Source organism: Musa acuminata, chromosome BXJ2-5 (assembly GCF_036884655.1).
Source record: "Musa acuminata AAA Group cultivar baxijiao chromosome BXJ2-5, Cavendish_Baxijiao_AAA, whole genome shotgun sequence".
Classification (NCBI taxonomy): Eukaryota; Viridiplantae; Streptophyta; class Magnoliopsida; order Zingiberales; family Musaceae; genus Musa; species Musa acuminata.
The window spans coordinates 42,185,846-42,330,024 of record NC_088342.1 but is presented as its reverse complement, the minus strand read 5'-3'; the positions used below and the strand labels follow the sequence as shown (position 1 = coordinate 42,330,024).

Genomic DNA, 144,179 nt, shown 5'->3' with positions numbered 1-144,179 from the left:
GGAGGCCAAAGCTTGTTTTAGTGGTAAACATGATCAAGGTTCCATGATATTTATCATAAAAAATTAAATCAGTAAAATATTATTTATTAAAATTTTATAATGAAAAGTCTGAATCAGATTAACTCAAATATATGTCATCTGATTCTGATGTAATATTATCTTTTTAATTTTTTCATACACATTGATATCATCTAACAGTAACAATGAAAGTAACTTTAAAGAACATAGTTCTTAATCGCAAATGAAAGTCACCTAAGGCTACATTCAATGCACATGAACTGTTAATCATCAAGCAGATTTGTGGTCTAGAATAAAACAGGCAATCCGAATTATATATTTCAATGTTCCTGTAACTATAATTAATTGGGAGTGCATTAATTCTTCCGAATCAATGGCCTTCCAGCTTATGCGTGGCAGATGTGTGACAGCAATAACCAACAGTCAGCTACTAAATGATAAACGAGAACTCTATAAATAAATGATGAAAGCAACGATTGTGCAGTGCTGTGACCACTAAAAGTTAAGGGGGGCGCGTAGAACGAGTGAATGTCCTTTGAACATGCATCAGCTGTTCTAAGAATTCAACGTGCAAACAGTAACGCCACAAACTTTTTGGTTAATGGCTGTATTTTTAATGTCTTTTTTCTAGCTGTATTTGAGGTGTAAATGTACAAAAATATAGAACAATAAAAGCAGGAAGGATTGCGATTTTGTCATGGAAATTATATGCCCTATATTTAGTTGTTGTGGATGAATCCAAGTCATTCTCATCTGGTGAATGAAAATTATAGCTGAAGCTCTACTGCAAGAATTTATTGATTTATTCAAGCATTCATCTGATTATATAAATAAATACAAATATATATTATTACAATTATGTTGAGTATAATATGGAGGATAAATCATCACTGGACACTTCATTGGTGCTTTCTTTGAGTACATGACACAAAATAATTATTTGACAGCACAAGCATTGAGAAGGCTATCCTCATTATAATTCTGATGAACAGAACACTGCGTTGACACTATGATATCCACAAGAAGAGGCGAGAAGCGTTTCTTTCGAACAATAGAAATATGGACCCATATGAGGCCAAGTAGACGTAGCATGACCCTTAATCTCATACTTTAGGAACTCCGTATAAACCAAAACATGCCACTAATATTCCAGATTGCGACTACAGTCACATTGCGAGATGTCGAAACTATGACTGCATCGCCATGCTTCATCAGGTACTACGTGTACCAGCCATCATAAGCCGTCAAGAGATGCAGATCTTGGTATCAAGGACACATGACTTTGTGGATTTTCTTGATCTGGGAAACTTGATCGCACAGTCCTGAACCAGTACTCAGGCTTGCATAAGGAGATGAAGTTTCTTCATGCTATCATAATCATGACGCAAAAGAATCGATGCTGGCACGAGTAATGGTGCTGTATCTGCGAAACATTCTCATGGTCAGCCTCAGCTGTGTGTGATAGGAGGAGTTAAGGCACAACCTCAGTTTGTCGGAGTGTTGTCATTGTTCCTCTGTAAGCCCAGAGAATACGAAAGATTGAGGAGAAAGGAAAGTGGTCACATAGCATATGAAACAAGTAGCATTAAGGTCGGCAGGTCGGATGTCTATTCCATTGCCTTCTTCTAAAGCAGAAATCTTACGAATGCCTTAATTCCAATGCAGCAAGAGAAATAGCATTATGCTGTTTCTTGTTCAAATCTTGACAGGGAGAGAAATGATAGACCATCCGTATATAATTCCTCGTGAAATTGCTGGTGCCACAACTATGCTTTGGCTCTTTTTGGATCATCATCAGCCGCATCGTACACAATAACTGTGTTTTAGAGGAAGGGAAGAAGTAGAAACACGTGAAAGTGCCAAAATGTAATTGGTGAGAGAGTTCATGAATGGAGGTATTTAATGATGAGAAATGAATAGCGACTCGATGTTAAAAGGGAGATGTTACATTTACCATTACCATTGATCAAGAAGAGAGAAAAGGAAGAGCAGTGATCGGGAAAGAGCAGCAACGTGGTTGATTAAAAGCCTGTGAGGTTCGTACGCGCGAAGTCTCGCGCCACGACAACCCCCAAACCCATGCTGAACATGTGGCCGCCTTCCCACCTCGTGTTTCTCCTCCTCCTCTTTCTCTCTCTTTCAGGTAGCCAACTCATATAAGGTATCCCAGACAAGGCTGGATTAGTACCAATGACCACATTATAGCATAGCGGTCATACTCAGATCTCCGTCCTCCACTTTGCTCTCCCTCTTCCCTCCAGCTGTTGAGAGAAAATGGGAAGAGCCCCGTGCTGTGCGAAGGTGGGGCTGAAGAAGGGGAGGTGGTCAGCAGAGGAGGATGAGATCCTAGTGAAGTACATTGCTGCAAACGGAGAAGGATCCTGGAGATCACTGCCCAAGAATGCAGGTACAGGAAGCACCACTGCCATAAAACTCTCTTAGGATCAACATGTAGCTGAACCAAATCATAAAAAGCTCTTTCGTCTCGAACATTCGATGTGTGGTCTCTAAACATGCAGTGGTTGTTCTTTCTCTGTCTGTGGGATTTGGAAGGTCTGTTGAGGTGTGGGAAGAGCTGCAGGCTCAGGTGGATAAACTACCTCAGATCTGGCCTAAAGAGAGGCAACTTTACCAAAGAGGAGGAGGAGATCATCGTCAAGCTGCACGCCACTCTTGGAAACAGGTAACCATTTCAATCCTTCCACCTTCGCTATAACCGAGTTCACCAACTCGTCCCTTGGTACGAATATACTGTCGTGTACATCAAGTGAGAAACTCACCAGTCACTAATTTGTTTACTTACAGTAAATCGAACAGCGCGTTGGTCACATGCAGCAGACACTTGTCATTTTTTTTCCTTGTTCGATAAATATTGTAGCGTATGCTTTCTGAAAGCTTGCATTGCATGGGCCCACCGTGATACGATCTCTCTTTGGATTTATTGAGAGGACCAGGAAAATTTTTCCTTGGATATGGGAGTCGGTGGGCCCCGGCGCAACACGTGGTTCCCGCTGGAGTCTTCCAGACTCTTGGAAACAGGATGCACGCCCAAACTGTTGCTTTCGAATGCTCCTAATAATACATAATTATCAGACTTTTTGTCCAATTCTACCTTTTGAACTTGTATTTATTATTTTAAGTTTCTATAACAACCAATCCCTTACTTATCAAAAAGCAAAAAGGAGTACAGACTCTCAGGTCAATTATCTATCTAATAAAAAATACATTTATTGATTCTAGCAAAATTTTATATGCTTGATATGATATTCAATAAACTGTTATAATATATACATGACATCTCTCATTGCATTAAGTAATTCTCAAAGTGGATCATTTCTCTTTTGTAAAGATGTGTATAATTAATCTTGAGTTGGCCTCGATGATGTGTTTAGATAATCCTTATTGTATGGCCATTTAGAGATTATCATCATCTCATTATATCAACTCCAGTATGTGTCATCTGTAGTCAAATAAATGTCATTATTAGTATGAATAAGAAATCCAACAGTACATCCCTTGATACATGATCCAAAAGAGTCGTCTGTATTTAATTTGAACTAATCCTCAATACGCATTTGTCATTTAACCTGAATTTGAAGATTCGTAAAATTATTTTTGTTGTATTCATTGAATTTTATTCCATCCATAATATATATATATAATTATCTTATAAAAATAGAAGTAGTAGGAATTTTTTCTCCTTTAAAAATCATCATATTTTGAGCTTTTTATATAAACTTGTCCGGTGTATTCTGGTATTTGGGTTTCAATCTTACTACATAACTTTGATGAATGGCATGTAATCTTTCCTTAGGTGGTCCCTTATAGCAGGCCATCTCCCGGCAAGAACAGACAACGAGATCAAGAACTACTGGAACTCCCATCTCAGCAAAAAACTCCAGAGCTTTCAGCAGAACGGACTCGACGTCGGGGGGACCGCCGTCGTGGACCTCAGCAAGCTCCCCGGCGGGGTTAGGCGACGTGGTGGCCGAACGAGCCGGTTGAGGACGACGACGGAGAGGAACACCAAGAACGGAACAACAAGGAGGGAGAAACAAGGCATGGTGGTTGTCAGTCCCCCAGCTTCATTAGCACAAAGTGAGGAGGGCCACAGCGTAGTCTTGCATGCTGACCAGAGCCAAGCTAGTAGTGCCTGCACCTTTGATGGGAACACCAATGAAGGGGTGATGGATCGCAATGAAGAGATGGTCAGTGAGCTTTTGTGTGCAAGCGCAATGGACAGCGTACTTGTTGATCCAAGCGAGGAGACCATGGCCGGGTGGGGATCCCATGATGGAGATAGTGGGGTCATCGGGGGCACAACTGTGGAGGAATTAGTGCCATCTCAAATGGACAAGTTCTTGGACTGGGACATGGAGATCATGGAGGCCAAGTTGTGGGACGAGGCAGGAGACATATGGCCGTGGATGTGGGACAGTGAGAGTAGGGAGTGGGGGTTCCATGGCGTGGATGACAGTGGATCCCAAGAAGAGTCACTGGATAGCTGGCTCACCTGATGGATTTGGTGACAGTGCGTTGTTCTGCTCTTGGTGGTAGCAAGTGCCAATCGAGTGGCTGTAACTGTAAAGACATCAGACGTTATAGTCGTTGTAGTATGTAGGTAGTACCATGCATCATCAATCATGTATGTGTTGTAACAAGTAAACGGGATATTTGTGGTTTGTGCTTGTGGTGTCCTTTTTGCTAATCTTGTTGAGACTATGGTGAAGACGATTTATTGTTCATCTTAAAGTGCTGTCACCTTCAAGTAGCAAAGCTATGGTTTGAGAGACCAGATAAACACTTGGTGACATAGCTATCGTGTAGGAAGCCTTCAGGAAACAGAAAATAAACTATTGCAAATGAAGAAGAAACAAACATTTTCTATTTTTATCGATTCTTTCAGCTTACATACATTGGCCCTGTATGTAATAATTAATATATTTGTGCTAAATATATTAAAATTAAAATTGACACAAATTGTTCATCAGAGTAATGTTAAAGACAAAGGTAAAACTTATGAGCAAAAAAACAAAAAAATCATCTGTAAAATCCAAGAACTTGACCTTTGTGCACTCTTGCAATCAATTCAGCTTTTGTCCTGAATTCTTGCATTGTGACGAGGATGAGTAGGCTCTTTTGGACTATCTCTTTTGAAGGACAAATTAATTATTCTTTCTCCGTTCTTATCAGCTCAATAATATTACTTCTTACAGTTTCTCCACAGTGCACTAGCACACCCCAACCCCCCTTCTCTCTCTATCTATCTATCTATAAAAGATCATAAATTTTTACATTCAAGACGAATCAAATACTTAAAAAGTACCACGAATCATGTGTTCATGATGCACAAAAGTTGAGTCCTTTTGCTTTTGTCCCCCACTCATCGCAGTTGTACGTGAACAAGAAGCTCGATCATGCAGTGTCCCGTGGCCTATTAGCAATTATGTGCAAGGAGCTAATGGCGCCCATGTTTGAAGGACATGATGCCACAGCGTCTCATGTGATGCATTGGCCTCATCCATCCTTTTTCACTTGAGAGATCAGGGTGTGTGCACCCTAAAGGGGAGGATAAAGCTCATTGTTCACCCTGCAATAATTTAGCTACTGTGTTTCCACCCTGAAGTGCTTCTACTTGTTGTTTTGCTCACTTGGTAAGTATAATCTCAACAACAACAACAACAACACACACAGAACTCCCACCCAAAGAACAAGGAAAACATTGAGATCAAACAAAATCCTAGCAAAAGCAAGATAGAAAGTTGTTGCAAAATGATTGAAGAAAAAACTATGACATGTGATCTTGAGATGGCTTATTTAGACCTGATTCGGGTTCGATACATTTGTTTTTTGGGCAGGTTTTGGAGTCGGATCTGATCCAATTTGGAGTCGGATCGGACACTATGGATATGTGGATCTGACTTATTTAATATGATTTTAATATAGTTTTAGTTAAATATTATAATAAAATTTTAGATATGTGGAACTCAATCGTCTATTGCTCGTAAACGTAAATGGCTACTTTAGCATTAGGCTTTAATCATTAGATAGTTTAGTCTTTTATCTAATTATTTTACATAAGGCTTTAATCCTTTGATGTGATCCTTCAAATTTACTTATATTTTCTGACAAACCTATTACAACAAAACCTAGAAAAACATATAGGTTTTGAAAAGGGATCCTTTGAATAGTAAATTTCCACTGGTCAAAGCATGTATTATTTACCTATATGAACTAGGGATTTTAATGGGATGGGATGCCCTTCCCCATCTCATCCCCATCCCCATTTTCATCTCATTTTTCATTTAGATGGTAGGGACTAAGGATCTTCATTAGGGGCAGAGAATCCACGGAGTCTTCATATTCTCCTAAATAATCTATTTTATTTAAAAAATACCATCAAAACTAATTAATAATATCAAATTCATAAATAATAATTATAATTATAATTATAAATTTTATATACCATAATAATATTCAAATATAAATATATCCAAATATAAATATAATCAAATATATCCAAATCTCAATTAAATTTTAAACTTTTGATAGAACATTTTTTATTATTTTATTTATAAAATTTTCAAATATATTTAAAATTAAACATAAAATTGGTTTAGCTGTTAATATTAGAATGTTAGAGTTCTAGGTATTGATTCAATTCTCGAATATACTTTTTGATTTATATTATTATTAATAAATATTATATAATATAATAATATAAATGGGATAGGGATGGGATAAGTGAGAGGTGCTCGACCCATTTCCATCATATAATTGTATCTTTCATCGTCAACCCATCTTTGTTTATTCCTTCTATCATTGTCTTGTTAGAGATGGATCTTCATGCATATCTATACTCGTAGCTATAATTGATACCTTTAATATGAGCTCAATTTATCATATGTAAAATTAAATTCAATTATAAGTTTATATAATCATTACATTGTACAGCTATATATTCACTAAATTGATTTGTGCATACATCGACAAGTATTGTTGTGATATTCTTGCTATGAATATTATCATTTAAAAAAAAAGAAATATCTATCATTAGAAATCAAATCAAAATAATAAAAAAAAACAAGGGCAAAAGGCATCAATTGCTTATCAAAATTGTCTGTCCAAAAAAAGCCCTTCCCTAGTTAGCTATAATATATGAACTGAATCATTTTCTATTCAAGATATATGCTTACAACAAACATCGTTGACCTCCTTAGCCAACAACAAAGTATCTGTGCGTAAGATCCATAAATACCAAGGAATAAGATAGGAGTGAGTGACAAAATTGATCCATTCTAGAGAGTTTGAACACAGCATAATGATACTACTATAACATTTTAAATGACTATATGCTACAAACCACAGGTACTTTACTCTTTTCTCTGAAAAAAATAGCTTAAGTATGATTCATGGGAACTCTAAATCAAATCGATCGTCATAATTACATGATGTGTTCATTGGATGTTACAATTGCAATTTGTTGAGCCGTGTCTTTGGGGACAAGCCTGGGTTTCAACATCGTGAATCACGCGGGCAAGCATTGATACATGTAAGCGACTCGAAAGGAATAGGAACCACGTACAAAGTCCTGCTGTGAGCAGTAATGTTCTTGACGTGATGCTATTATTGATGGCTGCTGATGTGACCATTGGAGCAGAAACTGACCACAAATCAGGTAGTGTGGAAAAATATTCTTGGCGTGAAAACATTTAATTTGATGTGGATCCAAATTATTTTTCATGTGCAAATTTTGGTGTGAAAGAAGTGATGAGTTGTCCAGGCAATGGTGCTAAAGTTTCTAGATAGAGAGTCGGACAGTCTCAGCAAGGAGAAAGCCAGAACAGCAGAATGGTTACAAAATACCATCACAATTTAATCTCACATGGGAAATAATAAAAAAAATAAATTAATTTATCAAAAATTAATAGATGTATTACCGAGAACCGAAGGTTAAAAAACATTCAGATCAATAGTTTGGACATTGCAAATTAATAAGCTAGTTATCCCAAGTCACATCATGATAAATAATATAAGAAATGACATAGTATTTGACATAATGATAAAGAAAGGAACTATCGAATTTGAGCATATTAAGCTATAAGCATGTCAATAAAAATATAAATAATATATATGTATTATCATCTTCACTTAGTAATATGATTTATGATGTCTATATTTTATAAATATGATAAATGGCATACTCATGTCTTCAACTTTTAAGATTGAACATACATAAATAAATAAATATTAATGTTTATATTAAGCATAGCATAATAAGTCATTGTGTTAGTGGACTTGAATATGAGATAAAATTATAATAATAAAGTACATATAATGACTAAAAGCGATGATTGAATTTTATTCAACTCTAAATGAATGCTAAGTTTTCAAAGAGTATGATCATGATTAACATAAGAAAATTTAAATTTTAAATATTATGTATAGAAGACCATGAGTTACTTAGGCATGGATGGAGTAATAAAACATTAAATGGAGATGTAAATCAAATAAAAGTTTTATACTAATGTTTTGATGCATAAGTGAGATTGAAGTATGAGTTTAGATCAAAAATATTATTTTTATTAAATAAAATTAAACTTAATTAAAGTTATTATAATATTAAGACTAGTGTTCGTGTTGTGGTCAGTAAAAGAGTATATAACTAAAAAATGAAAGTATTTAAATCTAGTGATCTTATGCTTATTATCATACAAAATTTGGAGTTTATTTTTTATTTTGTTGAGTTCAGAATATTATGCAAAGGGCATTTGGTCTAGTGGTATGATTCTCGCTTAGGGTGCGAGAGGTCCCGAGTTCAATTCTCGGAATGCCCCGTTGACTATTGTTAATCTTACCAAAACATTATGATGATATATACAGTGTTTTCATCAATATTTATAGTATTTTATATAGGTGTCTAAAATAGTTTATAGCTATTGCAAAACACTGTGTAGTTATTATAAAACACTAGCAAGCACTTTATCATCTCCCTCTTACAATATCATTCATTACTCATGGAGCATTAAAAGACCATATTTTTATGTTACAGTTTGTTTATAGTATTTTCATAGACTTTTTGCAATGTCTTTGGTTGAGTGTCAACAATATTATATTGCTTTAAAAAATCACTATATTTGATATAAGAATATCCCTCTTATGATATTGTTGATCATAGAGCATTAAAAGATCATATTTTGAGCTTTTAGCTTGCTTTGCCTAAGGTGAGAAGTTATTAGGATGTTTAATAGTGTTTTCCCCAACTCTTTATAGTATTTTTTGGCAACCTATCTAAAACACTATATAGGTTACATAAAACACTGTATATTGATTTAAAATAAATATATATAATATGACATTCTACCTCTTACCATATTGTTGATCGTAGAGCATTAAAATATGATATTTGTAAGTTTCTAGTTTTTTTTTTTACTTGATGTTAAGAGTTATTAGAGTGATTTACAATGTTTTTATTGACTCTTTATAATAATTTTGGTGGGGTGCCAAAAACACTGTGTAGCTTTAGAGAAACAATATATTTGACATGATCGTTTGCCTCTTTTTGATATCATTGGTCATACAACATTAGAATATAATATTTATTAGCTTTTCTATTGTTTTGGGTGAGTTGGGTGCCATAAGATTAATTTATAGTGTTTTTCCTTTTACCCTTTACGGTGTTTTTTTGATGAGGTGTCGAAAACACTATATATGTATTAAAAAATAATATATAATTATTCATAAATATTGTTTACCTATTGAAGACCATATTTGTAGGCTTGTAACTTGTTTTGGCTTACGTTAGGAGTAATTAGTATCATTTATAGTGATTTCATCATAGATATATAATGTTTTAGTGTTGCTTTCAAAATATTGTATACATATTCAAAATAACTGTTGCTGCTTCTTTTTTGTTTTAGCTCATCTTCTTTGGACATTAGGCTATCAGCATAATATATTTTTATCTATACTTTGTTATAATGATGTTTAACTCTTGTTATCATAGAGTAATATATATTTTATGGTAATCAATTTTGGTCTAATGGTTTGTTTCTTAAGTTTCTCAACAAGATTAGTGGGTTATGACTAGCCATCATCATTCTACTAGAGGTTAGACAGAAGCTCAAACAAGACATCAGCCAAAAGCTCAGACAAGAGGATAAACAATAGCTAAATCTACAAGAAGAGATCGGACAAGACCTCAGACTACCTCTGCTAAAGATGCTCTATCTAGAATAATAAGAGCTCAGACAATAACTGAAAGACCTAAACCTGCTTCTCCATCTATAAATGATTAAAGTTTTATTGATTATTTTAAGCATTTTATGATGAATGCCACTTCATAGTCTAGAGGGAAAATGGAGTTGTTGATGTTAAAGAATATACATCAATAAGTGATAAAGCTAACTCCAATTTTTCATTTCATTGAAATACTAGATATTTCATTCTCTCCTAGTATATTAGTATGTATTGTGGAGCGATGGGATCATGAGGAGGTTTTTATTATTAGTAGGATTTATTTGAAGAAATATTAAATTTGAAGATGGAGTCGTTGGGTACCTATATGACGAGTATTTTTTAGTGCAATCACTTGCCACGAATCGGCTAGAGAAGTTGATGCTGGAATTATATGCTGCTAAGGGCATTGATTCAATAAATAATTTTTATCATTTGTGTATATTATACATTTTTGCTGGTTTTTTATTTTGTTAAGCTAACTATGTCTTGTCTTCTTCATTATTCCCTTGCCTTATGTATATCTTTGTTGTTAACTTCTTGCTTTGTTATGTTTCTCAGGGATGGTTTTGTAAACATGTTTCTTCTTTATTTGCTTTGATTTCTACGGATGCTTATCCATGGTTGTTTCGATGGGTTGTTCGTTTATACCATAAAGTGACTGCTAATAAGATGTTACTGAATGCATCTTTGATAGATGTAAGAATTTTTTATTTTTTATATCGTTTATTCAGCTTTATTTGTTTATATCCTTATGTTTAACATTGTGTCGTATATAAATATTTAATTGTATTCTTTGGATATAGATGCGACGACTCTTTTGCATAATGGAAGTATTGTTACTATTGAGATGATATTTTATTTCAGTTAATTATAAATTTTAATTAACTATAGATTTTATTTTAACTAATATCATTTTAATGCTGTGTTTATTTTACAGGAGGATTATGGTACGAGAAAACAATTGTTGAAGAAGGTGAAAGTTTATAAGTTGACTATGATTTTTTATTAGAAGGCTAGGACTATTGATAAGAGGGTAAATCTATTTAAAACTATGAGGATTATTTAGTTAGTAATTAGAATTTATAAGGATGCTATGAGTAATAATGAAGAGGGTAGGACTCTTGAGGAGCAACTATAACTATTTAGCAGGAGATAATGTTGGTTGAGGTGGAGGAAGTTATGACTATTCAAGCTAATGAGGCTATAACTTCTGATGAGAAGGGTAGGGCTTCGAGGGATAAACTATGACTATTGAGTAGGAGAAGGAAATGATTATTTAAGTGAAAGAAGCTATAACTGTTCAAGTTGATGAAACTATAACTTTTGAGGAGAAAACTAGGACTTTTGATGAATATGCTATGATTATTGACCATAAGAAGATAATGATTATTGAGATAGAGGCTATGACTCTTGACCTTGGTAAAGCTAAGACTATGGGCAAGGAGGTTGGAACTGTTGATATTAAGGTGGGTAGGACTATGGGTGAGGAGGCTACGATAGTTGAAGTTGAGAAGTTTAGGACGATGTGTAAGGAGGCTCTTGAGTGTTGAGGTTTATGAGACTCTGAATATAAATGAGAATAAGAGTGTTAAAATAATTGAAGAGATTAACAGAATTATATGAGTTGTTTGTTGAGGGAGGTATAAGGAATAAATGTATAAGCTATAATACAAATTATTATCAAATAACTCAATTTGTGATATTATTAAAGGACCGCAAGGTCAAAGGATGAGTGATCCAGCTATAAAAAGGAAGAACCTTATGACTTCAATAATAAAAAAATTCTATCAAAATTTTTATCTTATTAGAAAAAGAAAATAGATCATTGTTGATACAAAAAATAGTAAGAAGACTAATAGTAATGACCAAGAATAATATGAAATTGAGGGAGATAAATTTATAACAATAAATGATGTGATTAGATATTTTAAGCATATGGATAAAGAAGATTGGTTAAGCTCGAAGCCAAAAGAGATATGACAATCAAGGTATAAATATACTTACTGTGTATGTTTCTTTTGCATTATAATTCGAAGTATCAAACTGATAGTATCTTATTTCCTCATTTTAATGTTGTGATGCTAATAGAAGAAAACTATTATGAACATAACTATGAATCAGCTAGGGTGCCTCAACAAATATATTATCACACATCACCCATTTGTTGTATAGAAAATAAAAGAGATGAAATGTACCAAGCAATATGCACTGTGAGTCTTTACATATTCTGTTTAAACTATAGTTGCATGTTTTATATTACTGACACGATCTCTTGTTTTGTTTGATAGCAATGATTATAGTATTTTTATTATAAAGTTCATTGAGGCCCTAACTATGATCTGCCTTTGGATATGCGACAAGCAAATATGCATTGGTATCAATTGGACATTGCGCAATCAATTATAGATAATGACAGTAGCAAAGTTTATTTCTCTTGTTGATGATCTACACAATGATTGTTCGGGGCATATACATTATTAATTTCATATAAAATACTGGTATAAATTTGGTTTGGATGAACACTTTGGTTGCTTGCTTATACCCAATGGCCACCATGGCATGAGAGCATGGGATTTCAAACATATGAACAAGCTTTCTTATCAGTCAACACTTAATTGATATCTCGATTGTTTCACGATGAGTATATAACTATTTTGTAAGTTTTATTTCTTATTATCTCTATTAAAAAATATATTGGTAAGCTAAGAATAATCTTAAGCAAAGAATTCATACTTTCCAATCAATTTGCGGTCAACTTTGAATATCTATATAGTGGGAAATAAGCATTAGCCTACCTCTCTTTCTTAATTTGGTAAATCTAGTTATAACTATTAATGTGATATTTCTCTTATTCTTTGCATACATTCATTAAATTTGTACATACTTGTAGCTCTACCTAAAATAATTTTATCATTTGATGATCTCGAACATCTCTGATAAGATTCTTCTGACATATGCATCATATAATATTTATGATAAGCTTCTAAGAATATCTTGTTAACATTTGTAAGAATACCAAAACTTCGATCACTAATGATAGACAATGATTTAATTTTTTTTAAATCATATTATTTTTACAAACAATAACAATAACATTTATGAAATTTTGATGTTTTTTTGTTTACCTATCTAACAAATAAATCTTTAGGTATAAAATCTTCATTTTCAATATACGAAACCAAAGAATTTAGTATCAAATCATCATCTCCGAATGGCTAACATCATAATTGACTCTTCAATATAATACTTGTATATATCCTCCTCCATATATATACAATTTCACCAACAATATTACCGGTATATATATATATATATATATATATATATATATATATATATATTAATCAATATTTCCTTCAACTTAATTTGTTATGCATTGCTTAGCCAATTCAATTTCAATAATATCATTACTATCTTTATTTTCATTTGAAAAATATGGATCATTCAAGTCAAATTGAATGGCTCAGCCTTGACTAAAAAAAAAAGTTGGAATAGGTTAAATATTCTTCTCAACGATCTTTAAACAAATTATTCAACGTACACTTCTTCTCAATCATCTTTAAACAAATATAACTTTACAAAAAAAGTAAAAATAGGTTAAATATTCTTACATCCCTAATAATCTCTTTGATTGGAGGGGATAAAAACATACAACACTATAAACACGAGTGAAAAATATTTTCAAAGAATAAAAAACACGAGGAGAAATCAATTATCACAAGCTAAAAACATCATAATTTCTTTAAGGGAATGTACCCCTGATGGAACCAAATAGGAGACACTAGTCTACCATATGGACCCATCACAATTTCTTTAAGGTATCCTAAATATTTTTTTCTACTAAATCACTCTAATGAGTTTAGAGTAGTCAACCATATGGACCAGTCCGTAGGGTGGCTCCCAAAATCAACAAGAAAAAAACCAGATGACAACTTTCTTAGGGGTGTTTTTAATTTTTTTTTAAAATATATGATGAGAATAATAAAAAGTAGGGTTACCATTTGGAAAAATACTCAAAAAGATTATATTTTCTAAGGCAATCGTCGAATAATAAACTAAAGATTATGTTATCAACTATAGAGTAAAGGATAATATAATAATAATATTTATATATTTTAAAAATAAATATAAAATATAATTTTTTAAAAAATATTCAAAATAAATTTAAAAGGTCTATATGATCGCTATTTTTTTTAAAGCCTTTAAAATAGTTTTTTTATTTATTTTAATCATTAAAAGTTAGATTTATCCATAAATGATAGAAAATTATCATTCAAATTTTCAAAAATAAAAAAATATGTTTTTATCCATCTAGGATTGATTCAAAGGTTTACTGAAATTTTAGGCTTGTTTTAACAAGGTTTAGACCAAATTATACTATTTTTTTAATAACTTAAAATAGTCTAAATCTTAATTTTTTCAACCAAACTTTTGTAATTTTGTTTCGAACAAATTAACAAGTTCAAATATTACACAAAATATCATGAAATGGTCAAAATTATTGATATTTTTTGTTCCTTTTCAAAAAACAGTATGATTGGATCTGAACTTAATATGTATAATCTTAAGGTTTTGAAGAATGGAAGGAGTCGTATTAAATTTAAACTATGTGAAGGAATCCTAATCAAATTTGTGAATGAATCCTAATTAAGTTCTAACTCTTTCCTAAATTAGGATTAGGATTTTAATTAGAGATAAAATAGGTATAGTATATCTAAAAAAATTAAAATTTATTCCTATACATACATCTAGTCTCTCCATTTTGATAAGAGGAAACTGATAATTTATGTGCTCTAGAGGGAGGAATTCCACTACATTAGGTTTCGAGTTTGAGTTTCTAGTTAATTCAAGAAAAAATATATTTTTTTATTTTTTTATAATGAAAATTTAAATTTTTTATAGATATAAAAAAAAGTTATTTAAATTTTATATTAGTTTTTGATGGATTCATATTTTAATTTTAAGTTATTCTCTTCCTCCCTAATATCTTTAAAAAAAAAAGAAAATCCAATAAGATCCGTTGACTAAAGGCAATCTCAAGTAGTAAAATAAACCGTTGTGGACAGTTGAATTCCTTTTCCACAGTTGAATACGAAAATGAAATGTCAAAAGCCTCCTTTTGTCGGTGCTGAAGAAAACATTTGGGAAACGGCCCCTTTTCGATCGGAGAAAAGAATTAAAGAAATAAAAGGGGTGAGAAAAACGTCAAAGGAAAGAGCACGGAAAGAGTATTATTATATTTGTCTTAAAATGACTGCATGGATTGACCCAACCACGAGAAATCGTAACGACGTCGTCTTTGTTGACTCCTCTGTTCTGCGCATCTGTCCACTGACGTGTTCGCCTATCCATTTGCAGCCGTATTGAAAGCTCGATCTCATGGATGTTTTCCAGGCGTCTTGGGTATACTTGTGCCAGGCTTCCGCCGGGATCTTTTCTCTCTCGTTGCTGCTTAGATTTGGGAAGGTCACGCACAAACTTGGAGGAGGGAAGAGTTGGAAGAACCGAACCATCCGTGTTCAAAGAGCAAGAACAGAGACTGCCTTCCTGGGATTTGTTCCGTGCCCATCAGCTGCCTCTTCCTACGATCGACACGCATGCTCCGAAAGTTTCCAGCTTTTTGGACTTTCCTTCTTCTTTGAGGCTTGACGACCCGCATCTCTCTCTCTCGCGCGCGCGCGCGCTCGCGTGCGCGGATACTTCGATTCTTGACCTCCAACGCACGCTGAAGACTCGGAGGGGCGGCCCAAGGTGCGTCTTTTATCCCGAAAGGTGACGACTTGGTGGGATTCGAGGACGGATTCCGGGGGGTGGGGAGGTGCAGCGATTGGGGGGCGTGAAAAATGGACGGTCTGATGTTGATGAAGGGGGTTCCGTCGACGGGCCTCGCCGTCGGTCGTGACGTCGCGTCACGGCACCACCTTCCGGCGGCGAAAGTTTACGCCTTGGGTCCTCGGGCAGCCGCGGGGAGCGGTGGGAACGTGGTGGAGGCGTCAGCGGCCGGTGTGGCGGCGAAGCGGTCGTATATGTTCCCGCTGCCGCTGAGGCGACTTTGGCCCGATGGGGGTGGGGCCGTCGCGGACAAGGGGAGCGACGACGTTGCCGCGGCAGAAAAGGTGGAGAAATCGGTGGCGCTGGAGGAGGAGGAGCAGGAGGCTGTGGCGGAAGTGGCGGAGCACCGGAGGGACAACTGGGTGTTGAAGATACTGAGAGTGACGTCGATGTGGGCGGAGAGGGAGGAGCCGGAAGCGGGCGGCGACCGGGAGGTGGCGGCTGTGGAAGACGGCGACCGGTGCGTCGGTTGCGAAAGCTCCCCCGAAGATGGCTCGGAAGGGTGCGTCGTCGAAGACGAAGAAGAGGAGAAGATGGTGTTCGACCGGGAGTCCTTCTCCCGGTTGCTCCGAAGGGTGTCTTTGGTGGAGGCGGAGCTCTACTCCAAGATGGCCTACCTTGGTAGCCTGGCATACATCGTTTCCAAGATCAAGGTACCAAATTGAGAAGTTCCCAAGCATTTCTACCATCTGGATGACCTTTCTTGCTTTTGGCCTATAACGAAATGGGTTTTGGGATGTTCTGATCGAATGTTTGAACTTTAAGGAGAGTATATTTTTCTTGAGTTAATTCATCAGTCTATCATCGAGAAATTTTTGCCTGCGAAGATTTTTCTTAACTTGTTGATTTATTTGATGGATTTGTTGAACTTTAGCATGCAAGGAGGATTGAAAGTTTTTAGTCTCTTTGATGGATCGAGAATGTTGGATCTTTACAAGGGATTTTATTTTATTTTTGGAGAAATTGTCAATTGTTTTTGTTTGGCTTGATCTGTAGGCTGGATATTTAGAATGCCATCCTGATTCTTGATAGAGAATCACAAGTTCACCATGATTCTGAAATCTTTTAGAAAACTAAATAAAGAAAAAAAATTTCCATTTAATCATACTTCGCATGTGAAAAACTTTGTCTTCCTTTCGGAAATCAAAGTCTTGTGCTTTTGTCCATTCCATGATTGAACCATCCCACCTAACTTCACCGTACAACTTCAATTCTTTTAGTTGATCTTTAAATTTTCTAGAGAGAAGACCTTAAGACATGATTTTGCCATTTCCTCAGCCGAAGAACCTCCTGAAATGCTATGGACTGCGATTTGTAACTTCATCACTGGAGAAGAAAAGCACATCTTTAAATTCGGATGAGCAGCTGGAACCATCTCAAGATCAAGAACTGAAAGAGGAGGTCCATGAGGTGGAAGATAATGACAAAAGGAAGGGAAATAGTACTGGCATAAGTGCATCTGCTGCTTATCAAATTGCAGCTTCGGCTGCTTCATATCTGCAATCTCAGACGACGGGAATTCTTCCTGGTAAGACAGAGACAGGCAAGGATTCAATAGAAGGAAGCAGCAAAAATAAAGAAGGTGGGACTCTGAGTCCAGAAGAGGCATCATTTATGGCCACTACAAATTCTGTCACTGCTGTAGTAGCTGGGAAGGAGGAGATGAGACAAGCCATTGCCAAGGACTTGAACACAGCCAAGTCTTTACCTTGTGAATGGTACATATGTGATGATGATAAAAGTGCAACAAGATATTTTGTCATTCAGGTGAATTATTTTTATTTTTATTTTTAGTATGCCTTCCTTTTTCTCTTCCCTTTTTATACTAGGGATAGTTTTGGTATGAATTCATTACTGATGTGCAGGGTTCTGAGACACTGGCTTCTTGGCAAACAAATCTTCTTTTTGAACCCATTCAATTCGAGGTACTACCTGTTTTCTAAATTTTCTCTAAACATTTTTTATGGATTATTCTTGACTTTTTCTGTTGAACTTCATCGTCCCATGTATATAGCTTGTCGGAGTGAATGCGAGGCCTTTGTTGGCAGTTTGCTGCATCTGCATGTTTTTGGGGCAAGCTTAGGTCAAATATGATTTGTTGTCCACATAATTCAAAATCAGAATGGACATATTTTGTTGAATTCACCCAAATCATGAGGATTTATGCCCCATCTTTTATTTTTTTCTTTTGCAAAAAGTTTTAAAATTAATCGAAACCATCTTTGACTGGATGTGCCAAAGCTTGTATCTGTCACATGTCGGCATAATATCTTAATCCTTTTTGAAGACATTACTTCTGCTTATTTATGGCCAGAACAATTCATATGTATTTGTCACGTGGCTGAAAGGGTCAATTCTGGCACTTTCTAACCTTCTGTTATTTTGTTGGACTTATCAATTTGTTTGAAGGAAAAGTAACTTTGCTCATTGAGATGTTTATTTTTATATTCCAGGGGCTAGATGTACCCGTACACAGGGGTATCTATGAGGCTGCCAAGGGAATGTATCATCAGATGTTACCGGAAATCAGATCTCACATGAAATCTCATGGTCAATCTGCAACTTTGCGCTTCACTGGTCATTCGCTTGGTGGAAGCCTTGCGCTGCTTGTGAATCTTATGTTACTAATACGAGGAGAAGCACCTCCTTCATCCTTGCTCCCTGTTATAACATTTGGTGCACCATCGATAATGTGTGGAGGTGATAACTTGCTTCGGAAATTGGGATTGCCTAAATATCATGTCCAAGCCATTACTATGCATAGAGATATTGTTCCTCGAGCCTTCTCCTGCAACTATCCAGATCATGTAGCTAAGATTCTCAAGGCTGTTAACGGCAACTTCCGAGATCATCCATGTCTCAAGAACCAGGTAAAACTTGCTCAATTTTGAATCCCTTTGGAATGCTATATATATCTGTTTATGATAAGTGTACACTGTCTTAATGTGCCTTGAAGATTAAAAAACAAAAACATTGAGTGCCTGATGTTCATTAATCCGAAATTTTCATGAACTTGACATAAATTGTAGTCTTGTAGTGAAATATTAGCCTGAAAATTAAAAAAGGTGCCATACAACATCTTATGGTGCCTTCAAATATTAATCAGCTTCTCTAATCTCAAATATCTCAGCAACTGGCAAAACTAAAAAAATTGCTTCTGTTGATTAACTCAACATTTTTTCTCCCTTTTCAACTTTTGATAGAATTAAAAGGTACCAAAGTTCAGTATAACTCTATACAGCAATGGATGCTTTAGTTTGTCTAATCAACGAGCTTGCTTTCATGCTTCATTTTAAATTTAAGGCATTTACTTTGGTCCAAGTGCCTCTATCTCCAAAAAGGGGATGAGTACCAAATTGGTTTAGTTATATCCAATTACGAGACAAAGTAGCATTTTTCTAATTGAAAAATAAAGGCATATAACGATCAACTAGTATACTTTTTGTTTCTTTCACTGTTTTCCTAGTTTGTGTAGATTCCCCTTCGCAATAATGTAAATTTATCTACAATGACACAACTTAAGTTAAAGTGCTTGAGAATACATTACTTTTGCCTTTATATATTTAAAATGATTTCAACCAATGGTCTTCTTTTTTGTGCCACCTCTTGACAGAAACTGTTATATGGTCCCATGGGGCAGCTTCTGATACTACAACCTGAAGAGAAGTTCTCTCCATGCCACCACCTTCTTCCCCCAGGCAATGGCCTCTACATCTTGGGCAATTCATTAGCAGACTCAAATGATACAGAAAGGCTACTGCATGCTGCAACTTTAGCTTTCCTAAACTCTCCCCACCCTCTTGAGATTCTTAGTGACCGCTCTGCATATGGTTCTGAAGGAACAGTGTATAGAGACCATGATACAAATTCCTACTTGAGGTCAGTCCGTGGTGTGATCCGCCAGGAGCTTAAACTCATTAGAAAGGTCAAGAGGGAGCAACGCCGTAAAATTTGGTGGCCTCTTGTGGCCACACAGGACATGCACCCCAGGGTTGTCACCTCCAGATCTGCTGGATCAACTATCTCCACTCAACGCAACTTCAGCTTTGCCGGTGTTATTCACGGAGGAAGGCAAACACTGAAACGGTTTGGAAGACTGGTTGCATCGCAGCATGTTCATATATTTGTCGTGCTCTTTTTTCCAGCACGGTTATTGCTCTTGGGAGCATTATCTGTGATTAATTGCAGCTGACTGAAGTCAGTTGCTGTAATCTGCTGCAGTGGTTACATTCTTTATTCATCATACAATTCTTTCATAGAATTCTGGAATAGATGGAAAAATTGTCATTATTCACGATAAATAGAAATGAATATATATGTCTCAGCAAAAGGTCTCATGGTTCTTTGTTGAGTTCTGCTTTTTGTTTGCCCGAACAAACTAAAGATCTGTTGTGAACATACATTTCCAATCCCACAATTCACTTGAATTACTTTTCAGACTTCCAATTTAAGGTACAAATCAAATCCTTATTAAGGTAATTTGTCTCACTTTTTTTGTTTTAATATGCTAATCTCCAAATTTAATAAATTTGCAGATGAATTTGTGAGATAAGAAGAAGAAAATATATGCTGAGATTTTATTGGTTCTCAGAATCCCTGGGATCAAATTCCCATTGTAAGTCATCTGATCTCGGTCTGGTGAGCTTGATTCTGAATTTATTCTTTTTATCTTTTAATTGTCACTGCTATCATCTATTGATTGTTATATAGCAGTTGGTCAATCATATATCTTGTTTAGATCATGCGTTTTGTTCGTCATTCAATATCTATTAAGTTAGATTGGATTAATACCATAGGCATGTTGCAGATATTTATAGGCAATGCTTATGACAAATACCAACTCCACATTAATGTAGTCTTATGATGCTTTTCTGAATATTTTCAGGTTTGTTGATTTTAGGTAAACTTCCTCATGTCATTCATTGTAGTCTTAGCAAACCATGATAACCCAGATTTTAGCTGAGTTGCTGATTGCATAAAGAGGCACATACTTTGTGTTTGTGACTAAATCATTCAGTGCCATACTTTCTTTAATGGATACGTGAGGTCGGCACATCATATAACTCTACTGCAATAAATATCAAACTCTTTTATCATAAATCCTGATACTTATCAACCTTGCTTGCTTAAATTTCTGAATCTTGCCATTTGAGAATTTAATCCCTCTACTTTCAGATATTTCTCGTTGTGAGTAGACACTAGAAATTTGGTTTGTGTTCAAATTTTAAAGGCTAGTATGACGACAAACACGTGTTCAAAATCATGCTTCTGTTCGCATCCATCTTAGCTGTTGTATCTTCTCGCTCAAAATGGTAGGTGCATGAGTGTCGTGTTTGAATGTGACTCTATGACTCTTGTGACTTTGGTGAACTGATAAGGGTATCGGATGTTGCCATGATATTTCTGCATCTTGACCAATTCCATTTGTTTAAAAGCATCATTTTCCTTTTTGTCCAATATTTTGGCATCTTACACTGGAAACTTATGCCAAGGAAATACAAAGATACATACAAATGCTGACAGGTTGTGGACAGCTCCACCTTTGTCTTGCTCAATCAAACACATTTGTTAAGTGAACAGCAACAAGATTGAGGTCCCAGCTTGCGTGGTTGAGGTTTCTAAGCCTATCGACTCACTCTGAGGCACGTATCATACACGTAAGAGTATGGCTGCTACGCAGGCAAGGCTTACACGTTGGACGCCGATCATTCTACTCATAAGATGTTGACATATTAGCTGAAAATGTTGTGAATTTGCATCTACTAACAGGTTGCAGCTATCTCATAGCAATCCTGATTCACATGGTCTTTTTTGTGGATGCATACTGGACAAAATAATTTTTTTTTGTCGTGTCTTTTTCTTCAGGTTCACCACCCACCCTTCTTTCTGAAGAGTAATGTTTTGTTGCTGCTTTAACCATGGTCTTTTCCTTTCTCTTCACTGTGAACTTGTAAGCTCTGCTTTGATAAGTGTGGACTAGGGAGGACCAAATGCTACAGAGATGAAGCCATACATATGCATGCAAACACACACTATCATGGATTACTTTGCTCTCAGTCTCAGAAACAGATTAAAATGCCATCATCTGGTCAAACATGATGAAGTTTTCGTCAAGATTTGTTCTATTCTCTCTGACAAATGTCACTGGCATAGTCTTCTTCTCTTGCTGCTGGTTGTGTATTAGGTGGTGTTGCAGTTGAATTTTAATTACCTTAAATAGTGTATATAACACTCACTTGTGAATTTGAACTTAAAAAGACTTATTATTTATACAATAATGTACTGATCAACCGGATGTCTTAATATTGTTATTATAGATGGATTAACAAAGCTTCTTTTTTGTTATGTAGTTAGTCTGGCTTTTGGCTTTCCTCTGCCAGAGTTACTTTAGGATAGTAAATGTGAATTAGTGTTTGATAATTTTTTGTATTAGAAATGCGATGTTACTTTAGGATAGTATTATTAGCATTTCAATATTTACTTGATGTCAATATAAATTTTAAATTACCTTATGACATTATCTAATATTACAAAATTGTCAAAATGATTTAATTATTTACTTATTAATTTAAATACAAATATTAAAAATATTAGAAAGATAAATTTATCATAAAATATTTAATTTCACCAAATAACATTTATATTAATATATATTTTAAAATATAATTTTTTTTTATCTATTATTTATAAAGCACTCAAAGCATTCTATGAGTATATGTTAACCCAATTATTTTTCTTCAATTACACATTATATTTCTTGCTTCGGCCCCCACGCTCTGCTTCCTCCTGATTGCTACTCCAACTCGTTCATAAGAGATACTATTTTATTTCTCATATTAACCTTAATTTCAAGATTGACATAAATACTCTTTTATAAAATAATAAATTTGATTTAAGATAAAGATATTAAGTAATTTTAGCTTATTTATTTATTTTATAACAAATAAGCGATGAAGATAAGATTTGAGCTCACACCTTTATGATAAATTATCAAAAATTTTACCAACTAAATTATGATTATTATTTATAAAATTAGGTCGATCGGGTCAATAATCGATTATTATTTACAAAGTTAGATGAATAAAACCTTACTTTAAAAAAAAAAAAACTTGATCGAATGAAATTTGGGGAGTCCATCCTTTTACGATACAGGAGAATCTTGTCCCCAATAAGTTATCTTATTCTTGGTAGAGCTTTTACATCAGCTTCCCAAATCATGCTTCCAACCAAGATGGGTTTTATCTAATTTTAAACATCACGATATCTGCCAAAAAAAACAAAAACAAAAAAACAAATTGACACCAACAATATATGGAAACACGAAAAAAGCTACAGTAAGAGTCCGACTCTAAATGGCAAACCTCACGGTAAACTTGGTAGGACAAAGAATTCTTGAAAATAAAATTATTAAAATAAATTAGGTAATTATGTTAATTTAGAGACTTATTCTGCATGCATGCAAATATAGATAAATCAATTCAAAAGCATTATCGAATTTAAGTTCTACATGTATTTTTTTGGTATATAGATAACAATTATCTAACTACTTCGATCGCACCTCCCTCTCTTCCATAATCTCCACTTCATTCACTCATCTATAATTTTATTCATCATATATAGTTTACCAATTTATAAATCTTCAAGACATACACATAAAAGATTATGTATTAATCTTGGCTTTGATTCCAACTCAACTTTTCACCAATCCTAAAACTAACTAAAATTTAATTTATCTACCAATGTTGACACTTAAAAGATACCGTAAAACCAAAATTCCATCTAACATTTTCCCTTATAGTTGTCAAAACTTGAAACCTATCATCATAATTATGGATTAAATTAAAAAAGATTGTTGGATTAGCTACTTGGATCAAGTGCAGATATGTCCCATTATGCAAAGGACAAAAAGAAACCTAATTCAAGATTCATAATGGATTGGATTTAATGGGTCTATGCCCACTAATTGGATCCACTTTCTGTTTTAATTGATTTTCCAAGTCAATTTTCAGTTTCGCTACTCGAAATCTAAAAGAGCTTTCCTCACAAAATATTAAATTTTGGTAGAGTGTGAATTATGATGCACAAAACCGAGGTTTTTCCCTTAAGAAAGTGATGATTAGTCTTCATGTTGTATTTTCTTAGCTTTTCTTCTATGTATTATCAAAACTTTTGTGTTCCTCTTAAGACAGTGAGTGAGATCAATGTGGCATTATTAAGTAACCATCGAATCGCTTAGGATTCAAAACTCTTAGATTCTTCTTGGTCTCGCCCTCAAGCATAAGCCACGTACGTGCGATATACTCCACAAGCTCCCTCTTTGCTTCCATCGATGGGAGAAGGGTCGCACAAACCCAAGTCCGAGGGCCATGTGGACTCACGTGCTACCCACCACTCAGAATGAGTAAAAAGAAACCCTTATGATGGCCACTTTCGTGTCCTTTAATCCTTGTTTAGTGCACAATAATGCACCTTAACACCCACAGGGTGTGTTGTTCTTGTCTCCTCTTCTTCCAACACCGTATGCATCTCAACAAGCCAACCCTAATCATGAGCCTCGATTCATTGGATCTAAAGGTCTCAAACAACTCATTTGATTCCCTTGACACCCTTAATCCTTCCATACCATAAAACTTCCAAGTGTCGAATATGCCTCCATATAATAATGCCTGCCATCCCCGTCCCATCTTCCTTTACTTGGATCAGTTAGACTTCAACGATTGAGTGACGACGAAGAACACATTAAAATTGTGATATCTTCAGAGTGTAGTTTTTGATGAGTGCTCCTTCTCTTTGGCCAAAAAGATAAAAACCGAATTCCAAAGCTACTGATTGCACTGATTCAGGTTAGATGAGCATATTTTATTTCATCTTCACAGTAAAGTTGAAGGGAGATTGGAGTCATGGGGAGGCGTTTCTTTGTATGTCTCATCAGGAATGCACCTCGTTCTCGTCATATACATATATATATCAGTGAATCAGAGTGGTTTGTGTAAGAATGTCATGGTGTTAAACAAATCATCTTCTCTTATTTTGAGGTGCATTTCTTGTTGTTTGTTCCACAAGTCAGATACCAAACCACATTGTTAATCTTGAGTGAGTTGTTCATCTGACACACACGTTTGTACACTGAATTGACGAACATGAAAGTCCTGATCCGGTGATCTGTCTTATGCTTGGAAAGAAAGAAAGAAAGAAGGGAATGCTCGTGATCACGCCGTTATTATGGACTTCTTTTCCTGCAAGTTTTGAACACGAAATAAATCTTTTATAGCTTCATCGTGTATATGGCAGATTCTGACGAGGTAATGTTAGTGTGTTTGTCCGAAATAATACTAGTGTCAAAAGATCTTTGCAGGTGGGCTATTTGGAATATTCTAGGTTTTGCAGCATCGATCCTTCTCTCTCTCTCTCTCTCTCTCTCTCAAACAATTCTACCAAGAAAGAAGCTACATTGGATTCCGTTTCTGTAAAGCAACCTTCACGTAGTTCATTTGGCGATGCATTGAAGGCAATCACGGACTTGAGAAACGATTATAGACGTGAATATCATGCAGTCTCATAACGTGAAACGTTTAAATAGGTCAATGAGAGATTACATTCATATCTGCCTTCCTCTCTTTTCATTGAAAGCCACACAATGAAGCCTGTAAACGTTGAATGTCATTCACGGGTCAGTGCAGTGTCGACCTTGCGATAGCTCTCGATTAATTTGTAGCTGGATTACAAGTGAGAAATGCAAAGCTCTCCTATTTCTGAAATTGGGAAACCACATTCTAATAAGATATAGTGCAACTTAGCTTTGGGTTGTCTCCTCGAAGACAGGTAGAATAATGCTATTATCCCTCTCGATCACATCACTTGTACTCCACCACTCATCACAAGAAATGCCCGTCTCACTGACGCGATCAGGTCTGCAAACACCGAAAAAAATAAAAAATAAAAAACTCCTCCGAAGACCTATCAGAAACGAGCAAACTGTTGAGAGTAAACAAATCGCCGGAGAAATGAGTTGCTTACCCCGAAAGAGGAGCGTGGAATACCTGTAAACCATCACAGGGGAAGCATGATAATGGAGTTGTGTGTCCGTAAGTTGATGGCTACCGTGCCATGATGACAGCTTTAAGGGGAAATATATATTGAAGATGGCGTCACATTTACTGCAGGTGGTGCAGCCTCTCACGTGCGTGGGACCCCGCCATGATTGCTTACATCTTAACCCACAATAAAAATGGTGGCGTCCTCTGTATCCTTGGCGTCGGCTTGAGAACCAGGCAAGAAGAGGAGTTCATGTGTTGCTGTCGAGGGGAGTGATAGAATGGATAAGCTTTGTGTTGTCACATTTGAGAGGCTCTTTATGGATGGATGCACAAGGGCACTGTGCTGGAGAGACCAAAAAGTTGCAGAGGGGAACAGTGGTAAAAGAAGAGCATAGTTTGGCAGCGCAGTAGTGTTTTGGGGGACTAAAGCTGACGACTGATACAGAAAGAGTCCGTGCAAGTGTGCAGAGCAGCTTCCAATAAAGGTTCTGTGCTGCTATGAATGAGCCTTCATTGCTCTCGTTGGATTTGGTTTGCTCGGATCTGATTCCAGTGATTACAGGTGCCAACGGTGTGCAGCTATACCTTCTCAGATTGCTGATCTTTACGGTCAACCTTGGACTGTTGTAATCTTTCTTGATTCACACTTGAAGCGTAAGAACTGATGGATTGCAGAGAAGGAAGTTGCAAGAACAATTTTGATTGCTTGTATAACTTTTCAGTCAAAATTACTGGCAGCTTTGTGAAGGAAAGTTTTTGGCCCACTGTGTCAGATACTGTGCCTGCGATTTCCTTTCTTTTCTTTCCTTTTTTTAATCTGAACTTTATTTTTATTACCAAAAGCTGGAAAATGTGATTCAGCTTCACTTGCCTTTCTTACACCATGTAATTTGAGTTTAGAGCCAAAAAAAAGAACATAACAGGAAGCTTGTACAAAACATCTGAAAGCACATACCAACAATGACTAGGATTCATAAGATCAAAGAGGAAAAAGAAACTTAGACATCATCTAAGAACAGTATAGTAAGCACGTACAACAAAATTTCCATTCCATATGACATCTTTCTTCCCAAACTGTACAGTACTGATACCAGGAGACAACGAATTCGAATTCCCATCCCCCTTTCATCAGCAACTCAAGGCCTCATACTTCACCGGAATTGCCCTGTGCGAAAGCATGCTGCCAACCACGGCCATGTCACGGCAGAACACCCCTTGGAACACCGACGCTGCCGTTGCGGCTGCTGCCTTGTCTGTTCCCATACCGCATTCCTTCCCTCCTTCGTTCCGCTCGGTTTTCGGCGGCTTCTCGGTTGCTTGAATTGCTGCAATTGCGGCTGTGGCCGCTTCCTTGGCTCGCTGCTTCTCTGCCGCCTCCTCGTCCATCACCGACGTCATAATGCTAGCATAACCCTTCTGCAACATCCTGTACAGGATCGACGCTGACATCCTTGCCTGATCCCGGATCGCTTCCAGATCCCGGTGGTCGTCTGTGAAATCTAAGCGGTCGACGAATGCCACCGCCTTTTCTGGTTTATGCTTCAGCGTCAACAACAATTGTGCGCGCTCCAACTCCGGACGTGAGCACCCGCGCGGAACGCCGATCAGTGCGTAGTAATCCACGTTGTTTCCCTCGCCGGCCGCAATACGGCCCCGCAGTCGTTGAATCCGCGCAATGACAGCGCGGAGGTTGGCAGGAATGTCGCGGTACCGGAGATCGCGGTGGGGCCTCCACGGCGGACCGAGGAGCTTGCGGTCGCGGAGAATGGCATCGTAGAGGAGCTTCAAGTGCTCGAGGTCATGGAGGCAGTCCGGGAGGGCGCGGACCGCCTCGAAGAGGTCAGCTCGGGATCGGAGAGCAGGGATGGAGGACGGGTCGACAGAGAGAGCTCGGTTGCAGTCGGCGATGGCCTCCGCAAGGCGGCCAGTGGCCCGGTACGCGGCGGCGCGGCCGATGAGGCAGCTGGCGGCGAAGCTTCCGGGAAGGCCACGGCGGCTGTCGAGGACCTTGGAGAAGTGACGGACGGCCTCGGCCGGAAGGCCGGCGTCAAGCGCAGCCACCGCGGCAGCGCGACGCCTGAGGATGAGTTTAATGTGAGAGAGGAGCTGGGAGGCCGACTCCAACTCCGATGGCGGCGGAGCCGCCATGCCGCCGTCCTCGCCGGCGAAGGAGGCGAAGCTGTCGTCCGACTGGCCGACGGACTCGCGGCGGAAGGCGGCAGACGCGAGGCGGCGGGCCGTTTGGAGGAGTACCATGGCGTCCTCCATCATCCCGAGGTGGCAACAAGCTTGGCCGAGCACCAAATACCTGACGGTCAACAGTGCACAAACAGTGAGCCCAGAGCAGTTCCCAGAACCAGAAAACTAGCCCGAAGACGAGAGACAAGCCTCCGGCTCGGTTTAATTGGAGAGGATGGTTTAGTGACGGACACCATGCAATAGAAAGAGTCAGTGTCGGAAGGGACAAAGCTTTCAATGAGAAGCGACGCAATGGGTGACGTAAATTACCTCTTTGGCCCTCATGTTTATAGAACTCTTAATGCCTTTGCTTTTTCTTTGGAGGAGAAAATGGTCAAATCATTCCCCTTAACGAAACCTCTGTAATGGACTTTTACTAGGTTGATTTGACTATTAATGGCTCTATAATCTGATGCTTGAGCCTTATTATTGGGTCATTTATGAGCCTAACTTTGAGTAGTTACGAGTTAGACCAAGTCATCATCGGTACAAACTTCCTATTAACATAATTATATCTATAAAAATACAATTAACCACTGTTTCATTACTCAAAAGACAGACAAGCAGAGTTCAACACCAATTGCTCAAGAAATTAAGCAGTCATGTGTCAAACAATGAGCTTGTTTGTTGTTGCCCTTTCTAATTAATGATGGCTCAATTAACCACAAGAGGAGCGAGAAATTTTAGGTTGTCCAATGAGTTTGTTCTTGTTGACCATCGCTAATTAGGGAGGGTGTAATCTTCGATGGAGGAGTTTTAAGAACGAGATTCCGGTTACCGATAGTTAACGTACCTCCACTGGCCTTCCCTGTCGGATCTCTTGGAGAGGCCGACCATGAGCCGGCGCTTCAGATCAGAGACGGAGAAGCACCGGAAGGAGCGGTCGCCGTCGGACCTCTCGCGGCCGGGGGAGAGGAGATTAACGCGCTCCCGGCTGAGCGGTGCGGAGGAGGCGACAGAGGAGCGATCGCCGGCAACGCCGAGAGAGGAGGACGAGTCGTCAATACCGCCGCCGCCGCCTACCTTGTAGCTTGGAATGTAATCCTGAAGCATGTCCGCCACCTCGCGGAAGCGGCGGAGGAAGAGGAGGGAGCGGGCCCGGAGCTCGAGCGCGGCCTCCAGGCGCGGGGAGTGTACGAGGGTGGCGTCGAGGAGGCCCACCGCCGCGGCTACATTGGACAGCTCTTGCGTCGCTATGAGAGACCGGGCTTCTCGGAGGTACTTGTCGACAACCTGAGTGGAGGTGGAAAACGAGTCAAAGATTAGATTTTGAAGCACGGGTTCGTCATGAAACACGGGAAAAGCGAGTCAGCGGCCATGAACACAAAGAACAGCGAAGGAAAACAACAAGAGCGTGTTCATGGCGTTCCTCTTTCGTTTAATCTGCTGCACAGAGTTCCACCTCTGCTGAAAGGGAAACAGATGTAATGCGTCAAAGAAAACGAAGTGGACATGCTTCTCGACTGTAGACAGAAATAGCAGAGGAAGTAAAAGCCCAAACCAAGACAGAATCTGCTTTGAATCAGAAACAGAGATATGGCCTCTGTTTCCTTCATAAATGTCAGGAGGAATAGCCGATCCAAGTATAACAGAGGATGTTTAGAGAAGAAAAGCATGTCTCAATGCTTGCTCTTCTAAGCATCGAACAACAAGAACACCAAAACCGAAAGCTCACTCCCAACGCACAAGAAAGCTAGAGGGACACCTAAGGCAGCACTGCATGCAGCAGCAGAACACCCACCTTCCTGTTGCTCAGCCACCAGTGCTTCTTCTCCGCGGCCAGAGAAGGTGAGCCCGCCGCCATTGCAGCATCAGCTTTTTTCCCCTCGCCCACCCCAAAGATCTCAGCTTTCCCTGGTCTGAGCTGGGAAGGCTTGTTAAGGCCGAGGTCACGGGCAACAAATGCCCATTTAAACCCCGATGAAGGGCGAGGGGGAGAGGAAAAGATCACAGCTTTGACTGCCTCACGACCCTCCTCCTTTCCCTTTCAGAGCAAGCTTCGATCCTTCGACCTCTTCGCTGGCAAAGATGCCTCGCTCCTAATACTATAGCATAGCGTGGAAGAAGGAAAAAGAAATAGGAAAAAAGAGCAAAGAAGAGTTGTTATTCTCACTGACGGTAACCGCACCATCATCACGGGTTCAACTCTCGATGAAAAGACGAGGACGCAAAAGTGGTGACCAGATCGCGACGGGTGAGTAAAATAAAGCTAACCCCCCCTCGTCGCTGCCCTCATTTAATACCCAAAACTACCATGGAAATGCAGATCACGGCCGTTGGTTCAGTTAATCATCAGCATAAGGTTGCGATGAGTCTATTGGAAGAATCTCTGGGACCCATATCAACTCCAGCAAAGGAACCCATGTTTGACCAATCGCGAGTCAGGTATGGGAGTGAGGTGAAGTCAAACAAGTAGTAGTAAAAGGATTTTCCGATAAGTTAATGCATATGGAGAAGCGTATTTATGGAACATGGCTTGTTCCACAAGTTTCCTGCCTCTTATTTTTGGTATTTGTATAATGATTCCGTTTATTTTCTTTGTCTATGTGTCTTTAAGCTCAAAATCATCTTACTAAAGACTATATATTGCGTCAAAAAAAAAACAGATTACGATAAAAGAAAACCAAATGTACCCAAGTAGGGGTATAGTGATAATTGCGAGTGTGATAATGATTGAGCCTTTGGTGACCAAGTTTAAACAGAGGTTTCGATTGGATGACTTCATCATCGGCATCAGATCATGAGAATTGGAAGGAAGAAGATGACTAAGATGATCGATTTTACTATTAATTGAACTTTTTGTTTATCTTAAACAATGAAAGATTTCGGAGGTTACTTTGTGGGACCCGTTTCGAAGTCGCTGCTTTTATTTCACAGATAAATAAAAATGTCATCGTGCGGCCCTGTTGAGTTGCGCTTGCGGTTGGGTGGAATTGGTGTCATGCTGTTTTTGGAACCGAGAGACAGCTCGTTTACAACGGAGCTAATTAAATATTATCATTGTACTTTTGATTAGTATCTTGATTTTAAAATATAATAAATTAATGTTAATTTTTTTTTTAATTATAAAAGTAAAATATTTAATTTTATTTATCTCGTCAGTTTTATCGACGGAAGATATAACACGTGACAATCCTTATAGGAATAATACGAAAATAAAAAATAAAAAGATGATTTTAATATTTTAATTATATATTTTTTGTTATATCTTTAAGTAAAATTTCTTAGTTGAGTGTTATGATAGTAGTAAATGATGGCGTTGTCATATCGTTTGTGGCATAGCTTGTTCTCGGCAATAGTAGGGGTTAAGCCTCGAGGTCTTCGAGATGTTCCCCGTATTAATTTACTTTAAGGTTAAGGGGTTAAAGGTGGGGAAGGGGGTGCTAGAGTGTGCGATGTATCTCAGGGAGTTCGAGGACAACGAGAAGCTCAACCTCCTCCATAGTTGCAACCATATCTTCCATTTGGATACATTAATGCTTAGCTCACATATCACATAACTTGCCCTATCTATCGTGCCAACATTGCTGATAACAACCTCGACCTACTACTTATAACAACCCCTACTATAAACATAACATGTCTTCAACCTGAAACCACTACCCTTGTTAGAGTATCATGTCGCTATCGTTATGAACCCCATAATACTAACGATGAAAGAGGAGAAGCAAAAGGAGGCAATCACGGATTTGGTATGGATTGGAAGCTAGAGGTGGGTGGCCCGGTCATGATTCGGGCAACAACCGACGAAGCTCTCACGGATTGTAAGTGCTCACTAAATATACTAACAAGACATGGCCCTACTGCCGTCGAGAGTGGACTGCGCCACCCATGACATAATAGCATCACCATCCATCATCACCACAATAATCGACTAAGAAATTTTAATTAAGACAACAAAAGAAAAAAATAATTGAAACATTAAAATTATCTTTTTGCCCATCATTTTTATATCATTTATACAAGTATTATTACATATTATATCTTTCGTTAATAAAGTCAATCACATTAATATAAATGAGATTAAGTTTTTCATAGAGATTTTAATATAAATTTTTTAAATTTAAAAATCTGAACAAAAATCTAGCTACAATGGATATAGTCTGTAATTGATACAATTATGATGTTATGTCGCCTAATCCCACCTTAAAAGATAGGTATAGCAAGAAGAATTCCTCAAATATCGTGCATCAGCATGGGACCCATGCTGCATGACATGGATCGTCCGAAGAAATGGGTCTATGCTGATCGTAATTAATCCATAGAATTAATTAATCATAATTAATTAATTAATTATCCTCAAATATCCTCTTTAATTGTCGTAATTAGTATCCTCAAATATCATAATTAACCGTAAATATCGTAATTAACCAACAAATATCCTCAAACGACGAACTCATCCCACCACGTGGGAGACAATCGTTGGGCGTAATTAATCCATTATGGGGCCTATCAAAACAATGGGTCTATGGTGATCATAGTCATAGTGACGAGGATCAAGTGTCCTAACTATGTGAGCAAGCATTTAAAGATCGGTCCTAACACCAACCTCTTTAATTATGTTGTTTTCTATTCTCTTTTAATAAATTAGGTTGTTTAAGGATTATAATAAATTTTGTTAATGAATCTAAAGAATGTAATTTGTCTTGAAAAGTTAGAACTTTAATCAAGAATGGGTCTAATTGCTAATCCTTTTCTTTTTCTTAATAAAAATCAATCCACGTCATTGACAGCTAGAATTGAAGCTTTGAAAACTACCTCATTTATGATGCAACTTAGATAGAAAATCTCAACATTGACTGAGTTTATTTGTGAAGATTGCAATATACTCAATTGATAATAGAAAGAGAGGAGCTTTTACCAAACCAAGGATGAGGACAATTTGAATAGTTGGTTGTGACATAATTGTCAAATTTATATCAACAACATTTGATGCACACATGATTTACTCTTTACCTCTAAAACAAAAAAAAAATCTAGTGGTAACAAAAATAAAGGAACACATACAGGAATGCAGTTACAGTGAACATCTGTTAATTTGATGATAGTTCATAGATGTAACTTGATTTGCTCATTTATGGACAGTAATCCATACCAAAAAAATAAAAAAAAACACTATGTTGGAGTCAATTAAAGGCCTAAACATCACAAAATGACAAGCCACAAATCTTGTGGACATGAAGATGTCAACTATAGATTTCGACTCTTGATAAAGGTACTATGATCAAATCTTATCTTTATTACTTACCTTTTGTAAAATATATGTTTATCTAGATCTTACACAAGATGGGTCATTGTCATAGTTGTCTGCAAAATATAATAACTTTTTATAGACTTGTTAGTTGGAGTTTGAACATTTCTTGGCACATTCCACCCTGAAGTAGATATTGGCATGCTACAATTAGGGAGGCTTCTTCAACCAAGACTCCACTACTGTGGCAAAAGACTGGTGGTGCAGTTAAAAGGTGCAACTAGGTGGGGGAATGCGGACAAGGGGAGCTGTTTGTAGATGGAAGCTAAATCTTAGTTGGATTCAACTGTCACACAGACGAAGATACATCAATGGAGTTCCAATCATAGATGTGGGGCTATCTCTTCTTTGACATCTAGCATGCAGAAAAAAGTTTTTGGTATTAAGCATATCAATTTATTTACTGAACATGAGCTTCAGAGCAGGCAGTGTGAGAGATACCTGAGAAGCACGAAGGATTTAACCAAATAGATCGTGAATATCTAAATTAAATATAGCTAAATCCTCGCTGGATTCGACTGTCACACAATTGAATAAACTTCACTGGTTGTCCCAGGCTTAGATAGGGGACCTGTTTCTGGCATAATAGTGTTGTGAAGAAATTGTTTTAGTGATGATAAATATATTAACTTAATTCACTGAACAGCTTATAGAGCATTGCGAAAGATCACTGAGAAGCTGTGCAGACTGCAACAGGAATTCTTTACGTAGGAGACCTATCATGCACTGGATATCCAATAAAATGATCTGAAACACTTGTACTCTTTACATACAATACACCACAACTCAAACTGCAAGTGTCAGATTCTAAAATATGCATTTGGACTTTTTTTTTTTAATATAAATAGGTTTCTAGAATGGACAAATACATCTTGACGAACTAAACTAGTTGATATCTTTGAAATTTATCAAATTAGATCTAATATATCATCACAATATCAATATCTTGGGTGTGAAGAAACACCTTTTAATATATTTAAGTCTTACAAAAAAAAAAAAACTTAAGTTCAGATATATAATCTTGGATCTTCTGCTTATAAGTTGCAAAGATGTATCTTTATGAATAATATTTAATGCCTTTCAAGTTAATTTTATATGCCAGAGCTTTGTTTATGACTATCAGTAGACAAAAGAGAGTTAAATCTCTCTGTATAGTCTTATAAATCAAGAAATAACCCCATTTTTTGAAACTTCAAAACTTGATTCTAATGCAATATCAGCTCAATCTTCTCAAGATCTTTATCACAAAGTTTCTATAAATCTTTTACTCTATTATAGATATAAAAAAAAGGGTTTAAATGCAGTACCAGATTAACTTATTTGGGTACTTTGTCGTTTAGAAATCTCAATCCACTTATGAGGGATAGAATCCAGATCAAAATGGGAAGAATAATATTGTATTCAATTGGCTTGCTATATATCTAAACCCAAAAGACTACCAAGCGATTGAGTAATGAGACTCCTCTTCTTGTGTAAATGTTCATCATCTTTGTTAATTCAGACCTCTAAGTAAGTTGAGTTGGATGGGAGAGTGAGGGAGAGGAATCATCAGTACGAGAATGCATTTAGTTTATGCAGCCAGACTACTATCTTGTCATTCTGGTACTGAACATTCATGGAAATTGTTGTGCAATATGGCAGCCACAGTGGATGAGTCCCTGTAAAAGTAGAAGAAATCACCATGATCAGTACCTCAGATTTGAGCTGGTAACTTATCACCCTGTCCGTTCATCAGTGCCAGCTTTCTCAACCTCCTTCCAGTACTCCTGTCCTCACTGCCTGAGGCCTCCCCACATGATCTGTGTGGCCGGCTGCCCCCGCCTCACCTCTATCTACGAAACCAGCTCACAATCATTAGCACAGCCAATGACGCATCTTGCATGTTTGATTCAAGCAGTCTCACATGGTCTATCTTTATGCTCCCGTGCTTTCATGGGAATCGGATGGGGGGAACGCTTTCTCCCTCACTGCAACTCAGCCATGGTGTACTGCTCCAGCTGCTTAGCTTTGAAGACAGTGTGGTCCGGGATCATGTGAGACTTGTATGCTTGTCGAACCAGCAGCAATCAAGGTGGGGTTATGTGACAGTTGCAGCTCCGGCCGGATCACGTTGCGGCGGCCAATAGGCTCGAGGAGGTCACAGCGCATGTCCGGAGGAAGAGAGGATCCTCGATCCAACTCTTATGGCTAGTTTCTGCTGCTTTTAGCTAGGATTTGTCGTTCAGGAAGCCTTTGCATGACAAAGGAAGGGATATTGTGCAGGGCAGTGGTGCTGATTAGACCTCGACCTTTGTTGCAGTCCATCATGTGAGAAGGTACTAAGAAACACCTACACCCCATTAATGTGGCCTTGATTGCAATGCTCGGGATCACTCAATTATTTGAGATGCTTGATGTGCTCCTGCGTCATACACTGGTTTGCAGCAACTCTTCTGGATAAGCACATCTCGCTCTGACAGGCGTGTGCCTGCTAGGTTATCACAGTCTAAGTAAAAGCCACAGTGAAAGCACGGAGAAATCACTCTGGTGTCTTGGAATAGCATCATCGATCATACTTGCATTTGGATTAATCTGATGTACTTGGCTGCTGCAAAATCCAGTACATAATTGAATTGTCTCTTGTCCAGAGCTTGCTTCTAAACATTGAGGACAAGTAGTTCGGTTTGCTACTATTATCAGGGGCCCTTGTTCTTTTTTTTCTCGCTCTACGATGGCATCGGATTCTGCAGAATCACATGATGAGAACCCTAATAGGGATCATGGGACCAAATGAGAGCTCGACAGGCGTCCAAATTAAAGGAGTTCAGCTGCGAGTGTCCTGCCTTTCATGTGGGACTCACGTCTTTTCGAGATCATGTTTGATGTAGGATGATCGTGAAACAAAGACTAGTTGCCAAAACTTATTAGTGCAAAAGCTAGGAGCAGAGCCAAAAGCGAAGCGTTAGGAGTAGTCACCTGTGTGACCTCATGGCATGCATGCATGCATGCCCACCTTTCCAGCTCAATGCACGTCCCACCGAGTTACGAGTACTCTCTCTCTCTCTCTCTGATGATGGTGATGATAGATACTTCATGTATGTGAATGGCAAGTGCTGGCTGATGGTGGAGGATAATGACAAGGGGAAAGCAGCAAACGAGAAACATAAAGATGGCCTGGCTAGCAGAAAGGACACCACCATTATTGCTAGCTTTCAGTTGAGTGTACCATGCGAAGAGGAGAGGGTTGCCGTTAGTGGGGAGGCCCCAAGTGAAGAAGGGGAGGGGGCAGGTTGCTTCATCAAGTGCCTTCAAACAAGAGGAGCCTCGCTGCCGTAAGGCCAGGCCACATGACACACAAAGCCTCTCTTTGGATAAGGGTTTTGGCCGATCATCTTGTTTGCTAGCCAAGAGATGAGGGAGGGGTCTATTACGATGGGCTGTTCGCCTCCTGTGCTAACTGCTAAGGGAGAGGGCCATCCATATATATCCCATCCTCAGGAGCCCAGAGGACAGCTTGCGAGAATTATGTGTGTGGATGTCACTCATCATCTTCACATTGCACTGGTGTGGAAGAACTGTAAGAGCCGGAGCGAGAACATGTAAATATCAGGCATATTTTCTTTAGGATACACTGATTTCCTCATAAACTGGAAACTCCATGCTTTGGATATCTTTCAAAAGCAACTCCAGAACAAAAATAACAGCAAACAGAAAGAGAGAAGATTCGAAAAGACGAACACCTCTATTTTATGGAATCACCTTTGTATTTCTTTGTTTCTCTTAATAAACGTTCTAATAAAAATTATTATTTAGTAAATATTACATGTATTGGAACATAGATATATAATAGATAGTGGGCACTTTAAACATCGAGAAGAGGAAAGAACGAAGAATGTAGACAAAAAGGATAGAATTTGATTCGATTTCACTTCTCCAAATCCAATACATGCACCGATCCATGCATTGCACATACAACACGTTTGATATCCATAAATGTAAAACATTTGTGAAAAGAATCATATGCCGATGGAGCTTTGTGAGGATATAAACCCTTTGATTAAATTACTTCGAAAACTCGAGTTAAAACTCTCTTTTGTCCATCTACTAAGGCTCTTTTGTGAATACACTTTCGGATATTAATACTATAGATCCGTATGTTTATCTCGATCGCATTAGACGAAGATTTTTTTCCTAAATGTTGTAATTGATTTGGATCTCAATAACTTGCAATTATAGAAGGTGAAGTTCTTTCAATAATCTTGTAAGCTACATTTGTAGTTACCATTACAAGCATACGAGGTGGCCATTGATGCATAAGCTATGATTGGCTGCTTCGTTGAAGTCCATGAAATTGCATTCTCTCCCATGAAGTACACACAAATTTTTATGGTTTATATAATACAGTCATCAGTAATCGACTTGTAGCTTATGGCACTTTTCATCCAACTGTTCAAAATTATCAGAAAAGTGATCATTTACTTGAACCGAATTATTAAGATTAATCTTCTATGTGAACGATCGATTTGTAGTACATATGTGGTATGTGGGAATATATGCAATTTATATTTGGATGGTTTAGAAATTACCTAACATTTTTACATAAAATTATTAGGGAATCAAAATTTGAAGTTATGATATTTATACTATTTAAGTAAATTTTTTTGGGTGGTATGTTAATTGATTTTGGCCATGGATCATTTAAGCCCTCATGATTTACTTATGTCTAAAATTATCATATATTATAAAAAACGTAACATATAAGCCCCTCCCATCAAGTCTGAGTTAACAGAAGTTAGAATCTCCTTACGTGACATGCTGACTCATATAAATCATTAATATAATGACGTATATAATTTAAATTTAAAAAATATTAAGGTCCATTTTAGCCCATATGGTTTTGGCCATACATCACTTAAGTTATTATGGTTTACTCGTGTTTAAAATAACTTATATATTTTTAAAAACATAGCATATAAGTCCCTCCCGTTATGTCTAAGTTAATAGACATTAAAGTCTACTTATGCGGCATACTAACTCACAATAAACCATTAATATAATGACATATATAATTTATGTTTCAAAAATTATTGAGGTCCATTTTGTCGAGGAAGAGAAAGCGACGAAAGCTATAGTGGTGGACGAAAGTGGAGAGGCAGAGATAGGAAAGACTAGAGGTGGAGGTGAGGGAGAGCTGGACTACCATGTTGTAGGCGCGACGGGTGGGGGCACAAGAGATTATGAAGTAAAAGGTGATGAGATGAAGATGCTCAGGAGGAGAAAGATAAACCAGGAGACTACTGCATGCCCAGCGTCGGACTAGTTGACACATATCCACTTAACGTATGATTGGAAGCTCTTGAGCTCATCGTCAACGTGGGAGAGGCTACATGCGTATGATATCTTGCTAGGCAGCAATAACTTAATGCTGCTACTAGTGGTCGCTTCCTCCCGCCATTGATGATGGTTTAAGCTTTTTAAAAAACTTTAATTACATATATTATTATATTAATAATTTATTATGAGTCAACATGTCACAAATAAACTCTAATGTCTGTTAATTCATTTAACAGACTTGACGAGAATGACTTATGTATTATATTTTTTTAAAATATAAGGGTTATTTTAGATACAAATAAATCATAAGGACTTAAGTGATCAATGACCAAAATCACAAGAGCTAAAATAGACCTTAATCTTTTTTAAACTTAAATTACATGTATCATTATATTAATTATATCTTTTAAGTTTATGCACAAACACTAAGTCAATCTACGTCTACATACTCGTAAGCTTATTAATACATGGAATATTCAAGAAGAGGGGTGTGGTAGGAAATCATAAAATTTTGATCCGTCCCACCATAACATTTGATCTTGTCAAAGTTGTTTTGAATGAATGGCTGAGATAAAAAAAAAAAAAAAAGACTGTGTAGTGAACATAGCTCAGCTTTCTCACATTCTTCCATGGTTGGAGGAAAGTAGCCACTGCCCTCTTTGTCTACTATGGATTATAGCATGTAAAACCTCATGCTTATACTTTTTGAGTGTACATGGCTTCATATTAGATAGGAATTTGAAAACACACATATATCCAGCTTGCTTAAACATAAGTTGCTGCATCATAACATAGTAGTATGATAGTTCTCATTTTCATTTTCACTGTTGGTGTTGCTTTGTTTTCCGCATCAAATTACATGGCGGCCCATCACCATATATGCAAAAGAAGTTGGAATAGAGTTGAATTTTTGTTGATAGTACTATAAGCTCTTCTTATAATTTATTTTAGCCTTTCATATTTGCTCTATTTTGGTGATTCTTAGATAGAAAGTTAGATGTTCTACTACAGCAAGCGTGTTGTATCTATCTCGTGAAACACATTCATGGTTGAAGTGGAGCTCTGGTAAGAAAAGGAAAAAAAAAAATAGATGATAGAGATTTAAATCCTCTCTTTTAATTAAGTTTTTTAATATTTTTAAATTTAATTTATTTTTATAATACGTTCCAAGTGATGTCTTCTTTTTAAAAAAATATCTTCAAATTGAGAAGCTTGATAAAAATATTCATAGTTTGATTACCAGATTTGATATAGCTCAATGAAACTTTCTTCTCTTTAATTTGATCTCAAATGAAATGGAGACCAATATTGATATGCTTGCTTCCTTCATGGAAGACCAAGTTATTATTAGCTAATGTAATCACTGACTTGTTACCAACATTTATCCTTATAGCACACTTTTTCTTAACTCACTATATCTCTACTTGATCATAATAAATCTTATATATTTATAAAGCCATAGAGTTACAACATTCAAATTTTTATGGTTACATTTATACAATAAATTTTATTGTGTAACCTATCAAAATTACTATTTGTCCTTTATTTTCATAACCCACGAATCCTTCTTTAGTGTAACTTCTCTCTCTTGTCTCTTCAAATTCTAAAAGTTATAATTATTTTTATGCATGTGTTCATGAGAGAGATCTTAGTCCTCTCTTTTAATCAAGTTTATTTATCTTAACTAGCTCTACCTGGAATTCAGTGTGAAACTAAATGCTTGCAACAAATCTTATGTTGCAATAGCAAAATAGTTAGCAAAACACCATCCTCTATATACAATTGCAAGGAATTACTGATCAAAATAGCATCCTCTATGGTTAACAAATGTCATTGTTTAGATTTGATCTCAGTAGCAAGCCATCACTCATTTAAGAGCCTAGTTGACATGATACATTTCTTTGATATTACTTGTTCCATCTCTTTGTTGCATTTTTGTAGCTTCCTGGTGTTCAGCATTAAAGACAATGACAAGAAGAATCCTTGATGCTTGAGTCAGAAATTTAAGATCTTTCTGAGTTTCTTAGTGGTGTAGCAGCTGGTAATCAATTCTAACTTGATTAATCTTGACACTTCTTTAGACTAAGCACTATTTGGCTATGAATTTACTGAGTTATCATATATGATACACAGTCTCTGCAGGCACCACTTACTCAGGGGGCAATTATGAGTTCTATTGGTACCAAGTGTATTGGTTCTGATAGAATGAAGTTGACAAGTATGTTATTTCTAGTCACAATATTAACATCATTATTGCTCCCACCCATCTTTCCAGTACACTGCAGCTAATTTGTAAAAAAGAAATCATACTTGGTCAATCTTGGAAGCCAATCTGAACAATGATAAAGGAAAAGAAATTATCTTATGGTAGGTGATGCTAATTTAAGTTTAAAATCTGAAGAAACTTAGCAAGCAGTGTCAATTATTCTTCTCAATGATTTTGCAAAGATGTTCTGTTCCAGTCCAACTAAGCTTCAATTTGAATAGGGGAATGGAGCAATCGAAGAAAGCTAATAAGCTAAATGAAATAAGATTGCTTGTACAGCTAAATGTCAGTCAATCATTTTTAGATTCCACCAACATGAACAATGTTCATCAACAGTAGAGACTGGTTTGAGATACAAATGACAAAAGTAGAAGAGACCTTTAACATAATCTCCATGGCTTCTCACATGGATTTCTTTGACATGCTTCTTGCTCATTAGCTGTGAATCCTGTACAATTACATCAATTAGTAAATGCCGAGAATTAAACTACCAAATCAAGATTATTGAAAGATGCAAAGAACAGAATTATGCTATCAAATGGAAGATTACCTTTTGTACTCCTAACTCGATGTGCATGTAGGCTTTCGAGGTGGAAGTTGATGATGAGGTGTTCTCTGCAGCGTAGATCAGCAAAGTGAAATTATATGAAGAAAGATAACACTCAGCTGTAAATGGTTTGCCATCACTGGAAGTGGGAATTTGTTGTCTTTTAGAGATTCTTATTGAATGATAAGCAACTCATGAGTCGACCTACCTTTAACTTGGGCTTCAGGGATTCAGTTGCAGTTTTTGTCTTTGAACTTGTTCCTGCCTTTTAAATTGAAAAAAAAAAAAACAATTGAAAAGTGAGCTAAAGTTGGACATTTTATCACAGTACTTTCTTCTACATAATATTAAAAAAAATGATTCTGATTATCAATGGATTAGCATCCTGTATCAAGATTTGCAATTTCGGTTATTGGACCGTGCTGGTCCATGGCTAAACCATGTCGAAATTTACTGCAGTGCTATTGATGGAGGGAGAGGAGAGGAAGATGAAGAAAAAAAATAAAAAGAGAAGGGGGAAGAGAAGAGGGAAGAGGAGGTGGAGGAGGAGGACAAGAAGGTGCCCCAAGCGGGTGGTGGACATGTTGACAGTGGTCAAACGATACTGAAAGGAAAAAAAGTGAGTCGGACTGGACTCGCAGATATGGTTTGCTCCATGTACCGGTTGGCGGTCAGACCAGTAAAAACCGATGAAACTATACTAACAGTCAGTTTTGCGATCCATGTCCAATACATTGTATTTTACCCTTGGTTGCTACTAACAATTCACTGCCTTAGACAGACTTATCCCTATTAATTCTCTAAAAGCTTTTGCTGACATAAGGAACAGAAATGGTAGCTTACAGAGCATATTAACCCAATTTTTTCCTCCTATTATATCAGACTAGAATAAGTTCAAGGCATTTAAGGTAAATTCAAGAGGCTTACCATGCCAAGGACCCAGTCAGCAGAATCAAAGTAGGCTCTTTCATGGTCCTGTAACCAGAAAAAACAGAACAAATGACATGGATCAATTACTTCAACAAGTAGTCTTATTTGTTTTCAGCAAACAACTTCTCTTTTTCAGCAATCTACAAGTGGTTTCTGCAGTAGAAGTGTGATTTGCACCATCTTAATATAATGCTAGAAGACTTTTTTCTTGTCCTCATGATCCAGAATAAATGGTGGTGCCACTAAAACTATTTATGTGATCACAAAGTAAAGATGCTTATCCTTAAGTTTAAGTTTGGATGGAAACTAAATAAGTTCAAAGTATGCTGACCTTTGAAATCAGTTGCTTTTTAGGCACAATGCTTCCATACTTATTTTCCACCTTTACCTGGAATTAAGCAAATATCTGAATTCTTAGGAGCAAGTGATACACAATTGGAAAATGGAAACATATGTATTCTCTAATTAAAATATTTTATAAAAATGCAAATGTCTTTTTTCTCAATTCTCAGAAAAAAAAGATGTTATGAGCATAAGAAACAAGGAGTAGATAATTGTGACAAAAAAATTGATGGCATAACTGAACTGATGTAATGTTTATGGTCTTCATTGGCAACTCCATATGATAGAGGTGGAAAATCTTAGTGGTCCATAGGTTCCTTTCACCCCAATAATTTGTCATGATCTGATTAGTATGTCTCACCTACCAAAAGCAAAAGAAAAGCAATAGCAAAAATCAAAACAGTGCCTACAGTGGATGTTTGGGCAGCTGAAGAAACTGCTGAAGTGAGTTCAGGGTCTAAAGGACTAAACTTTAATTCAGGGAAAACAGAAATCATTATACAGGAGTTGATTTCTCACTTTTATTTGATCCAAATAGACTTTTGTTTCAAGATAAACAAACAATTAATCAAAGAAAATTCTGAAATATTTTCCGACATAGAGTAATTTTGCCTATGCAAGCTTGTGCCAAACCTAAGTTCATCCAAAGTCACCTGAAGAAGTCTTTGTATGTCTTTTAAATGAAAGAACCCGCATAAAAGGGTTAGTTTGTGTCCTTAATGCTGGAAGCGTTCCTCAAGAACCATTTTGAAGGGCAAAGATCAGATACTTAATCGGTTGATATGCATTGAGATAAATAAGACTGCGGTGCTACTATATCTTTCTTTATGGCAATTCTACTTAAAATGGCCTGTTTAGCCAATGCCTACATTATAAACCATGTTCCATACACATAAATCTAAAGTATATTTTCCCTCTAAATCACTTGAAAAATTCACAAGAGTGAACCAGAAACCTGAAGTTAAGTCAGACAATCCCTCTATCATCAATTGGAATTTAAACTGAACACTAACATCAATCCTTTACTTCTCTATTGCACATCCTCATCAAAGAATATTAACACGAGAGTGTATTCGTTTCCACGAAGCCGAAAGATTTTACCCTCCAAACTGGTGGAGTTCAAGAAAAACTTTCCTTTTTTCTTTGGAGGAACGAGAAAGATTTCTCCTACGACCCAATCCAATTCACTAGAAACTTTAATCAAGAACAGAAAAGGTTTTAAATACAAAATAAACTTATATTAAGTGCTAGTTGTATTGAGTGAGACCAACGAGTGTTTACCTCTTCACCTTGGGACGCAACATTCCCCTCATTACAGCCTGCCATATCCCTTCCTTTTCTCTCTCTCTCTCTCACTCTCTCTCTGCATAAAAAGGTTGGGCGATTTAGTGTTGACATCGTGAGACAAACGGAAGTAGAAACATACCCAGCTAACTACATCGATCTTACTTGGATTGAGAGTAGAGCAATGAAATCTTGAAACAAGATGCAAGTGTTGGCCAAATGGGAGGATGAGTCCAACGAGAACACTTTGAGGCTTCAAGAAATAGTTGGAAAGAGATGAAGTGTGAAGACAAATGGACGCATAAGGAACATATTTAAGTTTTGCGGGTAGGAAGATTAAAGGAGAAGTTTGAGTTGGATGTGATAAATGGTGAGGGGAAAAATGACAAAACTGTGAGATCCCGTTGAAGTTTGTGGTTCTATAGTTAGCTCATGTCACTTTTGCTCACATTATCTCACACTCAGCCGACACCCCTTTCCACTCTCCCAACCTTTGGGTTTTATTGCCTTTGGATTTGCCTACTTTTATCTCATCTTTTTCTCCTCCCACACTGTCTATCTTTTGCATCATCACTTTTCTTTTCTCTTTTGTCCCCTTTATCGTTTAGCCTATTGAATATTCCTCTATATCCATTCTTGCGTGGACTAAATCTACTGTGGATAGCATCGAAGATATGGTCGCAAATGCATGAGGGTTAGGAACATGACAGACTCTCTTGGATATCCTTTGTGTGCGACCATTTTAAAGCTAGCTAAGTTATTCTTTATGCTAATAAAGAGTTACTAATAATTGTCTTTCTGTCGATAAACTTTGTTTTAAGTGTCATAATTTAGGAAAAATTAACTAATTATATGATAAGGAGTGTCTATAGTGATGACATAAAAGGAGAATTTAAAGAAAACAAAAAAGAACAAGATGGTCATGGCTTATTTTTATTTTAGAGACAGATGATGGCAACTGATAATTGTATCTGACTGTCTTACCAATCAAAAGATGATTTGGCAATGTTGTATTAAGAAAACAAATCCAAAGGAATGAAAATTTTTGGCATATAATAGCAACAAGAAACCACTTGCAGATATTATAATAGAAGTAGCAACTAAAATCAACTCTTCTTTATTTGACACAAATAAAGAATGAAGTAATGCAAGTAGTTCAATCTCCAAAGAATCAGAAGAATTGAATTGATATTTTGCATGTTCTTATCAATTTATCTGGAATCAGTTCATTAAGAATTGAACTGATCTCATCATTACTTTGTTTAAGTTCTCATTAAAATTTATGCTCCAGCTAGTTTAAAAATAAGTTATTTCTACTTCCCTAGAAACAATTATATTTATCAATATATGTTGCGCCACTCACTTTATGAACACACACTTTCTATCAGGAAAAGAAATTACCAAAATCCATAATTAAACATTTACAGAAATAAAAACGACCATTTGTAATATGTCTCTAGAAACTATATATTATAAAATAAAATTTTTATTTAATAAAATTTATTTTTATGAAAATCATTGTGTAAAAAAAAAAAAAGTGTGATCTTAACTATCATTATACTCTCTCTCCCAGTTTTTTACCATTTCAAAAATTTAAAGATATAAATACAATGAAAATTATCATTTTTATTCTCAATAATATAAGCATAAGAGAGTGCTTTCTCTCCCCCCCCACCCCCCCTCCTATATATATATATATATATATATATATATATATATATATGCTCTGAAAAAAATCTTTGATTTGATAAATTTCAGGAAAGAGCCTTAGTTTTTCAAAATAACAAAAGTAAACCGCCAACAATATTTCATATAATTGAAATATTCTCTTTTTACATTTTTAAAAGAGAAGATTCAAAAGAATCAAATCAAATCATCTCTTTTTATCTAATCAAATCATATAATTGAATCAGTTCAACTAATTAAAACAAATAATTTTAATTGCTTATGCCTCAAGATAACTAAAACATTACAATGAGGTAGTTGAATATGAGGTAGAGAAGATGACTAAATTTAAAGTTAGTAAAAGATTATGATTACATGATCAATTACTATGCTAAGAAAGTAAATATAGTTATTGATGCAATGAGTAGAAAGTCAACAAATTTAACCACTTTATTAACTGCTCAATCACCTCTCTATATAGAAATGTAAAAATTTGAATGTAAAATTGGTAGTACTATCACTACAACCAACCCTTTAAGGAAAACTAAAGAGTTACAAGTTAATGACCCTTATTTGAACTAATTAGAGTATAAGATTGAGATAGAAAAAAAAAAACTTTTCACGTTGATAAAGAGGTAATCAGATTTCAGGGTAATTGTGTGTACCAGAGGAACCAAGTATAAAATAAAATTTTTTAATAGAAGTATATTGATCTTTATACTTAGATCACACTAGGAAAACTAAGATATACAAGGATATGAAAAAGCACTACTAGTGGTTAGGAACGAAGAAAGATATCATCCAATTTGTTCAAAAATGTCTCACTACTAGTGGTAGTAGTGAAATAATAGAAAACAAAATTACAAATTTTCTACAGAAATGATTTCATCATCGTGCGAAGATTGATACGTAAAAATCATAAAATTAAAAAAATATGTATATATATATATATATATATATATATGAAAGATATGTTATTTAGAATATATATATATATATATATATATATATATATATATATATATATATATATATATATATATGAAATTGTATATATGCTTTGCTATCATCTAAGTGAATAAATTTAATATTTCTCTGACTCGTTAATCTATAAAAAAAAAAAAGTATTCTTATCTCCATTCACCAGCCAATGATATTTATTCTTAACCCATCATTTCGAATATATTTATATATTAAGAGCAATCATCTTGTTATAAAGACATGAGACAGTGCAATATATAGCTTTGGATACCAAGCCAATAATTCCCAATTAAATCAATAATCTCATGATACCCCAGCCATATAGGTTCAAAATGAAATAACTTGACTTTATGATGATCTCCATTGCAATCTTTCACCTTAATGAGTAAATACTACTGATCAGAAGCAATACGAGGTAAAATAAAATACAAAAGTATCCACAAATAAGACATTCTAAGAATCATTAATCAGAATCTATCTAAACTGGCAGCTATTATCTTTATCAAATCTATGATTACACTAAGTGAAACAAGGTCTCAACAAACCAGCATCTAAGAGACGAACATTAGAAATAAAATTTTACACATCACAACATGCTACTAAGAGTAAGAACAATACTTGATACATAGCCGAGAGTAACCGAGATCTTTTTTAGAAAACTTAAATTTTCGATAGAATAGCATTTAAATCATTACAAAGCAACCAAGCAGGAAGAGCAAGAACAAGGACATATTATTTATATACTGAGTTGTTATTAATTACATCATGACATATTATTTATATACTGAGTTAATATATGATCCTTTTGAGTCCTCATTAAATTTTTTTAGAAAATTAAATTCTAATTATAAAAAAAAATATTGATAGAAACTTTGATATCAAATCCTACTTTCACCGTTTACATTTATAAAAATATATATTTTAAATATTTAAATCCTTCATAAATGTCCTATCACTCGTTTAATAAGATGAAATTAATTACTAATGATCATAGTTATTAATGAATTTAAAAACATTAATATTTAAAATATTTTTATCATTTTCATGGAATATTGGACTCCTTTCCTAAACTTAAATTTGTCTTAATTAGTCAAATGGAAGAATACTAATGTAAAGAGAAATACATAGTAGTCTTGAAAGAAATTAATGTCAAAATATACAGGGTTATCTATATATGTGAAATTATTCTGGAAGGATATATATAAATATATATATACATATATATACATATACATATATACATATATATATATATATACATATATACAATAATTATCTATATATATATATACATATAAATATGTTCAATAATCATGTACTCGTTTTATGTCCCCGAAATTTGATATAGCAAATCCGGTGAACTATCCATCACATAAACCACGTTTGAATTCCGAGAACCATGGCTTAGGTCCGACTCAGCACTTGCATGACGTTGCTGGAGTCACGTGGTGCCAGGAAACTGTACCGTGGGAATCTCCGTCGTCGAACGTTCACGAGTCCCTCTTCCTCTCCTTTCCCAAGAGGGGCTCCTCCCTGTCACCTATTTTTTTTCTGCCTCGTATCGGTTACCAGCGTCGCCTGCCATCGTCTCTCCTCTCTCGCGATCGCGAGGGGTATTGGTGTTCTAATTCTCCGTCTCTCTCGCTTTGGCGCACTCCATGGAGGCTGGCGATTCTGGGTTGCTTGCCGGGGCGGAGATCCACGGCTTTCGTACTGTCGCAGGTTCGTTACCTCTTTTGGTCGAATTCTAGGGTTTGGCGGTCGAATTATTGACTCTTGGGTGTTCCCTCGAGCTTGATTACTCTTATCTTTTTGCATTTTTTGTTTCACAAATTAGGCTAATCTTAGAAAACATTCCAGCTACTGATCAAGATTGTGCTCTTTCATGTGGTTGGTATTTGTGCGCAATGAATTAGTAATATGGAGATCCTGGCTTGAGTGCATTTTCTCTTGTTTGCTTCCGAGCTTTGTAGAATCAGTCTCGAGGAAAACTGTACTCAAAGCCTGGGATGATTGCGGTCTTTAGAACGTCGCTCTCCCTCCTGTCGAGATCAGATCATGACTTAATTGGCAATGAGGATCTTATCGTTTTGTAGTCAAATTTCCATGTATATAATAACGCCTCCGATACTGCCATTGTTAATCTCTTTGCTCATCATTCTTCTTTTAGTCTTTTACGTTATTCTACAGTTTTTGTTTTATAGCCTTAATTCTTTTGGAAAATTTGTGGTCCAAACTACTATATATACTACATTTGCCAGACTTTGGCATATTCTATATGAATGATACTGCAAAGCATCAGCATCAGCATGAGGGTGATTTGTCATAATTGGACTGGTGCCCATTGACAACTGAACTCCATGAGATGGAAAACCCAGTAAACATAGAGAGAGACATCTTTTTGAAGTCACATTAACTACCTTGTTTATGTCCTAACCAAGATCTTTTCTTAAGCCCTTTTCTCATGAAAATATTCCTTGCTCAATAATTTTTAAGTATGACATGATTTTACATGAAAATATTCCAAGCTCTTCCCCATCTCAACATGGAGCTCGTTGGTGGTGGTTGCCGCCTACCTTTCTGTTGCTTGCCGAACTCCACTGACCTCATTTCGGGTATTCATTTTCCTCGTGTTCCTCCGGTGCCTCCTTTTGATCCTCCCTCTTTCTCCCCTACCTCTTCATCCTTCTTCCTCTTCCTTCACTGTCTCCTCTTCTTCCTTCCCCTTTGTCCTTCATCCTCTTTCTTCACTGCCTTCTCTTCTTTCTTCCTTTCCCTCCTTTCCTCTTCCTCTTCACTTTCTTCTTCCTCTTCGGTACATACAAGGTTCATTCTATGAAAAGTATATTTTATATATACTTTTGAGTAGTAGTAGATAAAATATGAAAGATAATTTACAAAAGCATAAACATGCACATAGAAAGATATTATCAATAAAAACTGCTGCTGTAGTAATTGTTACCATGCCAAATGCTACAAGATGTGATGTTAAATATATACTTATAAATTTAGAAATATACTAGAGGTCTTTCACGAGATTGCATACAAGTGCAAAAGTTTTCGAACAGAAACTCTCTTGAACTTATAGGACTTAACTCTCATTATTCCAAGTATTTTAAGGTTTGTATCTAGGTGGAAGGAAAACTGTAATGCTGAACTTGGGTAGAAACTCCTCTCCCTTCTTTCTTCAGCTTCCTTTTTATAGATAGTGGAGGATATTTTTGGATTTACTTTTTATTCAGTTTGTGAGTTCATCTCCTATTCTTTCGTGATGTTCTTTTGAAGGATTCACCATATTTGTTTTATATGATGAAGGGGATGTGTTGTTTCTTTCATGACTCATTTGAATGCTTAGCTGTTTATCAACTTTTATCAGAGAATAACCTGTCTTATTTGACTTTTATCAAGAATCTATCTTGTTTATATTTTATCAAGCTTATGATAATTTTGATAATAAATTAAGTACTAAAGATAATGAAAAAGATATATATGAAATTGCTAAAGCTAGGGAAAGAAAGTGTAAGGATTTAGGTAATATTAGATGCATTAAAATGAAGATCAAAGAATAATTGTTAATGATAATGAGATTCAAGAAAGATGAAAAAAATTTATTTTTATAAATTACTTAATGAATATTTCACATAGGACTTAGATTTAATAATAAATAATACTGATATATTTAATAATCATAGATTTATTCATTAAATTAGAGCTAATAAAAATAGATTTATTAAATAAGATGAAAATAACTAAGAGTGTAAGGCCTGATGGTATCCCTATTGAGGTCTGAAAAAGTTTATGGGACAAAGGAGCAGCTAGATTAACTAGCTTATCTAACAAAATCATGAGATTTGAAAAGATGCATGATGAATGAAGAAAGAGTTTTTCAATGTCAATTTACAAAAATACGGATAACATACAAAACTATTTAAATTTTAGAGAAATTAAAATGATGAGCCATACTATGAAAGTTTAGGAAAGACTTATCGAAAGTAGGAAAAGACTTAAGACAAATATTTTTGAAAATCAATTTGGTTTTATATCGAGAAGATCCACCATAGAAGCTATTTATTTATTAAAACTATTAATGAAAAAGTATAGGGAGAAAAAAAAAGATTTGCATATGGTTTTACTAACTTAGAGAAACCCTATGATAGAGTTCCTAGAGATTTATTACGATGAGTTTTAGAATAGAAAGACATATCCACTAATTATGTTTATGTTATTAAAGATATGTATGTTGATGTAGTTATTAGTGTTAGAACTATAAGGAGTGTGCTTAGTGAGTTTCCTATTAGCATAGGATTACACCAAGGATCTTCATTTAGTCTCTTCCTCTTCACATTGATAATAGATAAACTTATTAGTCACTTATATGATAGATCTCCCTAGTGTATGTTATTTGCTGATGATAATCATGATATTGTCTTTATTGATGATATCTTAAGTGGAATTAATTATAAACTCGAGCTATAAAGCTAAGCCTTAGAAAATAAAGGTTTTAGATTAAGTAGGACTAAAACTGAATATATAAAATGCAATTTTAGTGATTCTAGAAATTGACAAGAGAATATAGTTAAATTGAATGGATAAGAAGTCCCTTTAAGTAAAAGCTTTAGGTATCTTGGATCGATTATTCGACAAGATGGAGAAATCAATGAAGAGATATTTAATAGGGTAAAAACAAGACGGTTAAAATGATGAGGGGCGTTAAGAGTCTTGTTTTTTTATTGGATACCTTTAAGATTAAAAGAAAAAAAATAAAACAATTGTGTGACCAATATTCTTTATGGATTTGAGTGTTGGATGGTTAAGAAAAAACATATACAAAAAGTTTGTGTTATCGAGATGAGAATGTTGATATAGATGTATGGAATTAATAAGAAAGATAAGAAAAAAAATACTTTTATTCGTGAACAACTAGGTATCACTTCGATAAAGGATACGATGAGATAAAATCGATTAAGATGGTATGAGCATGTGTTGAGGAGACCTCTGGATGTGGTAGTCATCAAAGGTGTAATAATGAATGTTAGTGGTATGATGAGAGATAAAGGAAGACTTAAAAAGACCCTAATAGAAACTATAAATAAAAATTTAAGTACTCTGAACTTAACAAAGCATATGACATTTTACAGATCTCAATTGCAGCAAAAGATCTATATAGCCGACTCCAACGGCTTTATTGTTGTTGTTTTTGTCTTATATCCTGAGTAATCATCTTGATAAGAATATTATTTATTATCATCCTCTTTTGATAGTGAAAAATAGTTGTGTCTCCGGTCTTGTTCTAGTCTTGTTGACCCCTTTTCTTGTGAATGACTTATAGAACCTTTTTTCTAGTGTTTGACTAAAGCATGAAGTTCCTTTTTTGATAAAGATGTTGCTAACCATGGAGTCCCTTCCATGATTTTGAACATTGTTTTATAAACCTTTACCTATAAATCTTTTCAGATAAGGTAGGATTTTTTATTCTTATCTCCTCTATAACTTTCTCTTTAAGTTCAAAAATACTTCTGGTAGGTGCTTTGGGTAGCATTTGACTTGTAGAATGAATTTTGGATTAAATTTATCTCACCATTTTATGAATATTTTTCTGGTAAGAAATAAGAAAATACTCTTTGTTGATATTAAATTTCTATTTTACTATCCATGATAGATTTATTTCATAGTAGAATTACATGATCAAATATGGTTGTTTATGCATTTCTTTGTAAAAAATTTATGAATTTTCTTTCGAAATTCTTTGTAAATATCAGCCAACATAGATAGTAGAACCATATAGGAGGGTCTTAGTTTTAATTTAAATAAAATAGGAACCAAGGATTTTAATTTCGAATGATCCTGCCCAGTACCGCTACGGCGAAGGAAGAAGAAGTGTCGAGGGACAACCTGGCTATGGCGAGGGAAGAAGTGTCGAGGGAGAAGAGGGAGAAGGCGCTCGAAGAAGAGGGAGAAGAAGAGGGAGAATTGGGAGAACCTCGACGCTTTCTGATCCGGCGCCACCCTCCCTCGATGATCCCGATCCAGGAGGTAACGGAGAGGCGACAGTTCGACGCCTTCTTCGTCGCGCCCTTCGCCCAAGGCCCAAAAATGCCTGCGGCCTTCGCCACGTTCTTCACTGAAGGCTGGAGACATCTGTGGCCTTCGACGTCTTTGCCGAACGTCGTAGATGAGGAGAAGATCGCATTCTTCTCCTCGTCGCGTCGCACCGAAGGCCGGAGACGTCTGCGGCCTTCGACGTCTTCGTCGAATGCCACAGATGAGGAGAAGACCGCGTTCTTCTCCTCGTCGCGTCACGTCACGCCGAAGGCCGGAGACGTCTGCGACCTTTGACGTCTTGGCCGAACGTCGCAGATGAGGAGAAGACCGTGTTCTTCTGCTCGTCGCGTTGCGCCGAAGGTCGGAGACATCTGTGGCCTTCGACGTCTTCGCCGAATGCCGCAGACGAGGAGAAGAAAAGGAGGAGACGTCACTGAGGCAACGTACGCCTCCTTTTTTTTAATTTTTTAATATTATATATATATATATATCGAGTGGTACACCTTGGTGTACTGTTCAAAATACCGATACTGTATGAAATTAAAAACCTTACCAGTTACATATAAATTGATTATTTTGAATAAGCAAGGTATTAAAACATGCATTTTGATAATCCCAATAGTTGTATTTATGTCTTCATGGGATGTCTCGAGAAAAGGTTTGAATATATTAGGATTCTGAGCTATATTCCAATACTTTAATGTCAGAATTTTCACAGTGCATTTTGGATGAAGATTTGAATTGTTCTGATGGTAAATGTTTCATACTGTCAAACCATTTCCTACAAAAAAGATTCAACAAACTTTTTTTCCACTTCAATGAAGAACCATTTATTTGGACCTTATAAGCTATTTAGAGGACGGGTAGTTAGAAAAAAATATTCTTCTAGCTAAAAAACCGAAAGATAAAAAACAAATAATAGCTCAAATAAAGATTTTTATTTGATGGAAGAAGTCTATTAAAAGATACAGTAAGGAAAAAAAATGCAAACAAGTGATTCTTGATGACCTAATCAAAGAACTAAATAGTATTAAAAGGAACTGCAAACCTTAAAATAAAGAAAATAGTTACTTGAACTCAAGGAGGGACCTGAAAGGATTTTTGAACAAGACCTAGATGAAGACATTAATAAGCCCTTAGAAGAAGCCTTTGAGTTTATAAACACTATAGAAAAATATTATAATTAAAAATGACACAACAATGTTCTATATAAGCTAAAAGATGGGTTTCCGTTTAGACATAAAACCCTCAAAGTCTCGAAGCTGATGTAGATTGCATAAGAGGAGGACTCATTCTCTTAAATACCTCGAAAAATCTATCCTCAAGATTCATGCTGCGAATGGTGCTATTCTTAAAGTCAACTATAAACTCCTTAAGGTTCATGTTTGCTTTCAAGGACCTGACTTCTTGCTGACTTGTCTGCATTCTAGAATCACCTTTCTTCTCAACCCTAAGACCCTTTGCTCAGAAGGCATGTTTACCATAATTAATGATAAAGGAGTCATAAGATTTTGTACCAAACCTGTGCATCAGCCAAAGAAGCTATATCATACAAAGAAAAAAATTATAAACAATTTAACAGCTAAGATAGGAAATACAAGGATATAAAAGACTCTTGATGATTCTATATTCCAAAATAGGATACAACAACTAAAAGAAAATTTTGAACAAGATATTTGCGGTGACCATCCTTTGGTGTTTCGGCACCGAAAAATGCAAGATGTTTCCTACCATATATATCTAATTTTGAAGAGCACCAGAAACTTAATATTTACTAAGGCCAGACCAGTACAGATGAATAAGTGATAACTAGAAATCTGCAAACATAAAATGTCTAACCTTTTAGACAAAGGACTTATCAGGAAATGTCCTCTCTAGAGTTGTGCTGCATTTTATGTAGAAAACACAGCCGAAAAAGAACTAGGGGTTCCTAGACTAATCATCAACTACAAGCCCTTAAATAAGGTTTTACAATGGATTAGACATCCTATTCCACATAAACAAGACCTTATTAGAAGAATCCAAGGATAATGAGGCCTTTCAGATTAAAAAATGCTCCTTCAGAATTTCAAAAAATCATGAAAGAAATCTTTCTTCCATATACTACCTTAATCATAGTTAATACTGATGATATTTTGATCCTCTCAAAAAATTTTGACCAGCATTGGAAAGTGGAAACTTCTTAATATTTTTTATAAAATCATCACAAAAATGATTTGGTGATATCCTTACAAATAAATATTTAATTTGTACTTTAGTAGGATATAAAATAAAGCTTAATCATAAATTCTGTTAGTAGAGTGATTCATTTTGTTGAAAGATTCACCAATGAGATGAAAGACAAAAGACAACTACATTGATTTCTTAGATGCATGAACTATATTTCTAATTTTTATCAAGATCTTGCTAAAGATAGAAAGATTCTCTCGGGCAGGCTAAAGAAGACTCCACAAGCTTGGAGCAATAGACATACTGAAGCAAAGAATCAAAGTTCAAGGTAAAAAGATTACCTTGCTTGTGAATCATAGACCCAAATGTATCTAAAGTAGTCAAAACAGATGAATCAGAAATAATAATATATAGGGGAATCCTTAAGGAGATCCTGAGCAACAAGTAAAATTTACTTTGGGAACATTATATGAAACACATAAAAGTTATTATACTATTATTCTATTAAAAAAGAGATACTTGTCATTGTCAAAGTGATCAGCAAATTTTAAGATAAATTTTTAAATGAATAGTTTCTTTTAAGAATATATTGCAAGGCCTCTAAAGATGTTTTACAAAACAATGTTGAAATCTTAGTATCTAATTCCCACTTCTCAACTCTTTTTCTTTTTGTTCTTTATTATTAATATTGGATAACTCTAATTGAATGATATCAGATCTGTCCCCTTAGATTTCATTTCGTTCATTTTGAAAAAATTATTTGGACACAAAACTTGCTTATGTTATTAATTTAACTTTTTTTTTATAATTGTTTTAATGCTTCATTTATACCCAAGTTCGCATTTTCTTCCCTCGATGATGGCTCAAATGACAGCATGACTGCCTTTCAACCAAAAATCTCAATGACTTGAAGGCAAGGAATTACATGTATGACCACCACTAATCTACCAAATATCATTACGGTTCTAGAGAATCTTATTTCCATATTTTAATGTCTTGCAAGAAGCTATCAAACTTGGAATGTGTGCAGAACTATGGACTTTCAAGTGGCAAACCATATTTAGAAAAATTCTATATGGTGTTCATTGCTAAAGCTTTTGACTGACCTGGTACCTAATGATCTTACATTTGTGAAGTTGTTTTGGACCTAAGGAATAAAATTTTTGTAGAATGATATTTTAGTTTGTTTGTAATGAAACCTCTTATGAATAATTGGTTTTTGCTTTTGTTTTTTGTATATATTATCAAACCAATATGCGTTCTCGACATCAACTTCTGTTACTAGAAATATTTGATTGTCCTATGCACTAACCACTGTTTTCAAAATTTTTCTTGTAGTTCTAGTGTTGTGCTTTTCCTGACTATGCTGCTTAAAATATTTTTATCTTTTTGGCTCTTTTGACAGATTTGGATATAGAGAAATTATTTGAAGATGCCTCAACAAGATGGTTTCGCCCCAATGAAGTCCATGCAATATTGTCGAACTACACTCTTTTTAAAATACAACCCCAACCTATTGATAATCCAACAAGTATACCAATGACTCTTAACCTTGTATCAAAAATTGCTTTATACATTTTGAAATGTGTTTTTCCTACTTGTTCTAACTTCTTTGAAGAATATTTGACTAATAAATTACAGGAATACCAATACTGTAACAACATTTTGACTGTTCTGTTCTCTATTTCCTAAATTGGAGTCAACTTAAGTATTTGTAGGGTCAGCAACTATGGAGTAATCACGTCTGAAAATTTTGGAGGGTAAAGATTTTAAGGAGACAATGTTCATTTTGGTCCTCTATTATCTGTCAACAGTTGCATTCATCCGCTTCTCATCACTGCAACATTTGTTGTTCAACACTATGCAACACAAAGAGTAAAGGGTTTAGGGAGAGGCAAGGATGTAAAGTAGCCCTTAGCCTTGCAACAGAATAACGATACGATGACAGAGAAGAGATGCTATGATAGTTGAGATTAACTTAAATCTATGATTATTTCATTTGCGTGGTTGCAAATTTCCAAAAAGAAAAATGAAAGAAATTTCTTTACCAGTTTCTGTAGGATCCAGTACTTTCACCTATGTGGTGAGTAGAGAAGCATTTGGAGGCCAAAAGTGCCATCACTATTTTTAAAGCTCTGAGCAAATATGTTTGGGTCTTTTTGCATTACACATATTTGATAGTTATTCATTACAATAATATTTTTATTATATAATTCATATATTTATCATATCATTAGAAATATCATAATTATTTTTCCAATGAACTATCTTTCAATGTTCGTAGTTATTATCTTTTATGCAATTTTTATTTTAGTATTTATATTTGGAATATTAGATATCTAATGGAATAGAGAAGTAAAAAAAATCTTTTGGCATTACTTTTTCTCTTTTCAAGTTTTTGTTTTTATAATTTCTGTGTTTCTTATAATTCTTATTGTCAAGTCAGTTTCTCGGTGGATCCAATATCATGAATCCAATCTAACTCAATCATATTTCCCGTGTGATGTCAGTCCCAGTTTTACAAATCTTTGTTTACTCGATGAAAGAGTGTAAACCATAAGGGCATGTGTGTATGTGAACTAGTGACATGAGAAATAAGGGTTGTGTGTACTGTAGGTAGTAGTGTTCAAAACTTAAAAACCATGTACTGTAGGTAGAAATTTCAGGGGCAAGAAGTTACTCAAAAGTTTGTAGGGTTCAAAACTTAAAAATATAGCCCATTACCCTTTCTTAGAAAAGCTACCACTGGTAGTCTATAGACCAGAGGCTACCATCATTCTAGCAAGCCTGAGTGTAAGGGTTCGATTGGCATGGTACAAGTAGTGGAATCTGAACCAATGCCAAAAGTGTCTGCATCACGGATATGGGGCCTTTCAAATGGCCCCAAATAAGTAAAATATCTGGTGATTTCTTGATAGTTAACATCTTAATATTTCTAATATCCTTACTAGGAAATTTTGGGTTTTCTCTCTTATGAGTTATATTCAATTTTCATAGCTGACATCATTTGCTGAATAAAATAGTTACATTTAGGTCTCTTAACTTCTTGATTGTCTTGAAATGTTATTTTTGTTTATCATGCAATTTTTTTTGGCTTGGGCTCAGCTATGATATTGACATCATTACTGCAGTGTCTTTCTATGTTCTTTAAGGAAGTAAGCTTATGAAATCTATTACTTGTTAGCCACTATCAACTTTAGATGCTGATATCAGTACCTTTTATTTTCATCTATCTTAGGTGGCAGGGTATTGTTATTTGACCGTAAAATGCTGAGAAACTTCCGTAAAGATGGCCACAATTGGAAGAAGAAAAAGGATGGAAAGACAGTTCAAGAAGCTCATGAAAAACTGAAAGTTAGACTACATTTGATGCAAGGCTTTGATAATATTGTTTTCATGTACTTTGCTTGTGTTTGAGCATCCAACCTTTCCATTGATTTTTGATTTGTGATTGATTTCAAGATGTCTCGTAATTTGATTTTGATGACGCCATTTTTAAATAATAATGGAAATTTCAAGTAGTCAATTAAACTATAGGACAGCATGGTTCTAAAATCTTGGAAAAGTACATGTATCATCTATTCTACATGTAAATTAAAGTTTCTAATATATGCTAAATACTCTTCAGTTTCCAAAATTTATAGCACTGTTTTATTACAAGCCTAATATAAATAGAAAAAGAAAGTTATAATTGTCGAAAGAGATGTAAACATGCAATAGTATTTATATTTAGTGCAGTCTTTCATTTTATTGCTAGATATTTGTGATGATTTATGGGCCTTCCAATTATCGGTCATTGGTCGAACCGGTAAATGCCGATCAATACATAACTATTTGATTGGTACCTAAATCCTTGAATAGCATAAAAGAACGTATCTAGTGCTCGAGGCTCCCACCAATGCAAGGTCTGGAGATGGTTAATGTACGCAGCTTTACCTTTAAATATTTAAAGAACTTGTTTCCGTGACTCGAACCCTAGTCTCCTAAGTCACTAAGGAGCAATCTTACTATTGTACTAAGACCCACCCTTACCTAAGTCCTTGAATGTACTTGCTAATTAATAACGGACCTTTTTTTTTAAAGAAAAACCTATTTGTGGATTGTCACAGTGTTGTTCCATATTGCTGCCTGTTATGTTCATTGGTAATGTTGTTTTGGCCTTCCTCATAATTTTTCATGATTATGTGGTGCCTTGTTCCCTTGAGAATCTCACTTTAAGATACTCTGGTGGTTCCTTTCTTTACCCTGCTGTTTCTATGTGACTAACTGTAGATTATGTAGCTTCTTTATTTTGTTTTATTCTCTTACATTTTCATCTTCATCTGTATAACTTGCTTTTATCATCATTCTTATGCACAATCTGAATATCAATACCTGACCCATGCAAAATCTCCACTCACTTGTGTATTGATCTATGTTACAGATCGGTAATGAAGATAGAATCCATGTTTATTATGCACGCAGCGAATATGATCCTAACTTCTACCGTAGGTGCTACTGGCTACTAGATAAGTATGTTCTGTTTATGTCCATCTTTCTAAATTTTGCTTTTGGTCAATAGGTATACCTTTCTCTGCAGCATGTTTTTCTTCTAGCCATTTTGGTGCTTGAATCTACTAGGACAAGGTGAACATATGTCCGCTGTCTGCACAAAGAGTCTTTTATTTGCTATAGGTGTTGCATGAGTATTTTCGTTCAAGTTCTTTTTGTCATTCATAATATTTTTTCTTTTTGTCATTCATAATATTTTCTCAAGTTTAAAACAGGTTTAGAAGGAATTTCTGAGTTCATGAGATGAGGCCAAGGCCGATTCTTATGTCCCACAAATCTAGATATTCTGAATTGCTACCAGACCCCTGAAGCATGAAAATTATGGCCTTTGTTATTGCTCTTATAGTTCTTATCCTGTAAAACCTGTATGAGGTTCCATTTCATGTTCGTTGTGTTAAAATTTGTGGTTCTGTTTCATGTACATACATGGTGACTGGAAAAGTTTTGATTTAGAATCCAAGATTGTAATATGTAAGGTGTCGTTAATATGGAATCTTTCGATTAAATGATTTATTAAGTAGTTTGGGCAGGTCATTCCAGTTCTGCAGTTGTTTTAGACAGTGTGAGTGCATGACATGGGAAACCTGAAAAATACAATATGACCAGCATAACAGCATATTGCGATAGTGAGCAGCATAACAGCATATCAAGTTGATCTTTTGTTGATCTAAGGCTTCTTATGAACTCAAATTCCAATTTCATAATTTTTATAACTTCATTACATAAAATATATTTTTAAATTTTAATTGCTATTTTTGTACTTGTGCCTGGATATCCATTTTGTCTTCTTGTTGATATAAATTAGAGAGGAGAGTAAGAGACTAGTAGAGTAGTGAAGATGCATGTTTTTCATTCAAATCTAAAGTGTTTGATCTATTGACAAGCTCCACTATTTATAGGTGCTAGTCATAGGTGGCCAGCAAGCCAATCACGTGAGTGATAACACATGTGATTTGACACATAATCTTTTTGTTTATTATATTTTGGCATTTATTACTTTATATTGACTATTGCATATATACATGTATATATTGTGATGTCCTTGGATCTGTGCAATGAGAATCGGATCGTGATGAGATCACGATAATGAGATCGATTCGTCTTTAAACACATATCCTAAATAATCCCGGTCATAGGTTACTCGAGAGTGACATCGAGATAATCGGACAGATGGTGTGCTGTAAACCCGTCCATATGATCGATGCAGCTGGTCTCATAGTTGCTCGTGTGGGGACACTAGGGATACAGTATATGTGCTTATTGGAAAATGAGTTTACTGATTGATCCGCTTATGGAATGCTGGATGATTGATGATACCTTATTGTCAGACAGCGATTTCGTAGTCCTAGTGGTGTATCTAGTCCTTAGACTTGAGACACCAAGGGTGTCCTGTATGAGTGCTCCATTCTTTGATACTGGACTTATAGGTTTGGATGTCTCAAATCTTGTACAACCTATCATTTGGAGTGGTAGTCAACCTTACGAGGGCTATTGAGTATCGATAGAGAGGATCATCCACTCTCGGTGTCATGATAGGAATATCCCATGTGTTCTTGCTCAGACAAATCCCTTGCCAGGGTCATTCAGATTGAGAGAGAAAGAGTTCTCCGGGAGAATCCGATTAGAGTGAGATTCGAGTAGAAACCGTATGGGTCTGACAGCACCATGTCCGGTATACTGTCTCTAAGATATTAGATGGATGAGGGACTATAGGTACAAGGTAACTGAAGACAGATAGGTCTAATGGATTGGATTCCCCTATATCGTGTGGGGACTGCGGCGTTGTGGCCTAGTACATCCGCAGTCGATGAGTCGAGTGAATTATTATGAAGATAATAATTCACTAAGCCAGAAGGAGTTCTGACAGGTATGACTCACGGCCAGCTCAATATTGGACCTAGAGGGTCACACACATATGGTAGGCACTGTGATGAGTAGAGGTACGTATATGAGATATCCGTCGGAGCCCCTATCTTGTTGAATATCCAATAAGCCCCTGAATTATTGATCCTATGGATGAGATCCAATAAGAGCATATGAGAGATTATTGGATAGAGATCCACTAATCTAAGAGACTTGGGTAGTTGGATGCAGATCCAATACCCAATAGGGGAGGATCCATTAGGGTTTGTCAGGGGACCTCTATAAATAGGAGGGATTTAGTGGTTCCAGAGGCTAGAGCCTTTGCTTGCCTCTCCTATTCTCCTCCCCCTCTCCACCTCAGAGCAGGCCTGGAGTTTTGAGAAGCGTCGTCGCAGCCTTGCTGTGTGAATCACCGCTAGAGAGGAGGGCACTTGACCTCCTTCACCCTCTCCTAGTGATTTGTGGGGATTCAGAGATATACAATCTCCCTAGGTAACACAATCTATTCTATACGCAGTTTTAAATTTTGTAAATTTTTGCGCATCAATCTTCGCACGATGACGAACATCTCTTTAGGAATAGGGGATTTTGTTTTCTGTTCTTCCGCTCCGCATGTGATGTCGCCCCCAAAGATTTCTCAACAATAGGGGTTTAGGAGCTTTAATACAATTTCTAAGGTACCGAAACAATAAAGAGTGCATTTAATACAAAAGTGGAGTCTAAGGTTAGCACCTAAAAAGACTTTAATTTTTCATACAACTCTTAGAGTTTCTAGGCCAATTAATTGATGACTTTTTGTTGATTTCTTTAGGTAGAATAAACTTTTTTGAAATATTTTATAAAGCTAGATGGTTCTTTATCATTCTCCTATAGTGGAAAAGAATTCGATCTGGGAGAGTGATTTGCAAGGTTTTGGTCTAATCGGTCTAGTGCAAAGTCATAAAGTTCTTCTAAAGTAATCCAAGTGGTATCAAAAGTTGGACGATCACATCACTTAACAAGAAAGTGTTAAGTTATGCTAATAGTAGATGTAACAAGGCGGTCATCAAGAATGGCTAGTACGCTATCCCTGTGTTGTGAAAGAATCAATACTTCGGGAGGATTGTCGCATATGGTAACTGTAGGGAAATCTAGGGGCGACATCACATGCGCAGCAGAAGAACAGAAAACAAAAACTCCAAATTTCCCAAAGAGTGGGTTCGTTATCCTGCGAAGATTGGCGAGCAAAACCCGTGAAACATAAATCCACATGAGAGATAATTGTGTTTTATCTAAGGAGACCGTATATCCTTAAATTCCTACAAATCTGTAGGAGAGGATGAAGGAAGTCAAGCACTCTCCTCTCTAGCGGTGATTAACACAGTAGGGTTACAATGATTAGCAATCTCCAAGCCTGCTATTTGAGGAGGAGAAGGGGAGAGGAGAATAGGAGGTGACAACCAAAAGAGTCTCTAGCTTATGAGCTTTTGGTTCCCTCCTATTTATAGAGGTCCCCTATCAACTTAACCCTAATGGATCTTGCCTTATTGGGTACTGGATCTCCTTTCAACTACCCAAGCCTCTTTTATTAATGGATCTCTATCCAATAATCTCTCATTGTCTCTTATTGGATCTCATCCATAGGATTAATAATTCGGGAGCTTATTGGATATCAAATAAGATAGGGGTTCTGGCGGATATCTTATATTCGAACCTCTACTCGTCGTAATGCCTATCATATGTGTGTGACCCTCTAGGACCAATATCGAGTTGGCCATGAGTCATACCTGTCAGAACTCCTTCTAACTCAGTGAATTATTATCTCCATAATAATTCACTTGACTCATTGACTGCGAACGTACTAGACTACTACGCCGCAGTCCCCAGATGATCTGAGTCGATTTTATTGCTGCGACGCTTGTATTTATCAACAATTGATTCTTGCATAGCATGTATATATTCTTCCTATTCCTTGGCCTTCTTTTTAATTGCATTATCACTTGCTTGATGTCGCTTCTGTTGAAATAATTGATGAACCTCTGTTGGAACCTTTTTGTATTTTGGAACATCGGAATAGTTGCCGGCCAAATGTTGCGTCAGTCGAGTGATTTTTTCGCTCCAGTTGATGTAGTCACAATGAATGCACTGCCAATGATGACGATTCTCGTCCAAACGACGATATGATCCCAAGCATCATCATGTTCTTGTTTCTTTGGTGCCATGTATTTACAAAAAATTATCAAATTAACAAGCAGCAATTAGCCTTAATTTTCATCGAATTTGAAATAATAAGCTGCAATTAAATGTAATGAACCCTATTTTGCTATTATAAACGTGCCAATCATCCTAATAGATTTTAAATGCATAGAGTTGACCCAATATAGGTCAAAATATGATAAATCATCATTAAATCCACTAATCACATCATTACAAAACTTAATTACTCTTTAATTAGCCCTATTTTACCACTTTAAATATGTCAAACATCCTAATAGGCATTACATATATAGAATTGATCTAATATTGATCAAATTACGATGCAATCATCTTTAAATTCACTAATCACAGCATTAGAAAACCTAAGTACCCCCTAATTAGTCATCTTTTACGACTATAAACATGTCAAAGTGCCTAATAGGCATTAAATACATAGAATTAACGTAATATTGGTTAAATCACAAAGAAATTATAATTACATTCACTAATCACAGCATCAACTTATTTAATTACTCCCTAATTAGTCCTCTTTCACCACTATAAACATGTCAAACACCATAATACGGATAAAATACATTGAATTGACTTAATATGGGTCAAATTTCTATGAAATCAACATTAAAACCACTAATCACAGCACTAAAAACCTTAATTGAAACTTAATTAAACCTCTTCTACCACGTAAACATGCATATCACTCTAATATGCATTAAATACAAAGATTTCATCAAATATGTGTCTAATTTTGATTAAATCAGCATTAAAAGCCTTAATTACTCCCTAATTAATCCTATTTTACCATCATAACATGTCAAACAACATAATAGACATTAACCACATAGAATCTAGAAAGAGAATACATACCTTTTGATTAGAGTGATCCTTCTCTAACTTAAGTGTTTAATTATCCCAAATGAGCCTCCCGAATTTGATCCAATCCATAAATCACAACTTTACTTGAGTTTAAGAGAGTGAAAATGCGAGAATGAGAGAGATGCGAGTGAGAATGAGTTTTGAGAGAGTTGAAGAGTTTGAGAGAGTGAATGGTGTTCAAAGAGGGGAGAAGAAAGGGTTTAAAAACCCTTTGAATTCAACGGTTAAATTGACCGTTGGAAATAGGTAATTCTCAGCCCTTTTATCAGTATCAGTTGAAATCCGACCATTATCGACCTGTACCCCTTTGATCAGTATCGGTCAAAATTCGATCGTTACCTACTAGTACAGGTTGATAATACTTGAGTTTTGATTGTGTTGCCTGGTACAGGCCTTGTATCGCCTGATATGGGGTACCTAATACATAACCACTTGGTATAGAGCGGTCCACATGCCAATCACCTATTGGACCGATACGTACCACCTATACCATACTATGTCGAGCGATATAGTGAACCTTGGAACATTATGGGTTTTTGAAAATCATGTACTTGAGTTGGCATTTGATTGATTAAATACGATGTAATTAGGACTTAGGATAGGCTCTCCCCAAAGATATTTACGAACTCCTGTAGTAAACATAATGGCTCGAGCTCTAATTGATTGTAATTTTTCCTTTCAGAAATTTCTTTTTGTTGCAGTGTATCTACGCAAGATGTTTGATTGATAATGCCCTTTTCCATTAGAAATTTATTAAGAATGGGTTTGAAGTACTCTTCTCCATTATCAGTTCTAAGGATTTGTATTTTGGCATTTAATTGGGTGTTGACCATGTTATAAAAGTTTTGAAACACATTTGTAGTCTCAAAATTTTCTTTTAACAAACATACCCAACAAACTCTAGTATGATCATCAATGAAGGTAATAAACTACCTAGTTCTAGTAATGTTTTCGACTTTTGAAGGCCTCTAAATGTTACTGTGGATTAAATAAAAAGGTCGAGACTATTTGTATGGCTGTGAAAGGAACATGACATGATGTTTGGCAAGTTGGCAAATTTCACACTGAAATTTAGTGTTATTATTAAAAATAAAAGGAAACAACTTGTTCGAGTACATGAAACTAGGATGACCTAATTTATAGTGCCATAACATTATTTCTTTTTTATTAGAAAAGAAAGAGAAAATGCCTGCTTGAGCTTGTCGATCCAAGGAAGCATCACCTTTTAAGTAATAGAGTTGATCAACCTCTCTAGCACTCCCAATCATCCTCGCCGAGCATATATCCTGAAACTCACAATGAGATGGAAAGAATTTAGCCACACAATTTGAATCTTTGGTGAGTTTACTTATGGATGCGAACTTATGAGATAGGTTAGCAACATCTAGAACAATTCTCATAAGTAGATTCTTTGAGAGAACAACAAAATCTTTTCCTGCAATTAGGGACAAAGATCCATCAGCAATACAAACTTTAAGGTTACCAGGACATGACATGGAGTATAGGAGAACATGTGAGAAAGGCTGGTCATATGATCACTAACACCTGAATCAACTGTCCAAAGTGCTTGGTTAGAGGAAATGTGGAGGGCAGTAGGAGTATTACCTTGCTTTACAAGAGAACATGTAGGAGATGGATTTGTGGTGGCCTAAGATTGGCTAAAAACTCCATACAGATGTTCTAGTTGTTCCTTATTGAAAAAAGGGTGTCTGGAAGCCTACTTAATTTCCTCCAACTTGAATCTCTGTGGTTGTCTGCATTGCTACAGTGTACTGGTGCACTGTACTGCTATTATAACAGTGTACTGCAACAGTAACTGTACTGTTGCAGTGCTACAGTGCACTGTACTACTACAGTGATACAGTGCACTGCTACAGTCGGACCGGTAGCGAGCGGTCCGCGTACCGTTAGCCTATCGGACCGGTACGTACCGCCCATACCGGGCGGTACGATTCGGTATGGCAGACCTTGGGTCTAACTCAACCAATATACCTCGTAGATTATTGTAGTAATTTGTGACGCTTGATGTACCTTGCTTTGCCTTTTGAAATTTTCTTTTGATTTGGAAAATCATGGAAATGAAACCTACTTTGGAGTAGGTTTTATTGACAGCACTCCAAATATCTCTAGCCATAGGAAGAAGGTACGTCTTGCTGATTTCTGGTTGGATGGAGTGAAGCAGCCACAATATCACCGTTGCATTCTCGATCTCCCAAGTTTCGTATGAAGCATCTTTCGAGGCTGGCGCATTTGCAGCCCATTCATATTTTTGAACTTCCCTTGACTCATTAAAGAAATCTTCATGGATTGAGATCACTCCATAAAATTTCTCCCATTTAGTTTAACGGTAGAGATCTGGAGGGTATGACTCTCAAATTGAAGGGAAGATTGAGTGTGAACAGCTTTAGGAAGATAGGAAACAAACTTAGGAGTTTTAGATATGGCTAGAAACAAAGAGAGTTGCTAGAGAGGACTTTTGGCAATGAAGGCTGAGTGAAAGAAATAAATATGCCATATGCAACAATCGACAGAGAGAAAAATCAAAACCTAACCTTGCTTTGATATCATGAACAGGACAACAGAAGGAGAGAATTTCACTTTTCTATATCGTTGCTTGTATACATGATGAAGTTCATATAATCAAACAAGAGCCAAAGAAAAAAGGAAAGAACTACCTAAATAGATCTAGGTGCTAATCTAGGAAATACACAGCTAGCAAATATAAACAAATGAGGTAATATAATTAGGAACGAATCAATAATTATATCCTAGTCTATCATACCAAATAAGGTAGTATGTCGAGAATCAAATCACAGCAGATCTTGACAGATCTCAACAAATCAAATCACAACAGATTTTGACAGATCTCAACAGATTAGTGTGGCAAACAACGACAGTGGGGAGAGGCGGCGTTCGAATGGCAGCAGAGGTCCATGATTCAACACCCACCTAGTCGTACGAAGAAGAGGGTTCATGAATTGAATATATAACTTTAAGTTTCTTTACTTTCTTTAATGGGTCAGACTAGACTGTCTGAAATGGGGTGATCCATGTATCGATTCACACCAGGACTGGTACCGGTACGTAATGCCTATTTCATATTGGTCTGAGTGAGACGACATTCCATGGTTTAAAATTTTGAGTAGATGTACCAACACATGGCACGCCGACAGTCGGTCAGGGTTGATAAGGGTGGAGGAGAAACAAATGGGAAGAGGAGAAGGCGGAGAATCAAGCAACGGCAATGGGCTGTGGTGAATGCGATGGTGTTTATATCAGTTTGGGTGACAGTGAGAGAGAGGAGTTCAAAATAAATAAAACAAGCCAAACCCTAAGTGGGTTTACTGTCCGGTTTTAGAGGGTTACCATATGGAACCCTAGAACTGGACCTGGACTGCCCAAAAATAGACTGGCAAGCATTCGCCCGTTGTGTTTTTTGGTCCAAGCAGATTATTAAACCATCCTTTTCATGTTGGGTATAAAGATTTACATTTACTTTCATTGGAACAAACTAATTTAACTTTATATATTAGTTTTTTTTTTCTTGCATCATAGATTAATTTAAGCCTTAAGTGTATTACAAGGAGTTCTTATGTATTAAGTCAATTTTTTATACTTGGAGCATTTTGTTATTTATATTATAGTACTTTAAATTTCTTCATGTTTTATGAAATTCATAATTATGATATGTGAATGCTTTAATTTGCAACTTTCCCTTTGGAATTATATCCAATAGACTACCTAAAACCAATATAGAGAATCATTTTTGGTTTAAAGTTCAAACTGTTATGTTTTAGAACAGTGCCAACTGACACAGTGTTGGATGTTTTGCTTATTCAGGAATTTGGAGCGCATTGTTCTTGTACATTATCGTCAAACATCAGAGGTTTTACCCTTTGAACCCTGTAGAAGCTCTGTATTAATTTTCATGTATATCATATTGACATATGATAAAAAATTGACTTATGCATGTATTGCTCAATGCATAAATGCCAATTCAGGTGGTTGAGAAATAGGCAATTACTCATGGTTGAGGTGCCTATCTTGTGGCTCTTTTCATGCCTTCTTTGAGAGGCATAAAAATTTGGTTTGTCCATTCTTCCTGTGCATGGGAAGTAATGTGATCTTTCATCGCATGCTCTTGGACATTAAATACTGTGTAAAACCGGAATGAGGCTGTTTACTAATTATGTTTAAGCTAGATGGTATGAATATTTAAACAGGGACACCTTTTCCTGATTATTTTTTCAGCTAGATTGCAAGAATATTTAACCAGGGACTGAAATTTCAGAAGCACCTTATGTGATGGCTGGCAGCTGACCTTTTCATGTTGTTCTCACTTCTCATGTCAACTGAACATAGTGCCTATGTATCACAAAACACAAAAGAAAATAAAATCTGAAATAGGGTAAGATCTGTCGTAAACAAGGAAAACATTTTTCTTTGGTCACAATTGAATTGCAAGCTCCATCTTGGTCTTCTCTCCTATCTCCTCTTTGATGAGGTGAAATTGTACGGGAAACAACCATATAACATAAGCAATCACCCACTGATTCTCCATTACAAAACATTAAGACTGATGGATTTTATTAATGGACTAGTCTGGTTCAGTCCTTTCTAATTTAAAGGACTAGTCTGGTCCTTTTTAAGTTAATGAATACTTGGTCTGGGCCTCAAACATCCAATACATCCCTAAAGTCCTTCAAGTTTGGGTGCCAATAAAATGGTGTGCATAGCATGCCACCCATTTCAGTAAAAAGGCAATTCTCAGGCCGTGTATCTAGCCATGCTAGTTGTCAGATTTTTATCAAAATCTTAGCATACTCTAGGAATCAAAGAGCAAAATATTTCTCTTTGTCTAATGGTATTAAGAAAAGACAGTTCTCTAGAACATTGAATTGAGAGTTAGAGTTGAATTGAATGACAAGAACCTTAGCAATAAGTCAAACCTTTTGATTTGGTAACTGGCCTACAAGTGATAAGATGCAGATTTGCTTAAAAAATCTAGTTATATTCAGATTTAAAATTCATTGATTGTTAATTTAGGTAATTAGTTAAGTTTTTGGGTTCGAAATTAGGTTCATCAGAATTTGTTTATGTATGCTAATTCAGCCACAACTTACAGGGTGATTTAGTAACCTTTTGTAGATGATAAAATTTTTCTGCACCTTAGGTGATTCAGTACCTTCTATCAGATTTCATCTTCTTCCTTTTAATGTGTTATATTTTGTAATACCCATTGTGAAGAACATCTTCTGATGTAGTATCTATGTTTTTCAATAAGTACATCCTTTAGTACATTCTCAGATGTGTGGTTTTTGAGTTTGTGTGTGATATTTTGTACCAACATTTATCAGCACTGGAGGTCAAGTTCAGCCAAGGGTGACAAACCCTTTTACACATTGTTGCAACGTTTTACACAAACCCCATGCCATTTTATGTCAGCTGGCCTGTATCATGGTTACAACAACCATCATGCCTGTGAAAATTGAATCCTTAACTATACGTAGATGCTTATGTCTGCATTAAACATACTTATAATGTAATGTAGTCTCTCTGCCTTCATATTCTTGGACTCCATTTTCTTTCTATATATCTAAATAGCGTTGGTTTTGAATGGTTTGTATGCGGCTCAAACACGTATTTTGGGTGATGGTTTCTCATAACCAGTTAACTCTAGCGTAAACAAATGAAAATGATTTCCTAGACTGTCAGCATTTCTTGAAATTTCTGCTTCTCGATTGTGGTGACTTCTACATAAACTAATCAGGCTTATTTCTTTGTTGCTTTCCATTAAACTTTGTTTCAGATTTCGTTGCACAAATAACCCACTAGGTTGGACTTTCTAAAGTAACATCTTTTAAAATAGGTTTCAGTTAAAATCAATATCAGCCATCTGGGAATAATATCAGCATGGGGACTGTGCTAACAGACCATTTGATTGATTATGCCAGCCAGCGGTATTCTTTTTGTTATCTGTGCTGGCTAGCCAACACATACTGTTCAATCAAGTTACAGCTCTTGGAATGATGCTGAAAGTTGGTTCCTTGCATAAAATATTTTCTTTGATCTAAGTCTGTTTCCTTGTTTTGTTCATGACATCAGGATAATGTGTTTCAACATATTCCTGCATCAGTGGAATGTCCAGAGGCTTTATCCTTGAAGAACAGGTTGCACATTGATTCTCCGTCTACACCAATGCATTCAGCTAGTGGTTCTGCTCACTCGGAGGTGTTAGGATCTGCAGTTATTTCAGAGGAAATTAACTCTGGAGAATACCATGTCAGCTGCACTAGTGAGACAAAACCAGTCTACTGTCTGATCTGCCTTCTAAGACTGCCGTTATATAAATTGCTTACGAGCGTCGAGTACATGAACTTTTCTACAAACTAAGTTTACAATGATTTGTTGTATGCCATTTTTTTTTCAGCTTTTTCTTGATAATGCTTAGTCATAATGGATGATGTAAACCTCTTACAAAAATATTTAAAATTTGTTCAGTTAAAACCTCCTGAGAACAATGAAATTAATTTGAACTGAATGATCTGATCAAATGGAAGTATTAGTACTATCTATATAGAGATTTACAATAGCTTATAAACTTCCCATCAACCAAATGCAGTAGCTCATAAATTTCGTAGAAGTGTTGAATGCTTTAACTTTTTCTATAAACTTAGTTTCAAAGATTACTTTTGTTGTACGCCATTTCTTCTCATTTTTTCTTGATAGTGCTTGGTCATATTATCACATCAGAATGGATGGCATTACTGGTCCTTGTATTATTTCAGTTGCTGTGCTTATAGTCTGTATGTTCCAAATCATTTCATATCACCTGCCCGTGGTGCCAGCTTAGAAGTTGATACAGTTTCATCAATATTCTAAATTTCTAATTGCCTTCCTGGAGATTTATATGTCCTCTTATGTTGCAGGTTCTGGAATATCAGGGCTAAATAATTCGACCGAATTTCAGAATCATGAGTTGAGTCTTCATGAGATCAATACATTGGAATGGGAAGAACTTGTTGGATCTAATGTACAAAATCGTGCAGCTATAAATAGGGATGGTAATGACATAAGTTAAAAAAGTTCTACATTATCCAAAAGTCTAATGATGGTTTATGTGGCAGGTGATGCTTCATCCTGTGACCAACAAAGGAGTGGGTTCAAAAACTCCATGAATAATGTGAGTAATCTGTTGATTGGTATCAGGAGAAATGTAGGAAATTTTTTTTTACGTGATTATTTTTAGATAAAAGTTGTTTATACAATTACTCAAGTGAACTAATCATCAAGGATTTAAATCTCCATTTGATATGAGTGTTGGTGACATACCAGATCCGTTAAATACTAGTAATACACCGACCTGCACCATTTGATATCGTTTAATATAATTTAAAAAGATATAAATGAATTTTTTATACTGGTATCGAACTATATATTCTGAAATTGGTACTTGTTTGGGCCGGTAAATACTAGTTTGTGCCTTGTACTAATATGTACAATCAAGATGTGGAACCTTTGTTATCATAATGTGCTCAATGGACATAATGTCATGAAGGGATGTAGCCAACGTGTTTTCAACGCATGATTGTGGCACTCTTCGATTTTGTTTTTGTGTAGTTTTTCAAATTTTTTTGTATGTTTATCTTAGGTAGATCGTATGGGTTATGAAGTACTAATATCGACCATATTTTGCTTTATTGAAAGTGTTTTAATTTTTTTTCTTTCTTGTAAAACTCAAAAAAATGTTTTTTTACATAGCACAACCCTAAGTAGACAAAGCTCTATGGAAGAAACAAAAAGCAGTAAATAGTTGGTGGCACAACCCTGAATGAAATAGAAGCGCTAAAGAAAAAAAGGCTAAGTTAGAGTTGTAGACTCAACATTATCAACCAAGAGTTGATGGGGCTCTATAGAAGTGGAGAGTCGTTTGAGATGGTAGTGTATGCACAAGAAAGGTGAGAATCTCGATTGAATTTGCTGGAGATCCAAGTTGGAAGGTTCACGAATGACATAAAAGAGTCTATGTAATACTTACGAGAGCAAATAAGGGAATTGATGGATCATGCGTCGGTGCTCATGCAAGCCATATATGCGAGCGGAGCAATGTCTCGCGACCATCTCTTATCAAGAGTGAGAGCTCCCAAACCAAGAGTTATGTGGGTGCTTGGGATGTTAAGGAGTTAAAAATCTTTCTCTTTGATATAAATCAATACTTCATAGCTACCAACCCGAATTAGTAGACTCCAAGGCGTCGTTAGTGACGATGTCTCTCATCGATGATGCAAAACTATGGTGGCGCACACGTTGGGAGGAAATACAACAAGATTGCTGTAACATTGACACTTGAGAAGCCTTGAAGAGGGAATTGTGGACTTAGTTTATGTTAGAGAATAACAACTTCGCTAGACTTTTATAACTAAGGATTATGTGAAGCAGTTTTCAACCCTAATGTTAGACATCCGAGATATGTCTGAAAAGGACAAACTTTTCTACTTCCTCAATAGTCTAAAACCAAAGGCTTAGCAAGAGTTGCATCATTAGAATGTCTATGAGCTATAGATGATGGATAAAGAGTACAAATACTCATCGGAGAATAAATTTTTGAAAGCTTTCAAAGGAAAGGTTGCACCTCTCGGAGGCATCGAAATAGCAATGAGCAAAGATATGCTCTAAAGCAATCTATTGTCCAATAGTTTATTTGAAAGGCCCTAGACCCACTTCGAAAATAATGCCAATGTGGATGGTCAACTAGATCTTTGACTTCTTCAATGAGTTCGAACTATCATTTCAATTTGCATCCTCGTGGAAAGGACTTTGGCAACTGATTTAGTGGCACACCGGTGTATTTTTTGAGTGTCTTTGTCTCGATGAACCCTTGCACTGCGTTAAGGCCTTCTGACTCCAATTGCATTGCTGTGGAATGAGTCATCTTTCCGCCTTGATTCCTTCATCACCATCATAGTTGAGTAAATGATTGTCCTTTGAAGCTCTCCATTTCCAATCCATCTGAGTAAATGCTTGTCCTTTGAGAAAGTCACAATCCATCTGAAAGAGAATTCATGAATATATGGTATTGCCTCCTACAAAAACTCTTAATCCAAGAGAAGCGGTATGAATTTGGTGATGTAGCTTCGATCTCCAATCTGGTTGTCGACAACCTTCGAATCCAAAAGTAGGCTCCATCTCTGAATTTACTACCTTCATACGACTCGACCTCTTTGACAACTTTAATTCAAGACACTTTGCCCATCGGTCCACTTTCAAGTTGTGTATGATTCCTATATCCAGCGAGTCGCTTTCTCATACAATTTGATGTCCACGAACATTAATAGGTTGTCATGTGTCTTCGCCTCTTTCGATGTTGCCTTTGATTACTTTCCCACTTACCTCATAGTGCATTCAATAATTACATCGCCCTAATGCGAGGCCATAGTGACAATCCTTCATCGTTGCTCGATTCCGCCCTAATGCAGGTTACAGTGCTACAGTGCGATCGCTCACCGCGCCGGACAAAACTACCCCAAAATGGCTCCTTTTTTCATGCCACGACTTGTTTTCTGCAGACTGCAGCGACATGCAAAATGTCAACCATCTTAGCACCCTTGAACCCCCTGGGTGGTACAGGGCTGGATGGGGCTTCGGTATATTGTTGGGCGTTGAATAATTTTCACAAGTTCGCACGTTAACTTGATGGGAACTTGCCTTTGTGCCCGGCACCCGGTGAGCAATTGTTCATGGACTTGCAACTATTCGTTCTACCTTCTAAAGTCCTTGTTTTCTCTTTCATCTCTTTTCTCTCTTGCACTAAAGGTGCTCGCTGAATTGCTTGTAAAGCTTCCCTCTTCGCGAGACGTTGGGACTTGTCCGTCGCTCATTTTCAATCTAATTAACTTTCTGTTTTACAGGTCCTTTGGGACCTGTACGAGGTTGCAACTAGGCTGACCCTTTGCGGACGCATATGTCACAAGGGCGCCTCATGACTTAGGCAATCCTAGCTAAGTCCGAGGAGTTGGCGCAAGAGTGCTTCACGACTTAGGCATTTCTAGCTAAATTTGTAACTTTGCTGCAAGAGTGCCTCACGACTTAGGCAACTCCAGCTAAGTCCGTGACAGTACGCTACATCTCCTCGCCTTTGTTAAATCTTTAATCTTTTGGTTTAGTTGCAATGCTCCTCCCTTGGCTTCCAATTGTTCTCCGTCGCTGTTTTTAAGTAGTCAAACTTTGATCCGCTAATGTTGCTTCAACTCATTAGTGACTCTGACTCTAGTGTGGGGTCTGTTGAGTTGTACTGATCTTTGCTGGTTCCTATTGATTCGTTAGATGAAGAAAAAGACCTTTGTTGTGCATCAGTCTCTCAAATGTCTTGCGCCGCTTGAATTGGGTGGATGCTTGTTAGAGCTTTAATGAGCATCACCTTGCAGACTTTGAAGTTTTTGAGGTCTTTTATTTGTAAAATTTGCCCATTGATTCTCTTCTGCTTAGTTTGCTGCCTTCGAGTAGGTTTTCATCACTTCTGATTTTGATTGACATTCTGTTGGAACATGAAGCGGACAATCTACTCGGTATAACCGATTACCATTGGGAAAGATTTGACAACTATTATCTATCGCTAAGTCTCCTCAAAGGGTCTTCAAACATATGTGGAGCTCCTCTACTGTATAACTAAGAGAACTAGGGTATTTTGTTTTGTCTATTCTCTACGTTGAGTTGGCTACTACAATTTGCCTTCTCATTTTCATCAAACTTTTGGAATGCAAGAAGTTTTGTTCGAAAAGAGCAAAATTTTACCTCGACTTATTGTGAATCTCCGATAGTTTTGGTCACCTCTGGGATTGTATCGCCTTCTACATCATTTTTGTCACCTACTCTTTTAAGCAGAAAGGGTATAGAACCACGTACTTCCTGCTCCATTCTTTGGTCGAGCACTCTTGCATTGACCCGAGATCCCCCATTTTTAGTGATCTTGGTGAGATGACTGTCGACATCAGTTTTATGAAGTTCCACCTCTTCCCTTCTGCCTTGTATTGGTACGTGAAGTTTGCCTCTGTATTCTCCATCTTCTCAGACCCTTTTCACGACCATGTGCTCTCCCTTTATGAGAGCAAGGGATTGATGACCAAGGCTTTTATCCGATGCAAAATTTAGTGCATGCGTGGAAGATCCATATCTGTGGTACTATGACATTCACTCATTGAATTCATAGCCCTTTTTGTCGCGTGTTGCTCACCAAAGTGAAGCTCCTAGTAGCTCTCAATCTTACCTCCTTATGACCAAGTCCCTCACGAGACTTCTCTCATGTGGCGTATTTTCTCGAATTGTTCCACCATGATCTATTGCACCATGTTGCCTCTTAGTGACATCTTCATTAGGTTTTAAGCTTTGTGGGATGAACTCGGATTGCGATCTATCTATATATGGCCTTTGCAACTTTCTATTATGTTCGCTCCTTTGGCAATCAACCTTCGTCCACCTACTCTTGGGTCACACACAGACGAAGTGTCGCTCTAGGACAATCCGTCGCCTAGCAATTTTTGAAGTCCATCGATTTCACTAAAATTGGTGCGCCATTGTCTAGATCCTGGGCCCTTACCCTAAACACAATCTCCATTGCGCACAGCTTCCTTCGTGACAACTCGAATGGTAACATTGCAACATATTCTTTAAGAGTAATTGCCTTTGCATCCTCTTGCCCCGTGCCAAGGCCTTTTAACCCCAATTTTGCTTTCGCAAGTTGAGTCGTCTTAGTCCCTCAGTCAATTGCTTCGTTGTGATAAAATGCATGTGCCTCGAAGCTCCCTTCGACTTTGGTACCATGCAAGGTGAGTTTGTTCCATCAAAACGAGAAACCTATGGAATGATATGATCTCGCTCTTGTCTCTGCAAGAGTTTGTCCTTGATTTTTGTTCAAGGAAAGCTTCGCTCTTCCACTCTATGTTCCGTCTTATATGTCGATTCTCTTCATGTGTCTTGGGTACTTTCCCAAGCTTCACCTAACTTGCTACATTCCTCAGTTTGCATTGAGTTGATGGTGGCTCTCACGCCCACTATTCCACGGGTCAACCTTCTGTTGAGTCCAATCTCCATATCGGCTCTAAGAATGCTTTCATTTGGTGTTGCCTTTGGTCGCTCCCCCACTTGATCTTGTAATGGTCCAATAATACATTACCTCGTGCGAGATCATATGATGACTCCTCGTCCCTCACTCGGCCCATTAAGTTTTATGGAGCTGTTATCTTAAGGTACCCCCCTTAATATGTGTGGTTCGTTGCACATGATTCTCCTTTTGGAGAACTGGAACTTATCCCTCATAGATATATGTTCCGTTGGAGCAATTTTTCTCTTCGCATCCTTTCCTTATACTACTCCGCCTTGCTGAACAAACTATGCACTTGCTAGATTACGGCTTCAATAATATAGCCCCCGCTGCACTCTTTAAGCCATAGTAACATGCTGAACCTACTACACACTATAGCCTCCTACAGACATATCTTTCCCATGCCAAAGATAAAGTTTTCCTGCTCCATGTTGCCGAGTTTCGATTGCCTTAGGATGGCCATAGATAGTCTATCGTCTGCATTAAGGTTTTGAATACCGTACTGTACTAATGTACCGAGCTTTGCTCGGTATGGTACGGTACGACGTACTAAGCGGTATGCCTAAAATAGGCATAGAACCTTCCGAAAATACCTAAAAATAGAAAATAAAGTTAGGATAGAGTTTTTAAGTTAGAAATAAATATACATTTAGTATAGTTTAGGAAAACTTGTGTAAATTAGGTAAGAATAGTGTCACATATCTTTTTTGGGCTTTGAGGAGTAGGCTTGTGCAAGGTTCGCAATTTCGGTTCATTTCAGATCGTCCTTCTGTTAATATTGAATTATCTACAGAAAAATTATTTGAATTATTAGATTATTTTGTATACAACTTAAACTTTAAGATTCAAATGAATAAAGTAATCATATGTGTAGATATACCTGATTCTACCATCAAAACGAACGATGGGCCTTCACGGGTGGTGGATCGGGGTCCTCGATCCTAAATATTTGTACATCAATATGATATGTTTGTTAGACCCAATCCTGAAATTAATCCTATGACATAGTGTATTGATACACCGTATGTCATTGATTCATCAATATGGTGATGATTGTAGGTTGATTGTCATGAGTTTAAGAGAGTTTAAAAGATTGTGAGAGTAAAATGGATTGAAATAAGAGGGAGGAAAGGGTTTAAAAACCCTTGAGGAGGCCTCCAACGGTAATGTTACAACTGGTACCGGTCGGTTTCAACCGTTACTGCTCGGTACAACCCTATATCGCTCGATACGGGGCCAAATTGTTGGTATTGCCTGGTAGCAGTCTTGCAATCCTTGGTCCACATACAAGCTTTTGTATGAGTATTGAATTCTTCGAGTTAGTAATTCCCCTTACCTCTATGAGCTTTGTATAACTCTTTCAATTGCAGAGCACCGTCAAGTTTGGTTGCCAACGTAGCTCGAACATAGCTATCCCAAAATCACTTATAGTTTTAACTTGGGATCCTATAAGCAGACATTTCGGCAAACACTTGATAGACTGTATAAATTACAAATACAGACTTTGCAAGCTCTGGACGATTGCGTGACAAAGGGTCCAAGAAGGTCCGTCACGGTCAGGAGTTCCCACAAGTGCTCATATGACATTGTTGCGGAATAAGACAACGAACTAATCCTAGATAATACCCCAAAGGCCCATTCAGCCATGTGCCACCCAGGTAGCTCCAGGGTGCTGTACTAGCTAATACTCTGCACCACTTTGCGAAGCTAGAAAACCCTCAAAATGATTGTCTGGATGGCTTGTTTTTAAGTTATTTTGTCTCTATGCGATGAGTGCATACAACTTACATTTACAGGACTAATATTACCACAAAAGCTAACCAAAATAGGGTTGCCAAGCTTATTGTAAGCCCTCTACATGCTATGCAAAGTTTGAACAAAACCGAAAGACACAGACATACATAATCATTACATCGAATATCCTGTGTACATATTTATCCATGACAATATGGTACAAAGCGACATGTCTTTTGAGCACACCAAAATTGTGTCCTTGAAGGGAAAGCATCTCTGTCTGCAAATGGGCATGATCTCAAAATAATCCCAAAGGCATGATGAAAGCTATCAGATAAGTGCTCTACAAGTGCGAAACCCATCTTAGGTTTGAGCAGCACTTCCATAAGTGCAATCATGAAGAGTGGATGAAGTGAAATAACCAGTTTTGACCAAAGAGTATAACTTGACGAATTTGGGTGAAGCTAATCAAAGCAACCTAACTCTCTTCACCTATGCAATGAAATTCTGCATCAATGGGAAGTCCATTTAAAGTACTTAAATGACAACAACCATCAAGTCCTCACCTTTGGGTGATTGGGTATGCCGAAGGTAGTACATCCATGTACTATCCTCTATTCGAGTTACTTCAAAAATGGGGATAGTGTGGACCTACTTGGAGGAGATGGTAAAGAATCCAAAGACGCAAAGGGCAAACTTTGTGAAAGGCCACAAACTCTTGTGAAATAATGCTGGCAAAGCTCCAACCAGCAACATTCAATCTCTTGTAGGGTGACACTTCAAAAGGGCTTGAACGCAAGCATGAAGGCTCCTCTTGTTGACCAACATGAAGTGTTCAAAATCTGCCAACCTCCCCAATTGAACCTATTCAATGGCGAGTTAAAACAAGATGGGGTATCAAAGTCACTGACACATTAATAGAAGTCAAGAAGCATGTTGTAGCAAAAGATGATCAAGTTGTAGTATTCGCAAAGGCTTTGATGAGGGTGTTGAAGGAATAACTGGGGGAAAATTTCACAATGTGTTGAAGTCAATGTGTTTAACACGTCTGTGATGCTGTTTTATTTTGTTTTCTCATTGTTTTTTGGTGTTTCCACTTTCCACACATTTTCTCTTAGGCAGATTTTACAAAGCAATTACTACTATCGGTCCCACTTTACTTTGTTGAAATATCTTTTTTTATGTTTGTCTTGTTAAATTCAAAAATGTTTCTGCCTATGTGATGTCTTGTGTGGAGAAAATAGCCAAAATAGCCCTGTTCTTATATACCTAGGGTTGGCTGTAGCCTTGTGGTACAAAATGTCTGTTGTCTCATAATCGTAGATCCCTAGATGAACTATCGATTGTATATTTGAGGGATGGTGCAACATCTTTAGTGTGTCCGCATTTTTATTAAAAAAAATGCTACGTGAAGTGGTGAACATTAGCTCTACATCTGCCTTTGAAATGTCATTGAGTAGCGACCATTCAGCTCCTTTAAGAGAACTTTTTGTGCCTAATAAAATCTAGTTGCCTTTTGTTGCTTGTGATCTCGATTATCTTGCCTTTTTTGTCTGATAATAGTATGTTGTCCATGCATTAGCTTTTGTAACTTTTTTCTAGGCTGACGTACCACTTGCAGAAAAATACCACTTGGGTGCTGTATGCCCTAGGCAATCCAGCTAGGGACGTGACAGTAAGCTAGTGTCATTTAACTTTATATTTAAAAGCTTGACTTGCATGATTAATTTTGGGTTGCTAGGCCTTGGTTTCTTGGAGAAACTCTTACAAGTGTCCTTTCTGTGTGGATCAGATCGTGTTATTTCTCCAATCCTTCCAAGTGGAGACAAATTAATTACTTCTTAGTATCTATCCTTTATCAATTAGTTGGCATGAATTTCTCTATCTTCAATTACAAAATAATTTTAATAAAATACAGTTGTATCAATATTTTACTGCTTTTGGAAAATGCAACACTTAAAATGGATACCATACAATTGATTTTTCTGATAAGTTAAGCTACCATTCATCATAATTAGAGTATCCTATTTTTTTCAATAACTTTTATATAGTGAGTTTAGTCGCATGAATGAAAGATGCTTGAAGTAAATAAAACCATTACAAGGTTTTGATGTGCGACCTATCTAGGAAAACTGACCCTCTCAATGTGCAATAGGTAGTCACCATCTTGCTGCATGTTTGTCCACATTGAAGACATTTATAATTGTTTTGATTTCAAATCTCAGTTCATGCAAATCTTGATGTTCAAAAGTATGAATATTTTCTGTATCATCCCAATTTTACCAAATGTCTCATACTGAACAGGATCATATTAAATAGTATCTGAAAGATATGACATGGGCATAATGCTGTAGAGCTATATAAGCTATAAAAAAATGTGTAAGATGCTGATATCCTTAATTTGGTAGTGTGGTTCAGTATTTTAAATTCGTTTATTTGTTCTTGCCTTCTTAATAGGATTAGAAAGGACAAAAATATGATGTGTCAATCATGAAGTGGAATATTTAATAAGGTCAATATCTAGTTCTGCCATTTCTAATGCCAATGAATGTCTCCTATGATAAGAATATTTTATAGAATTATAACCTATTATGATAATAGGGATTATAATATAAGATCTCTTCTGGTGAATCCTTAGCTTGCATATTTCAAAATACCTCTTGCCAACTTGTTTTTTCAACTTATCATAAAACTAGATATCATATTTTTCTTTCACTTTTAGTCTATTCCATTTCATGTAGTTTCAAGTGCTATACTTATCTTATTCTTAAGATGCTGATCCACTAACATCTTCTCTCTTACTCCTGATGTTTATGATACATAGAAAAAACCAAGTAGATGATAAGTAAATAATTGTATGCCTCTCAAGACTTTCTATGCTTCGTGTATTTCTGTGTGCAAGTTTGTTAAATAAATTGCTGATTTTGTTTATGCCACAGGGTTGCTTTCTTCCATCAAATGGTGTTGCTGCCGTATTATCTTCTCATTGTCCATCTAATGTTAAATCTGGTAATGACTGTGGTATTGACCAATCAAATGGTGGCTATCTTCAAGCAGCTAAAGATCAAGATATCACACCAGCGTCATTCAGGGCAGAGAATCTAACTCAAGTTGGAGAATTTGACATGAATGATATGGTTCTCAGCGAAAACACGACTACATGTACAAATGATATCCTTCTTGGTGAGAACAGTTTTGGAAGCTGGAACTACATAAATGATTATTCTCTTGGTTCATTAGATGATCGTCAGCTTCTGGCTTCAAGTTCAAGGGGTGATGAGGCTATGGCAACATCAATGGGAGATCATGTTTTCAATATAACTGAAATCTCGCCTGGGTGGTCTTATTCTACAGAGGAAACCAAGGTTTTTTTAATTATCTAGCACCTTTATTTTCAAGCACCTCTTTGCATCTGATCCCTTTCGCCCTTAAAAATTTTTAGATGACAAAGTTACCTACTCATAATGGCTAACTAGATAAATAAGTTATTTGATTTGATTGGACCAAGAATTTACAAAATATTCATTGGTACGTATCTACTAGAATTTACCAATCCAGTCAAGTACAAATATTGAAAAGTATAGCTTGATATATGTACATTTACCATTTGCTTTTAATTCTTTTGTTATTTGATATTGGATGATACATGGTGTACTACTTGGTTAACCGGTACTATACCAATTCGATAGGTTACCAAAACCTAAACTGGTTGATAAGTTCTTGGTTTGAACCAAGGAATGCAATTTTGATTATTGGACCTCCAGTCTATGGCCGAACTAGTATGGTTCTGATCCATTCTGGTGTATCATGTATTAGTATGTCGAAATGTACTATAGTTCTGTTGAGGTAGGGAGAGAAGGTTAGGAAGAAGGGGAAAAAAAGAAGAGGAAGAAGAATGAAGAAGAGGCTTGGAGGAGAAAGAAGTATACTAGTGTGGGTGGTGTGCTCCTAGGTAGTGGCAGGCAACAAGCATACAGGCTACCAGTGACGACCAATGAGTGACTCCTTGTGAGGAATCATGTCATGAGCCAAGCCCTAGGATGAGAAAGAAAAAAAAGGTTTTGTATATAGTGAACCAGACTAGATCTAAGCTCCTTAATGTACTGGTCGATGATCGAACCAGTAAATTCTGACCAAACCATACCAAATCACTCAGTTTTGCTATCCCTGGTTTCAACCATCAAATTAGTAGTTTAATAAAATATACCATTTTAATGCACATCAATATTTTTATGTTCGAACAAAAACTAATTATTTTAATCGATGTGGATTGTGAAGGTCAAGCAACCATCAATAGACAAAATATACTCTTAAAAAAAAGTAACAACCATTAGATCCTTATAACTATTTTATTTCTTATATTTTTTGTTCCATGAGATTATGTTACTTGAAAAGCAAAGTGGTCTGTGATGATGTGGACCAACTTCACTCACAACCATTGGATGATGTGGTATGTGAGAGGACCCACACAACAATTTTCTTCAAGGTGCAAATCCTTCATATTATAGCCACCATTCAATTAAAATATATAATTAAAAATATATTTTTTTAATTTTGTATGTCAGATACAAAAAGGGTCTATATATTGACCAAAAAATGTTGTCACTGATAATAACAGAAAGCCCCTGAAACTCTATGTTAGGTCACCGTCCGATTAAGCCACAAAAAGTTTGTTGTTATTGGTCAAAACTTGACTTCATAATGGCAGCATCGATATTTAATGGTATCTGAATCTAATCTATTGATGACACCATGAAGGGTATGACTTTATTTGGACTGATGAAGTGGGAGTTCTCCAGGACCTCTCAAATAAATTGTCGGATGATGGATTGTTTCAAAACTCATCTTTGCTTTTGATTATCTTGATGCTTTCTCGGGGCGATACCAGGTAAGTAATTATCAATGCAAAGCAAATAGCCAAAGAATCAGAATTAGTGGGGGCCCTGCAATAAGCAAATGGTAGTGGCCACATCGAAAAGCTGTAGTCTGAGTGACAAAAGATCAAATGGGAAATGCTTCCTATGTCTATCAAATGATATGCATACATAGTTGATCGAATGAGGTGGGGCATTATGACAACTTTGAATCCAAGAGGGACTCGGTCACTAAAGAACTTAGTCAAGAAAGCATCGGACTAAAAGTTCTATTTTTCTATTGTTTTTTGGTTTTTTTCATACATTTTCTCATAGGTAGCTTGTATAAGGCAAGAAGTACTATCGTCAGCCCAATTTTGATTTGTTGTCAATGTTTTTGTTTTCTGTTTCTTCTACTTGTATTTAATCGCAAAAAGGGGAAAATCGTCAAAACCACCCTATTCTCTTGTGTGCCATTGGTTAATTTTTTGGCTGAAACATAAGCTCCCTCACCACCCTCGAACCTCTAGAGGACACCGGACCAAAAGTGGACATTGGGTCAAAAGTGCTAGGTGAACATTGGGCTTGCACTTGCCTTTGGGACAATCATTTAGCCCGTTTGCTAGAAAAAGTTGTTTAGTTTCAAAGACGAGTAGCGAACAAGTCTCGATGTCTCACCCATAAACACAACACTCAAGTAATTTTGCAAACAGTTGTAGTGCAAATGGAAAATAAGGACTTTGGAAGGGAAAAGATAGCTGTAAGTCCGCAATGGTTGTTCCATCGGATGTTGGGGTATTAGTCAAGCCTATGCACACTTTGTTCACAAGCTTGTGTATCCAAATAGGGCCCAACACTACCCTAAAGCCTCATCTAGCTCTATTCCACCCGAGGTTTCCGAGGGTCTGAGATGGCTAACGTTGTGCACCACACTATTAGCTTGAGAAATTAGGCTACGACACCCAAAAACGAGATGGTTTTGACCTAGTATTATTGAGTTCGACGAACGATTGATGTGTAGCCTTACAAACTACCTAGGCTTACAAAACTAAGGACAAAATGCAATGTCAAATAACTGTACAAGCAATCATAAGTAACGAATGGTCCATTTACGAAGGTGTTGCCGGCTCACGACGGTCGTCCATGATATTCTCCCCCTCTCAATCCATTGATCCCCTCATTGACAATTGCTGGTAGGCTTTGACATAGGGTGTCTTCTAGCTCTCAACTAGCTTTTGTTTGCTACTTCACCATGTACTCGATTTACTTCGCTCCGTTGGGTAGCTTTGCCATGTGATCTGCTAGAATGACTTGAACTTGCTTTTCATAAGATGCTCGAGTGTTGTGGTCGAGTTGATACATTTTTTAAAGCATCTTGCAGATCCGAGTGGTAGGCTCTCAACTTACGCACATGGAATACATTGTGAACCACATCGAAAGTTGCAACTTGTAAGAGACACTATTAAACTTGCCGATGATTGAGAAGGGATCTTCATATTTTTGCATCAGTCCTTTGTGCAGTTTTTACCTTAAGAACTGACAAGATGTTGGTTGGATCTTCACAAACACCAAGTCGCCAACTTTGAATTCTAGTGGTTGCCTTCCCAAATTTGCCCATTTCTTCATCTTCTTGACTGCCTCCTCCAAGTATGCCAATATTTGTATTTTGGTGTTATTCCTTTGCAAAGTGATGTCCTAATGGGTTACTTCCAATATAACCGATCGCCAACGCTCAAGAGCTTCACTCAATCTCATAGGTTGACACTCAAATAATGCTAGAGATATTGCTCTAGGTTTAAGCTTATTCGTTAAGTTTGGCCATTCGTTTAGGGGGTAGAGACTTGTGGAGAAGTATAACCTAGATCATAACAACTTAAAGTCTTAAACAACTCGGTTTGATTCCATTCCAAGAATTGTGCATCTCGATCAATGATAATATTGTGCGGAACTCCATAATATTTCTTCACATTCTTCATCATTAGCTTGGGTGCCTCTGATACTAAGTAGTGTAGGGGAGAAGCAACAAGTGTTGCATACTTCAAGCATAAGTATCGATCCAAGTCCCCTTATTGTAGGCAAGTTTGATATGAAGTCCAAGGAAATGCTCTCTAGTATAGGCAAGGGCTCTAAAAGACCCACCTGCTTTCATTGCTCCACCTTGTCTTGTTAACATATGAGTCACATCTGAAGATATTCCTCCACATCAGTCCTAGGCAAGTTTTGACTTTTCGTGCCAATCAGCCATGTCAGTTGACCAACGGCACGAAACGTACCACTCCATACCAGCATACCATGGGTCAATATGTTAGAGCGTGCCGATGGTCCTTAAAAAAACCTATAAAATCTTAAAAAATACCTGAACATTAGAAAAAGCATAAATTAGGTTTTTTAATTGGAACTAAATGTAAATTTAGTTTCATTTCATTAAACAATATATAAATAAAGAAGATGAAGGGATAGCGGATTTATTTTTATTTTTTTCGGATTTGAGGATACAATTCATCCCTCATCCCTGATCTTGGAAAGAAAGTTGGATTGTAATCATTGCTTGGCCTTTGCCTTCTTGTTGGATTGTATTCACCAACTCCAATTTTTTGCTAAAGGTATTGGCCATGATGTTTGCTTATCCGGGCTTGTACTCTATTACAATGTCAAATTCAACAAAAAAAAAGTCTTACTATCATGCTTGCTTTGCAAAGAGCTTCTTCTGAGTCTAGAAATAACTCACGCGATATTGTCCATCCTTAGCACAAATTGCATTTCGAGAAGGTAGTGCCTCCACACTAGTAAATGATGCACAACCACTCTCATCTCCTTGTGCACAAGATATCATCACTCAATCTCATTGAACTTTTAGGTCACGACTTCAAAGGCTTCCCATGGTTTGGTATTCTGAACACTAGTTCTTAGAACATAGTAGCCTTCAGATCTTGGAGTGTTGCTTCACAGTTTTTTGACCATTATCAAGGGTATCCCTTTACAACTCTATTAGTGAAGTTGCATGCTTCGAGTACCCTGAGATGAAGCGCTAATAATAGTTGACGAAACCAAATAAAGATCTAAACTAAAGCACCTTCTTTGATATTCGTCATTCCACCACAGCTTGCACCTTCGACTTGCCTATCCGAATTGACCCTCAACCAACTTAGTGCCCAAAGAATAGAATTTTTATCTGTGCAAAGGAGCGCTTCTCTCTTTTCATAAACAAAGTAGTTTTTCGGAAAATCTTGAATGCGTATAATGGTGCTTGATATGCTCCTCGAGAGTTTGGTTATAAATGATAATATCATTTAGAGTTTATAATATTATCTAAATAGGTGACCAATCGAAGATGCTTGACATGCTCCTCGAGAGTTTGGTTGTAAACGACAATATCATCTAGATTGGTGACCATGAACTTGTCTAGGTACTTCTTAAATAGTTGGCTTGTTAGAGTGCAGAACATGGCTAGAGTGTTGGTGAAGCCAAAAGGCATCATTAAGAACTTGAACGCTTCGTACTTGGTCACACATATAGTCTTTTGGTTGTAAACAACAATATCATCTAGATTGGCGACCACGAACTTGTCTAGGTACTCCTTAAATAGTTGGTTTGTTAGAGTACAGAACATGGCTAGAGCTTTGGTGAAGCCAAAAGGCATCACTAAGAACTTGAACACTTCGTACTTGGTCACACATATAGTATTTTGTTGTAAATGACAATATCATCTAGATTGGCGACCACGAACTTGTCCATGTACTCCTTAAATAGTTGATTTGTCAGAGTGCAGAACATGGCTAGAGCTTTGGTGAAGCCAAAAGACATCACTAAGAACTTGAACTCTTCGTACTTTGTCACACATATAGTTTTTTGCTTTGTTGCCTTCAACTATCCACACCTGCTAATACCTCGATCAAAAGTCGAGTTTTGAGAAGTACCTTGCCTTGTCCAATTGGTCAAATAAGTCTGCGGTGGAATAAGATACTCGTTCTTCATCATCACTTTATTGAGGGCTCATAGTTGATGTATAATCGGAAACTCACATCTTGTTTCCTTTATAAGAGGATTGGATTTCTAATTGGTGCTTTAGAACTCCATATAAGACCTCTACTTAGTAGTTCACCTAACTTCTTATTGAGCTCTTCCAACTCAAGTGGGGACATACGGTATGAAGGTTTAACTGGAGGTTTCACTCTCGGCTCTAAGCTCAATGCAATGGTCCATGCCCCTACGTGGATGTTGTCTTCGGCAACTTGCATGGCGTAACATCTGCAAACTCCTTCAAAACGTTCACCACCGTAGCATCCTTCAAAATGTTCAAGATGCAATAGGCTCTTGAACGATCTCTAGTTTAAGTGACTTCAGCTTCACTATAGCCACAAATGTTTGCTCGCCTTTGCGTACCCCTTTCTTCAATTGTAGCATCGAAAATTGTTATGGGTCATTTGTTGCTCCTTGAGAAATCGAAACCACGCAGGAGTTGTAGCTATCTATTTGACATAAAGTTCAAGAATGACATTGACACCATCTTAACCAAATACATGAACTTCATCCTTAGGATGACTTGGAAATCATCTAGTGGCATTGTCATCATGTTGGTGCTTCCACTCTAAGTTCCAATCTTGATAGGAATGCCCTTCTCCAACCCAGAGATCAACTTGGCCTTCGAGTTTTTAGCCTTCATTCATCTTGGGCTTTTCTGTAGATTCATTCTAATTTGCCTTGCTTCACGATCAGCCATAAAGTTGTTGGTAGCAACTGTGTCCAATTGCATGGGTTGTTTGGCCATTGAGCTTGATGCACATCATCTCACTACTCCTTGCGTTAAGCAGCTTCTCCTCCACGACCACAAACTCATTTAATAAATGTATTACTACCATCCAAGGTCCTTGTGATTCCTCATCGTTGTTGCTACATTCTAAGCTGCTCGAACTAAGGGCGATAACCTTGCCCTTGTTCAACTTTGAGGGCTTTATTGATGTTGTCTGTGCATTGAATGTCTATTTTTGAGGGCACCCTCTTACCATGTGCAACCCTTCGTGCATGAAGCATCCACTAGTTTTAGAGGCTTTGCCTTTTAAACTCAAATCCTTTTGTGAACTTTTCCTCTTATATATAGTAGCAATCTCTTTCCCTTGGAATACTTGGTTGGTTTCTCGAAGACTACTACTTCACTAAGTCCTTCACGAAAACAAAGTCAATGAGCCTTTTTGTAGCTATGATTGCCCCCACTAGCTCGGTGACTTTCCTTTGATGTAATTCCTATTGCGCCCACGACTTCAAGCTATTGAGTGTTAAACAACTTGTTTATCTCAAACATGTCTTGTATGTCCAGCATTAATATTGAGAACTACATCATGTGGTCTCGCATGAAAGTGGTTTGCCAGAGTTGTCTCAGCTTTCGTCACACAATGAAGTCAATGTTCATGTGTTGAACTAAGTTTGCAACTCTCATTTCATGCCTTCCCATGTATCCACCCGACATTGACCTTGTTAGATCTCTTCCCAATGGGTACATCACTAGAGTTTTGCATCCCCATTCAAAACATGGTTGCGATCGACACTCTAGTCTCTTAGAATCGGACCTCGTTGTTTGGAAGTACTGCGCCATGTTGAATATAAAATTTTTTATTTCCTTTCCCTAACGCCACCTAGTAATGCGGCTTGGATGCCTTCGGATTTTGTGGCGGAGCAATGTAAGTATTGCCCCCTTTCTCGCATGAAGAGCTCTCATGATCCCCGTAATTCTTGCTATGAGATCCACCACAACCTTATAAATACTACATGGGCTCTTGGGTGTTCCATTAGTCCGTCAATTCGAGACTCCATTATGTTGATTTGAGATTCCTCTTTCCTCTTGCGAAATCTGTATCCCAAGGAACCATTGCTAGTATGTTACTCCAAGCACGTTTTGAGGACATTGAGACGAGTTTCTACTATTGCAAGCCTCTCCTTATAGTACTTTTGATTTTCTACAATCGACATTTTAGATTGTACATCCTCCGCTCGGAGAATTGCCAACCTTTTGCTCATCATTTTGGGTGTTGAGCTCCTCTTGAGCTATTCCAACAGCTTGAGATTGAGTTTGCACTTGTGATCCCCCATGGTTGGTTGGGGCAGCTACCCCTTAAGTAGTCTTGCTCAATTTTCCATGGTACTTCATCATAGCAAGTGTGCCAACTTTTATTGTTTCCTCGAATCACTTGTCTGCTATAATACAAATTACCTACGTCGAAAGGTACCCTTATGACATCCATTCGTAAAGGGTCAATTTAAATGTAATCTCACATAGGTCTCAAAGGACTTATAAATTAAGCAAGGATTTGAATACCATACTGTACCGCCCGGTACGGGTGGTACGTACTAGTTTGCTAGCAGACCGGCACGCGGACCGCCCGGTATCAAGTATTTGGCCCTGTATCGAGCGATACGAGGCTATACCGAATGGTAACAGTGTTTCAATGGTCAATTTGAATGTTAGAGGCCTCCTCAAAGGTTTTTAAACCTTTTCCTCCCCCTTATTTCAATCCATTTCACTCGAACACTCTCTTAAACTCTCTCACAATCGCATTCAGCAACTCGTTCGATCCAGAGACATGGTAGCAACATGGATAGTAATGCTTCGATTGATGATGGCGGAGACGTCGGGAAGTCATTGGTCTCGTTTACATAATTTGAGAGTAGTGCATGGACCGAGTAGTATTTTACATATGCTACTCAAGATTCAGATCATAGAATTCGACAAGGTACTGGTCAAGTTTATGCACGAAAGGGGAAGGGGAAGCCAGTGGATGATTTTTAGCAGATGCGATAGAGCCTACACGATGTAGACACAGAATAAAGCTCATCGTATTCACAACTGTAATATTTTGGAGAATCTTATGGCCAACGGTACTACGATATTAGTTGGTCATACTTCTCCGACCAATAGTATGATACGAAGCAACAGATCAATAGCGAAAGTAAATGTTCTGACATTTACTAATATTTGCCTTAAGAGTCGCCTCGGACACGTGATTTATGACGATCAACCCACGAGCATCACTGCATTGATGCACTAATAGCATATGGTGTATCAATACACTATGTCATAGGATTAATTCCAGGATTGGGTCCGACAAACATATCATATTGAAATACAGATACATAGGATCAAGGACCCCGATCCACCACCTATGGAGGCCCGTCGTTCATTTTGGTGGTAAAATCAAGTATATCTACACATATGATTACTTAATTCATTTGAATCTTAAAGTTTAAGTTGTATACAAAATAATCTATCAATTCAAATAATTTTTTATAGATAATTTAATATTAATTGCGAACCTTTTTCAACAGTGGGATGTCATCAATATCTCTTATCATTATGCTGGTATAATGTGCTGCAAATGGTATCCAAAATATATGCAGTTGTGTGCTCATCAGCTATTTGCATTTGTCAAAATTAGTCGTAACCTGAATTATATTCATCATTCACTATTATCATCAGATGTTTGATATAATTTACGTTATAAAATTCATCTAATGCATCAATGCTTCATAAAAAATGACCCTCATATAACAATATATGAATGACCTATTGATGCTCGTCCTGGTGGTTCCTGACCTGTCGTTACCCACAAGGGTCATATCATGAAGGTCATGTTACTTCTTCAAGGATTTTATGTGGATTTTCTCTACCTTTTTATCAAGCCACCTCCACTTTTTGGAGGAGGAAGTTGTATCAAGGATTTATCCGAGGTCCGATACTGATTTGGGTAACCGATAGCGTGCATAGGCTATGTATCAAGCTACCTCCACTAACAAGGAGTTGGTTTCCTTGTTAGTGGGCTATGTATCGGCTTTATAGCAGATAGCATGCAACTTAACTTAAACTAGAACAAATCAGAAACAAGACATAATCATGAAAAATAAGCATGAGAACAAGATGTCAAGGCTTGCATTTACCTTGCAAGATAGAAAATCAAGCTTCTTTAAGAGAAATCTGCATCATCGCAAGAAAAAATGGCTGCAAATCAAGCTTTTATGAGAAAATTGAAGAAAGAGGGGAGCAAACTCTAGAAAGCAAAGAGAAAAATCAAGGAGGAGGATTGTTGGTAGGAAAAATGAGGTGAAATAGGTGGAAAATGGGTGGAAAAGAAGTTGATAGGTCATTGGAAAGCAAAGGCAAGCTTACCATCCGATACACAATGTACCAGTATGAAGACTGATGGTACATGGTACAATAAGCTTACTGGGTGATACACCCAATGTGAATGTATAATGAACAGAATCTACCAGTCTACATATCGATCCATAGTCAGACCAACAAAATGCCAATTGGTATGGACCAATCTGACTGAGTTTTAAAATCTTGGTTATAAATATCTTGAATGTATTTTTCACAAAGGCAGATCGATGAAGATATTATCTATAAAGTTAAAGCAGAATGATTAAAGTGGATGGGTGTGTGATCACCATTTGCCTCTTATAATTAAAAGGAAATATTTATGATATTGTTGTAAGATCAATCATACTTTATGGATTATAATGTTGTAGTTAAAGAACAAACTTGTGAAAAGAAAGTTAGTATTGCTGAGGTTTGAGATGAATATGTGGGTTACCAGAAAAGATTAATTAAGCAATCATTACATTTGTGAATAACTAGGGAGAAAATTGTTGATTGAATATAAATGGGAGAAAATTGTTTATGATGAATTGGAGTTTAGATGTGTTCAATAGAAATTATAGAAATTACCTTATTTCGGGTGGTCCAATCTGGCCCCCTTTTTTATTAAAACAATAGTTTTGTTTTCTTTTCATTTTTTTTCTCTTATAAATGCCTTGATGCCTAGGGCTCATGGCTCATGACCATCACTTGCCGCTCCTCCTCACCTATGGTGCATCTCCTCCTCTCTCCTCTCTGCTGCCTCCTCTTCCTCTCCCTCTTCCTCCTTCCTTTTCTTTCTTCTTTCTTCTTCCTCCCATTTATTCTCTAGCATAAAGGTACCACCATATATTTTGATGTATCGTGTGTCTGTACGTTGGAACGACACACCTTGTTTTCAAAATTGAAAACCTTGGTTAGGTCTTTTTTTTTCTCAAAATATTGTCAGAACCGGGTGGTACATAAGGTAGGTAATGGTATCAATTGATATGCCTGGTATGGTGACTATAACATGTGGTACTTCCTTTATGAATCAGTATTTACTGAAATCTCTTGATCTGTATTCTGGATTGCAGATGGGCTGGCAAATGTTGGTCCATATTGTCTGGTCCATTTGGTTTTTAAATTCCCAATTAAGAGGATATTTCCTTTGTTGAAACAAAACAGAAACAAGGAACCATGCGGTTACTGTTTCGCCTGGATGGGTATGTAAGGCTGGTACATACCAGTTGAGGGCAAACCAGGACACGGACAGCCTCAAATCGCTGGTCTGTATGTGGGTCAGGTGTTAAGCCTACCTGCAGATTTTTAGACCTCAAAGAGGTACATCAGTGTCTCTTTTGAGGTGGAAAAGAGGGTTGACAAGCCCTCTTTTCATCCCTGACATCTATATTTCCTTTCCCTTTCTGTTCACTCCTCTTTTCAGTCTTGAAGCCAGCCATCATGAACCCTCTTGCCCTTCCCTCCAGCTTTCTTCCCTTCCCCCATCTTGATTCTCTTCTCTAATCTTTTCCCTCCCACTCGAATCTCTTCCATATTCAACAAATTGTTGAAGAAGAAGTCTAATTTCTCAAGGATAATGTTCAAATCGAAGATCCATAGGGTGATCTCAAATTTGGTAAATCTTAATCCCTGTTTCTTGGCTTAATGACTCAATTCAGGGGCTTGATTTAAGATTTATGTTTGATTTACACTAAATTAGGACCTGATCCACATAGATCAAACCCAAAACCATGCCAGTCAAGGTTTGTTCTGCAAGGATCTAGGCTAGATCTAGATCCGGACTGATCTATGCTAGATTTGCTTGGTTTGGGGGTGTATCTTCATGGATCTAGGTTTCATTTCATTAAAAGTTAGATCTACTTGGATCTGACCTTGGATTTTTCAAATTCAGGCTAGATAACACCCATGAAGTAGGATTTTTTCAGGGTTTCAAATGCTCAAAACCCTTAAGGGTATTTGTCCGTGCCAACATACTGTGTGCCCAGCCCATACCAGAACCCAGACCACTCTGGTCAGGGACTGGCATGAGTACAGTATCCAAAACATTAGACCATGCAATGCAGTATTCTAGAAATATATCAAAATATTTGTGGTTGTTCATTAGGAAATGCTAATATATTGAGGGTTGATACTTTTAAAGATAGTGTCAATTTTATAGATGCAGCCTACCGTGGGAAAATTGACTAGGTCATCTTTGAGTTCATTGGGCTTGTGAATGTTTAACTTTGTGATAAATATGCTGAATATTTGATAACCATGTCTCAAGCAAGATGCTAATCAAGTGTAGGATTATCTTGTATTCTGTTCTATATGGAAATGTATAGAAAATATATTTTCCGGTTTTATTCATTTTTGGTGGCTTATTTTCCTGAAGAAAAGAAAATTTTTCAGGTCGTGGTGGTTGGACATTTTTGTGAATCCAAGAAGCACCTAATGTCATCCAGCATCTATTGTGTCGTCGGTGAGATATGTGTCAAAGCTGAGATGGTTCAACCAGGTATCTATCGGTGCAAGGTGTCCCCACAGCCACCTGGTCTAGTTAATCTTTACTTGACAATGGATGGTCATACACCAGTTAGCCAAGTTTTGAGTTTTGATTATCGATGTTCACCAAATATTCAATTGGATGGTCAGATCTTTCCTTCTGAAGATGACAGAAACAAATTAAAGTGGGAAGATTACCAGGTGCAGAAGAGACTTGCTCATTTGCTCTTTGCTACCTCCAACAATACATCTATTTTATCTAGCAGGATACCATTGAAATCTCTCAATGAAGCAAAAAGATTTGCAATGCTCACCTCTTCATTGATTGAAAAAGATTGGACGAATTTTTTAAAATTGGATAGCACCAATAAGTTTTCATCTGCATCAACTAGAGAAAATTTACTTGAGCTGGTTTTAAGGAATAAGTTACAAGAGTGGCTTTTGGTAAAGGTAGCTGAAGGTTGTGAAACACCTGGCCATGACAGTCAAGGTCATGGAGTCATACATTTATGTGCTATTCTAAATTATGCATGGGCAGTTCGTCTATATTCCTTGTCAGGCTTGTCCTTGGACTTCCGAGATATTCATGGCTGGACAGCATTACATTGGGCTGCATATTGTGGAAGGTTTGTTATCTATACCTAACATGAAGAGTGTTTTGATGTTGTCTTTTCGTATACTTAGTTTTTTTTGTTCTTTCTTGTATATATACTTGACAGGAGAATTTAAAAGCCCCTACATGGTTTATATGATGGAAACTTGGTGTTTTGTTTGTAGAAGGTGATCTAAATACACTAGAAGCGTTTCAATTGAAAAAAATTGTTCTGTGGTATTCTGTAATATAGAATGTCATTTCATCTAGATTGGTACCTACCAATCTGAGTGTGAACCTGTGCACGGACCACACTGATTTCGGGCAGTCTAGTTTGACTTATTAAATAAATATTTATGGTTTAGTTTAGGGCTCGCATTTGTGAGCCTTCTTTGCGCCGAGCAACAAGCGTGAGCCCTCTTTACCCTCGAGCCACCCGTCGTGGCCCACCACCCACCATGCGCTAACCGATTCGAGGTATGCTTCCTCCTCTTCCTCTTCCTCTTCCTCCTCCACCTCTTCTTCCTTTCTCTTCCTCCTTCCTCTTCCTCCACCATGTCGTCTTCCTCCTTCCTCCTTCCTCTTCTCCTTCTTCCTCTTCAAATCACCGATACATACCAGTGCACCATGTATCTAGTACCAATCAGTGCGTTCTGGTCCAGCCATGGACCAATACCTGAAATGATGATTCTTGGATAGTGTTTTAGTGCACAAACGTTGGCAACAAACCTAGAGTTCTCATATAACAGTCTCTTTGACCCTCATACTCAACGTAGATGAGTCATTTAGATGCTTATCTATCAAGTATATACCGTGCTTGTTGCTTATGCCTTAGGACTTTCAACTGATCCAATTTTGACCTGAAAGCCTGTATGATTTCTTGAGAAATATCCGTATATTTGGTCTTTATACAAAATTCATCATTAAATAATAATTCAGCATTCTTATTCTTCCACCATGGTCAACATAGTTGCCGTATGTGTACCAGTTACCGATGCAGTATGCCAGTATGGATCCGGTCCTCAAAATTAAAAATATTGGTCTTTATGCATTATTCCATCTAATCTTGCAATCCTTGGACAGAAACATTGTTTTGCCTGGTAGAGTAAAGAATTATTTTTTGCTCTTTATACAATAAGTTTGATTCCTTGTGTTATTATGCCACACATGGTCATTTCATCTTGTCATGCTTAGCACAAATACTTGAAGAATCAATAAAAATTCTTTAGTTCCTAGTTCATGTATGGTATTTCTTTGGACTAAATGAAGACTCTTAATGTCTTGCACTGGTGTTCAATTAATATGATTGTAGTTAATTGGTATTTATTTTGACCAAATGATGAAGACTCTTAATGTCTCACACTGGTGTTCAATATCCATGTTTATTGTCTATTAACGTGCCTTTAATTTTGTAATTCTTTAAATGCTGTTTTAGATATATTATTACACTATTACCCATTTCTAAAGTACCACTATCTAAAGTACCTAATGAGAGGGCGTTCTTGAATGGTTGATGATTTGGTTGACCTTTCAGAAAGAGGAAGTATTCATCGGTCATGGATCATAATGTTTCTTATAGTTTGTTTTTCGTATAGACCTTATCAAGTCATACTCGAATTCTAAGTTCTTTCAGCTCATTCCGTTTAGGAAAAATATTATTCATGGGTGCATACTGTTGGTGATTCTCTGTTGAATGCACTTTGTTCTTCTAGTAATAATATGCAAATAATGTATTACAAGTACATGGAACCATGATGAAGTATGATATCAACATACTGAGTAGTATTTACTAGTCGGAGCCATACCATTAGAATACTTATCGTTCTCTAGTAATTTGGTACTTAAATATTTTGATATCTTTTCACTGATGTCCCATGATATACCATATTATACTGATGTGCTGTACTAGTCCAACAGTGTCCTGGAATATACACCCTTGATTCAGATATGGTCTAACTTAGTCCTCCATTTGAGTTGTCAAAATCATGATTTAACTTCAGTTCAAGAAAATTTTACTGATAAATTCTCATTCAAATGGTGTATGTAATTCTACCCTCAGGAATGGAATCTCAAATCTATTTTACTTAGTAATTAGTATAGAGTTCCCAAGAGCTATCAATTTGCTGACAATGAACTGCAAACATATTGCTGTTCAACTCTTTGATCAGTAGCTGTTACTAATTTCAGTTTCAGTAATCTGATGGTATTCTACTGGTCCACGATCGGACCAGTAAATACTGATCAGTACGATCCATACTGACTGCAATATGAGACAATGGGATATAAGTAACCAATATGTGAAACCGTGGTCATTGCAATGACATATAAGTAACCAGCTAATTCTGCATTGTCCTGCTCCTGAAGGTTTATTTATCAACCTAAACATAAATTCAACCGTCCATAAATTCACTTTCTTCAAATCCATCTATAGAAATATTTGGCATCCTGCATTTAAAATGGCATAAGAAAGAAAATAATGGAACATCTAGCATGTTATAAGATTCATGGTTCTTAGTATTCATACAATGGAATCCTTAATATTGTCAGATGTATGATCCAACATGCAAGGAATGTCATCTTGTAACACCTGACTGTATCTGTCGCTGATTGCCCGTCGAATACATACTGGTGTTCTGAAAAAAGGGCCAACAAATGGCTAAAAATAAAAAAAAAACTATTTTTAGGGTTTTCCCCTAAATTCTTTGTATATAAATTATATTTAGATAAGAATAAAATGTATCTAAACCACAAATGAATATAAATATTATGTTGTAAGGATGAAAAATTATCTTTGTCTTTTCGGATCCATTAAGGAATGGCTATCACATGGTCCTTCAAAAAGGAACAACTTTGCCACACTGTCCTCTTTTGAAGGAAGTTGTTTCTGATTATCTTGTATCACATTAAAAAAATTTGTTATGTTGGATTAGGTGTCAAAACTTTAAGATTGGAGACAAATTCCATCAAATCCTGATTTACAATCCCTCATCCAAATCAAGAAGTTAATTTCATTGATTAGAAAGATTAAACAAATGAGAGTGTGAGAATGAGTGAGAATGAGAGTTAGAGAATGTGAGTGTAAGAGGGAGGGGAGGAAGATTTAAATGGCCAAACAGTGCCCAACGATCAAATTGACCATTGAGACCTGAATATTGATGGGTATGGTCGAAATCCAACCATTACCAACTCTTATCATTCGGTACTGGTCAAGTTTCGACCTTATCAGGCATGTATCGCCTGGTACATCCCCTTGCAGCATACTGCCCAAGAACAGGCTGGTCCACGTATCGGTCAGCTAGTGGTCTGGGACATACTGTCCATTTCATACTTATCAGCCAGTATGTCAAACCATGCCGACATGTTCAGTATCTTGCTGTCCCATATTCCCAAAGACAAGTTGTATTTATTTCTTTTATTTATCAAAGAATCATGCTGTCCCATATTCCCAAGGATCAATTATAGTGGATTTACTTAAAAGCAAGTTATGTCACTAAGTTGCTAGTCCCAGCGTACTAACATTTAAACTTGTTTTATTAGACATGAGTGTGATTTGGCAGTCTCATACAAATTCAGAAGCACATGCAAGATGTATTTGAGATTCTTAATAGGTTCTTTAGGTACTTGCTAATGCATGATACACTTTCTCTGCACATTGCCTCTCCTATTCCAGGTTTCTTTCCCACTCCATGTTACTAAGATTATCAACAACATATGTGGAAATTGTTCATTCAGGGAAAAAATGGTCGCTACACTTTTGTCTGCTGGAGCAAATCCTAGCTTGGTTACAGATCCTACTTCTGAAACCCGTGGGGGATGCATTGCTGCTGATCTGGCATCAAAACAAGGTTATGAAGGCTTGGCAGCATATCTTGCAGAGAAAGGACTAACTGCACATTTTCAGGCTATGACATTGTCTGGGAATATAACTAAACATGGAATGCCTACAACAAATACCTTAGCTGACTCCGAAAATGTGTACCCTCACAAATTTAGTGAGCAAGAACTTTGCCTGAAAGAATCATTAGCTGCATACAGGAATGCTGCTGATGCAGCAGATCATATACAATCGGCAATAAGGGAGCGTGCTCTAAAGCTACAAACTAAAGCAGTCCAGTTGGTCAAACCTGAGATGGAAGCATCCCAGATAGTTGCTGCTCTGAAGATTCAGCATGCCTTCCGCAACCATAACAGATGGAAGTTGATGAAGGCTGCTGCACGAATACAAAGTCATTTCCACACCTGGAAAATCCGGAGGGATTTTGTCAACATGCGTAAAAAAGCTATCAAGATTCAAGTAAGATGTGTTTATAGACTTCCCCTTTCTTGTGAATTTTGCCAACCACTTCCCGACTATAAAAGCAAAAACAAGTTTTTGTTTGCAGGACAAATCTGTTAAAATTGCTCTCTAGTTATAGTAATTCTTTGCTCTCGTTATCTAGTAGATTTATTTTATGTTCACTGTTTGCAAGTTTATCTTTTGGAGGTGACAAACCTGTTATGTTATTTTGGTGTTTCAGCTACAAAAGCCTTGTTCAATTGAATTTTGGATGTTGTATGATTCTCTTAACCAGTTTAATAATAATACCTAAACAGGCTGCATTTCGAGGTCATCGAGTGAGGAAGCAATACCGCAAAATTGTTTGGTCAGTCGGAGTACTTGAGAAAGCACTACTTCGTTGGCGGTTGAAGAGAAAAGGTTTACGTGGCGTTCAAGTCAAAACCACAAAAACAATGAATATGACACCGGAAAGTACCGGAGAGGAGGAATTTTATCGAATTAGTAGGGTGCAAGCTGAAGAACGGATGCAGAGATCAGTCGTACGGGTTCAAGCGATGTTTCGTTCATATCGAGCACAGCAAGAATATCGAAGGATGAAAATGGCACATGAGCAAGCAAAGGTGACTTTTTTTTTTTTTTTTCACTAAACCATACCCGATTTGCTACAAAAACCTAAAATAGCATATGAGCACCAGCACTGACAATTCTGGGGATAGCCATGTCCATCTTGCCAACTTGCGATTAAAGAAAGGAACCTGTCTCCTATAAACCAAAAGCCTACCCTCTTACATCTGTGATCGCCAACATGGCTGAACCAGGAGCTGTCTTTGGCTGCAAATGGTTGATGTGTTGTGCAATTCCTGACAATTTTAATCTTCTCTAGATTGAAAGGAACTTCAAGTTAAATGCATGAAACTACATAATCCAATTTCAGCATAGTGCCCATATCTCAGTACACAATATAAAATTTGGTTCCAGAGCCAAAGGGAAATACGTATCATGCTTCATACCACAATTGATATAATAGCAAATAATGTGGTTAGTCAAAAAGAAGTTTTGGTTGCTTCAATGCTACTTCATTGTTTTTCATTAAACTTTGCTTTTTGATCCTGCAGCTGGAGTTCTGTGACATGGGTCAACTTCAGTAGTATTTCGTGAGTCTCCAAGAACAGAAGCTTTCACAACTTGATTCTGTATGGATAAATAGGTGTATATAGAATTTTTTTTTTCTGTACCAGTCAAAGTGGAAACTAGCGTTGTTCCTTCTGATTAAGCTATCTGAACCATTGAAACTTGCATGAAATTTCTGCTCCTGTACATGGTGATTGAAAGAGCTCTGCCATCGGCTGTGAAGATTGAAGGTCACAGCAGAAGCAGATTTTTGGTGTTACCTAATTGGGCGGTGTCGTGATATGCTGTAACAGAGTGTTCTCAACTCCCAAGTTGAGAGCATCAATGTATGTTAGCCTACACAATATATTGTTTTATTTGTTAAGATATCCTGTTTTATTATTCTAATCCATAAATGTCTCACCACTGTCAAAACCATTGTACCATCTATTGTTATCTACAATTGTTTTATCATTTGAACCTAGACATGTCTTGATGTGAATTGAGAAAGAACCCAGGTGGGTGTGATATCTGCCCTAAGTTGCGAAGAATTATCCGTTGAAGTATAAAGTAGGTCACATAATAATAGAGTTCATTTATAGATCGATCGGCCCGGACACTAAATAGTTATGTTTGTTTGTCACAGGTCGAGTCGGTTCGGATTTGGGTCTTCTCTAATCTGACCTCAGTTTCCCATCTCAATACAACGCAACTCTATCAGACTTTGCATGATAGACACGTCAGTGTTGGCAACCATCAACTCTTATCAATCAATCGATGTATCTTAGAGCAACCAGTGAGGCACCTTCTTCTCCATGCTCTTCTCCACTATGGTGCCCAGAGTTGGCGCCCACCTTTTGCTCGAGAACTGCCTCAAGAACTCCGGCCGCTCCGAGGACGGCCATCCCTCCACCCCTTCCAACTTCGCCCCCACATCCTCCCCCCTTGAATCTTCCTCCTGCTTCATCTCCACCGCCGCCTTCTTGCCTTTTTCCTCCGCCGGTGCCTCCGTGCGCGCTCCAAGCACCCTCAGGAACGGCGCCGCCGACGCTGACCGCTGCTTCAGTCTCAACCGGCTCGCCAATGCCAGGACCCGGCGGGCCTCGTCGGCTGACAAGCGGGCGGCCTTCCCTCTGGCCACGGGGAGCATCACGTAGACCTTGTCGGGCTCCAGCATGTAGTCGGCGGGAAGCGGCGCTGCCTTGGAGTTGCCCGCGGACAGCGACCGCACGTCGACCACGAACTGGTGGGGGTGCTCCAGCATGAGCTCCGCCACCAGCGTTGGGTGGTCGAACTCGTGGACCGTGCCGTCGGAGAGCACGACCTTGCCGTCAAAGCTATCGGCAGCTTGGCAGGAGAGCAGGTTCCCCATAACAGAAGAAGAAGAAGAAGCCGCGGCTAAGTAAATGGCGCAGAGAGAGAGAGAGAGAGGAGGTGTTATTGGTCTTAGACGAGGCACGGAATATGAACGCAGTGTTCCCCTTCTTCGCCTACTAATTTGCAGGGCCCTTTAACACAATTACTACACGCAGTCGTTGAAGAATGGTTCAAGAGTGTCCTTCCGACCAGACAGCATCCGCCAAATTCACCAAAGAATCTAGTGCCAACCGTGCTTGAAGATCCGAGAAGCCTTGCTTGTCAGCCAATGGTTGGAACAGATTCACGGTTCGTGTAAGGCACAGGCGCCAATTCATCGCCTACAGTGTCATGACATTAAAAGGTTTCGCTAACCTGCTCCTTGCAGTGTTTAATTTTAGCCCTTGACGCTCCGGACTCGAATGGAAAACAAAGCCCATCCCCGGCCACTAGGGAACTCACACGCGTCCCCCGTTTCATGCGGGACCCGCGTAACATCCAGTAGAAAAAGGGTGTCTTCCGGATGACTCGAGGGGGTCTTCTTGTGAATGAAATGGGTTCGGAGAAGCCTCTCCACCCGTTAGTCAAAATGTGTGACCCGTGAATGGTGGGGCGAGTCGTGGTTTAATTAGCGGGCAAGTGGGAGCAGAGGAGAAGACTGTGCCCGCGAGAGAGAGTGGGTGGGCAGGACAAGTGACGTTCTAACCTTGGTTCTGTTGAGACCCACGGGCCTATTAATTCTTGATCATGATTGGATCATGAGAATCTCAACTTAGATTAGAACATTGAAAAAAGCAAGCTGTTATTGTACTCTGTTTTTTTTTTTTTTACTTTCGAAGTCATCTCGAATTGGATACCCACACGAAAAACCATGAGAAGAGTGGTTTAAACTAGATATTGATGGATTTTAGTTTTTGCTGTAATTTCTTTTATATAAATTCTCTTATGTATGTATATACACACACGCATTGGCATATGTAATTTGCTAAAACTTGTATACTTATATGGATGCGAACTACCTTTCGATTTTGTAATTTTAAAATATATGGATGCGAACGACCTCTTGACTTTGTAATTTTACGTTATAAAGATGCTACATGGATGCATGAACGACCCCAAGTATGTGCATAAAATAATTTTAAAATAGTTTATTTTTGTTAAAATTTTTCATGATGAAATATTATGATATTGGAATAACGTAAATGTTGATAAGGATATTCATAAGATTATTATGATGAGTCGTATGAAAACAACTATATTTATGGGAGATAAAATATTATAAGTCTCACATTATAATCTAATTTATTAATTATACATAAATGTCACCTGTAAAAGAGGGGAAAAGGATTTCTCCTATAATGATTGATTGATGATTTGTTTGCTACGACTAATTGTTTCCATGTCTCCATTGATAGCGATTGAAGGAGATGCATATAAATGCATATCGTACATGATGTTATAATTAGGTAAAGAGTGCTTTCTTTTCCTTTCAAAGGGTGAGAAGTTGAAGATAGTGTGTCTAAAGAAGTAGAAGAGTGACATGGTTAAAGTATCATACGCGTTTTGATGGCTGCGAATCATGCGTACAAAAACAAATTTTGAAGTTGAAAATGATCTTATAAGCTTTGGCTTTGATCTTTGCAAGCACAAAATATTGTTTGTTTTCCTTTTTTTTATGCTTTTGTGTTAATGTGTAGCCATTCAACTTGTGCCGAATAGGTTCAAAATTTTAGATTCCAAAAATGTTTCATGAGATTTAATAATGTTAAATTTCATCTTACGATAAAAACAATTTATGAATATGAGGTACTTGTTAGATTATATGGCATTATAAATAGACAAATCCTATTAAAAACTTTAAAATAATATAAATCATTGTATAGATCTTCTCTCATCTCTCTTTAGTCACGTTAATTAGTTACCGAGAGATTATAAATCTTTTCTCATATTTTTTTGCCTAAATCTATAAATCATAATGTTCCTTTGAATGATAGGAACAGAGGAAAAGACAAGTCTAGTTCTTCTTACAGATTGACATTACCACATATCTTGGATTTGACGATGGTGTGATTACATATTAGATAAAAGCTTTTGAGTAACATTCAAAGGTACACATTGTAATCTTTAGATATATTGTTATTTAAATTTAGATTTTTGACATTAAATTCTTTCGCTTAATAATAGCACATCATGATTTTTATAGTTACAGTACTAACCATATGATAGTTAAATAATATAGATGTACTTCAATTAAGGGTATGGACTATCAAAATTGAATGTTATGTATGAAAGGACTAAAACTTATGTCCAAGAAACGAACATCATATGGAAGAATCAGATCTCATGCCAAAGATATAGACATAATATCAAATGATCAATGTCATGCTAAAGAAGGATAAGTCTATATACTGGAGGGTAGAATAATACGTCAAAAGATTTAATAATGTATCAAAAACACATTTTGACATGTCGAAGGCTTGATTGAATTATTGATGCCTTGGTTGAAGTCAGACTATAGTTGGGCTCTAGATTGGTTAAAGTCATATTACCTCGAATGTGACAACTATTGAGTCATATATGGGCTGAAAAGGGCTACAATTAAGTCTTTACTAGGCCAACATATGGCTTAATGGCAGTTGCCCAAGCCAAACTTAGGTGGAGATGGTGTTATTGCCTAAATTGATGACAACATTTCATATTATTAGCGGTAATACCACTTTGAATAGTGGTAATACCTTTGATACCTTTATTTTAGAAATTTTTATCATTAATTTGCTCCATGTCTTCGACTGCTTGAGACCTCTATAAATGCTTAATCGGATTTGTGAGTTGAGGCAAGTGTTTCTAAGTATTCTTTAAGCTTTAGTGCGTGGTTTCTCTTATAAGAAATCAGATATTATATTATAATCTTTTTTTTATTCAGAGAAGAATATTTCAAGTATAAAGTTTACTTCTAAGTCTTGACAATTAAGTCTTGAAAAGAAAAAAAATTATAAAAGATTGATAATCAAAGTTGATGATCATCACGAAAAAAAATATTATGAGCGGATAGAAATTGAAATGACTGAACCACTATAAAGTTTCTCAATCTTTTATCTTGTTTATTTCCTTCAATTTGCTCTTCCAAAGTTTGAGTTATGAACCTCTATACTTTAAAAATATATGTATATATTTGTTTTTCTCGTACCTCCTATTTGTCTTTTTATTATTTGGCTTAACACTGATAACGTATATAGTTGAAATAAGAGTAGGCTGATAAGATTTTAGAAAGAAATGGCATTTATGATCTTATCCCTCTTAACCAGCCATCAAAATAGAAAAGATAGCTACAACATAGTCTTTTATATGTATGTGTATACATCGAACACACTTTCCTAATAGTCACCTCACCACCCGTTTGAAATTAAATGGATAACATGCGTTGGTACCGTATAATTGACAGAATTGGGATTCAATCATATGACATGTTTTATACATGGATAAAGATTTTTATTGGATGACAAATAATTCCAATAACTTAAGCCGATGGAATCTAAGCTTAAGACCGAGCAATGGTAAGACTTGAATTCATATCAATTGACAATCATCATTTTAGAGATTTACCATAACATCCACATGATATATTAGTCATATGTGGGTGGTATATGGTATGAAACTTGATAAAGGATTTGACATATGGACACCAAAAAAAACCTATGTCATTATGAGCCTAATACCTTCTCGGGTGCTTCTCATGTCAACGTTTCAACTAAGTGTTTCACATGACTCACACAATGCACGACAGTGATAGCTATAATATCCGATAGTTTGGCGGATCCTTTATATGATAATCTTGTATAATCATTCTCTAGTTTAGGAATTGATAGGTATGTGTTCGATTTTTGTAGGCTCCATATCGAACTTAATCATTTTCTAAATGCCAAGTTTGCAATAGTTACTAACAAGACCAAGATTGAGTTTAAATCTAGACGCGCAGACGGCGTCGAACATGACCTCCATTTGCCCATCCGAGAGAGAGAGAGATAGAGGAAGGAGAGCGTCGAACTCAGAGGAAGGAGATGAGAAAGAGGATGCTAATGCGGGTTGACCGCGGAGTGGACTGAGCCATCACGTACGTGGTAACGTTCACAGCCGTTAAGAACAAGTTGGAAGTCTGCGAATTACAACTAACTGATATGACATTAAGATTAAATTACAGATTGTGTTGCTTATCATATTTAAATTACAAATAATGGTTAATTCTTTGTTACAAATAATGTGAGCCCAAATTTTTATTTTCACACAAAACTAATGAATAATGCAAACAATTATAGAAAATTTAAAAAAAAACTAGAGGAAATTTTGTCAGTATTATCCCTCTTTAGAAGATGATTATGGAGTGATTTGACTAACCTCATTCAGTAAATCAAACAGTAAATAAATAAAAATATAATAGAGGAAAAAATTACAAATGAGTAGAGATTGTTTGGTTATTTTTGGGCCGAATAGATTAAAGTTATTTAGGACTCTATTTATAGAGCCTAAAAGTCCCTCAAAGGTTATTATGAAAGGGTATTTGTCCAACGATCATGTACTTTCATATGTAACCACCAAAAAATATTTTTTATAAAAAAATTAAAATTTAAAATTAAATCCAAAATAAAGGATATTGCATATATAATATATACACCCCGTAAATGTATTTACTTGTGAATAATTCACGAAGAATTTGAGTTTATAATTTGGATTACTTAGAATACTTATATATATATATATATATATATATATATATATACATATATTCATATATACATATATATTTATATACATTAATTTTTTCTTTTCAGCATGACGTTAGCTGCCTGATTGGTGTCAAATCCCAGTGGGTCCCATATCTTTTGGCCCACCGTCGGTTGGCCACGTAGGCTCTAAGAAAATTTCAAGTGTTTTTGGGTAAAAAAAAAAAACCATATCATTTGTTTATAAATTGAACCAAATTGGGAAAATAAGAAAAAAAGTCTTTTATGGGCTGATTTAATTAAAAATAAGTTATTTAATAACCAAAAAGTATAAAATGATCATTTAGTGTTTCATTAGACATATCCTTTCATAAATAATTTGATAAACTGAGTTACATTATCTTCCAATGAGTTTATAATACCCAAAAGATGATAAAATCCCTATTAAAAAATAAAGTAATTCGGGAACTCAAATATTATTTTGCTTCCAAAACTTCAATAAATATTGCCTCATTTATTCCAAATGAAGTTGGCCCAGAAAAAAGATCATTTAGGGCTTTATTTGACATATACAAGTTTTTAAATAGAGCTACAATTTTTTTTTTTACTCCCAAAATTTTAAATAACATTGTATCATATATTTCAAGTGTTTTTTGGCCAAAAATAAACCTTCCCATTTGTGTATAAATTGATTGAAATTGAAAAACACTAAAAAAAATGAGTCTTTTAAGAGATTTAATTAAAAATAAGTCATTTAATGGTCAAAAAGTAGTAAATGGTCATTTAAGGCTTATTATGCATATCTATATTTTTGTTTTAACAAAATGATAATATATTATAATATATTATCATTCTTTAATAACTAGGCTAGTTAATATCTTTTATATCTAAAGTTTCATAAATATTTTGATAAATTTAGAATAAAAAGGAGTTGATTTATATTATCTTTGAATGAAGTTATACTATTTATATTATCTTTAATAACTATTTTTTAATAGTACTTCAAAGATGGTGAAACCTATTTGAAAACAATATAACTCAAGGCTCCAAATATGACTTTGCCCCCAAAATTGCCTCATTTTTTTCAAATAGTTTTTAACCAAAACACCTTATCATTTGTGTATAAATTTGGCAAAATTATAAAATAGAAAAAATCAGCCCTTTTAGGGCTAAATTAATTGAAAATGGTTCATATAAGGCTAAAAAATTTAAAACAATGGCCATTTAGGGTTTCATTAGGTATATCAAAGGTTTCATAAAGATTTTAAAATTTTCATAATAAAAAAATGAATTAAACTATTTTTAAATAAAGTTATAATAATTTTTAATAGGTATCACAAACATTGAAACTCAAACCAAAAACAATATAACCGAGGGCCCCACTTTGTTTTTCCTCCCAAATAGTTAAGAAACCTTGTATCATATAAAAAAGAAAACCTTCTCATTTGTGTATAAATTGACCAAAAAAAAAAAAAAAAAGAAAATTTCAGCATTTTAAATGCCGATGTAATTAAAAAGATCATTTAAATACCCAAAACTAGAAAGAACTATTATTTAAGGCTTCATTGGACATATCTAAGGTTTAATGAATATTTTGACAAATTTGAGTCAGGGATTCTATTCAAACATAACATAACTTAGAGACTCAAATATGTATCATAAAAGAAATTAAGGATTAGTATTAAGGGAGTGCCATTGTGAAGATGAAACAACTTAGGGTTGTATGCAATGAGGTTTCTTATTTCTCAAATCATGGTGTATCTTATCTTATTTCTGCAAATATCATACCAATATGTATTAAATTATAAAACAATCCTATTCATAAATTTAAATCTTATAAAATTGTATAAAGATATATCATCTTAAGATATCTTTTTTACTTAAGAAATAAGTGTCGTATCTTGGTCTAAGACTAAAAAATAAATCTCAAAATAGATAATTTCAAGTTACTCATAAAGCTCTAAGTTATATATATATCAAAATCATGAAATTAATGATGACGTCGATGGTGTGAATTCTTAAGAGTTGAATTATTACCCTTATCCTAGTACTGAATCACAATTTATGATCGTGGAGACCTTTTCAAGATCTTATATCTAAATCTAGTCATTATCTTTTTCTTGCGATATAATTTATGTTTGATAATCACTTTTTTTTTTTTATTACTTTTACGACTTGGTGGACCTGCACATTATCTTTGATTCTTTTATAATATCTCAATTTATTTTTCTTTATTACTTGGATGATGATAGTGATGTAGGTCATTTATGAGCTCATTAAATCCCCACCGGCCATGAGTGATGCGATCTTTCCATGCAATTTGGGCTTCCAACATGTTTATTAGATAAAAGGTCTTTTATTTCATTTTATCTCTTTAATTGTATCATTATTATTTTGAATGTGGTTTTTATCCCATAAATGATTCATGTCTTATATATTAATGAACAAAATCGTTGACTCTTGGTGGAGACAATTAAAATATATCTATAAAAAAAAGTCACATATATATTAGTATTAAAATGAGTATAGAATTCATGACTATTAATTACTATAAGGTTTAAAGAAAGATCATCTCAGTATATAAAAAGGAGGAGAACGTCATATGCTAGCATTGAGACAACACAATCAATATACACAATCTTATCTTACTTCTTCTTCTGGAAGGGAAGAAACTGTGTAAATTTTGTATCATCGATCACTGCCATCTTCGTTTTCTTTATTATTGACCATGAAATTTCTAGTGGGAATTTGTTTGCTGTGCCTAATAATTCTACGGAAGCCGGTTATGAATGATTAGGTTTCCCTGGACCCTGCTCGGGCCAACACAGGGTAGTAACTTCGACGCTTGTTCGCCGACCCTACTAAAACCCAAAGGCCTCACGTCATGGCATGTACGACGAGAAATATCCAGCGAAGGGGCATACGCAGCACCATCATCTATCAACACATCCTTTGTTTTGCTTAAATTATTGTGTTGTCAGTCTACTTGCGTGTGAGCGAGAGAGAGGCGAGAGAGAGAGAAAGAGGGAGATGGAATCCCCTTGTGCTTCTACGTGTCTATGTAGAATCTGCTACGAAGAGGAGGAACGGAGCTCCACGAGTATGGAATCCCCCTGTGCTTGTTCTGGAACTGTAAAGGTACCAACTTTCTGATGGTTTTCCTCCTGTTGTTCGGTTTCCTTTGCGAATTCGGAATAAAGGTTCGTTCTTTACCTGTTGTGAGACTGATTCGATTTTTGCCCTTTTTCCAGTTTGCTCACAGAGAATGCATTCAGAGGTGGTGCGATGAGAAAGGAAGCAACGTTTGTGAGATTTGCCTTCAGGTTACAAACCGACAAAAAGATAATAATGATTATTATTAGGACCTCCTTCAATTGAACCATACAAAGATGTCCTCCGTCATAAAAATTTGAGTTATAAAGTGGGGATTAATTTGTCTTATTTTTGGATTGGTGAGAAGAAAGATGGGTTTTGGAAATTTTATTTTCCTTCATGTGTTTCTTTGTCCCTGGCTATATTTATACATAGGCTAGATTTTTTATTTTTCCCCAATTTGTTTTTATATATAAGAAATCAGGCCCTGTTTCATATAAATTGTGTACATCAATATCTTGTGAAAGTAAATCTTTTCCAAATTATTCTTGATAACTTGTGATTTTTAATTGGCCGGGAATGTGATCGGCTTTTAATGATGTCTTGATTTCGAAACTATCTGTTTTCCCAAAATAAAAATTCTCATGTGTTATATCTTTTTCCTGATTTCAATTCTACTTCAATGTTGTTATAAAGGAGGAAATTCGAAGTCTTTTCTCTTTTGTTGTTGCCAAAATTTTAGGATTTATGGATCAACAGGTTTGGAGAGTTGGCTAAGGAGTCATATGCACTTCCACAATCATATTTGCATCCTTTATTTCACAAAGACAGGATGTAGTTCATAGACTTTGGCATCCCTTAGCTAACTCATTTTGATTTTTTCCTTTAGTTTCAAACAACTTGCTGCAAAATCTTTCAAATTGTCAAGACTTCCAAATCTTCATTTTGAAGATTCTGTTGCAGATATTTAAACCAGGCTATACTGTTCCTGAAAAGAAGTCCTTGGTGAATGTGGTGGTCATCAGGTAACTTCAGCTTCCTCTCTCTTTCTCTCTTTTGCTTTAGTTAATTTACATAAGAAATCCATCAGTAAATAAATTCTAGTAATTTTCGAGTGTGTTTATCGCCTATTACGTGAAGTCCAATCAGGTTGCCAAATCCTACATAGACTTCAATTCTTTCTTCGAAATGACGATGATCGAAATGGCTATGTACATAATGTATGTGACTGTGCTGCTTGCAGCGTTTGTAGATCTATGAGGTGGATGTGTTACCCTGTTCTTCCAGTATCGTGAGGGGATCTTGTTAATTCTGCGTTCAATACATAATAGTTAACAAAAATCGAGCTGCGATGCTAACAAGCTTTGAACTGTTCCAGAGGAAGCATGGAGGTTGACAGGATAGATTTTGATCCAGAAAACCCAGCATTAATCAATGTAGCTGATTATGCAGTAGGATCAGATTACGACGTGTTCCCCTGGATCTAATAGAAGACTGCCTCTCACCATAACATGTTTGCTTGTCACGGTAAGCAATTTACAAAATGTCTTATAGTTTCTCATGAGTATAAATTTTGTCATAGAAATCGATTCTTTTCAATTTTGCAATTTACAATCTTGTCACTATAAAATTTTAAAATGTTGTCATAGAAATCAATCATTTCACTGTAAATACAACTATGTTGTTTGACTGGGAGTTTTAGCGGAGTGATTAGTTCAACTATCAGAAGTGATTAGTTTATGCACTGTCATCAAGATTATAGTAATGGTTATGACAGCACTTGAAACCTATGATGATATGATGAAATTATGATGCATCAGCAGCTACCTTCATGTGATTTAGTGTAATTACATTCATTATGCTTATGGATAAGAATGTCAAATAGCTTTCATGTTATGATGAGATTATGGTGGTTATGAAAGTTGTTTAACATGCAGTTTTAGTTGCCTAATATGAAATTATAATATAATCGCCTCTTACCGAGTTTATCTACTTAGCAATCTCTCCTTAATCTTTCAGGTGATGGACAGACTCCTTTAGATGCTGATGGAAATAAAAAGCATTACGACGAGTATCAGGGAAACATGTGATCGTCATTTGTCATGATTTGTCTAGACCATGTGAACTCTTTGTATATATCATATGGTCTCTATGTTTTGAGCAATAATATTTGCATGATATGAGAATGTAACTCGTTACACTTAAGTATTGTTTACTTGTGAGATGTTTCATTTGTGTGAGTAGATTTGGGACCACCTCCAAAACTGATTAGGGTGACTTTTTTAGCTTGTGATAATAGACTCTTGAACTAGTCTTGAACTCTATCGAGTGCTTTGTCAACTAGCACCATTTGGCGTCTCTCCTCTAATCTTTTATAATCAATAAAAATAAAAACTTCAAGGTACTTAATAGGTTAGCTTCCCTCGTGCACCCACATAGTTTGACCTATCCTATTCTTTTCATGATTGAAGCATCTAAGATAGAAAAAAATCTCTTATTTGTGTTAGTTGATATGTATATTAGTTAATTTACTATATGCATCAAAAATATCCTTAAGAGATTGATAAGATTTTGCATTATTCTCAAAAGCAACCAGCAAGTCATCCGCCAACATAAGATGAGATAGTGTAACTCTATGAATATTTATAGTAGAGAAAGTCGTTCATAGTCTCTTTAAATAGGTTACTAAGGGTACGTCGAATAAATATAAATAAATAAGAGAAATATGGTCCCCTTATCTAATCTCATATTGACTGTTAAACCACATAAATTCTTCCTCATTAGCTAAGCAAGAAAATGATGGGGAGGAGATATGTGCATAAATCCAATTCTTTTGTAAAGTTTATTCTAGTAAAAAATTAAGTTATTTATGACCAACTAACTAATTTAATTATAGGCTTTAGAGATGTCCATCTCAAGCAAAGCCAATGGAGTCGTACTATGAGATTTAAAAATCATATGTGCCAATTCATTAGAAATTAAAATATTATCATGGATGTTCTTATCTGAAACAAAAGCCGATTGGGTATGATTAATTAACTCAGAAAGGAGGGGTTTTCTCTTATTAGCATGCATTTTGAAAAGAATTTTATATAGGATTTTGCACATGAAAATTGGCCTAAATTCTTCCATCTTAGAACTATCACCTTTCTTAGGAACGAAGACTAAGTAGGTCCTTCCCCAAGAGACTGGGATCTCCCCACTTTCTTAGAATTGAAAAAAGATCTTCAGCATAGAATGTTTAATAGTGTCCTAGAATGGCAAATATAATTTTACATTAAATCCATCTAATCCAAAACTTTTCTCTTTCCCAATTTGTTATAAAATATTTAAAATTTCCTCCAAGGTAAGTGGATTAAGAAGGAACTAAGCTTGTACAACATCAATCTGCTTGGGTTGAGAATATTGGATCTAATTAGTAGACTTGCTTTCATCACTTTGGTTCCAAAAGTTATTATACCATCTAACAAAAGCTTCAAGAATCCTAGGTTAATTGGAGATAATCTGACCCTCACTATCTATCATAAAATGAATCTAGTTTTACCTTTCTCTACTTTTAATCAAGGAATAAAAGTATCTAATGTTCTTTTCTCCCTTTCAATCTAGGAAGTTATGGATTTATTCTACCTAAACTGGTGTTGTTGATGGTTCAGTTCACCTATTCTCTTGTAAAGACTTTGAAATGCAGTGGTCTCCTCATCGGATATGATTCTTGACTCTCTAAATATTCTAATAAATTGATATTATTATTGGTGTCCCGAATGAATCTATTAAGATTACCACATCTCAACCTATCTAGAAAGGCTAACTCCACCCTATAAAGTTTACCACCAATCATAGTACTAGGGTTATTGTAAACAACATCTACCATTCAAATTTGCCTAAGTAGAATATTGACTTCATTATACTCCAACCAATGGTCTGATACCATCCTAGGCATATGCATAAAAATATAGGAGTAAAAAAATATCACACCAAGTAGCATTTGTATAAGCTCTATCAAGACTAGTTAAAATAAAAAAAATTTATTATTGCACCAAGTAAACTTAGCTCCTTTAAAATCTAAACCTATAAGCTCTGAGCAAAAAATAAAATCATGAAATATTATAATCAAGAAATTTAAAGAAAATATATAACCACCTAATTTGTTATCATGGTTACTAACAATATTTAAATCTCCGCACACTAACTATGGGATATCAAACAAATTAATAGTAGAAAGCTTAGCCCATAACTCATTCCTACCAGAGAAAATTTACTTACATATACTATAGTAAAGAGCCAATGAGGTATACCTAAACCCTTAATAATAAGATATATAGATTGAAGGGTTTTATCATCACTCAATAACTAGAATTATTGCAAGATACAAAGTGTCTACTTGATCATCCTTTTGTTTCGTAGAAATCTTTTTGCCAATATCTTTCTAGCTTCTATAGAGCTTTTTACATCCTTCAGCTTGCATGTGAGTCTTCAACAAAATAATCATAGTTAACTTAAGTCTTCTCATTAGGGAGAATAAGTGTTCACCGCTATTCTATTTTTTCATCCCATGTAATTTTATGATAGATAATTTATAATAAATATATAATAGATTTCATTTCCATCTTTCATGGTCTTATCCGAGCTTCCCCTAGGATCGCTTCTTTTTTTTTTATTATGGTGTCGAATGTTATTTAAGAAAGTTTTAAGACATTCTTAGACATCTTCTCACATAGCTTTAGGTCTTCCGTCTTCCTCCCTCTTGGTCCATTCTGGCTTAGCCTCTTTTAAAATGAAGTAATCAACTTATGTCTCTCCGGCTATGGTTTCTTGAAAAGCTCTTGCTAGTTTGTCCACTAGCCTATCATAGAAGATGTCTTTGGCCCTCTTCTGTGCCTTGGATATGTTCTCCGATAATCCCCTATCCTAGCTAGATTTGAAGACAAAAGACTCTCCAGCATCGCCCAGTTCCACCTTGACCTACAACTCATCATCTCCTATAGATCGAAGCATCACGAAGGGATTAGTTAAATAGAGGTATAGACCTATTAGGGTTATCCACTCCCTTAGCCTCCATTGATCTTTTTCCAGAAGAAGACTAGAGTGGAGAATGGAGTACACATGAAACTTGATCCTACTTCATAATTCTCGTTGCTCTCTTATCCCAAGGAGATGGATGGATTTTCCCCTCTATTCTTCTTGGGAATCATCCCTCCTTAGTCTGATCCCCTGGTATAACTTAAGTGGGACTTTATCACCTTGACACTATCCCAACCATTGTTGGATCACCATCGTTTGTGGTGACCCCTCTTCTTGAAAAAAAGAACTCAAATGATGAATCTTGGACCATTGCTTAGGAGCAAGTCAGAATCTAATTCCATTCCAATGATGCACCAGATTGGTCACTCCTAACACATTAGCCTCTATGATTTGATTCAAGTCCTCTCCCATCCACATTGATTCTTTCCCCTTAGCTTGACCAACCACGTCAGCTTTTGTGTACCTAGGCCTAGGCCTCCTTTGCACTTGTACCCATGACCTGTAAAGCATATCATCATCACCCGGAGCTAGTTGTGTAATGGTTAGTGCCAAAGCACTTTCACAGCTTGATGTCTTGTTTTCTATCTTTTCACACTTAAAATAAATGCTAGGCAAGTTCTCGTAAGGAATGGATTAGAAAATTTATGTTTTCCCCCACTTGAATCCAAATACCTTATAACATTAGAGTGCTAAAATATAATAGAATACACATTTAGGCAAACTTGCCCTTGAATCATGTTAGCGTCACTTGATCTAACTTTAAAAACTTACTAATTTTAGATGATATATGGGTTAAAAAGTTAGGTTATAATAGTTGTAATAGAAGTGTTGGCAATTGAAACTATAAAAAGGGTTTCCATGGGACTAATGTGAAAGGTTGACCTTACATGAATCATAGTCCTCACAAGCAGATGTGATTTATTATTTCCATAGAGTGAAATTAAAAGTAAAAAATAATCCTTCGACTATGTCCACTATAAAACAATCAATCGGCAACCCCCATAGTTTAGGGGAGAATCGATTTAAGAAATTTCAGATAAAACATCTTACCTAAGAACTTATCATATAATCTAGTTTGTCACTTCTTGTATGCTAGTGGAATCTCTCTAGCATCGATCTCTGTTGCATGATTCCGAATCCTATTGAGCTTCTTCTCCATCACTTGATTTGGTTCTCTCCCCCATGTCTTTAGCTTTTTTGAAAAGACTCACCCAAGATATATGACTTATCAAAATATGATCTAAGTTAACTCCGAAACTTCCTAAATCACCCGAGGAGAAGCATCTAGTTGATTCCCTCCTATTTAGGTTTGACCTCCCATAAGATCCCAAAGTATCATTGAAAATAATCGAGAAGAGTTATTGTGGAGGACATCTTCATCTTCCTACTTAAGTTGGGATGTACATGTGCTTATTTTAATTAAGTGTTAATGAAGTTTAAATAATTATAAAAATAAGAGGTAAAAATGATGATAAAGTGTTAATAAAGTTTAAATAATTATGAGAATAAGAGGCAAAAATGGTGTGCCTCATCCATTTACTAGAGATGAAGAGCAAAAAGATCAACAAATTCTCAGTTACTTTGATGATAACTAACATATTTCTGAGTTTATTTTTAACCTAGCAAGAGAGATCAAAACCTGCAATAGGTATTTGATAAGCACTGAACAAAAGAAACAGCTCAACATGCATTGTGGGGCATGACAAGCTAACATGATGCACATCATTTGGAATCCACTGTGTAACTTTTTTGTACCATTCGTTGTACTTTGTTCTCACACGTTGTTTGTCATAAGCTTAATAAAACTCTAAAGCAAGGCCCACATTTTTCATTCCTTCACTCTCATCACCATAGGAAGCTGATCAGGCCAACAAAGAAGATAAGCATGAAGAGCCACAACAAAAGATAAGAAGGTGAGTCATCGAAGAGCTGTTTGATTCCTTTCATGCCCTTCCTTCACTTGTAGCTTTCATAGACCTACATTTCACATTCTGCCAGCAGAGGAAATGCACATGCATGCACATTCTGCATTCATTGTGTCTCACTATCGCACGAGAACTTCTCCTAATTTTTCTGGACTTGCCACCATATTTTTCCAATGAGAATTGGAATCCATCAATACCAAACAGAGAGGTTGAGCATACTAAAGGAACGCTTGTTGAGTTCTTGCAGGCCTTGAACATGACAAAGAAATGTTGGACAAATTTATTGTAAAAGATATCTGTTCATTAGCCTCAAAAGAAGAAAATAATAATAAAATAAAGTGTAGTGGATTACACAGTGATGCCAATGTTAAACGAAGATCTACCTTAATAAATTACAAATGCTTTGTCAGCCTCCAACTACTGTGTTTGGTTGGCTTCCATTCATGCTTCTTGCTGGCCTTGTGGAATTATTTTACAGCTTCTCCCAGATGCTAATTACCCTTTCATGCAGAATTAGGGCTGTGCCATTACAGCCAAGAGCTTTAATGGTGTCACTACCAACAGCAGTACGAGTGATTGGAAGCTGTACTGTCTTCAAAGGTCTGGCTGATAGTTTTTTCTGCCAGAAATCAGACACTGCTCATGTTGGTTAAAGTGTAGAATTTGATCAAAAAATCAACAAAATATAAGATAATGTAAGAGAAAGGATGAGTTGCCAAAAATAGTTCTTGGATTTCACTTTTTCCCAAATAGCATTCCTGTTTTTTCCACAAAGTATCTTTTTGCAAAATCAATTTTCTATTTGATTTAGACAGAACTTGATAATTTTATAGATCTTCTATTAGACACAAAAAGGGTGAAAAATCTTCACCTAGAATTCAATATGTAAGAGGCCAATTTGGATGAAATTTGATTTGTGGACTCTAAAGGTAAATCAATTTTTGTGGATAGAGTTAGAAAATAATTCTCAAAATTAAGTTAGTTGCATGATTTAAAAAAAAAATAGTATATCATGCAGAAATCAATATGTAAGAGGTCACTTTAGATAAAATTGTAATGATAAAAACATAATCTTTTAGAAATAATGTCACATACAAAACAAAACTTTTAGGAAGTCAATTTGGGTGATGTTATATTGAGATGTGTGAGACCATTGGGAAATTTTGATGACTGTAGCATCAGTTAAAAAATTTCTTTTCATCCCATTTAAAATTGATGACAGAATGCAAAAGAAAAAACAAAAGCAATTTATTTGGTTTAATCTCGAGTTTCTTATCTCCAAATCTTTCGTGTCTCAGCATCCACATGAATCCAACAAGCATGTTGTTTTCCATTCCATGACATCAAGCAGTGGTACCCCAGATGTCTCTTCACCTCTAGAATCATGCACACCTAATAAAATCCATGTCCAACAAATATGCCTGCAGTAGTTTTTTCTTTTGGGTTTGAGCTGCCTATGTCAATGTGAGTTCAATGGTGTTGAAGATGGGTAAGTGGTTCATCTCACCTAGTCATGAAAGTAATATTAAAAATATGGTTTTGAATCACAACCTAATATTTTTTTAAGCTCTTTTTAATAATCCTGATGTCTAATTTATCTTTGAAGGTGTTTGATCTGTACATTTGCAACATGCATGTCTGCTGCTACAATCAAATAAAAATATATTTTTAGGGAGAGATATAGTGCTGTTTATCACTTAATTGGTCAGTTTTCTTTGTAATCGGCTGTTTAAGTAATACTATTTTTCTTTTGGATAGAAAATAAGAATAAGAATGCAACCATTTAGGCTTATAGAGCTGAACAATCTAAGGACAGGTTTTGTTGTAGATTTGCTGTCAAGGTCAAAGTTTCAAAGGTCAAACTGCCATGCCACCACGTAGACTAAACAAAGCTGCCTACAGAGGAGAAACCGTGTCTTCTTAGTTGGTCCAACTATTCTCCCAACGCCTTTATGGACACGCTCGCCATTTCCTGACGCTGGCATGGCATCCCGTGGCCATTATACCTTGCTTATTTAAGAGAGAGAGAGAGAGAGAGAGAGAGAGAGAGAGAGAGATGGAATTTGGAGACAGACAGGAGACTAGATTGGTCATAGATGATGGGTGGGCTGTATCGTCATCATCTTCTTCTTCATCTTTTCCTCCTTTTGCTTCCACAAGCCTGTGCAGAATTTGCCATGAAGAGGAGGAAGAGAGCTCCACGAGCATGGAATCCCCTTGCGCTTGTTCTGGGACGCTGAAGGTAATCGATTTCTGAATGGCTTTGATCTTTGTTGTTCGTTTGTCTGGTTATGATGCTGAATTGGTGTTTCCCTGTTCCAGTTTGCTCACAGAGAATGCATTCAGAGGTGGTGTGATGAGAAGGGAAGCAACGTTTGTGAAATTTGCCTTCAGGTTAGAGAAACATTCAAGAAGAGAACACGAATTAAAAGAAAACAAACATATAATCAAGTACTTAAGACTGGTTTTAAGGACCTTCTTTCTCTATTTATCCCTTGTAATCTCACTGTGCATTAAGCCCTTTTGAGATTTTTATTTTGTTTCTCAGTTTGTTCTGTCTTAAAAGTTTCTAATTGGTTTAGACAGCCTTAATGCTTCTGTAACTTTGTTTCTGAAACCTAAAAATTCCCATATGTCTCACAGGTTATATCTTTTTGCTGACTTCAAAATTGCTGATAGCTCTATTCTTAAGAATTTGCTGAAGAAAAAGATATTCTAATCCTTTTCATTTATATGATTGCTGAAGTATATGTATAGCAAGTCATCTTTTTTCTGATTTAAAAATTACTGAATTCTCTATTCGAAGAATTTGCTGAAGAAAAAGATATTCTAATGCTTTTCATAGCTTATCTTTTATATGATTGCTGAAGTTTGAAGTTTTATGTGATCTTCCTCCTTGTGTTGAAGCACTACCTAAGAGGAAGTTTTAGTTCACAGACTTTCAATTCCTCAAAGTTATCCATCCAGACTTGTCTTTGAGATGAAGTTTCATGTAACTTGACTTGCAAAACTTCCAAATTCTCAAACCCTTTCCTCTCTTAATCAAACTTCTTGTGAATTCCCTCACAGATATTTGAACCAGGCTATACCTTTCCTGAGAAGAAGGCAAAACTGGATGTGGCAGTGACCATCAGGTAACTTAAACTTCTTACCCTAAGCTAATTAATCTTAGATACTAAAACCACATTATCCACAACATTCTATCAGTAGGCCCAAGAATTTGAACTCTTCCCTGGAATGGAGAGGGCTGTCAGCTCAATTATACAACAAAGCTCAATCATACATTTGATTTTTCTTAGTCCAAGTCATGGATATTGTGGGACCAAACATAACAGATTACTCCATTTCAATCTCATAGTTTCTTCATTGTTAGCAATACAAGATTCAAAATCCGATACTAACAATCTGCGACTGTGCCAGAGGAAGCTTGGAGATCCCCAGACCAAATTATGATCCTGAAAACCAAGGATTCGTCATTGCAAGTGATGATGCAGCAGGCTCAAACTATCCAGAGTGCTCTGCCGCATCAAGTAGAAGTGTCTCGTGCTGTCGATATGTGGCTATCATGGTAAGTGATCTTAATTCGATAAAAGAAAAGATGCCTTACGGTCTAGAAGTTGATCCTCATCCATAATGTCTCGCGTATCGAACCGAAACAGAAGATTGAAAGTCTAGCTTCTCATGAATATGATTTCAGCTCATAGCATCTGATCCTTATCCGTTGTGTGTAAAATTTATGCATGCAGTTTACAATTATGTTGCTGATCAGGCATTTCATCACAGTGACAACAGTCGGAGCTGATCAATTTCCATTCAGCATTGCTACGGTGAGTACTAATTTTGGTTCATGATCACTAATACTATAGCTAAGCTGTACATTTAACTTCGATTCGACATAGTTTACAAGTTAATGTGAGTGAAAATTTCGTGCAGGTGTTTCTGCTAAGAGCTAGTGGAATTATACTTCCCTTCTATTTAGTAATGCAGTTCATATCGGCAGTTCAGCTGGCACAGCGGCAGTATCAGATCGAGCAGCTCCATGTAAGCCATTTCCAATACCTTATACTTAGCATGTCATTTTACATCTGTTTATTAACTAAATGAGTTTTGTTCCTGGAAAATGGTATTTGATTTTGAACAGAGAAGAATTAATTCTGGCGGATTGGAGGAAGAGGATGAGATCGAACACCACCCAATCAGATCATGATAATGACTGTTTATGATGTTTAGTCTGAAACCACATATTTATTCTTCACTTATTTATCTCTTTTCTTGTTCATTCTGATACCCTTCTTTCTTTATTTCACCAAACCATTACAAGGGAGAGAGAGAGAGAGAGAGAGAGAGAGAAGCTCTGTCCATTTGTATATATGTGCTCCAAATGAAAGACCGACCGCATGGTCTTCAAAGTTGTACCTTCCATTCTACCTTACAACAAAAGGTCATTTACTTGAAGGTCTCCATCTTGAAGCTCGGTGATGCTTTGATACGAACCCGACTGCTGAATTGAGATCATTTCTCAAATAAAAAGATAATCATAGAATTCAAATCAATTGGTAACAAATTGCAGAACATCAAAAGAAATGTCACCATTAGCTTCTGCAACAGTAGACACTTCTGCTGGAAGTCTACAGATGTTGCAATGGTGAAGAACCAGTTTGCTTGTCATTCGGCTACGGCACCACACATGAAACCGAGTCAAGCACTCAATATGAATCTGACTCAGCCTGCCAAACAGGTTAAGCCATCTCAATGGATTGTGGATCCATATCAAAGTCTCTAGCCATAATGACAGTTCACTACTAAAAAGGTATGTAATGCAGTGGATGGATGGAGCACTGCTCCTAGCACTAAGAATTAAGTTGGTGATGTTTATCTCAATTTGAGTCCCACATGAATGTACAAATGCTTAGTGATCTCACCTTCACCACCTTACTTTGATCCACATGGAAGCTCAATCATGAGTCAATAGCTAATAGAATTCCAGAGCAAATGTTACCATAGTCTCAACTTCAATATTCTTAGAACTGAAAATGGGGTTTATGGAGTTGAGACAACAATATTTAGGATAAGCAACAACAAATTAGAAAACAAAAAGAGAGGAAGGAGCCTAAATTCCAACATTGGAATGCATGGGAAGAATTGGAGAAAACATATGATCAAGCATTAGCAAACCAAAATACCAAAGAAAGTCTTTGCCAAAGAAAAAGCTGTAATATTGTAAATTTTGTCTTAAATTTTATTTCAATCTTGATGTCAATCACAAGGTATATGGTCAATATTCTCCACAGGTATAAAAGGCTTCTCAAAACACTACATCTAAGAATACATAATTGTCACCAAACATCCCAAGATCCTTATAGGGAACTTATAACCATGGTTTTGACTTATAACGAAGTTCATATGGTAAAAGAAACTGGATCATGATACTCGTCAACCTTCTACCGTGTAACTTCACAATAGAATACATCATATTTCAGCAAAAATGATAACTTCAGCAGCGACGCCAGAAGAAAAATGAGGATACAGTTCGACTACTTTCTCTGATGTCGTCTGCTTGCTGGGCAATTGTCGCAGCTTGGTGATTTCTTTTGGCTTCTGCAGCATGCACTGCTTTGTGCCTTGCTGCTACTAACTCGTTTCATGTGCTTGAGCCCTTGTTCTCTCTCTCTTAACCTGTGAAAAATGTGCAGGAGCAATATTTACACTTCGTTATTCTACAAACAAAGATGATTTGAAGCATTTTCTATATTTTCTATTAACATTTCCTATAAATTAGTGCTTAAAAGAATTATATACATAGCTGGTGGTGAAAATTTTCATGTAAAAGCTCAACAAGCCATAGGCCTCCTTGTACAAGTGATTCATAAGAAACCAATGCTTCCTTTGAGCCAATCGTGAAACCAATTCAAGAATCAAACTCGCAATTTTGCGACATATCTTTGAGTGACACTTCCTTTCCTGCAAATTATCCTTGTAAGAGCTAATTAACATCAAGATTTAGACATCTAACCAGAGAAGGTTCTTCTTCCAAACTAAAAAACATAAAACAAGAATAAGTGTCTCAAAAAAGGATGCAGCTCAAGGAGTATATTATGTAAAAAGTCATACAGCATTTCGAATTTGAGTCTACTTCTATAACCGATTCTAACACAAAGCCAAAAGCTTTCTGAATGCTACTTGATGCTTTTTGAAGAAATCAGGTGAAACAATTTAAATGTTATTACTGTAGGTCCACAACCTAATCAAGTTACAACTCTGTCAAATATCGGGCCTTTTTCACCTGTGTTATACCCAAAGAGATTTAATATTTCCAAACTAAAGAGACTTGTCAAATCTCTCTCTTCTTTTCTATCTATTATGGTCAAATATTAGTGATGCAAGAAGAGATAGAGAGGCCTAATAAAAGTTTACTGAAAGTTATAAATAAGTATTTAAATATTATTTAAAACTATATTGAAAAGAAAACTTTACTAAAAATATTATTTTGTACAGAACTCAAATATAGATCTTTGTAGCCAAGCCTGAATAGTTGAGACTTATTATTAGTGTTGTATTAAGTTAACTTGCAACTAGAACATGATGTCTCTTCCCCATACCACCACCACAACATTTTCAAGTGACCTGACTCAAAAGTGATGGCGAGGTTTAAAAGAAGGATAACTTTGGAAAGGGGCATAAGAATGAGGAACAAAACTCACCTGCCAAGAATGCAGGAGATAAACTCTGTTCAGCTTAAATACACTCATTGTGTCGTATCATGCACCCAATGCATCAATTTAAGTTATTTTTCATTCTCTTGGAATTCTCGTCAACACCAAATGTTAAATTTTACTTCAAAACTTAGCAAGAACCAGCAAAAGGTTGAGTTTCTAACAAAAATACAACTGCATTTGGGATAGATTTGCCACAGTATTTAGAACTGCATGCTTACAGAGTTTGCTGTCACACCTCGTTTGTACCATCCGGCAAGAACATGCCTCAAGCAGAAACATAGAAGGCACGAAAAAGCCTGTACAGAAAATATTTGCAGCATTCATTACCTTGGTAAGCATACAAGCAACTGAATAATGAATGGAAGTAAAAACAAAAAAAAAAGGGGGAAAAAGATCAAGTTATTCTCAACCATCAATGTAACATACAATAATTATATCTGCAAAGGGTCAATATCCTAACTAATGAAATAAAACAATATACTAACTGATGAGACAAAACCCAATTACCTGTCATCCACCATATTGTGGTTATCCCGAATACAATTGAATTATTGAAGTAGCGTAAAAAAATTGAAAAGCGAAAAATCCAAGGCTCATTGTAAATAAGAACAAATGATTTATCACCATAAAGATGGAACAGTCTATCTATCTTCAGATAACTGGAACATTTCGAAGCAAGCAAACACCTTTAACAAATAAAATTATACCACGGAACTAAAGGCTAAGGATTTTAATTTCGAATGATACCGCCCGTACCGGACTGTATCAACCTGGCTGCAACGAGGGAAGAAGAAGCATCGAGGGAGAAAAGGGAGAAGGCACTCAAAGAAGAGGAAGAAAAAGAGGGAGAATTAGGAGAACCTCGATGCTTTCTGATTTGGCACTGCCTTCCCTCAACAATCCCGATCCAGGTGGTAACAGAGAGGTGGCGGCTCGGCTTCTTCTTTGCCACATTCTTCATCAAAGGCCGGGGACGCCTGCAGCCTTCGCTTCGTTCTTCGCCGAAGGCCGGAGACGCCTGCGACCTTCATCGCGCTCTTCGTCAAAGGCCGAAGACGTCTATGGCCTTCAACGTCTTCGTCGAACATCGCAGATGAGGAGAAGCCCGTGTTCTTCTCCTCATTTGATGCGACGAGGAGAAGAAAGGGAGGTGACATTGCCAAGGCAGCATACGCCTCCTTTTTTTTTTTAATTTTTTTATATTATTTTTATATTTTTATATATTGATTTATATATTTTTATTATATATATATACATATCGAGTGATACATCCTAACATACCGCTCGGTATATCCATACCATATCATACCGAGCAAAGCTCGAAACGTCGATAAAATACAAAATTACGAACCTTGCTAAAGACTACTCTTATTATGTGTTGTTCATCACACTATCAAGATTTTCTTACAAGTGGTAATTAGTGTGTAATGTTGAGAAGTGGATCACAGGAAACAGTCATGCGTGAGCCTAATATATATTTCAGAACTCGTCTTAGTTATGAAATGAAAAAGATATGAGCTTATTCAGTACATGGTAGCCAAGTTAAGCAATAATTTCTTGTATATCGCACTTCACGCACTCAAGTAAACTGGAGAAATGTCATCTCCATTGCAACTGTAAAAAGCACAAATTATCGTGAGTCGAGTTACCTGGAAAATAAGAAGTATGATGCATAGAATATTTTCTGTGCACCGACCATACAATCTAAGGAATCGGTTTACAAGTTCCCATCCTTTGTCCCAGTTAAGAGTCCGGTTTGAGGATCAAATCTGGAAGAACAAAAGACTTCCATTGCCAGATAAATAGTATAAAAATAAATGCTTCGAAGTTATGGCAGCAAAGTGGAGTCAAGCTACCTTGGTAGGGGATGCCTTGGACAAGGAATTATCTTAAAAATCTGGAAGCTCATTAGAGATAATTAAGAATGAGATTATCAAGTAACAAAAATTAACATAGTCCAAAGTGCAAAATGAGGAGCTTGAACAAACCTGAGGACATGAATAAAGGAAATTCAGAACTTGAGGCAAGAAGAAAAGCAGGAGTGTTGCACTGTGGATAGCCAAAAAACTCCAGTTAGCACGAGTTAGAAGTAGATATAAGTTTATATCATGTGCAGACACAATCGATACAATGCAATGTCATGCACAGGAATATTTAACATAGAGAATACGAGGGAAATGGTGTGAATATGCTCGCACGGGAAGAAACAACCAAATTAACTAAGTAGAATAAACAGAAGGGCAAATTTCGAAACACTTCTAGAAAAGCATAGAAGACTTTCAGTCAACTCTTAGTTGGTCCGATTAGGATATAAAAACACCACATAGAAATCATCAATAAATTGTCTCAGACATGCATAAATTTGTGTGATTATAGAAATGCTGTTTATTTCCTTTGTTATACTCAGAGAATTCATCAAGGAACTTAAAGGTAAGGATCATCTACTTTAGAGTACAACTAAATTGTCAGATGTTATGGGGATTTCTAAATTTTGCTAAAATAGGACCTTTTATTCTATAAAACTTTTAACATTCCATTGTTCCAAAAGTTGATTACAGCATATAGAAGCATATATATATATATAGTGGATTCATTAACTAGTAGCAAGAAATTTAAGCAATTCTAGCTATATATATGACCAAACTGAAAACAAGAAAAGAAGTTGGCTTAGCTGGTCCTGAAATGGCCAAGAATTACAACTACAGCCAAAGCCATTCCAGCAAAGTGTAGGTATCACCAACAGAGTCTGATGAAGGGTACCTGGTATTTAAATTGAGCCAGTGGTATCCAGCTTTATTCAGATGAGCCTTTTGGATTCCAAGTTATGCAAATTAAAAAAATAAAATCCATAATAAAAAAATTAAAGTAATTACAATTACCAGTTATGTGAAAGTAAAGCCAATGAAGTAGTCAACAAACAAAGGACAAGGTAAATAGAAAATGCATGAGCCTGCTGATATTCTGGATCTGAAGATTTACCAATTTGCATAATGTTATGAATTAAGACCTGCAATTGGACTATGTATATTAGTTTCATCTCAGAACCAAAAGGCAAAAAGAAATGTAATGTCAGTGTTGTGTTTCTTACTGCAGCTGAAATTACAACAGTCTGTTCAGCTTCGAGGCCATTTAAACCAGCATGTATGTTGATGGAGTGTGTGCAAAAGACAGCTAACATGCCCATATATAGGTTGCATATCCAACCTATGCTTCACACAAAGACAAAAAACGAGAAGCAAAATTGTATCATCATAACTGAAGCATAAAAGATTTACACATAAAAGTGGCAGCCACCAAACACATCCAGCCTGTGCATCCAGTTTGTGATACTAACATATCTTAGTCCACAAGTTCAGGATTAGACAAAAGCCTACAGAAATCAAATAATTCTTTATCAGGGCAACTCAGAGATGAAGCATGTAATGCATTAGACTATTTAAGAATCTGAATCTACATCTTCATGAAACTCATAACTTCAACATTCCAACAAATAGAAAATCAAAATATGATGCTTAACCTTACTACACCTTTCAGATATGTCACTTTGTTTAGTGCTGTGCTAAAGATTTGTGGTAATGAAATTCATGCAGGTTAGGATCTGGTCTATTAAATAATCAGTTACATATATGAGTTGAACTTAAGGTCTTACTTACAGTCAACTTTGTCTGAGTACATTTTAGGTTTGGATTCAGTTTAAAAACTAGACTGCAAGCACTTTGAAGAATTTAACAGTCCATTGGGCATCTAAATTGAATCATTAGTATTTGTAACAGAGTATTGAGGATAACTTTATGAGTCCATTAGGCATCTAAATTTGGCAAATTAGTATTTGGAGCCCTTTTTTTAGTATTTGTAATTAGAGTATTACAAACAATTTGTGATAAAGAAATCTCTAACCTACTCATTAAGAAAAAAACGTGTACGGCTCAGGTATCATCCACATAATTCATGTAACCAGTAGAGTTTCCTGTTTGATTTAGTTTACAGGAATCAATAGGGAAAATCCATCAATAAGAACTTAACTGGAAAGGAAAGTGCTGGTTAGTTCTTATCTAAAGTGTGCTGGTTTTGGCTTCTTTTCTCCCACGAATCATTTATTTCTCAACTTCTTATCATCTTCTCTCTATGATTTTTACTGTGCTCTCATATCAGATGATTATCCATTGAAGGTTGGGATACCTTCTGAATCTGAGTTTCATGAACATTCCCACTGGAACCTCAAAGCATGATAGTTGAATCCTAATATTTCCTTAAATTAATAGTATCCCCAGAAAATTATAGATCTATCGGCAAATGTAGTCAACTGATGTTTGTTATGCTGCGACCATCAATTGCAGAAAAAAATTAACAGCAAGTTCTTGACTGCATAACTAGTATTTACTGAACCAAAGTGACAACTGATGAATTCTAAGACATGTTTCCTCTCCATCTAGAGTGATACCTAAATACAGAACAGCTGCTCCAACATATGAATGAGGGGCTTTGGTATGATGATGGTAGCATGCCCAACATATGCCATCAACAAGGGAAGAGCTGCAAATGAGGGCAACACCAACTTTCTGTTCAAGAAAGAAGAGAATCAGCTTGTACATCACAAAACTGACTTCCAAACACAAACGAGATGGAGTTTGATGGTAGAGGGGAAAAACCGACACTTTGATGGCGCCCTGAATATGGAGTTTCACCGCAGTATACCAAGATCTACATTAGAAGATAAAACAGTGATCGGGATAGAGGGGAAAAACCGACACTTTGATGGCGCCCTGAGGAGTGTCCTTCTTACTGATGTCAAACGTGAAGAGACTCCTGCGCAGCACGTAGCGTGCCGCGACAGGGATAATCCGGACGACCGCGACGAAGGCGTCGAAGCTCATGGCGGCGTTGATGACGATCGATCGCCGCAAGTCGGGCTCGATCCGGTAATGAAAGAAGACGAGGTGGAAGAAGGGGAGACAGAACGCGCGGCAGCAGGGAGTTGACAGCACGGACGACGATGGAAGATAGCCACACTGCAAGGAGTGCACCGCCCCCGTACAAGAAGACAGTGGACTTGTTCTCAATGAAATCCCACTATCATTGCAATGCCGAGCATTTAGGAGACGATGACATGATTTAAAGACACGTTTAGACATACTTTCTCTTTTAGTCCGCCAGGAGCTCATCGGTTTGAGCAGGTGTGACGGGCGAGCGATGGACGAGCAGATGAGGTGGGCGAGCGGCAGACGACAGGTGCGACGAGAGAGCACGATCAACAGCAGGTGCGACAGGTGACGAGCGAGCAGATTGAAAAATGTAGGAGAAGAGGAATACAGCGTTTCGAGTCATGAGAACCAATGCAATCGTCACACGTCATCTATCTGACATGGCCACGCATGGTTTGAACAGGGCCGGGCTGGGTTGGCTCGGGTGCAACCAGAGATGCATCAAAGCAGGATTTGTTGGACTAATAATTTCGGTATCGATTTGTGTTCATCAATTTATCCGGAGAAAATGGGCTGAGTTGCAGAGAAACTGGCAACAAGAGATCTTTGTGATTATCTCTTTTGTTAGATTCATCAAAGTCAAATTCAAGAACATGAAACAGTGTAGGGTTCGTCATGACCTGTCAGAGTTCTTTCTTATACCGCCAAGTTATGTAGAACAGCTGAGCAAAGAGTTGACAAAAACTGTTGCATCGGTTCGCTAATGCAAGTAAGACTTGATCTTTCTGCTGGAATGGTTCTATTCATGCTTTCCGCCGACCAGAATACGTACCTAATTGTAAAGCTAGATGACTAATCATGAGCCATCCTAGTGAACTGAGATGGAAACCATAGATCATCCTGTTTACGTTGACTAAGGAATGATTCTACCCCTTCATTCAAGGATAAGATCGAGATTTCAAGGCACCATCATAGGGAGGTTTATCAGGAGCACAAAAGTTAACAGTAAAATAAAAATATATATCATATGGAAAAGTAAAGAGAAAATTTTATTTTCTTGAATGCAGTATCATTGATTAAGGACCCTAATTGGGTCTAAAAGTAACGAATTTACACTAACAAGTAATTATAAGCTGTGTTTATACCTAGTTACCCCAAATTAGGTTTATAATTGACAAAATAATCATAATTGGGCTCTATATAATTATAATTGATAAAATAATCCTAAATTAGATAGAATGACACTAATCACGCAATTAACAAGTTGTGTTTGTCTAATAACTCCCGGCACTAAAAGTAAGAGATTTATCCTAATAGTGCCTAATTAAATATAAAATAAAATTAAACATCATTAATTTAATACAAATAAGATAATATGAAGCTAATAAGTAGCAAATCATGTCAAAAGCTAACTAAAAGTGGAATAATTACACTAATTCTGCCTAAATTTAAATTATTGGTACTAATCACCCAATAGAAGCACTAATCACCTAAGGTCACCCTTAATTGAGAAAGAGAAGGAAGTGAATGAGTGAGAAAGAGATTTTGGAAGTTGTGAGAGTGAGAGAGAGGGTGAAAGAGGGTTAATCAATTTCAAAGTGGTCCAATGGTCAAATTGACCATTAGATTATGATGAATCACAACTATAAATTCATGTCAGTAAAAATTCAATCATTACTTATTAGTACATGCTCATAATGATAAAATTTTAATCTTTTTATTCAGTACGAAGCTTATATCATTTGCTTTACATGTTGATAATAATTAAATTTTGATCTTTTTGCCTAGTACGAAGACCGTATCGCATACTCGATATGGAGCAATCCACATCTTGATCATCTTTCAGACCAATAAGTTTCACTCATATCAGATCAATATGTATTTATTTGTACCAGATTGCTATATATCGGATGGTACATCACCTTTTTTGCCAACTCTAATTGCCTCTTTACTATTAGGATTAGTATAATAGCATGATAATAAGAGGGGATGAATTAATATTAATGCAAACTTAAGGAACTTATAAATTTCAATCAAGAAAAAATATAAGTATTGAATATTAATTCAACCAAGAAATAAGCACAAATAAGAGAGAAAATAAAGACAGAGAAAAATCAATTTTATAGTTGTTTGATCGTTTTGACTTCCCTTCTGTAAAACTCCCTGGACTTGTAACCTATGTTCTACTTCACTAATGCTAACATTCTTGGGCAGAAGCAACGGGTAGAGTATATCATAAGCCTTAGTTCTTGTTTGTAGAGTTCGAGGTCAAGTATTAAATAGAATGTAAGAATTTCTTGTTGCTAGATCAGTTCGACTCCCAATTCCTCGTTAGAGGTTATCGACTTTATCTTTCGTTCGATTAGTGAAAATCAATTACCTTCTTCATCATTTTTAAGGCTTAAGAACGGATCATACACTTAATAATACTCTCAAGATTTTATAAGAATCATGCACCTTCTAAGCTTAGTAACTCAATTAAAAAATCAAGAAAGTGAAAGGAACTTAAGGCTCTCGAAGAGATTTTGTAAAAGCTCAAAATGGATGCACACCAATCATATCTAAAGTTGGGTATTTATAGCTACCAAAAGATCACAAGCAAGCAAGAGCGGTGTTATTGTCAGGTGATACTACTGTTGACATCCTTGAAACGGCATCAATGGTGTTTTTGAGTGGACAAAAATGCTCTGTATTTGGTTAGCTTCAATATGTTTGATATGTACTGTCTGCAGGCCTCATTTTCAGTACACCATGATTCCATAACTCTTCAAAACTTGCTGGTTCAAGATGGATCCATCTATGATGAGCTTTCGTCGTCTCTCTGATGAGGTTGTTGCCTCCACTTAGCACATGTGAGCATGCTTCTTTTTCTTTTTCCATGTCTTCTCTGTGAGGGAATGGTCTATTTGAAATTTCTATCATGATGGTTATTTCTTTTCTGGTTAGTGATGTGACGCATTCTTTAGCAAACTTTGCTTGATCAATATTCGTTTGTCAGTGTTGGGGATTTCATTTCCCATATAATTTTTGTGACAATTTTAATTCTCTTATTCTAGCTACAATAGTAGAATAAAGAGATTTTATTTTTCTGGAAAAAAAAAGTTTGGATGATGAACTTGAATAATGAAATTTTGAGCATTTATTGGCAAGTTTAGAAATCGATACAGTGCTAGTAATATATTAGGTTTCGATAAATGAAACTTGAAGATATACAGTGCTTCAATTTTGATACAATGAACTTCTTTATAATAATACATGATACGTTAATGTGCTTCAAACTTCTTCATGGTTCATTGGAAGGATGAATAAGTTCAATTCCAACAGCATCATGTCGAACTTTACCATTACATCATCAGGTTATTCGTATTTATTTCCTTCGCTTATAATTCTGGATGCAACACGACAAGAAAGTAGGAATGCATGTGTATAAGTGTCACAGTGATGAATGAATCATGCTCTAAGCATAGCTACACATCCCGAACTGGCAGAAGCAACCCTTCGTGCACCTCTTGTTGCAGCCACCGCAGTTCTTGGGGTCATACATCACGTTGACGCAGCTGCCGCCGCAGCACGTTTGGCCGAACCAGCACTTCTTCCCGCACTGCCCGCAGTTCTGGTTGTCGGTCATCACGTTCACGCACTGTTTCCTGCAGCAGTCGGGGCCGGGGCTGCCGCTGGCGCGACAAACCCGAGGGACATTGTCGCAGGTCATCGAGCCTCTCGGATGGTACTGCGGGAACAAGGAGTAGATCCCCCGGGACAATAAAGGCGGTGTTGCTGCTGCTGTCGAGCGCTCGTCCGATTCCGCAGAGGAATCGGGGAGGGCAAGAGATGTGGTCAAGGCCATGGCGCATGCCACGACGAAGAAGAACATCATTGTCATTCTTACGTGGTGCAACAGAAGAGGTTCAAGGGAGAAGGCTGGTTGAGGTTTGAGTGTAGACGACGATATAGTTATGGGAGGGAGACGGGATGCATGATGGGTATTTATAAAGGGACGTGGTGAGAGATCAACGAGTTGAAAGGTTGGTCAATTGTGTACATTATTCATGGCTATATATTTCATTATATATTTCCAAACACCAATTAATCGAGTCACTAAACAATCATTTTCCTCATATTGTTCAAATGCCTGTCCAGTTGATTTGATTCACAGTATTAAACCACGATTAGCACACGGCCGTGAAGATTCCAAATAATGAGCGTGCTCGCCGCCGCTCACTCGGCCACGTAGGCCGAGAGAAAAGTCGACGCTGGATGCATCAGTTTGGCGTCAAGAAGCCAAGTTGGCTAGTTGTTGACTATTTGTGGCCCATGCACAAGTGAATTCCTAATAATGTTGACCTAAATGCGTGGAACATTCGATACATCGGGTGTTTCCAAGTCAAAGACCAATGTCAGCATCCTCTGGTGCACGGGACGACAGGGAATTTGTGCTGGAATTATACCGAATTCTTGATTCCGTTTGGGATACATTAGGCCAATGCCAAACTAGTATTCTTGTCACCTTTTGAATAGCCGAGCGTGTGTTACGGGGGCGTTCAATGCTGTGGATCGCAGTGCGAGAGGAAGTGTAAGTGCAAACATTAATAGAGAAAGAGTTATTGATGACGATATCTTCCTTCTACTATATCGCCTATTGTCCTTTATGAGATATGTACTGTGTATCAATGGCCATGACATTGTGCTTAGTTCAAAGCTGTTCTTTGGTATAATATGTGATCAGGAAGAATCGAAGAAGCCGAACTGTATTAGCCTACATAGATAGAGAGAGATACCATCTACGTCGACTTTTTAGATAAGTCCAGCTTTGCAGGGGACAAAAGTCAACGTCCTCAAGAATAGAGAAAATAAGTAATACATTATAAACTTTGTTTTGATGCGCTTTTCATACATTGCATATGGAAAATTTGTGTCTTAGGTCTTGCCACCGAATAATTTGTATATCAAGTTCACAACCATTTCCTTCCTTCGTCAGCTTCTATATTGCAAGAAACTCGCTGCTTTCCACTCGTGTATATCTCTAATAGTGTCATTTCGTTAGGTAGAGATGATAAGGGATTTTACGATCTTGAGAATTTCTCATAAAAAATAAAAAATAGTTCTACACCCATAGTCAATCAATCAATTTGATAACGATGACGCATCAATTAAGTGTGCCACACTATCGCAGCATCTAAGTGATTATTTTATTTCTCGTACTTAGATTATTTTATTTCTCGTTAAAACATATAATACTTTAAGTGACTGAATTGATCTTTGAATAGACCTAATTTAGCCCTGATTCAGGCTCATTGGACTCTTAATTAAGTTGGTACAGTTACATTTAAAATCAACTCAATTAAAATCTAAACTTCTTTGATCATGATACAAACAAATACAAACATGAATCCTATATTATCCGGTATGTCATTGGTTTATTCGGTACTTCGTCTGAACTCCTAGTGTGTCATGCTTTCCTTTGGCGTATTGCCCGATCCGACATGTTGATATCCCGTAATATCTGATCTTAGCGTAATGCCCGATCTTTCCGGCCCGATGCCTGATCTCTGACATGATCCACTCTTGTCCAACATTTGATTCTCCTACTTCAATCGATTTGTCTTTCCATAATCGAAGTTAGTCATATATCACTTTTCTTAAATACTTATTAGATCATAAACTCATTAATTGATTTCATCATCAAAATTCAGGATTCAACAAAATATATACGACCTTCTCCAAACGTCTATATGATAGTCCATTATTAACATTAGTGTGAATTAAGATGAATATTGATAAATTACATTCATAGATATTCGATATCATTATTTGTGAAAGTATACATATTGTAATATTTTTTATATTGGGAGTAGACTCTCCAAATTGTAGCCCGGCTAAAAAAGATATAAATCAAATTTTATTAACATAATAAATCAATGATAATAATTTCAATTTACAATTAAAGATCAGTTTATAACTTTTCCTTGATAGGATCCATACTATAACAATATGATGTGGCTACATTATAGAGAATAAGTTGATACTTTCTTAAAATAGTTGGTTCTCCATGATAGCTTTAGTTATTTATAGGAGTTAATAAATTACATAGCGCATGCAACAGATCTGATCGAGTCCTAAGACTATACCAATATTGAATAGCAAGATTAATATAATATACTACAAGACAAATGAATTTACCAATATTGTAACTTGCAAATATTGATTATTTATATTATAAGTGATTATGAATTTTAATATACTTGTATTATGAAGATCTTGGTCTATATGGGATTGGGCCATGCATTCGATAATTCATAAATACTGATTAGACTTTTACTTATCATATAATACTTTCTTTACCTTTTCCCTACATATGTCGAAGGTAGGAAACCGTGGACACTTCTTCATATCGATCAATCTTATAGATGATAACATAGAATTGTTTGACTATTATTATAGTTTTAATGACAAAATCTAAAAATCCTAATAATAGAATTGTTTAATATGATATGACCATTTCCTTTAGACCATGTCTCATTTGTTGAATGGACTTTAAAGCATTAAAGTTTATTGTGAATTGAATAATGTTAGGTTGAAGTATATCTCAATTTGTATACTTTTGCCATACTTTTTTTTTTATTAAAGTTAACTTACTAATATCTCAATTGAATAATGTTAGGTCCATATATAATAAGTACACGTGGAGTCCAAAGAATACTTTCTCTTTAACTCTATCAATTATAACTCAGTCTTTTTAAAATTTACTTGATTATCGATCACAATTTACATGATGTACCATAACCTGATCTTCTCTACCACGGTGTCCAATTTTGTCTAAAGCATTCATGGTCTTGTGAAAGACTATCCTTTTATTACAATACACTACATGAGGGAGCCGATAAAGCTCATTCTAATTAGTCTGATCCAATTGCCATACCAAGTGTCATCCCATACAAATCCCATCACTTCTTAAATGATCTAGTTTATTTTTTAAGTTTTGTCTCTTCCTCATCCAAATAAATATTGTGTATCTCCTTCATTATAGACCTTCAGTTGTATGTGGTGGAATCCTAAATATTAAATCACTTTGTAGACTTGACCAATATCCCATTTCTTTTTGTTTACGAATGCATCATGAATCCTTGTTTGCTTATTTTGTTGACTGTGGTAGATAAACTTATGGATCAATATTGACAACTTTAGGTGTTGATCTCTTGCCTAAGGCCTATAACAAAACCTCAAATGACACCTTGCCTTAGACTGCCAATCTTGCTAAACTAAGGAGAGCCAATTGGTTGTCTCATGTTGGCACTCCTCCCTAGTCCCTATGGCTCAAACCCACTACCACTGTCATGCTCCCATCTTAAACCAGTCCATCAATGTCTCATGGCCTCATATATGTATTGATGTTTCAATGATGACAGTGAATAGTTGTAAGGATTAGGTTGACATCATCATAACCCTCATATTGATTATAGTAGGGTTCTTGAGTAGCCTACCTATATTCTTCTTGTTAACCTTGTTTTGGACTCCATTAGACTTTGCTTTTTGGAACTTTTTGTAAATTGTTCTATGGACCTCCATTAGAACTTTGGTGCATTTTGTGGTGCATTTTGTGACACCAGTATACATGTAAATAAAATGTTGCTTTAGTCATATGATTTATCCACCTCGATCAATGTAATCACAATGTGTCTATACCTAGTTACCCCAAATTAGGCTTACAATTGACAAAATAATCATAATTGGGCTCTAGATAATCATAATTGATAAAATAATCCTAAATTATATATAATGACCCTAATCACATAATTATCTAATTACTCCCAACTGGCACTAAAAGTAAGAGATTTATCATAATAGTGCCTAATTAAATATAAAATGAAATTAAACATCAGTAATTAATACAAAGCAGCTAATATGAAGCTAATAAGGTGCAAATCATGTCAAAAGCTAACTAAAAGTAGAATAATTACATGAATTCTGCCTAAATTCAAATTATTGAAACTAATCACCCAATAGAAGCACTAAGCACGCAAGGTAACCCTTAGTTGAGAAAGAGAGTGATAAGATGTGAGAAGAAGGAAGTGAATGAGTGAGAAAGATAGTTTGGAAGCTGTGAGAGTGAGAGAGGGTGAAAGTGGGCTTAAATTAAGTTTCAAAGTTGTCCAACGGTCAAATTGACCATTCGACCAGGATGAATCATATTAATCCATGTCAATCAAAATTTGACCATTATCGATTGGTTTAGATTAGTAACGATGAAATTTCAATATTTTCGCTTAGTACAAAGCTCGTATTTTCGTTTGATATGGGGTAGTATGTACTAGTTGATAATAGTCAAATTTTGATTTTTTCGCTTATTACGAAGCCCTATCACCCACTTGATATGGGGCAATCCATATATTGGTCATTTTTTGGACCAGTAGATATCGTTTATATTAGATCGATATATATTTGCCTTTATCAAACTGGTATATATCAGATAGTACATCAACCCTTTTGCCAACTCAACTTGCCTCTGTACTATTAGGATCAATATGATAGTGTGACACTAAGAGGGAACTTTGAAATTTTGATCAAGAAAAGAGTCAAGTATCGAATATTAATTCAACTAAGAAATAGGTATGAATAAGAGAGCAAGTAAAGATAGAGAGATAAATCAATTTTATAATGGTTTAATCTTCTTGACCTACGTCGACTCTTGATTCTTACTCCCTTGAGGCTATTAGCTTTCATTATAGATATTTATTCCAATTGATGATAATTAATGATCCTTTAAACTTTTTTCATTTTAAGGTTTAGAAGAGAACCTTACACTTAATACTCTCAGGAATCTTACACCTTCTAAACATAGCAAATCAATTTTAAAAATCAAGAAGGTGAATGGACCATAAGGCTGTAGAAGAAGATTTCAACACTATAAAAGCTTAAGATGGATGCACTCTGGTCATACCTAAAGTTGGATATCTATAGCCCCAAAGAGCTAAACAAATGCGATTCATTGGAAGGATGAATAAGTTCAATTCCAACAACATCATGTCGAACTTAATCATTACATCATCACGTTATTCGTATTTATTTCTTTCGCTTATAATTCTGAATGCAACAAATGCAACAGACCAACTGAATAGAATAGAATACAGCACGACAAGAAAGTAGAAATGCAAGTGTATAGGTGTCACAGTGATGAATGAATCACGCTCTAAGCATAGCTACACATCCCGTACTGGCAGAAGCTACCCTTCGTGCACCTCTTGTTGCAGCCACCGCAGTTCTTGGGGTCATACATCACGTCGACGCACCTGCCGCCGCAGCACGCTTGGCCGAACCAGCACTTCTTCCCGCACTGCCCGCAGTTCTGGTTGTCGGTCATCATGTTCACGCACTGTTTCCTGCAGCAGTCGGGGCCGGGGCTGCCGCTGGCGCGACAAACCCGAGGGACATTGTCGCAGGTCATCGAGCCTCTCGGTTTGTGGTGCCTAAGCGAGGAGTAGATCCCCCGGGACAATGAAGACGGTGCTGCAGCTGCTGTCGAGCGCTCGTCCGATTCCGTAGAGGAAACGGGGAGGGCAAGAGATGTGGTCAAGGCCATGGCGCATGCCACGACGAAGAAGAACCTCATTGTCATTCTTACGTGGTGCAACAGAGGAGGTTTCAGGGAGAAGGCTGGTTGAAGTTTGAGTGTAGACGACGATATGGTTATGGGGTGGAGACGGGATGCATGATGGATATTTATAAATGGACGTGGTGAGAGATCAACGAGTTGAAAGGTTGGTCAATTGTGTACATTATTAATGGCTATATATTTCATTATATATTTCCAAACACCAATTAATCGAGTCACTAAACCATCATTTTCCCCATATCGTTCAAATGCCTGTCCAGTTGATTTGATTCACAGTATTAAACCACGATTTGCACACGGCCGTGAAGATTCCAAATAATGAGCGTGCCCGCCGCCGCTCACTCGGCCACGTAGGCTGAGAGAAAAGTCCACGCTGCATGCGGCAGTTTGGCGTCAAGAGGCCAAGTTGGCGAGTTGTTGACTATTTGTGGCCCATGCACAAGCGAATTCCTAATAATGTTGACCTAAAGGCGTGGACCATTCAATACATCGGGTGTTTCCAATTCAAAGACCAATGTCAGCATCCTCTGGTGCACGGGACGACAGGGAATTTGTGCTGGAATTATACCGAATTCTTGATTCCATTTGGGATACATTAGGCGAATGCCAAACTAGTATTCTTGTCACCTTTTGAATAGCCGAGCGTGTGTTATGGGGGTGTTCAATGCTGTGGATCGCAGTGCGAGAGGATGTACGAGTGAAAACAGTAATAGAGACAGTTATTGATGACGATATCTTCCTTCTACTATATATCGCCTATTGTCCTTAATGAGATATGAACTGTGTATCAATGGCCATGACATTGTGCTTAGTTCAAAGCTGTTCTTTTGTATAATATGTGATTAGAAAGAATCGAAGAAGCCGAACTGTCTTAGACTTCATAGATAGAGAGAGATACCATCTACGTCGACTTTTCAGATAAGTCCAGCTTTCCAGGGGACAAAAGTCACCGTCCTCAAGAATAGAGATAAGAAGTAATACATTATAAACTTTGTTTTGATGCGCCTTTCATACATTGCATATGGAAAATTTGTGTCTTAGGTCTTGCCACCGAATAATTTGTATATTAAGTTCACAACCATTTCCTTCCTTCGTCAGCTTCTATAGTGCAAGAAACTCGCTGCTTTCCACTCATGTATATCTCTAATAGTGTCATTTCGTTAGGTAGAGATGATAAGGGATTTTAAGATCTTGAGAATTTCTCGTAAAAAATAAAAAGTAGTTCTACACCCATAGTCAATCAATCAATTTGATAACGATGACGTATCAATTAAGTGTGCCACACTATCGTAGCATCTAAGTGACTATTTTATTTCTCGTTAAAACATACAGTACTTTAAGTTAATGGATTGGTCTTTCGATAGGCCTAATTTAGTCATGATTCAGGCTCATTGGACTCTTAATTAAGTTGGTACAGTTACACTCAAAATCAACTCAATTAAAACCTAAACTACTTAGATCATGATACAAACATGAATCCTATATTATCCGTTATGTCATTGGTTAATTCGGTACTTCGTCTGAACTCCTAGCGTGTCATGCTTTCCTTTGGCGTATTGCCTGATCTGATATGTTGACCTCCTGTAACATCTGATCTTAACGTAATGCCCGATCTTTCCGGCCTGATACCCGATCTCTGACATGATCCACTCTTGCCCAATATTTGATTCGCCTACTTCAATCGATTTATCTTTCCATGATCGAAGTTAGTCTTATATCACTTTTCTTAAACACTTATTAGATCATAAACTCATTAATTAATTTCATCATCAGAATTCAGGATTCAACAGAATACATACAACCTTCTCCAAACGTCTATATGATAGTCCATTATTAACATTAGTGAGAATTAAGATGAATATCGATAAATTACATTCATAGATACTTGATATTATTATTTGTGAAAGTATACATATCGTAATATTTCTTATATTGGGAGCAGACTCTCCAAATTGTAGCCATCGCTAGGCTAAAAAAGATATAAATCATATTTTATTAGCATAATAAATCAATGATGATAATTTCAATTCACAATCAAAGATCAGTATATAACTTTTTTCTTGATAAGATCCATACTATAACAATAAGATATGGCTACATTACGGAGAATAAGTTGATACTTTCTTAAAATAGTCGGTTCTCCATAATAGCTTTAGTTATTTCTAGGAGTTAATAAATTACATAGCACATGCAACAGATCTGATCGAGTCCTAGGACTATACTAATATTGAATAGCAAGATTAATGTAATATACTACAAGACCGATGATTTTGCCAATATTGTAACTTCCAAATATTGATTATTTATATTATAAGCGACTATGAATTTTAATACTTGTATTATGAAGATCTTTGTCCATATGGGATTGGGCCATGCATTCGATGATTCATAAATACAGATTAAACTTTCACTCATCATATAATACTTTCTTTACCTTCTCCCTACATATGTCTAAGGTAGGAAATCGTGGACGCTTCTTCGTATCGATCTTATAGATGATAGCATAGAGTTGTTTGACTACTATTATAGTTTTAATGACAAAATTCAAAAATCCTAAAAATAGAATTGTCTTCTCTAAATGAGTTTATGATATGATCATTTCCTTTTAGACCATATCTCTTTTGTTGAATGGACTTTAAAGCATTAAAGTTTATTGTGAATTGAATAATGTTAGGTTGAAGTATCTCTCAATTTGTATACTTTTGCATCAAGTGCACAAAATGATGGATGTGTAAAAACTTCATTACAGATTGTGCCCTTGCCATACTTTTTTTTTTATTAAAGGTAACTTACTAATATCTTTCGTCATTAGGTCCATGCAATAATTACACGTGGAGCCTAAAGAATACTTTCTCTTCGCTTTATTAATTATAACTCAGGCTTCTTAAAATTTACTTAATTATCGATCATAATTTACATGATGTACCATGACTTGATTTCCTCTACCACGGTGCCCAATTTTATCTAAAGCATTTATGATCTTGTGAAAGACTACCCTTTTATTGCAATACACTATATCAGAGAGTCGATAATTCTCATTCTAATTAGTTTGATCCAATTGCCACACCTAAGTGTCACCTCAGACAAATCCCATCACTTCTTGAATGATCTAGTTTATTTTTTAAGTTTTGCCTTCTCCTCATCCAAATAAATATTGTGTATCTCCTTCATTATAGGAGGTTGGATGCCTATACTAATCTTTTGAATCGATAACATGATAATATAGACCTTCAGTTGTATGTGGTGGAATGATTAAATCACTTTGTAGACTTGACCAATATCCTATTTCTTTTTGTTTATGTATGCATCATGAATCCTTGTTTGCTTATTTTGTCGATTGTGGTAGATAAACTTATGGATCAATATTGACAACTTTAGGCATTGATCTCTTGCCTAAGGCCTGTAGCAAAACCTCATATGGCACCTTGCCATAGACTGCCAATCTTGCTAAACTGAGAGCCAATTGGCTATCTCATGTTGGCACTCCTCCCTAGTCCCTATGGCCCAAACCCACTACCACCATCATGCTCCCATCTTAAACCTGTCCATCAATGTTTCATTGCCTCATATGTATTGATGTTTCAATGATGACAGATAATAGTTGTAAGGTTTAGGTTGACATCATCATAACCCTCATATTGATTATAGTTGGGTTCTTGCGTAGCCTACCTATATTCTTCTTATTGGTTGACCTTCTTTTGGACTCCATTGGAACTTTGTGGTGCATTTTGTGAATAAAATGTTGCTTTAGTCGTATTATTTATCCACCTCGATCAATGTAATCACAATGTGTTTATACCTAGTTACCCCAAATTAGGCTTACAATTGACAAAATAATCATAATTGGGCTCTAGATAATCATAATTGATAAAATAATCCTAAATTATATAGAATGACACTAATCACATAATTATCTAATTACTCCCAACTGGCACTAAAAGTAAGAGATTTATCATAATAGTGCCTAATTAAATATAAAATGAAATTAAACATCATTAATTAATACAAAGCAGCTAATATGAAGCTAATAAGGTGCAAATCATGTCAAAAGCTAACTAAAAGTAGAATAATTACATGAATTCTGCCTAAATTCAAATTATTGAAACTAATCACGCAAGGTAACCCTTAGTTGAGAAAGAGAGTGATAAGATGTGAGAAGAAGGAAGTGAATGAGTGAGAAAGATAGTTTGGAAGCTGTGAGAGTGAGAGAGGGTGAAAGTGGGTTTAAATTAAGTTTCAAAGTGGTCCAACGGTCAAATTGACCATTCGACCAGGATGAATCATATTAATCCATGTCAATCAAAATTTGACCATTATCGATTGGTTTAGATTAGTAATGATGGAATTTTAATATTTTCGCTTAGTACAAAGCTCGTATTTTCGTTTGATATGGGGTAGTATGTACTAGTTGATAATAGTCAAATTTTGATTTTTTCGCTTATTAGGAAGCCCTATCACCCACTTGATATGGGGCAATCCATATATTGGTCATTTTTTGGACCAGTAGATATCGTTTATATTAGATCGATATATATTTGCCTTTATCAAACTGGTATATATCAGATAGTACATCAACCCTTTTGCCAACTCAACTTGCCTCTGTACTATTAGGATCAATATGATAGTGTGACACTAAGAGGGAACTTTGAAATTTTGATCAAGAAAAGAGTCAAGTATTGAATATTAATTCAACTAAGAAATAGGTATGAATAAGAGAGCAAGTAAAGATAGAGAGATAAATCAATTTTATAATGGTTTAATCTTCTTGACCTATGTCGACTCTTATTCTTACTCCCTTAAGGCTATTAGCTTTCATTATAGATATTTATTCCAATTGATGATAATTAATGATCCTTTAAACTTTTTTCATTTTAAGGTTAGAAGAGAACCTTAGACTTAATACTCTCAGGAATCTTACACCTTCTAAACATAGCAAATCAATTTTAAAAATCAAGAAGGTGAATGGACCATAAGGCTGTAGAAGAAGATTTCAACACTATAAAAGCTTAAGATGGATGCACTCTGGTCATACCTAAAGTTGGATATCTATAGCCCCAAAGAGCTAAACAAATGCGATTCATTGGAAGGATGAATAAGTTCAATTCCAACAACATCATGTCGAACTTAATCATTACATCATCACGTTATTCGTATTTATTTCTTTCGCTTATAATTCTGAATGCAACAAATGCAACAGACCAACTGAATAGAATAGAATACAGCACGACAAGAAAGTAGAAATGCAAGTGTATAGGTGTCACAGTGATGAATGAATCACGCTCTAAGCATAGCTACACATCCCGTACTGGCAGAAGCTACCCTTCGTGCACCTCTTGTTGCAGCCACCGCAGTTCTTGGGGTCATACATCACGTCGACGCACCTGCCGCCGCAGCACGCTTGGCCGAACCAGCACTTCTTCCCGCACTGCCCGCAGTTCTGGTTGTCGGTCATCATGTTCACGCACTGTTTCCTGCAGCAGTCGGGGCCGGGGCTGCCGCTGGCGCGACAAACCCGAGGGACATTGTCGCAGGTCATCGAGCCCCTCGGATGGTACTGCGGGAACAAGGAGTAGATCCCCCGGGACAATAAAGGCGGTGTTGCTGCTGCTGTCGAGCGCTCGTCCGATTCCGCAGAGGAAACGGGGAGGGCAAGAGATGTGGTCAAGGCCATGGCGCATGCCACGACGAAGAAGAACCTCATTGTCATTCTTACGTGGTGCAACAGAAGAGGTTTAAGGGAGAAGGCTGGTTGAGGTTTGAGTGTAGACGACGATATGGTTATGGGAGGGAGACGGGATGCATGATGGGTATTTATAAACGGACGTGGTGAGAGATCAACGAGTTGAAAGGTTGGTCAATTGTGTACATTATTCATGGCTATATATTTCATTATATATTTCCAAACACCAATTAATCGAGTCACTAAACAATCATTTTCCTCATATTGTTCAAATACCTGTCCAGTTGATTTGATTCACAGTATTAAACCACGATTAGCACACGGCCGTGAAGATTCCAAATAATGAGCGTGCCCGCCGCCGCTCACTCGGCCACGTAGGCCTAGAGAAAAGTCGACGCTGGATGCATCAGTTTGGCGTCAAGAAGCCAAGTTGGCGAGTTGTTGACTATTTGTGGCCCATGCACAAGTGAATTCCTAATAATGTTGACCTAAATGCGTGGAACAATCGATACATCGGGTGTTTCCAAGTCAAAGACCAATGTCAGCATCCTCTAGTGCACGGGACGACAGGGAATTTGTGCTGGAATTATACCGAATTCTTGATTCCGTTTGGGATACATTAGGCCATTGCCAAACTAGTATTCTTGTCACCTTTTGAATAGCCGAGCGTGTGTTACGGGGGTGTTCAATGCTGTGGATCGCAGTGCGAGAGGAAGTGTAAGTGCAAACATTAATTGAGAAAGAGTATTGATGACGATATCTTCCTTCTACTATATCGCCTATTGTCCTTGATGAGATATGAACTGTGTATCAATGGCCATGACATTGTGCTTAGTTCAAAGCTGTTCTTTGGTATAATATGTGATTAGGAAGAATCGATGAAGCCGAACTGTCTTAGACTGCATAGATAGAGAGAGATACCATCTACGTCGACTTTTCGGATAAGTCCACTTTGCATGGGGACAAAAGTCATCGTCAATAGAGAAAATATGTAATACATTATAAACTTTGTTTTCATGCGCTTTTCATGCATTGTATATGGAAAATTTGTGTTTTAGGTCTTGCCACCGAATAATTTGTATATCAAGTTCACAATCGTTTCCTTCCTTCGTCAGCTTCTATAGTGCAAGAAGCTCGCTGCTTTCCATTCATATATATCTCTAATAGTGTCATTTCGGTAGGTAGAGATGATAAGGGTTTTCACGATCTAGAGAATTTCTTGT

General features: G+C 36.5%; 11 protein-coding genes, 1 long non-coding RNA gene, 1 other non-coding gene and 1 pseudogene across 17 annotated transcripts; 6 read left to right on the top strand and 8 right to left on the bottom strand.

Moving 5' to 3' along the window:
• The first annotated feature begins 2,201 nt into the window (after positions 1-2,201).
• On the top strand, positions 2,202-4,706 carry LOC135611822 (transcription factor Y1-like). Its single transcript, XM_065107466.1, has 3 exons — positions 2,202-2,425; positions 2,572-2,701; positions 3,833-4,706. Exons 1-3 carry the CDS (start codon positions 2,293-2,295, stop codon positions 4,533-4,535), a joined length of 966 nt encoding a protein of 321 aa, XP_064963538.1. The 5' UTR covers positions 2,202-2,292; the 3' UTR covers positions 4,536-4,706.
• Positions 4,707-8,783: 4,077 nt separating this feature from the next.
• On the top strand, positions 8,784-8,855 carry TRNAP-AGG (transfer RNA proline (anticodon AGG)). Its single transcript has one exon. It is a non-coding gene; the product is annotated as a tRNA-Pro (tRNA).
• Positions 8,856-15,518: 6,663 nt separating this feature from the next.
• LOC135612847 (phospholipase A1 PLIP2, chloroplastic-like) lies at positions 15,519-20,419 on the top strand. Its single transcript, XM_065109586.1, has 5 exons — positions 15,519-16,742; positions 17,368-17,856; positions 17,955-18,014; positions 18,543-18,959; positions 19,703-20,419. Exons 1-5 carry the CDS (start codon positions 16,101-16,103, stop codon positions 20,279-20,281), a joined length of 2,187 nt encoding a protein of 728 aa, XP_064965658.1. The 5' UTR covers positions 15,519-16,100; the 3' UTR covers positions 20,282-20,419.
• Positions 20,420-27,078: 6,659 nt separating this feature from the next.
• Positions 27,079-30,393, bottom strand: LOC135612846 (uncharacterized). 2 transcript variants are annotated; one of them, XM_065109585.1, is made up of 4 exons: positions 30,106-30,392; positions 29,713-29,768; positions 29,158-29,597; positions 27,079-28,434 (listed from the first exon to the last, which is right to left on the bottom strand). In XM_065109585.1, the coding sequence occupies exons 3-4, from the start codon at positions 29,415-29,417 to the stop codon at positions 27,255-27,257; spliced, it is 1,440 nt and encodes a 479-aa protein (XP_064965657.1). In that variant the 5' UTR covers positions 29,418-29,597; positions 29,713-29,768; positions 30,106-30,392; the 3' UTR covers positions 27,079-27,254. The 2 variants fall into 2 exon arrangements, with proteins under 2 accessions (XP_064965657.1, XP_064965656.1); XM_065109584.1 differs by lacking the exon at positions 29,713-29,768 and having other exon boundaries at positions 30,106-30,393.
• An 11,027-nt stretch (positions 30,394-41,420) lies between these two features.
• LOC135584660 (uncharacterized) lies at positions 41,421-44,800 on the bottom strand. 2 transcript variants are annotated; one of them, XM_065107464.1, is made up of 8 exons: positions 44,463-44,800; positions 44,295-44,376; positions 43,258-43,374; positions 43,003-43,059; positions 42,669-42,716; positions 41,950-42,006; positions 41,745-41,809; positions 41,421-41,642 (listed from the first exon to the last, which is right to left on the bottom strand). In XM_065107464.1, exons 2-7 carry the CDS (start codon positions 44,337-44,339, stop codon positions 41,756-41,758), a joined length of 378 nt encoding a protein of 125 aa, XP_064963536.1. In that variant the 5' UTR covers positions 44,340-44,376; positions 44,463-44,800; the 3' UTR covers positions 41,421-41,642; positions 41,745-41,755. The 2 variants fall into 2 exon arrangements, with proteins under 2 accessions (XP_064963536.1, XP_064963537.1); XM_065107465.1 differs by lacking the exon at positions 43,258-43,374 and having other exon boundaries at positions 44,463-44,779.
• Positions 44,801-48,403: 3,603 nt separating this feature from the next.
• On the top strand, positions 48,404-100,322 carry LOC103985612 (calmodulin-binding transcription activator CBT). Of its 3 annotated transcripts, none has more exons than XM_009403362.3 (13): positions 48,404-48,665; positions 56,560-56,685; positions 58,393-58,508; positions 59,578-59,666; positions 68,478-68,523; positions 70,743-70,932; positions 71,567-71,701; positions 71,765-71,820; positions 81,408-81,833; positions 93,841-94,559; positions 98,258-98,819; positions 99,119-99,424; positions 99,920-100,322. In XM_009403362.3, exons 1-13 carry the CDS (start codon positions 48,602-48,604, stop codon positions 99,950-99,952), a joined length of 2,868 nt encoding a protein of 955 aa, XP_009401637.1. In that variant the 5' UTR covers positions 48,404-48,601; the 3' UTR covers positions 99,953-100,322. The 3 variants fall into 3 exon arrangements, with proteins under 3 accessions (XP_009401637.1, XP_009401636.1, XP_064965655.1); XM_009403361.3 differs by having other exon boundaries at positions 70,743-70,953; XM_065109583.1 differs by lacking the exon at positions 48,404-48,665 and adding an exon at positions 55,373-55,482 and having other exon boundaries at positions 70,743-70,953.
• Positions 100,323-100,698: 376 nt separating this feature from the next.
• On the bottom strand, positions 100,699-101,286 carry LOC103985613 (uncharacterized). Its single transcript, XM_009403364.3, has one exon. It carries the CDS (start codon positions 101,284-101,286, stop codon positions 100,699-100,701), a length of 588 nt encoding a protein of 195 aa, XP_009401639.2.
• A 7,600-nt stretch (positions 101,287-108,886) lies between these two features.
• Positions 108,887-111,312, top strand: LOC135611821 (uncharacterized). The gene is made up of 5 exons (XM_065107461.1): positions 108,887-109,126; positions 109,240-109,311; positions 110,045-110,106; positions 110,460-110,608; positions 111,101-111,312. The coding sequence occupies exons 1-4, from the start codon at positions 109,019-109,021 to the stop codon at positions 110,566-110,568; spliced, it is 351 nt and encodes a 116-aa protein (XP_064963533.1). The 5' UTR covers positions 108,887-109,018; the 3' UTR covers positions 110,569-110,608; positions 111,101-111,312.
• Positions 111,313-118,056: 6,744 nt separating this feature from the next.
• On the top strand, positions 118,057-120,483 carry LOC103985615 (uncharacterized). The gene is made up of 7 exons (XM_009403366.3): positions 118,057-118,270; positions 118,351-118,422; positions 119,098-119,162; positions 119,449-119,596; positions 119,775-119,855; positions 119,962-120,069; positions 120,170-120,483. The coding sequence occupies exons 1-7, from the start codon at positions 118,085-118,087 to the stop codon at positions 120,233-120,235; spliced, it is 726 nt and encodes a 241-aa protein (XP_009401641.2). The 5' UTR covers positions 118,057-118,084; the 3' UTR covers positions 120,236-120,483.
• A 2,432-nt stretch (positions 120,484-122,915) lies between these two features.
• Positions 122,916-124,858, bottom strand: LOC135586281 (uncharacterized). Its single transcript, XR_010487120.1, has 4 exons — positions 124,733-124,858; positions 124,601-124,641; positions 124,394-124,513; positions 122,916-123,040 (listed from the first exon to the last, which is right to left on the bottom strand). It is a non-coding gene; the product is annotated as an uncharacterized LOC135586281 (long non-coding RNA).
• Positions 124,859-125,411: 553 nt separating this feature from the next.
• Positions 125,412-127,618, bottom strand: LOC103985919 (uncharacterized; annotated as a pseudogene).
• A 3,505-nt stretch (positions 127,619-131,123) lies between these two features.
• On the bottom strand, positions 131,124-131,513 carry LOC135611594 (stigma-specific STIG1-like protein 1). Its single transcript, XM_065107231.1, has one exon. It carries the CDS (start codon positions 131,511-131,513, stop codon positions 131,124-131,126), a length of 390 nt encoding a protein of 129 aa, XP_064963303.1.
• A 5,340-nt stretch (positions 131,514-136,853) lies between these two features.
• Positions 136,854-137,243, bottom strand: LOC135611593 (stigma-specific STIG1-like protein 1). The gene has a single exon (XM_065107230.1). It carries the CDS (start codon positions 137,241-137,243, stop codon positions 136,854-136,856), a length of 390 nt encoding a protein of 129 aa, XP_064963302.1.
• A 5,314-nt stretch (positions 137,244-142,557) lies between these two features.
• LOC135611592 (stigma-specific STIG1-like protein 1) lies at positions 142,558-142,947 on the bottom strand. The gene has a single exon (XM_065107229.1). The coding sequence runs from the start codon at positions 142,945-142,947 to the stop codon at positions 142,558-142,560; it is 390 nt and encodes a 129-aa protein (XP_064963301.1).
• Positions 142,948-144,179: the final 1,232 nt, after the last annotated feature.

Bases quoted from the DNA above. Each gene is read 5' to 3' on its own strand.
- LOC135611822 (XM_065107466.1), top strand. From the start codon at position 2,293: ATGGGAAGAGCCCCGTGCTGTGCGAAGGTGGGGCTGAAGAAGGGGAGG. The intron at 2,426-2,571 runs GTACAGGAAGCA...GGGATTTGGAAG, and splicing joins ATCACTGCCCAAGAATGCAG to GTCTGTTGAGGTGTGGGAAG. The intron at 2,702-3,832 runs GTAACCATTTCA...ATCTTTCCTTAG, and splicing joins CACGCCACTCTTGGAAACAG to GTGGTCCCTTATAGCAGGCC.
- LOC135612847 (XM_065109586.1), top strand. From the start codon at position 16,101: ATGGACGGTCTGATGTTGATGAAGGGGGTTCCGTCGACGGGCCTCGCC. The intron at 16,743-17,367 runs GTACCAAATTGA...CCATTTCCTCAG, and splicing joins ACATCGTTTCCAAGATCAAG to CCGAAGAACCTCCTGAAATG. The intron at 18,015-18,542 runs GTACTACCTGTT...TTTATATTCCAG, and splicing joins TTGAACCCATTCAATTCGAG to GGGCTAGATGTACCCGTACA.
- LOC135612846 (XM_065109584.1), bottom strand. From the start codon at position 30,168: ATGGCGGCGGGCTCACCTTCTCTGGCCGCGGAGAAGAAGCACTGGTGG. The intron at 29,598-30,105 runs GTGGGTGTTCTG...ACCTCCACTCAG, and splicing joins GGTGGCTGAGCAACAGGAAG to GTTGTCGACAAGTACCTCCG. The intron at 28,435-29,157 runs GTACGTTAACTA...GTTGACCGTCAG, and splicing joins GACAGGGAAGGCCAGTGGAG to GTATTTGGTGCTCGGCCAAG.
- LOC135584660 (XM_065107464.1), bottom strand. From the start codon at position 44,339: ATGGCAGGCTGTAATGAGGGGAATGTTGCGTCCCAAGGTGAAGAG. The intron at 43,375-44,294 runs GTAAACACTCGT...TGCTTTTGGTAG, and splicing joins TTGCGTCCCAAGGTGAAGAG to GTGAGACATACTAATCAGAT. The intron at 42,717-43,002 runs GTCAGCATACTT...TTCTGGTTACAG, and splicing joins AAAAGCAACTGATTTCAAAG to GACCATGAAAGAGCCTACTT.
- LOC103985612 (XM_009403361.3), top strand. From the start codon at position 48,602: ATGGAGGCTGGCGATTCTGGGTTGCTTGCCGGGGCGGAGATCCACGGC. The intron at 71,821-81,407 runs GTGAGTAATCTG...TTTATGCCACAG, and splicing joins TCAAAAACTCCATGAATAAT to GGTTGCTTTCTTCCATCAAA. The intron at 99,425-99,919 runs GTGACTTTTTTT...TTGATCCTGCAG, and splicing joins TGGCACATGAGCAAGCAAAG to CTGGAGTTCTGTGACATGGG.
- LOC103985613 (XM_009403364.3), bottom strand. From the start codon at position 101,286: ATGGGGAACCTGCTCTCCTGCCAAGCTGCCGATAGCTTTGACGGCAAG.
- LOC135611821 (XM_065107461.1), top strand. From the start codon at position 109,019: ATGGAATCCCCTTGTGCTTCTACGTGTCTATGTAGAATCTGCTACGAA. The intron at 109,127-109,239 runs GTACCAACTTTC...CCCTTTTTCCAG, and splicing joins CTTGTTCTGGAACTGTAAAG to TTTGCTCACAGAGAATGCAT. The intron at 110,107-110,459 runs GTAACTTCAGCT...GAACTGTTCCAG, and splicing joins GTGAATGTGGTGGTCATCAG to AGGAAGCATGGAGGTTGACA.
- LOC103985615 (XM_009403366.3), top strand. From the start codon at position 118,085: ATGGAATTTGGAGACAGACAGGAGACTAGATTGGTCATAGATGATGGG. The intron at 118,271-118,350 runs GTAATCGATTTC...TCCCTGTTCCAG, and splicing joins CTTGTTCTGGGACGCTGAAG to TTTGCTCACAGAGAATGCAT. The intron at 119,163-119,448 runs GTAACTTAAACT...CGACTGTGCCAG, and splicing joins GATGTGGCAGTGACCATCAG to AGGAAGCTTGGAGATCCCCA.
- LOC135611594 (XM_065107231.1), bottom strand. From the start codon at position 131,513: ATGGCCTTGACCACATCTCTTGCCCTCCCCGATTCCTCTGCGGAATCG.
- LOC135611593 (XM_065107230.1), bottom strand. From the start codon at position 137,243: ATGGCCTTGACCACATCTCTTGCCCTCCCCGTTTCCTCTACGGAATCG.
- LOC135611592 (XM_065107229.1), bottom strand. From the start codon at position 142,947: ATGGCCTTGACCACATCTCTTGCCCTCCCCGTTTCCTCTGCGGAATCG.